This window comes from Petromyzon marinus, chromosome 51 (genome assembly GCF_048934315.1).
Source record: "Petromyzon marinus isolate PM22_M1 ecotype Great Lakes invasive population chromosome 51, UKy_Petmar_22M1.pri1.0, whole genome shotgun sequence".
NCBI lineage: Eukaryota > Metazoa > Chordata > Hyperoartia > Petromyzontiformes > Petromyzontidae > Petromyzon > Petromyzon marinus.
This window is the reverse complement of record NC_133717.1, coordinates 13,752,061-13,880,235: the sequence shown is the minus strand read 5'-3', so window position 1 is coordinate 13,880,235 and position 128,175 is coordinate 13,752,061. Positions and strand designations below refer to the sequence as shown.

General features: G+C 50.4%; 1 protein-coding gene across 1 annotated transcript; it reads right to left on the bottom strand.

Annotated features, from left to right (window-relative positions):
* Window positions 1-67,183: 67,183 nt before the first annotated feature.
* LOC116953314 (patched domain-containing protein 1-like) lies at window positions 67,184-116,268 on the bottom strand. Its single transcript, XM_076074886.1, has 6 exons — window positions 115,488-116,268; window positions 108,063-109,279; window positions 70,187-70,538; window positions 69,880-70,087; window positions 67,920-69,091; window positions 67,184-67,283 (listed from the first exon to the last, which is right to left on the bottom strand). Exons 2-6 carry the CDS (start codon window positions 109,150-109,152, stop codon window positions 67,184-67,186), a joined length of 2,922 nt encoding a protein of 973 aa, XP_075931001.1. The 5' UTR covers window positions 109,153-109,279; window positions 115,488-116,268.
* Between the last annotated feature and the right edge of the window lie 11,907 nt (window positions 116,269-128,175).

Genomic DNA, 128,175 nt, shown 5'->3' with positions numbered 1-128,175 from the left:
GTGTTCTGTGTGTGAGAGTGTGTGTGTGTGAGTGTGTGTGTGAGTGTGTGAGTGTGTGTGTGAGTGTGTGTGTGTGTGAGTGTGTGTGTGAGTGTGTGTGTGAGTGTGTGAGTGTGTGTGTGAGTGTGTGTGCGTGAGTGTGTGTGTGTTAGTGTGTGTGTGTGAGTGTGTGTGTGAGTGTGTGAGTGTGTGTGTGTGAGTGTGTGAGTGTGTGTGTGTGTGAGTGTGTGTGTGAGTGTGTGTGTGAGTGTGTGTGTGTGTTCTGTGTTCTGTGTGTATGTGTTCTGTGTTTTGTGTTCTGTGTGTGTGTGTGTAAGTGTGTGTGTGAGTGTGTGTGAGTGTGTGTGTGAGTGTGAGGCAAAACAACCCCCTACCTCCTCGCGGTGCCGGATGGGCAACTCGGTCGTGGACAGTGCTGTGGGGGGGAGATCCAATTTTGATTGGCTCCTCCCCTCATGGCATATGTGTCCACCACAGGGGCTAAACGGGGGCTCTGGACGGGTGCGAGGGGCTGGTAACCCCTCCACCTTCAATTAATTACCACGAAACCACGAGTTAAACTGAAATATGAGGCCCCGGGGGGCCAGGCGTCTATGACGTCTCCTGGCCAAACCCCAATTGGCGGAGCCAGGAGATTGAATATCCACCCTCGGGGCTCCTCCAGAAACAACGAAAAGCCACTACGGGTGGCCACGTGGAATGTTCGAACGCTCACTGCGGAGGAGAGGCTGCCACTCCTCTGTCGGGAGCTGGACCGGTACCGCCTGGATCTATGCGGCATTCAAGGAGGTCCGGTGGACCGGCTCTGGCTCCTGCCACCATGAGGGGTGGACAGTCCTCTACTCGGGGCAGCAGACTGCCAAACAACAGGGTGTGGCTCTTCTTTTGAACAAAAGAATGAAGGGGGCATGGGAGCGTGGCGGTGAGGTGTGGGAAGCTGTAAGCCCCAGGCTACTTTGGGCTCGCCTTCCCATCAACCGGAGGCGAGGAATGGTGGTCGTGGTTACTTATGCCCCCACCGAAGATGAACATCCGTGGAGGGATGCAGGCAAAGCCGATGAGTCAGATGCCTTCTATGACCTCCTGTCACAGGTGCTGGCTAAAGTGGCCCCTCGGGATAGAGTCATCATGTTGGGTGACTTCAATGCCCGAGTTGGTCATGATACTAGCACCTGGTCTGGAGTGATTGGAGGGCATGGGCCAGATCAGCTCAATAACAACGGTAGGAGGCTGCTAGATTTTTGTGCAGCCCATGGGCTTGTAATTACCAACACGCTGTTCCGGCATCGGCGCATCCACACAACATCCTGGATGCATGCCGGGTCCAAGCAAGAACATCTGCTGGACTACATAGTGACGGACCAGCGGATGCGAGCCCATGTCCTTGACACCAGGACCTACCGTGGAGCTGATCTGCCCTCTGACCATCGACTAGTCATCTGTAAGATGCGCCTGCCATTCTTCCACTCCGGTGGTGGGTGTACACCCAGGACCCCATTCCGACCTAAAGTGGCCTGGTCTCAGTTATCTGATGAAAGTTGCAAGCGAGAATTTCATCATCGCTTGCAGCTGGGATTGGCATCGTCCCCGACTCCTCCTGATGTCGAGGGTAAATGGGCGAGGTTTAGGACTGTGACTCTTTAAGAAGGGGGACCGCACAAACTGTAACAACTACAGGGGCATCTCACTCCTCAGTGTGCCGGGAAAGGTCCTGGCAAGGATTATTCAGCATCGCCTTGCCAGGCACGCTGAGGAGAGGCTTGCGGAGCCCCAATGCGGTTTCAGGAAAGGGCGGTCCTGCACAGATGCCATATTTTCTGTCCGTCTGCTACAGCAGAGGTGTAGGGAATTCCAACAAGACCTACATCTCTGCTTTATTGACCTGGTCAAGGCCTATGATACCATCAGTAGGCCTGGGCTCTGGGTCGTTCTTCATGCTTTGGGAGTACCTGACCCTCTGCTCACGATCATTAAGGACCTTCATGATGGTGAGCGGGCCCGGGTAAAACTACGTGGCCGGGAGTCAGAGCCATTCCCTGTACACCTTGGGGTGCGACAGGGATGTCCTCTGGCTCCCACATTATTTAACATCTATTTTGACCACGTAGTTCGTGAAGCCTTCAATAGCTGTACCGGGGGAATCTCCATATGGTACAGATATAATGGGGGGCTGATCGATGCCCGGGTGCGGTCAAGGGATGGCTCCCTATTGCTCAACCACGTTATGTATGCTGATGATTTGGTAATAGCTGCTCAGTCAGAGGAGGAGTTGGAGACGCTGCTGCTGAGACTGGAGCGTGCCACTAAGAGGTGGGGCCTTACCATCAGCCCCACCAAAACTAAGCACCTGCCTGGGTATTTTGTACCATCGGACACTCCACCCCCACAACTCCCAATCGGTGATGGGGCAGTTGTGGAGAGAGTTGAGAGTTTCCCATACCTGGGCAGTGTGCTTATGACTGGCTCCAGTTTAACAGCAGAGGTCTCACTCCGAATCAGTCGAGCGGCAATATCTTTTCATCGGTTGCGTAACGCTGTGTGGAAGCTACCTGGTCTGTCGCTCCGCACTAAGCTTCAGGTCTTCTCGGCCACGGTCATTCCCTCCCTTCTTTACGCTTGCGAAACGTGGACCCCCCTAATGGAACATCTTCGCCGGTTAGAAACATTTAGGCTGGCCTGCCTACGATCCATTCTGGGTTTAACCAGACTGGATTGTGTGAGGAGCTCACAAATCCTTGAAAGATCTGGGCAAGGTCCCATCGGTGAGCTCCTCCGGCGGGCAAGGCTGCGATGGCTGGGTCATGTAGCCCGCATGCCCAGCCAACGCATGCCGAAACAGCTTTTGTTCGGCCGGATTGAGGGGGCTAAGCGGGCGCGGCACGGGCTAGAGAAGAGATGGAGTGATGTGGTCCAGGAGGACGTGGAGCTGAGTGGACTTGCCGATGACTGGTACCAGCGGTGTCAAGATCGGCCTCTGTGGAGGAGGCTCGTGAAGGACGCTACTGGGCAGTTGGAGGTAGTCGCCCTCCAATAACAATGGAGGGCGGAGGAGCGACGCTCACAACAACGAGCGGAGCGCCGGGTGGCTAAAGCACAGCAGGTTGACACAGTAGGGGGCACAGTTGGCGCATCAGCCAGTCATCTCAGTCAGTCGACCCGTGGCACCTGGGTCTGCCCCGTGACCTCCTGCCAGCGGGCGTTCGACACTTCACGTGGCCTCAGGGTGCACATGGCCTGGCACAAGCGTCGTGGTGACGTCACCGCCACTTAGTGGCGAATGGCGGTTGTTGTGTGAGTGTGTGTGTTCTGTGTGTGTGTTCTGTGTGTGTGAGTGTGTGGGGAGCGGTGGTGCAGCGGTGAATGCGCTGCGCTACGACGCCTGCAATTTCCGGTCACGGCCAACACCCAGTGACGACTCAGCCTCAAACGTGGTGTGATACCTGGTGTGGTGTGTAAATATCACCACTGGGGAGACAAAGGCGGCCGGGCGTGGTGATGGCCATTCATCCCCTCGTGTACCGTGCCAGCCTTCATCAGTGCTCGCTAACAGCACTTGCCCCAAGTGTGTTCAGGCTATACGGGGGATCTTTGCCTTTGTGTAGGGAGGGGTAGTGCCGTGGTTCTGACCCGCCCCTGCTGGACAGCTGTGACAACGAGCTTTCTAGTTCATGGGATTCTTCCGGTCTAAGCAATAATTCTGAGTCTCAGACCCCGGGGATCAACATCGTTGTCGAATATCTGAACCGGTCCTGGGTCTCCCATAGAATGACTCAGCCTCAAGCAAGTACCTGGTGCTGTGTGTATAGATCGGCACTGGGGGAGACAAAGGCGGCCGGGCGTGGTGTTGGCCACCCACTCCCTCGTGTGCTGTGTTGGCCTTCATGGATGCTACTCGCTAACAGCGCTTGCCCCAACAGTCTGTTAAGGTTATACGAGGGATCTTTGTCTTTTCAGCACAGTTCGGAGTCGATGAAAAGTAAGAATCGGTTTTACCCTTTCTGGAAATAATACAGTAGGTGTTAAGATGTTCAAATACTCAACATAAACCTTTTGCAAGGCACCAAGTCTGCATTAACCACACGTACTTGTGGCAAAAACATGCGAACACACATCCTCTGATGATAATAGATGGGTATTGTCCTTGAAACGGATTGGCCTACACCAGAGACAGCCTTCTCTATGGCCTTGTCTCGCGAGCAGTGTTAGACCAGAAAATCCCAAAAAGCGAACAGCACAAAGACAATGCAGGCATCAGAACACTCCGTAGCTCGGGCCGAGCAGTTATATCTACGGCATACCTTTTTTGCCAGCATTCAAAATGATGAAAACAATAAGAAAATGTTTTATTTTTTACCCTTCCCGGCAATAAAACATCATCAGGTCTTGGCAGCGTGGAAAAGGAGACCAAACTACACCCTCGCTGTTGAGGCTCTATAGACATCGCTCCAGTGGTGGAAGGCTCTTCCGCCAGCAGTGGCGTGAAGCGAGCTATTGCAAGGCTGCGCATTAATTTTTTTTACCTTCTGGATAGTACAACGAAGAAGACAACCCCCCCCCCCCAATCTTCTCTTGAGTAACACAAAAATAAACGTGACCCTATTTATATTTCTGTATAAATAAATGAATTACACAATTGTGCGGGAGGTGGGGTAGGGGGAGAAAGCCGGCGAATAATCGCGGGGGGAGGGGAGGGCGGTGGAGGCGGCTGGCGCTGGGAGCCTGGAGGGGTGGAGGGCTGCTGTGGCAGGCCCGGGGATATCTCTCGTATCTTCTCCGCACACAGAGAGAGGGGGAGAGGGCTTCCCCCCCCCCCTGCACCCCCCCTGTCATCCAAGACGACGCGCACACGATCTGCCCCTGGCCTGCGGTGTATTTACATTTATATATTTATTTATCGCATTTCTATTTTTCATGCCGCTTCGTAGCCACCACCCCCCCTCTCCTCCTCTCGCGTTCTCCGCGAGTCACAACCCATTTGTGATTCCACGGGCAAACCCACAGCGGCAGCAGCGTCGGCTGTGGGGGACGCGGGGGGGGAGGCTTCTCTGCCATTGTGCAGCCACTGGTGCTATTTTTTTCAAGCTCTCTCGCTCACTCCATCTGCAGTGAGTGGCTATAAATAGCTCGCTGCAGTTGAGATGAATAGACAGACCAATTTGTGCTCATTTTTTGTGTCGGTGGCCGGCCCGGGGAAGCCAATCTCTCTCTCTCTCTGTGCGTTGCGTCTCACGCTTTCTTTACAATCGCCTTCGCTCACTCTCCACAACCACCACTAACCAGCCACCATACGGGCTTTGAATTCACGTTTTGGTTTTCATGCACAGATCGTGAAATTTCGCAACGTCGCACTCACGTCCCGTGAATGTGCGAGATGGCACTGGTGCGCGAAGTGTCGACAGCAGCAGCGATTCTTCGCCTTTATTGCAGCCTTGCACCCCTTTGATTCTCAATCGTGAATCGTTGTTTAAAGAATATTAATAAATACGCAGGTTTGATGAAACAACGAAGTTGTAACTTACGTGGCCGTGCTTTTATTTGTGTTTTCGATTATTTGCCCTGCGTCTCGCACCCCCAGGTGAAGAACCACCACTGGGCTAGCGGACACACGGGTGGCCGCTATCGCTCGGCTGGACTGTGATACACAAATCGTATGGGAAGTACTCATTTGCGGCCGAGTGGACCTAGGGGAGGCCCATGGCCGGTTCAGATAATCGTCCATGGTGTTGGTGACCGTGAGCGGGAATCGAACTCGCTGGGTTCGCAGCGCAGGCCGCAAACCGCTTCACCACCGCTCCCCACAAACACACGCACGCGTCATGCTGCACACTCACGGACAGATGTAGCTTAGGATATTGGCGTGCACGCGGAGCGTGAGTGACTGTGACGTCAGGGGGGGCGTTGCGGGTGCACAAATAGCCGGAGCAACCTCGCAGCAACTCTACCGTATTCTCACTAATACAAGGTCCACCCACCACCGCTCCTGTATTTAAAACACATTCCTGCGGAGGGGGCTGGTAGGAACGTTGGTTGCTCAGTCAGTGGTCAGGGTCAACGGCGGCACCACGTGGTGTATTCCGCAAATATGCCCGACTGTGAGGGCGGGCACAAGCCGGCGTGAGTAGGTTAAACTTTGAGTTTTGTAAGGGCACCACGGGGTGACCAGCCCCTCCCCACCCAGCCCCACCCCTCCCACCCCCCACCCAGCCCCTCCCCACCCTCCCCTCCCCACCCTCCCCTCTCCACCCAGCCCCACCCCTCCCATTTTTTTTTATATCCGAATGTCTGGATAAACGTGGACAGACATCCACAGACATACACAATTAATCCCCTGCCTCCTGTGTGAATTAATCCCGGTTGGGCTTCCAGTACACTACGTTTCCTACCAGTAGCAACATCTGGGGGTGCTTCTTACTTTGCATCGAATCATATACTCGGTAGAATACGGTAAATACGACGTACGTACACGGACCACACGAAACAATAACAACCTCACATCCGTCGACAAGGCCATGTGGCCTTAACACTTTGTACATAAGAGACGACATTCCGAGCAATGTCCCCTTCTTCGTTTATGTGCTGTGAAGAAGGCACATTGCCCGAAACGTCCATTGCCCGACACATCATCTATTTTATTTATATTGTCGTCTTTTTTTTAAGGCAGTGAATTTGACACACGTTCAACGTTCAATGTCTTGTGGCGTGTGCTTCGCCCGGTACTTGGATTCTTGTCTTGGATTAATACACGGCCTACGCGGAGGGTGGGGGAGGGACTCTATAGGCGGAGTTTCACTTCTCTACTTGGGGGTCGCAGATGTTCGCTTTGTATCTCATATTAGGAATCGCCGGTGCGTGTAATACATTTAAAATCTTAAATGTAAACTACTGAAAATAAATGAGTAAAGGTGTGGGCAGGGCATTGCCCCCCTCCCCCAAACCCAGTGCGCCCCCCAAAACGTCGCCCACGCGGTCGTATCCAAAGCGAGAGGCGGCGACACCCCAAGCGCGGCTGGGTTGGGTCGCCTGGCCGGCCGCGCCACCTTGGCTCGGCCAAGGCGTTCGCGCTCCCGGCGGAGTGGCTGTGGTGGGGTCCGGCCCGGGGTGGGCCGAGCCCTGGGCTCCGAGCCCCGGGCTCCGAGCCCCGGGCTCGCGCGCTGGGCCGGAGCGGCGGTGGCACCCGCAGCAGAGCCCCTCCTTGTCTTGGCTCACTCGCCCCAGCACATTCTTCCTCTCCTCGCTGTGTCTCTCTCTGGCATCCTTCCCGATCTCCCCACCACCACCACCACCACCTCTCTCTTTGTCCAGCTGTCTTGGCCACGTTGAGTCGTGTCCTCGAAGCGACGTGTCGCTTTGTCCGCGCATTCGTGTGGGGAGTGGTAGCGAGCGCGCTGCGTTACGAACCCCGGTGACGATTATCTGAACCGGTCCTGGACCTCCCCTAGGTCGACTCAGCCTGAAATTAGTACCTGGTGCGGTGTGTAAAACATCGCCACTAGGGAGACGAAGGCGGTCGGGCGTGGTGCTGGCCACCCACTCCCTCGTGTGCCGTTCCGGCTTTCATAGGTGCTCGCTAACAGCACTTGCCCCTACAGTGTGTTAAGGCTATACGGGGGATCTCTGTCTCTGTGTCTGCCCTACCGCTGGTTTTGACATGCGCGCTCCATAGCCGCATCACCTCTCGCATCACCACCCGTGCCACACCCGGACCGCACGTGGTGGTGTACTGCTGGGCGGTGGGGCGATTTGAGAATCCTGCACCGTTTTTCCAACCGCTGTGCCGAGCTGCCAAACGCCCATGAGTAAAGACTACCTTTGCCTCTTCACGGCTCTGCTGATGAGCCACGGAATGCCGAAACGTGTCCAGAGTTTTTATTTTTATTGCGCTGAAATAATGCAACCCCCCGGAAGGAACCTCTGGATGGCAAAATGTGCAACAACAAAAAACCCGTATACCGTAGTCTTTGTTTTCATGTGGAACGACCGATTCGTGAAGGAGGCGGATCGTCTCCTTAATTATTTGGTTATTTAAATTCTCCACGACGCTTGTGATCGGGTAAAGCCCCTCAAAGAGAGCTGCCGCAACGTTATACGAACGTTGTGTTTACGTTGATTCTCCTTTACGGGAGTCTGGCGTGACCCCCCACATTACAGACAGACGGATTCCGACACAGATCATGCCTTGAGGTCGTCACCTTTTCCACTGTAGACCCGAACCGCATGACTAATTTCTCAGCCGGCCTGGGATCATCTTATCAAAACGGTGCAGTGGGCCGCGATAATGAACTTCAGCATCAGAGCCCTCTAGGCACAAAGCGAATTCCTGCTGCCACCCGGCACACCCAGGCGCCAATTCCAAGGTCAGAGACTCCACCAGGGAATCCCTCTCGGGCGGAGGGCCTTCCGCCAGCAGTGGCGGGAGCCAGAGCTTGCAGGGCCGCGCCTTTATACCGTTCTTAGCGCAGTGGCTGGTGCATCTGAGAACCCGGGTGAACCAGAGACGGGTGAACCAGAGGCAGGTGAACCAGAGACAGTGAACCAGAGACGGGTGAACCAGAGACAGAGAACGAGTGAACCAGAGACAGGTGAACCGGAGACGGGTGAACCAGAAACAGGTGAACCAGAGACAGAGACGGGTGAACCAGAGACGGGTGAACCAGAGACAGGTGAACCAGAGACAGAGACGGGTGAACCAGAGACGGGTGAACCAGAGACAGAGACAGGTGAACCAGAGACAGGTGAACCAGAGACAGGTGAACCAGAGACAGAGACGCGTGAACCAGAGACGGGTGAACCAGAGACGGGTGAACCAGAGACAGAGACAGGTGAACCAGAGACAGGTGAACCAGAGACAGGTGAACCAGAGACAGAGACGGGTGAACCAGAGACGGGTGAACCAGAGACAGAGACAGGTGAACCAGAGACAGAGACGCGTGAACCAGAGACGGGTGAACCAGAGACGGGTGAACCAGAGACAGAGACAGGTGAACCAGAGAGGGGTGAACCAGAAACAGGTGAACCAGAGACAGAGACGGGTGAACCAGAGACGGGTGAACCAGAGACAGGTGAACCAGAGACAGAGACGGGTGAACCAGAGACAGAGATAGGTGAACCAGAGACAGGTGAACCAGAGACAGGTGAACCAGAGACAGAGACGGGTGAACCAGAGACGGGTGAACCAGAGACAGAGACAGGTGAACCAGAGACAGGTGAACCAGAGACAGGTGAACCAGAGACAGAGACGGGTGAACCAGAGACAGAGACGGGTGAACCAGAGACAGGTGAACCAGAGACGGGTGAACCAGAGACAGAGACGGGTGAACCAGAGACGGGTGAACCAGAGACGGGTGAACCAGAGACAGAGACGGGTGAACCAGAGACAGAGACGGGTGAACCAGAGACAGGTGAACCAGAGACAGGTGAACCAGAGACAGGTACGGGTGAACCAGAGACGGGTGAACCAGATACAGGTGAACCAGAGACAGAGACAGGTGAACCAGAGACGGGTGAACCAGAGACAGGTGAACCGGAGACAGAGACGGGTGAACCAGAGACGGGTGAACCAGAGACGAGTGAACCAGAGACAGAGACGGGTGAACCAGAGACGGGTGAACCAGAGACAGGTGAACCAGAGATAAAGACGGGTGAACCAGGGACAGGTGAACCAGAGACGGGTGAACCAGACACAGTTGAACCAGAGACGGGTGAACCAGGGACAGGTGAACCGGAGACAGAGACGGGTCAACCAGAGACGGGTGAACCAGAGACAGGTGAACCAGAGACAGATGAACCAGAGACAGGTGAACCAGAGGCAGGTGAACCAGAGACAGATGAACCAGAGACAGGTGAACCAGAGACAGGTGAACGAGAGACGGGTGAACCAGAGACAGGTGAACCAGAGACAAGTGAACCAGAGACAGAGACGGGTGAACCAGAGACGGGTGAACCAGAGACAGAGACGGGTGAACCAGGGACAGGTGAACCAGAGACGGGTGAACCAGAGACAGAGACAGGTGAGCCAGAGACGGGTGAACCAGGGACAGGTGAACCAGAGACAGAGACAGGTGAACCAGAGACGGGTGAACCAGAGACAGAGACGGGTGAACCAGAGACAGAGACGGGTGAACCAGAGACGGGTTAACCAGAGACAGAGACAGGTGAACCAGAGACGGGTGAACCAGAGACGGGTGAACCAGAAACAGAGACGGGTGAACCAGAGACAGGTGAACCAGAGACAGAGACGGGTGAACCAGAGACAGGTGAACCGGAGACGGGTGAACCAGAAACAGGTGAACCAGAGACAGAGACGGGTGAACCAGAGACGGGTGAACCAAAGACAGGTGAACCAGAGACAGAGACGGGTGAACCAGAGACGGGTGAACCAGAGACAGAGACAGGTGAACCAGAGACAGGTGAACCAGAGACAGGTGAACCAGAGACAGAGACGCGTGAACCAGAGACGGGTGAACCAGAGACGGGTGAACCAGAGACAGAGACAGGTGAACCAGAGACAGGTGAACCAGAGACAGGTGAACCAGAGACAGAGACGGGTGAACCAGAGACGGGTGAACCAGAGACAGAGACAGGTGAACCAGAGACAGAGACGCGTGAACCAGAGACGGGTGAACCAGAGACAGAGACAGGTGAACCAGAGAGGGGTGAACCAGAAACAGGTGAACCAGAGACAGAGACGGGTGAACCAGAGACGGGTGAACCAGAGACAGGTGAACCAGAGACAGAGACGGGTGAACCAGAGACAGAGATAGGTGAACCAGAGACAGGTGAACCAGAGACAGGTGAACCAGAGACAGAGACGGGTGAACCAGAGACGGGTGAACCAGAGACAGAGACAGGTGAACCAGAGACAGGTGAACCAGAGACAGGTGAACCAGAGACAGAGACGGGTGAACCAGATACAGAGACGGGTGAACCAGAGACAGGTGAACCAGAGACGGGTGAACCAGAGACAGAGACGGGTGAACCAGAGACGGGTGAACCAGAGACGGGTGAACCAGAGACAGAGACGGGTGAACCAGAGACAGAGATGGGTGAACCAGAGACAGGTGAACCAGAGACAGGTGAACCAGAGACAGATACGGGTGAACCAGAGACGGGTGAACCAGATACAGGTGAACCAGAGACAGAGACAGGTGAACCAGAGACGGGTGAACCAGAGACAGGTGAACCGGAGACAGAGACGGGTGAACCAGAGACGGGTGAACCAGAGACGAGTGAACCAGAGACAGAGACGGGTGAACCAGAGACGGGTGAACCAGAGACAGGTGAACCAGAGATAAAGACGGGTGAACCAGGGACAGGTGAACCAGAGACGGGTGAACCAGACACAGTTGAACCAGAGACGGGTGAACCAGGGACAGGTGAACCGGAGACAGAGACGGGTCAACCAGAGACGGGTGAACCAGAGACAGGTGAACCAGAGACAGATGAACCAGAGACAGGTGAACCAGAGGCAGGTGAACCAGAGACAGATGAACCAGAGACAGGTGAACCAGAGACAGGTGAACGAGAGACGGGTGAACCAGAGACAAGTGAACCAGAGACAAGTGAACCAGAGACAGAGAAGGGTGAACCAGAGACGGGTGAACCAGAGATAGAGACGGGTGAACCAGGGACAGGTGAACCAGAGACGGGTGAACCAGAGACAGAGACAGGTGAGCCAGAGATGGGTGAACCAGGGACAGGTGAACCAGAGACAGAGACAGGTGAACCAGAGACGGGTGAACCAGAGACAGAGACGGGTGAACCAGAGACAGAGACGGGTGAACCAGAGACGGGTTAACCAGAGACAGAGACAGGTGAACCAGAGACGGGTGAACCAGAGACGGGTGAACCAGAAACAGAGACGGGTGAACCAGAGACAGGTGAACCAGAGACAGAGACGGGTGAACCAGAGACGCGTGAATCATCTATCTCCGTCTCTCTCCATCTCCCTTTCTCCTGTTTTTTTACGATCAGAGAAAGCAAAAAAGTTGCTCGGCTTATTCGCCACTTTCTTCGTTCATCATGTCGTTTTTGGGGGGTTTTTTCCAATGCTTTTTGTGCTACCCCCCCCCCCCCTTTTAATGAAAAATGTTCCCTGTCTTCCATTGTGAAACAAAATCAACCCATGCTACTTTCTTCGTAGACACAAACAATACCAACAATAAGCACGCTCTGCTCCTCCTTACCCCTTCCCTATCTCTCTACCCCCCCCCCCTCTACCACCTCTCTCTCTCTCTACCCCTCTCTATCTGTTCCCCTTTTCTTTTTTTAATTTAACAATGAGAAATGCCGCATTTCCACACAACACTACTGGCCTCCGACGGTAGCTCAGATCTCCATGCAGAGCTCTCCGTCTTCTTCCACTGAGCACACGACCTGCTCCAGCGCCCACTGCTCCTTGAAGGCCGGCACGGCGTGGATCAGCTGCACATGCCGGAACTCCAGCCCACACACCCTGGCACCGACCGGAGTGCGGAAGATGCCCAGGCTGCTGGCCGGACGTTTCCCCTCCACAGCCACCTTCCTCGCCCTGTAGATGGCGAATGTGGCATAGCCGACGAGCACGTCGACCAGCCCGTGAAGGAGTTGGGATCCGTCGCCCTTCGGGTGTCCAAAGATGAGGACCGTTGAGGATGAAATGGAGGCTGAACTTTAGGAGGATGTTTCTAAGGACCCTGAACAGTGAGTCCAAGCTTTTGCTCTCCACGTATTGGTGCGCCACCGTCTCCACTTTACCGCAGATCCGGCACTCCGGGGCCGTGTTGGTGAAGCGCGCCAGGGAGACGTTGGTGGTGACGGTGCCGTGGGCGATGCTCCAGCTGAGGTCGCTGATGCGGTTGTATGTCAGGCTGGAGTAAAGTTGCCTCCACAGATGCCTCTCCGGAGAGACGCAGGGCAGGGCTTTCCTCCAGATATGGTCCTTGTGGCTCCTAAAGGTGTCCTGTTGGTGAAACTGGACCATGTAGGAGTAGAGCACCTTCTTCTTGACGTTCGCGAAGGCCACCTCTGGTAGGTCTCCCAGCCGGCACAGGTCGTGATCTGCCTTCGTTTGTCAGCAGTGGCGACTCAGGAGCATGACAGAGAGCTCCAGTGGAGGAGGACCGAGAGGGGCCTCGTCATCCCCCATGCTGATGGGGGGCGTTCTCCGCTGTGAAGGCCCTCTTGGCTTCGGCCAGGATCTGGGCAGCCACCCACAGCGACTGCAGCCCCGTCTTTGCGGCCATCTCGGCCGGTCCGAGCCACCGGTCCCGTTTCCGGGCTCCACCAGATCTCCCATCCGGTAAGACGGGCATTGGCGAGGAGCCTCTCCATGCCAGGGGTGGTGGTGGTGGATGGCAGGTTTGTCTGCAGGCTCCTGAGGATTGGTTTGAAGACCAAATCCTCAGCTGATCGCAGCTGGTTCATCCTCCTGACGGCGAGGGAGCTCCATGTCTGCAGGACGCTCCTGTAAAGGGTGGCAACTTTCCTAGTGGGAGGCCCTGCAGTTCCATGTAGAGCAACTGTTTGGAGCACTGCAGACCCCCCAGCTGCTCCAGGAGGAAGAAGGCCGTGACGCTCCAGGCCGGTGCAGGGACGGCGTGCAGGAACTTTTGCACGGCCTGCAGTCGGAACGTCGCCACCTGACTCCACACCAGCCCGTGACCGCCCTCATCCAGTGGCAGGGCCAGGACCTCAGCCGTAACCCGGTGTCCTCCGCCCGACCCGAAGAAGTCGAGGACCTGCTTCTGTAGTGCGTTGATGAGGCGCATGGGGGGGGGTGCAGGGGGAAGAGTCGGTGCCACAGCATGGACGTCACCAGCTGGTTCACCACCAAGGTCTTTGTTCTGAAGGTGAGGAACTTGCACAGGTGACTCCAGGTGCCCAGCCACTGCTTCACTTTCTCCTCCAGTTCGTCCCAGTTCCTCTGCGGTGGTTCCTCCTCTGGTCCCAGGAACACCCCAGGTGGTGCAGCAGCGATGTTGTACTCCAATTGATGGCTTTTGCCTTCTCGGGACACTGGGTCGTGTCCCACGCCCCAACCAGGGGCACGCTGCACTTTCGCCAGTTAATTTTTGATGAGGAGGCCTTCGAAAAAAACTCCTGGCACTCGTGCAGCAGTGCGACATCATCCAGGGAGCCCTGGATCGGATGCAATCCTTGCCGTAGAACAATCTATGGGCTATGCCATCATAGACGACGACAAAGGACCCCTCCTCCTGCTGTCCGGGAGCCAGCAGGATGTGCACCTGCCTCCTGAAAGATAGGATGTGTTTCAGGGCAGGGTTTCTGCACCCCAGCGGCAGGGCGCATACGGGCGATACCACCCTTCCCAGCTTGGACACGTGCTCCAACACGGCCCTGTCGGGGATGTAGGGCGGCACGTTCGAGACGAAGATTCGCGCCGCCACCGAAGCGATCAGTTCCAGTTGGACGTGGAGGCCCCCCAGGGCCATCCCCTACTCGACGGCCGTGTCGGCTGCCTTCTTCGTCGCCCGGAAGAAGACGGCTTTCCCGCTCAGCTTCGAGGCGTGGGTGACCGCGTCTGGCGGGACAATGGCGGCCAGGGCCTCGATTGGGACGGAGCTTGAGGCATAGCAGCGGATGACGTTCTGGCGCAGCGGCAGTGGTCGCTGCGCACTTCGGGGGGTTGGGCTTGGAGCGGAGGCCTGAGTGGGGGGGCCTCAAGACTCCAGGCAGATTTCCAGCTGCAGCTCGTGCGTAGGAGGCCATGTTTCTACGTCGTGTGGTGGTGTCCACGTCGTGTGGCGGTGTCCACGTCGTGCGGCGGTGTCCACGTCGTGTGGCGGTGTCCACGTTGTGTGGCGGTGTCCACGTTGTGTGGCGGTGTCCACGTTGTGTGGCGGTGTCCACGTCGTGTGGCGGTGTCCACGTTGTGTGGCGGTGTCCACGTTGTGTGGCGGTGTCCACGTTGTGTGGCGGTGTCCAAGTTGTGTGGTGGTGTCCACGTTGTGTGGCGGTGTCCACGTCGTGTGGCGGTGTCCACGTTGTGTGGCGGTGTCCACGTCGTGTGATGGTGTCCACGTCGTGTGGCGGTGTCCACGTCGTGTGGAGTGCTTTTAGGTAGAGCTCCCCTCGAGAGAATGTGGCGGAGGATTAATAAAGAATACTCGTTAAAAAATAAAAACATTTAAATAAATATTGTATTAAATACATTTATTTATTGATACGAAATGAAATATATGGAAGTATCAATAAATAAAAAATCGAAATAACCACATTTAATTTATTTATTTATTGGCAAATTTGTTAATTAATTAAACATCTTTATCGAAAATAAATGTAACTGATAGACCTTGAACACACATCGATGGGCTCATAAAAAAACGAAGTGTGTGAAGGTTCGTGGTAAGAGAACAAAGAAACTAATAGCAGGTGGCACTAAGAGCAAAGTCATTAATCGTGGTCCAAGTGGTTTTCCTGCTCACTGTTCTCACAGCGACTCTCTGCTACAGCACCAGGTGTCACCACGTGGCTCGCACAATAAACAAGATATCACTAATCTCAAGTAGCTTGAGATTTTTTAACTTAGATCAACAAGATAACAATTCACAAAATAACAAGACCAATAAACAAACTATAAACAAGATAACAATACAGTAGAAAAACGTTAAACTATGAAATCATTGATTTAATTAACTATGGGATTGTATACAGGGCCTAAGAAACACTGCTGTGTTTCAAAAGCCTATGCTTCACCCAGAACAGTTAAACAATAAAAACTTATCAAAACTGGGGTCTAAACACACGAAAAGATGGACCTGTGTGTGCGAGAGACTGAATACTCGTGCTGAAGAAAGTCCCGAAAAAGAAATGAGAAATAAAGTGAGGATGTTAGATTCCTTGAGATAACACGGGTAGCTCTGCTTAAACGCGTCTCTCTCCATCTCCCTCTCTCCATCTCCCTCTCTCTCCATTTCCCTCTCTCTCCATCTCCCTCTCTCCATCTCCCTCTCTCCCCATCTCCCTCTCTCCCCGTCTCCCTCTCTCCCCATCTCACTCTCTCTCCATCTCCCTCTCTCTCCATTTCCCTCTCTCTCCATCTCCCTCTCTCTCCATCTCCCTCTCTCCATCTCCCTCTCTCCCCATCTCCCTCTCTCCCCATCTCCCTCTCTCCCCATCTCCCTCTCTCCATCTCCCTCTCTCCCCATCTCCCTCTCTCTCCCTCTGCTCTGTGCTTCCAGTGTTCAGGGGCCTGCTTAAGGTGCGGCTCCGGCTGGAGCACGCTACGTACCACACACATGTCGGTGATGTGCAGCGCGTCTTCTTCGAACGCTGGGGAGCCGGACAAGCCCCTTTCTGTACCAGCGTGGACGGCATCCCACGTGTTCATCTTCTGAAGCGCTCGCTCGTCAACGTGGCGTGCGCGAATGACCACCACAACCACGTGACTTTTCTTTCGTGTTGCGCGCAGTGCTTTTTAGCGCCACAGCGCGTGGATTTGTAACGTTAATTTGCATTTGTTTTCTGGTGACTTTGTGTATTTCATATCGAAATCGCCTCCAGTACTTTTGCTGCTGGCGGCAATAAAAGTTGTTTAAAAGTCAAAGTCTCCATCTCCCTCTCTCTCACTCTCTCTCCCCATCTCCCTCTCTCTCCATATCCCCCTCTCTCTCTCTCCATCTCCCTCTCTCTCCATCTCTCTCTCTCCCCATCTCCCTCTCTCTCTCTCCATATCCCTCTCTCTCACTCTCCCTCTCTCTCCATCTCCCTCTCTCCCCATCTCCCTCTCTCTCCCTGTCTCTCATCTTTTCCTTTCCCCCTCTCTTATCGCCTTCTCGCACCCATTTCTCACCGGGCTCCCCAATTTGTTCTCCCTCTCGAAAAGTGCAGTTTTGGCTAAAACGGGTTTGCGAAATCGATTGGATATACCGTAAAATTATCGCTCCTTTCAAGCGAAAAAGAGAAAGTGCCTCCATTGGATCGTGCGATTGCGAGGGAAATATTTCAAAGTGGTGGAGCAACCTTTGAAGGCACTCATCCCACGATTACCCACCTTAATCAGTGATGGGATTCCCACATTCTCGTGGCAGGAGTGCGTCTATGGTGTAGCAACAATCGTATTCCACCTCCAATTAGCACAGTTGGCTACGTACGGCGCGAAAGAGGTTGAACGTACGTACATCATTTGAAACTAAACTCAACCATATTTGTTTTACGAGGTAAGGCCCCACTGAGCTATGTAGCTCGTTTTCAGGAGCGACCTGGCCATCACAAACGATAGCTCAACGAAGTGGCTCATCATCACGTGCACGCGAAAAGGCGTGATGCTGATTCTACGTGTGGAGAGAAAAAAGCCGGACGACCCGGAGAAAATATCCACGCGGTCACGGGGAGAGAGGCACCGCAAAGCTCCAAATATCGAGCAGGCATCGTCAGGGTCGGGATCGGAACCCGCGACCTCCTGCACACCAGGCGAGGGAGTTAACATCTCCTAGCTACCGCGGTTTTATTGAACCCGGGGAGGATGGTGGGACAAGTCGCCCCCACGTCAAGCGACGACTCTGCAAGTGAGTTGCAGTGGTGGCGCTGAGCAAGGGGAGTCCACGCACCGGGGAGACGGAGCATTTGGAACGAGACCACAGCAGGATCGTCAGAGGGGGTGTCGGGAGACTGGGGGGGAGGGGGGGGGGTTGGGCCTTCGTCAAGCAGTGGATTGAGCACGGACGGCGGCGGTGGCTCTGCGGTTTTGTGTACTGCGCCGTGAACCTGGCCGCGTGAGTTCGACTCCAGGCCACGGCTAACGTCGGTGGTGAGTGGTATCTGAAACAATTGTGGGCACCCCACCCCTAACCTGTACTGAACAAACGTGGTGAAGTATGGCTGGTCAAACAGCCGCCATTGCCGAAAAGGCGTGTGGAGAAGCCTACATCCAGCAGCATTGAATTGACAAATGCCTGTATGTCATTAAATTGTATTTATTACTTTCCAATTAGAGGTCGAATGCTCTATCCACTATCGAGTTTTCCGTTAAGTATAAATAACTATTTAATTTACTTTGCATTTCCTGCGCTCTAATTCAATCTCTTGACATTAGAGAAAGTGGAAATATTTGTCTTTGTCTTTAGTGGGATATTTATTTTATTTTAAAGGAGGTATATCTTAAAATCGAAATAAAAGTATAACCCTCAGTTGCGTGTGCAGGATGCCCGTGTCAATCTCCTGCTGAACGCGTGGCTGGCCACGTCGTCTGGGTCATGGCGTGATCTTTTACCATACTTCACCACGCTGGTCGGCGTGGGTTGGCCAAGGTGGGAGAAGCGTTAACGTTGGGGCATAGTACAATACAACAATGCCGTTTTATTTGCCGCACTGCCCTCATGCCTCGCAGCCTATAACACCTGTGTCACGCGTGGCCCGACCCTTGCTTAGCTTCAGAGCAGTGGTTCTTGTTCACCTGGGGGTGCGAGATGACCTTTCTGGGGGTGCGAGACATGGCCAGATTTGTTTTAGAAGGTAAAGCATCAATGGCCCCGTGCTACCTACTATTTACTCTTTTAGATATTACCAGGTAAGACCTCACTGAGCTATGGAAAACTTTTAAATAAAGCGACCTGGCCACAAATGATAGCCCCACGAAGTGGCTTATTACGTGGACATTTATAGCAGCCAAATACTCCAAAGCCTAAAGCGCGTTGACTCTAAATGTGGAAGGAAAACCCGGAGGTACCGGAGAAAAGTCCACGCGACCACTTGCAGAGAACCAGTGCAAACTCCAGATATACAGACGGCCAGGGTCGGGGATCGAGCCCACAACCTCCTGTATACCACAACCTCCCGTATATCACAACCTCCCGTATACCACAATCTCCCGTGTACCACAACCTCCCTTATACCAGGTGAGGTAGTTAACATCTCCTAGCCACTGCGACATCTAGACGAGACGGGCGCATGCCGAGTTATTTATGTTCAGACTTGCTGCAGTAAATGGCGTCGTTATTTGAGGGGAGGGTAACAAAATCAGTGTCCCATGGGTCTTCAATCCACATTCGTCTCTGTCTCTCCCTCTCTCTCTCATCTCCCCGCCATCTCTCTCTCTCTCCCTCCTCCTTCTCTCTCCCCAATACACCTGCCGTCCTCTGCACTCTATTGCTCATCTGCGTCTCTACTGTCCCCTGCCCTTCCCCTCCCATCGTGGTTTAGCGGATTTATTCTCACCTCCCCCGCTGGGCCCTGAAGCGTCATCCGCGATCGCCGTTGTCACAATTCTCGCTCGCTCAGCAAAAACAAAACGAACAAAAAAAACCTCTCTGCCCATTTGCCAAAGCCGGGAATAGTGCGGTGCGGGGGTAGAGGCGCAGCCCCGCAGTTGCCTGCTCACGCCACTGCTGGCGGAAAGTGCCTCCAAAGGAGGCGGCGGGGTGATCTTTAGCGAGCCTCTCTCTCGGTGTCTACTAGAAGCACCTACTGGATAGTAGGTCTCTCTAGTAGGTATATATCTACTTTATATTCCTACTTTCTGGTAGCGATAGCTACGAGAGGTATATCATACTAGAGAAATCCTACGAGAGATACCTACTCTACTCTAGAAGGTATCTCTATCAGAGAGTATCACGTGGACATTTATATCAAGTAGGTGTATACTAGAGAGTACTAGAGAGTAGATTTGTTAGATTGCGTAAATATAAATGTGTCGTTCACCCCGCCACCACCCGACACAGCCAATTCGTAAGGTTTGTCACGTAAACAGAACGTTGCCAATTCGTCACGAGGACAGCAGCACACCGGCTGTGTGTTGGAGTTGTCAACCCACTACGACATTTACAATTCCAGTCCGGCACATTTTAACGACACATTTATATTTACGACGATTTCTTCCCAACAAAAAACCTCAATTTTAGTTAATATTGTTCGCGAAAGCCGACTACGTGTTAATTAATAATAATGTATAACTCCAATTGTGAGCCCGAATTACGACAATTCATTGTCCCGTTAACTTTTTACCAAAGCGGCTAAATAATAAGTACGTTTTAAAAAAAAAGACGAAAGCAAGCGCATAATACTTTTCTCGGCCAATTAAAAAAAGTTTCCACACCCTGCACCACCTCTGCGGGGATGCAGGGGGCAGGGAGGGAGGTGGTACGGACTTTGGCTGAACGAGATGATCGCGTCTCACAGAGGCAGCTGCTGCGTCCTCGATGTCTGTTTGAAAACAAAAGAAACACAAACACCCCCCCGTGTCTCAAGGGCGTCTCCAACACGCCGTCTTCTGTGCACCCTTGCAAGAAGCCGATCATCACAGTGGATATTTAACAGTGAACAGCAGCCCTCTGCCCGTGAATCCTCGGCCAGTGTGCAAGAGAACCTGGGCGCTCTCCTCTCAAGCCGACGTTTCGCCACCACGGCGTTCGCCCGCGAGTTTCATTTCTAATTTGTTGGTTTTATTTGCTCTTAAGTCGTCGGTTCTTAACCTTCAGCGCAGCCTTGCAACCCCCCTCCCCCACCTTGGTTCCGAATCGTCACAAAAAAAATGGTATGTTAATAAGTACACGGGGTTTGATGTAACAAAGTCAGCTGTAACTTACGTTGGCCGTGTTTCATTTGTGTGTTTACCATTACTTACATTAAAAAAACACAAGTCTGGCCATGTCTCGCACCCCCAGAAAGGTCATCTCGCACCCCCAGGTGAACAAGAACCACTGCTCTGAAGCTAAGCAAGGGTCGGGCCACGCGTGACACAGGTGTTATAGGCTGCGAGGCATGAGGGCAGTGCGATATATAAAACGGCATTGTTGTATTGTACTATGCCCCAACGTTAACGCTTCTCCCACCTTGGCCAACCCACGCCGACAAGCGCGCGTGAAGTATGGTAAAAGATCACGCGTGAAGTATGCTTTAACAGCTGTAACTTTATTTCATTTCGTTTTGCTATTGTCAATTTCCGTGACCCAGGTCACTCTCCTGGTCTCTTGAGCCCCTACCCGGTTAAACACAATAACACTTTGCTTTGAATTATTGAACAGGCCCCACGCGCTCGCTGCATTGTGTTGTAACTGGCGACGTTTTGGGCAATGGACCTTCCTGTGCGCTATGAAGGAAGGGCATCCATCGCCTGCGATGTGATAAATGATATTTTTTTTATCTTTTAAGGCCACACACAGTGTTATTGACGAATGTGTTGAGTTTTTTTTCGTTAGCGTAACAGGTGGAAAGATATCACGGAAGTACTTCTGCGCATAAAGCCCGGCAGCCAGGACCCCGGGGCCGACCCCTGGAGACGCTGGCGGTGGCTGCGTCACTGGGCTGGCCTGGGGACGCCTGGGAATTCCCCCAGGAAGAGCTAGAGTCTGTGTATAGTAGTGTATAGTGTAGTGTATAGTAGTGTATAGTGTAGTGTGTAGTAGTGTATAGTGTAGTGTATAATAGTGTATAGTGTAGTGTATAGTAGTGTATAGTGTAGTGTATAATAGTGTATAGTGTAGTGTATATTAGTGTAGAGTGTAGTGTGTAGTAGTGTATAGTGTAGTGTATAGTAGTGTATAGTGTAGTGTGTAGTAGTGTATAGTGTAGTGTATAGTAGTGTATAGTGTAGTGTATAGTGTAGTGTATAGTAGTGTATAGTAGTGTAGTGTATATTGTAGTGTGTAGTAGTGTAAATTGTAGTGTATAGTAGTGTATAGTGTATTGTATAGTAGTGTAGTGTATAGTAGTGTGTAGTAGTGTATAGTGTAGTGCATAGTTGTGTAGTGTATAGTAGTGTAGTGTATAGTGTAGTGTGCAGTAGTGTATAGTGTATAGTAGTGTGTAGTAGTGTATAGTGTAGTGTAGTGTATAGTAGTGTATAGTAGTATATAGTGTAGTGTATAGTAGTGTATAGTGTAGTGTATAGTAGTGTATAGTGTAGTGTATAGTAGTGTATAGTAGTGTATAGTGTAGTGTATAGTGCAGTGTATAGTAGTGTAGTGTATAGTGTAGTGTAAAGTAGTGTATAGTAGTGTAGTGTATAGTGTAGTGTATAGTAGTGTATAGTGTAGTGTATAGTGTAGTGTATAGTAGAGTAGTGTATAACAGTGTAGTGTATAGTAGTGTATAGTAGTGTATAGTGTAGTGTATAGTTTAGTGTATAGTAGTGTATAGTAGTGTATAGTAGTGTAGTGTATAGTAGTGTATAGTGTGGTGTATAGCGTAGTGTATAGTAGTGTATAGTGTATAGTAGTGTATAGTGTAGTGTATAGTAGTGTAGTGTATAGTAGTGTATAGTATAGTAGTTTAAAGTGTAGTGTATAGTGTAGTGTATAGTAGTGTATAGTGTAGTGTATAGTAGTGTATAGTGTAGTGTATAGTAGTGTATAGTGTAGTGTATAATAGTGTATAGTGTAGTGTATAGTGTAGTGTATAGTAGTGTATAGTAGTGTAGTGTATATTGTAGTGTGTAGTAGTGTAAATTGTAGTGTATAGTAGTGTATAGTGTATTGTATAGTAGTGTAGTGTATAGTAGTGTGTAGTAGTGTATAGTGTAGTGCATAGTTGTGTAGTGTATAGTAGTGTAGTGTATAGTGTAGTGTGCAGTAGTGTATAGTGTATAGTAGTGTGTAGTAGTGTATAGTGTAGTGTAGTGTATAGTAGTGTATAGTAGTATATAGTGTAGTGTATAGTAGTGTATAGTGTAGTGTATAGTAGTGTATAGTGTAGTGTATAGTAGTGTATAGTAGTGTATAGTGTAGTGTATAGTGCAGTGTATAGTAGTGTAGTGTATAGTGTAGTGTAAAGTAGTGTATAGTAGTGTAGTGTATAGTGTAGTGTATAGTGTAGTGTATAGTAGTGTATAGTGTAGTGTATAGTGTAGTGTATAGTAGAGTAGTGTATAACAGTGTAGTGTATAGTAGTGTATAGTAGTGTATAGTGTAGTGTATAGTTTAGTGTATAGTAGTGTATAGTAGTGTATAGTAGTGTAGTGTATAGTAGTGTATAGTGTGGTGTATAGCGTAGTGTATAGTAGTGTATAGTGTATAGTAGTGTATAGTGTAGTGTATAGTAGTGTAGTGTATAGTAGTGTATAGTATAGTAGTTTAAAGTGTAGTGTATAGTGTAGTGTATAGTAGTGTATAGTGTAGTGTATAGTAGTGTATAGTGTAGTGTATAGTAGTGTATAGTGTAGTGTATAATAGTGTATAGTGTAGTGTATAGTAGTGTATAGTGTAGTGTATAGTAGTGTATAGTAGTGTAGTGTATAGTGTAGAGTATAGTAGTGTAGTGTATAGTAGTGTATAGTAGTGTATAGTGTAGTATATAGTGTAGTGTACAGTGTATTGTATAGTAGTGTATAGTGTAGTCTATAATAGTGTAGTGTATAGTAGTGTATTGTATAGTAGTGTATAGTAGTGTATAGTGTAGTGTATAGTAGTGTATAGTGTAGTGTATAGTAGTGTAAAGTGTAGTGTATAGTAGTGTAGTGTATAGTAGTGCATAGTGTAGTGTATAGTAGTGTAGTGTATAGTAGTGTAGTGTATAGTAGTATAGTGTAGCAGTGTATAGAGTAGTGTATAGTAGTATAGTGTATAGTAGTGTAGTGTATAGTAGTGTAGTGTATAGTAGTGTAGTGTATAGTAGTATAGTGTAGTAGTGTATAGTGTAATGTGGTGAATGTGGTGAATGTGGTTCACCACATTAATTAATGTGGTGAATGTGGTGAATGTGGTTCACCACATTAATTAATGTGGTGAATGTGGTGAATGTGGTGAATGTGGTTCACCGCATTAATTAATGTGGTGAATGTGGTGAATGTGGTTCACCACATTAATTAATGTGGTGAATGTGGTGAATGTGGTTCACCACATTAATTAATGTGGTGAATGTGGTGAATGTTGGTCACCACATTGATTAATGTGGTGAATGTGGTGAATGTGGTTCACCACATTAATTAATGTGGTGAATGTGGTGAATGTGGTGAATGTGGTTCACCACATTAATTAATGTGGTGAATGTGGTTCACCACATTAATTAATGTGGTGAATGTGGTGAATGTGGTTCACCACATTAATTAATGTGGTGAATGTGGTGAATGTGGCTCACTATATTAATTAATGTGGTGAATGTGGTTCACCACATTAATTAATGTGGTGAATGTGGTTCACCACATTAATTAATGTGGTGAATGTGGTGAATGTGGTTCACCACATTAATTAACGTGGTGAATGTGGTGAATGTGGTTCACCGGATTAATTAATGTGGTGAATGTGGTTCACCACATTAATTAATGTGGTGAATGTGGTGAATGTCGTTCACCACGTTAATTAATGTGGTGAATGTGGTTCACCACATTAATTAATGTGGTGAATGTAGTGAATGTGGTTCACCACATTAATTAATGTGGTGAATGTGGTTCACCACATTAATTAATGTGGTGAATGTGGTGAATGTGGTTCACCACATTAATTAATGTGGTGAATGTGGTTCACCACATTAATTAATGTGGTGAATGTGGTGAATGTGGTTCACCACATTAATTAATGTGGTGAATGTGGTGAATGTTGGTCACCACATTGATTAATGTGGTGAATGTGGTGAATGTGGTTCACCACATTAATTAATGTGGTGAATGTGGTTCACCACATTAATTAATGTGGTGAATGTCGTGAATGTGGTGAATGTGGTTCACCACATTAATTAATGTGGTGAATGTTGTTCACCACATTAATTAATGTGGTGAATGTGGTGAATTGTGGTTCACCACATTAATTAATGTGGTGAATGTGGTTCACCACATTAATTAATGTGGTGAATGTGGTGAATGTGGTGAATGTGGTTCACCACATTAATTAATGTGGTGAATGTGGTGAATGTGGTTCACCACATTAATTAATGTGGTGAATGTGGTGAATGTGGTTCACCACATTAATTAATGTGGTGAATGTGGTGAATGTGGTTCACCACATTAATTAATGTGGTGAACGTGGTGAATGTGGTTCACCACATTAATTAATGTGGTGAATGTGGTGAATGTGGTTCACCACATTAATTAATGTGGTGAATGTGGTTCACCACATTAATTAATGTGGTGAATGTGGTGAATGTGGTTCACCACATTTATTAATGTGGTGAATGTGGTGAATGTGGTTCACCACATTAATTAATGTGGTGAATGTGGTGAATGTGGTTCACCACATTAATTAATGTGGTGAATGTGGTTCACCACATTAATTAATGTGGTGAATGTGGTGAATGTGGTTCACCACATTTATTAATGTGGTGAATGTGGTGAATGTGGTTCACCACATTAATTAATGTGGTGAATGTGGTTCACCACATTCATCTTTGCGAGCGCTCCGTCGTCGTGCTCGCAAAGATCACCTGCTTAGGGCGCGTGTCTGTGTGGTGTGTGTGGTGTGTGTGGTGTGTGTGTGTGTGGTGTGTGTGGTGTGTGTGGTGTGTGTGTGTGGTGTGTCTGTGTGTCTGTGTGGTGTGTGTGGTGTGTGTGGTGTGTCTGTGCGTCTGTGTGGTGTGTGTGGTGTGTCTGTGTGGTGTGTGTGGTGTGCGTGTGGTGTGTGTGGTGTTTCTGTGTGTCTGTGTGGTGTGTGTGGTGTGTGTGGTGTGTGTGGTGTGTGTGTGGTGTTTCTGTGTGTCTGTGTGTCTGTGTGTCTGTGTGGTGTGTGTGTCTGTGTGTCTGTGTATCTGTGTGGTGTGTGTGGTGTGTGTGGTGTGTCTGTGTGGTGTGTGTGGTGTGTCTGTGTGGTGTGTGTGGTGTGTGTGGTGTTTCTGTGTGTCAGTGTGGTGTGTATGTCTCTGTGTTTGTGTGGTGTGTGGTGTGTCTGTGTGGTGTGTGTGGTGTGTGTGGTGTTTCTGTGTGTCTGTGTGGTGTGTGTGGTGTGTGTGTGTGGTGTCTGTGTCTGTGTGGTCTGTGTGTGGTGTGTGTGGTGTGTGTGGTGTGTGTGGTGTGTCTGTGTGGTGTGTGTGGTGTGTATATCTGTGTGTTTGTGTGGTGTGTCTGTGTGGTGTGTGTGTCTGTGTCTGTGTGGTGTGTGTGTGTGTGTGTAGTGTGTCTGTGTGGTGTGTCTGTGTGGTGTGTGTGGTGTGTATGGTGTGTCTGTGTGGTGTGTGTGGTGTTTCTGTGTGTCTGCGTGGTGTGTATGTCTGTGTGTTTGTGTGATGTGTGTTGTGTGTCTGTGTGGTGTGTGTGTGTGTGTGTCTGTGTGGTGTGTCTGTGTGGTGTGTGTGGTGTGTCTGTGTGGTGTGTGGTGTGTGTGTGGTGTTTCTGTGTGTCTGTGTGGTGTGTGTGGTGTGTGTGTGGTGTGTGGTGTGTGTGGTGTGTCTGTGTGGTGTGGTGTGTGGTGTGTCTGTGTGGTGTGTCTGTGTGGTGTGTGTGGTGTTTCTGTGTGTCTGTGTGGTGTGTATGTATCTGTGTTTGTGTGGTGTGTGGTGTGTCTGTGTGGTGTGTGTGGTGTTTCTGTGTGTCTGTGTGGTGTGTGTGGTGTGTGTACGGTGTGTGTGGTGTGTGTGTGTGGTGTGTGTGTCTGTGTGGTCTGTGTGTGTGGTGTTTGTGGTGTGTGTGGTGTGTCTGTGTGGTGTGTGTGGTGTGTGTGGTGTGTATATCTGTGTGTTTGTGTGGTGTGTCTGGGTGGTGTGTGTGTCTGTGTGGTGTGTCTGTGTGATGTGTGTGGTGTTTGTGGTGTTTCTGTGTGTCTGTGTGGTGTATCTGTGTGGTGTGTGTGGTGTGTGTGGTGTGTGGTGTGTCTGTGTGGTGTGGTGTGTGTGGTGTGTCTGTGTGGTGTGTGTGGTGTGTGTGTTGTTTCTGTGTGTCTGTGTGGCGTGTATGTCTCTGTGTTTGTGTGGTGTGTGGGTGTCTGTGTGGTGTGTGTGTCTGTGTGGTGTGTGTGGTGTGTGTGTCTGTGTGGTCTGTGTGTGTGGTGTGTGTGGTGTGTCTGTGTGGTGTGTGTGGTGTGTGTGGTGTGTATATCTGTGTGGTGTGTGTGGTGTGTCTGTGTGGTGTGTGTGGTGTGTGTGGTGTGTATATCTGTGTTTGTGTGGTGTGTCTGTGTGGTGTGTGTGTCTGTGTCCGTGTGGTGTGTGTGGTGTGTGTAGTGTGTCTGTGTGGTGTGTGTGGTGTGTATGATGTTTCTGAGTGTCTGTGTGGTGTGTATGTCTGTGTGTTTGTGTGGTGTGTGTGGTGTGTCTGTGTGGTGTGTGTGGTGTGTCTGTGTGGTGTGTCTGTGTGGTGTGTGTGTGGTGTGTCTGTGTGGTGTGTGTGGTGTTTCTTTGTGTCTTTGTGGTGTGTATGTCTGTGTGTTTGTATGGTGTGTGTGGTGTGTGTGGCTTTGTGGTGTATGTGCCTGTGTGTTTGTGTGGTGTGTGTGGTGTGTATGTTTGTGTGTTTGTGTGGTGTGTGTGGTGTGTGTGGCTTTGTGGTGTGTGTGTCTGTGTGTTTGTGTGGTGTGTGTGTCTGTGTGGTCTGTGTGTGGGGTGTGTACGGTGGGGAGCGATAGTGTAGCGGTTAGCGCAACGCTGCGCTATGAACCCGGCAATCCGGGTTCGATTCCCGCTCACGGCCAACACCGGTGACGATTATCCGAACCGGTCCTGGGCCTCCCCTAGGTCGACTCAGCCTCAAATGAGTACCTGGCGCGGTGCGTAAACATTGCCACTGGGGAGACAAAGGCGGCCGGGCGTGGTGCTGACCACCCACCCCCTCGTGCGCCGTGCCGGCCTTCATAGGTGCTCGCTAACAGCACTTGCCCCTACAGTCTGTGAAGGCTACACGGGGGATCTTTTTTGTCTTTGTGACGTGTACGGCGAATATATTAGACTCGGCGTGTTAGCTCCGTCTCTCTATCTTAGCCAACCCATTTAAATGTAAATCAGCCGCACGTTGTTGGTGCGCTCAGCAAACAACACTTTAACATTGGCGCGAGGTCGTTGTTCACCGCTGGTGTGGCGAGGCGCTTCGCGTTGCCGCCAGCCGCCTCGCCATCGGCTCAAAGCCACCGCGGGTCAGCGTGGAAGCGCCGCAGCACCTCGAGACACTCCAAGGGGGTAGGGGGTAGGGGGTGGGGGTAAGGGGGGTAAGGGGGGGTAGGGGCGTGGGGGTGAGAGGGGGGTAGGGGGGTAAGGGGGGGTGGTAAGGGTGGTAAGGGGGGTAAGGGGGAGGTAAGGGGGTGGGCAAGAGGTATCCGCTCTGGGGCTCTCGGTTCAAGGTTCTCGCCACTCCTCGTGAGCCACAGCAGATGTGGGGGGGGGGGGGGGGTTGCGGGGGGGGGTCGCTGGAGGCGTTGGAGTCAGGCAGAGGTCAAGGAGGGGGCTGTGAGGGGAGGGGCGGGGGGGGGTCTCGCCGGAGACGCCGCAGCGGGGTCGCGGGTCCTCGCTGCGGAGGGAGCCCCTTGCCGGGTGGGCTGGAGAGTCGCCGGCGTCTGTGTCCGCGTGACTCATGGCTCTTCCTACCGGGCCCTCTAACGCCGCCACGGTGGCTGCTAAATGTTAACTACCTAGCCCGGTGTACAGGAGGTCGTGGGTTCGGTCCCGACCCTGATGACGCCTGCTGCTGTGTATTTGGAGTCTGCGTGTCTCTCTCCCCGTGGTCGCGTGGATTTTTCTCCGTTTGGAGTATTTGGCTGCTCTAAATGTCCACGTGCTAAGCCGCTTCGTTGAGCTATAATACAATGAGCTGTAATAAAATGAGCTGTAATACAATGAGCTATAATTCAATGAGATAGAATACAATGAGCTGTAATACAATGAGCTGTAATACAATGAGCTGTAATACAATGAGGTGTAATACAGTGAGCTATAATACAATGAGATAGAATACAATGAGCTGTAATACAATGAGCTGTAATACAATGACCTATAATACAATGAGCTGTAATACCATGAGCTGTAATGAAATGAGCTATAATACAATGAGCTGTAATACAATGAGCTATAATACAATGAGCTGTAATACAGTGAGCTATAATGCAATGATCTATAATACAATGAGCTGTAATACAATGAGCTGTAATACAATGAGCTATAATACAATGATCTATAATACAATGAGCTGTAATACAATGAGCTGTAATACAATGAGCTACAATACAATGAGCTATAATACAATGATCTATAATACAATGAGCTGTAATACAATGAGCTGTAATACAATGAGCTGTAATACAATGAGCTATAATACAATGATCTATAATATCATGAGCTGTAATACAATGAGCTGTAATACAATGAGCTATAATACAATGAGTTGTAATACAATGAGCTATAATACAATGAGCTATAATACAATGAGCTATAATACAATGAGCTGTAATACAATGAGCTGTAATGAAATGAGCTATAATACAATTATCTATAATACAATGATCTATAATACAATGAGCTGTAATACAATGAGCTGTAATACAATGAGCTGTAATACAATGAGCTGTAATGCAATGAGTTATAATACAATGAGCTGTAATACAATGAGCTATAATACAATGAGCTGTAATACAATGAGCTATAATACAACGAGCTGTAATACAATGATCTATAATACAATGAGCTGTAATACAATGAGCTGTAATACAATGAGCTGTAATACAATGATCTGTAATACAATGAGCTATAATACAATGAGCTGTAATACAATGATATATAATACAATGAGCTGTAATACAATGAGCTATAATACAATGAGCTGTAATACAATGAGCTGTAATACAATGAGCTATAATACAATGATCTGTAATACAATGAGCTATAATACAATGAGCTATAATACAATGAGCTGTAATACAATGAACTGTAATACAATGAGCTGTAATACAATGAGCTGTAATACAATGATATGTAATACAATGAGCTGTAATACAATGAGCTGTAATACAATGAGCTATAATACAATGTGTGTGATCGGCAGGTCGCTTCTGAACTGCATGGCTCAGTGGGACTTACATGGTAACAACAAAAATACTCTTTGGTCCTTTGGGTGAGGTCACGACGTCTGCAGCAGACACCGTTGCTGCTCGCAGTAAGACATCGCGGATGTCGCGATTCTCACCTGAAGACGGGCGCTTGTGTTGCGTTCGAAACGTCGTGATTTATTTTCTTTCTACCACGTGATGACTTTACCGAAAGAACCAAAGAGTGTGGATTCCTGCAGCCACGAAAGCTTCAAATCAAGAAACAACAAAAATAGTTCGTAGTTTTTATTATCGTTTCAAACGCCCCGGCTTCAAACCAAACCCTTGAGGCGCCTCACTGCAGTTAGCCAATGGATTATTACAATCTAAACTATTACGATCTAAACTATTACGATCTCAATTATGGCTTATCCCAATTGAAGGCTTACCCACGATTCCGGATTACCGCGAATGCAGGCTCACTCGAGTCCAGCTTTGTGAGATTTCACTGCAGGTAGCCTCTATGTTACTCTATGTTACATGGAGAGTCTAATCCGCAAACAAACTGTGGTCCGGTTTTCATTTTCTTGGTTTCATCGGCGTGTTGAGTCAAGGCGGCCGTTCCAGAGTGTGCACGCTGCGCGATAATGTTGCTATGGAAAGCAAATCGACTGGCTGGTCAAGCAAAGGTTATTATTATTATTATTGTTGTTCCTCAGTGGAGGAAGGTCCTGGGCCAGGACTTGAACGAGAAGATGGAGCCTGTGGCATCGACATCGAAGGCAGATGAAGGTCAGTTCCAGACATCGATGGCAGATGTAGGTCAGTTCCAGACATCGATGGCAGATGAAGGTAAGTTCCAGACATCGAGGGCAGATGAAGGTCAGTTCCAGACATCGAGGGCAGATGAAGGTCAGTTCCAGACATCGAGGGCAGATGAAGGTCAGTTCCAGACATCGAGGGCAGATGAAGGTCAGTTCCAGACATCGAGGGCAGATGAAGGTGAGTTCCAGACATCGAGAGCAGATGAAGGTCAGTTCCAGACATCGAGGGCAGATGAAGGTCAGTTCCAGACATCGATGGCAGATGAAGGTCAGTTCCAGACATCGATGGCAGATGAAGGTCAGTTCCAGACATCGAGGGCAGATGAAGGTCAGTTCCAGACATCGAGGGCAGATGAAGGTCAGTTCCAGACATCGATGGCAGATGAAGGTCAGTTCCAGACATCGATGGCAGATGAAGGTAAGTTCCAGACATCGAGGGCAGATGAAGGTCAGTTCCAGACATCGAGGGCAGATGAAGGTCAGTTCCAGACATCGAGGGCAGATGAAGGTCAGTTCCAGACATCGAGGGCAGATCAAGGTCAGTTCCAGACATCGAGGGCAGATCAAGGTCAGTTCCAGACATCGAGGGCAGCGGATGAGTGGAGTCGACTGGTAGAGACGACAGGCGACTTGTAATTGCTGGCGAAACGTCGTACTCAGATTGTAAATGTTGTGGATTTGCTCTCCAACACACCGGTGTGCTGTACTAGTAACGAATTGTCAGGTATGTGACAAACCTTTCGAATTGGCTGTGTCGGGTGGTGTTGAGTTTAACGACACTTTTAATATATTTACGTGATCTGACCCCCCCAAATAACCTGCATTATGGATGATATTGGTCGCGAAAGCCCTTCCACGTTTCGAGCCGACTTGGTGGCGTTGACAAGAGGGCCTTAGATTGAATGTGGCAGAGGACACGGGGCAGGAAGTGGAGCAGGAGAGGGAGTGGGTGGGTCGCGGTTAATGCGCCGAGAGGATGTTTTGAACGCGGCGTCGGGAGAGACTTTATACGATCGTGCACAGGGGAGGATTATGCAACAGCTTTTCCAAACGCGCGTTTGTCCTCAGAAGCAATTAGCCATAGGCAAGCGACAGGTAGCTGCCAGGGCACAAAAAACCGAGTTTGTCAATTTCGCAATTGGTATATATATTTTTTTAAATGTCCTATTTTTCCCGCGGCTTTGTGTCACCACGTCCTGGGAGCGATCGGCGTGCCCGTACCAGCAGGGTCACTGTCGAAGAGCAACGGCAACTTGACGCAATTGGTTGGTTCACATCGGATCGTCTTCACGCGCGTTACCGCGCCCCGCCAAGAAGAATTGTTAGGAATCCAAATCAAATTGTAGAGGGGATGGGTGGGTGGGGGGAGATCATTAAATCATTAAGCTCACCGCAATACCGATAGAGAAGGGCTTAAGAATCACAAAATCCACGGCAGGCACTGGTCTAGTGATAAAAGTGTCCTTTACAATTACAAAATGCACATCGAGACCTCCATTGAGAGAGGGCATTTACAATCCCGTGGGATACGGCACTCTTCAGAAGTGGCCTTGAGGACCCCCAAAAAGCCACCACGTCGCTCGTTCACAGAAGGGATGTGGAGTGAACGCTTCTTCCCTCGCGCTGCTGGTCAAATGTTTCTCAATTGGAATTCCCTCCTCCCACATCATCATCGTCCCCCCCCACACCAAAGTCCTTACGATCCACAACATTGCTCACTCCAAGAGACGCGTCGATTATTAGTGATCTCAACTTCGGCGGTGCTGCTCGTCGCTGGCCCCCCTTGCCATTTTTGGGCCTTCACTCGACAACTGTGATGTGAAAGTAGCGTTTAGAAGAAAATACCGAAGGGCCTGACCACGGGGACTAATTGCAAGAGGACATTTATAACATCGTCACCAATCTTAGAGAGAGCACTTACCAGCAACGTACAGGCCACCACCACGGCGACGGTTTAACGAATAAAAAACTATTTTATTTTTTAACCAGACAAAGGCCCCACTGAGCTATGCAGCTTTCTTTCAGAAGCGACCTGGCCACAATCGATAGTCCGATGGAGCGGCTTATCACGTAGACATTTAAAGCAGCCATATACTCTAAACGCATGTTTCTCAATGTGAAGGTGAAAACCGGAGAAAAATCCACGCGACCACTGGGAGAGAGAGAGAGAGAGACACGCAACCTCCAGATATACAGCAGCAGGATTCAGGGTCGGAATGGAACCCACGACATCCTGTACAACAGGCGAGGTGCGCTATGGAATCGCCAACAAGCCGTAATCGAGGTTATCTAGGCGTGGCTTCTACAATCTCAAGGCCACGAGAACACTCAGGAGCTCATTAGGATGACAGAAAACACCGCACCACGGCTCCCGGTAATAACCAGGACCCCCTAGATTCCCAAAGGCCACACAGGCGAATTTGTACCTCACTGTACGTTTGCGTGAAGGGATGCTGCTTGCGCGTAGCGTGACGGCTATTGATGATCGTCAGCACTCGGGATTTGAAATCCATTCCAGAGGTCGCCCGAATCTGTTCGATCTCCCGAGGCGGCAGTTGAAACGGTGATGCAGGTTTCTCCGCCCTTCCACCCACGGAGACAGGGGCGCAAACTCCAAATACACAGCAGCAGGCGTCAGGGTGGGGATTGAACCCACGACTTCCTGCGTACTTAGCGAGGGAGTTAACATCTCGCCACCAATGAAGAAGAATGAAAGCAGAGGGCAAATTTTGCGTCGTCACTTCCGTACTAAATGGATAGGCAATGACTGCATTTTTTGTCAGTTTTACATATCTGTAAAATCGAGAAATCGGCTCAAGCCTCCGGTAAGTCACGTGACTCTGAACCCCACCCCTCTCCCCGCCCACTGTGAAAACGCACTCCGCTCATCCTCCTCCGTGCAACAGCAGCAGCAGCAGCGTCGATGCCCTGATGCAGCCTCTCCCTCCTCACCTCTCCTCACCTCTCACCTCGCCTCTCACCTCGCCTCACCTCTCCTCACCCCGTTCTCCCAGTTTCTCCGCTCCTCGTCCTTCCCCTTCCTCGTATTCCCCATCGCTCCTCCCTTGCCCTCCCCGCTCCTATCGCCGTGTCCATGCCGCTTCCGTGTCCACGTTCGTGCCGCGGAGGTGCCAACGTTAGTCAACATCCACGCCTTTTGTTTTGTTAATCCGGGCCACCCGTCACCACTGCGGCGATCGCTTTCGTCCACTGCTCACAGGTCGCCGTCGACCTGAGTTCAATCCGCCGCTGTGGCGCTGGGCGACATCCCCAAGGTACGCACCGGCGAGGTGCGAACATTCCGCACGAACCTCGCCGCTCCATCTCCGCCCCTCTTGTGCGCGTTCAGAGCGGGAACGAGGAGGACGACGGATGGAAATAAAATAAAAAATAATGAGAGCCAAGGAGCGTGTTCCAAACGTGTGGGTTTATTGGAGTCTTTGTTTAAAAATGTTTCTCAATCCATTCAGTGACATTCTGATCACGACATAAGAAGACAGTCTCCATGACCACTTACAGTCATCATACTTAGTGCCAGCAAGTAAATTGTTGGTTATTTTTTCCTACATAAACGCTGCATTTCACCTCCTACATAGTTTAGGCTGTATTAATGTACTTTATTTAAGGCATACTAACATCTTAACACCAAGCTTAGCACAGTGCTTATTATTTTTTTTAAAGATATTTTAACTTTTTCATTTCATTTTCATGCGTCATTAATAAATCATCAATCGAAAAAAAAACACATTAGTGCATATGTACTCTGTTAAATGATTGCATATAAAGTAAAATTAAGGAGGCAAAATAGTATGTAACATTTCGCGCCAACATTGTACAGTCTTCGGATCACGAAAAATGCATTGGATTCTTTATTAGAGTCATCGTTCCATCTCGTACAATAATTGCAATCCCCTACGATTTATATTAACGAGGAAAAGCTTCGCTCGACTGAAGAGTCTCACAAGAGGATTTCTCTTCTTTGTCGGTGGCAGGGCGTGGTGGTGGTGGTGGAGGGATGATGCGTGGCTAAGTTTATTATAATCTGTGTGCGTTGTTGTTGTTGCCTGGAGAGGAGAGAGGAAAACAAGCAACCCCAACACAAATTGCAACGACCGGAGCCTACTTGCTGTACTGGCCAAACCCCCTTCTTGCCAGCAGGCACCTCAATTGTTGACCACGCAATTATCCTCCTGTGCAATTCCATTGACTCCACTGTGGGTGTAATGTGTGGTGGGGGGTGTTTTAATTCATTTCCCTCCCTTGCCCCTCCCTCTATACCTCTCGCTACCACGGCGCCATCGTTTACATTCAACGTTGCAACTGTGAAAGATGAGGGCAAGCGGACGGGTGCGCGTGCGTATGCCGCGGTGTTCGGGAGAGGTCTGTGTCTGTGTGTGTGTGTCTGTGTGTGTCTGTCTGTGTCTGTCTGTTTGTTTGGTACAAAATTAAAGTACGATGCATTAAACCGGTAAAAAATCTCCATTGAACGCACGTGTGTAAAAAAGTTGATTTTTTTTTCGTGTGTTAAGTTTCCTGTATATAAAAAAACAAAGGAGGTTAGGTCAATCCTTGCTGTCATTTGCATTCCAAAAAAATCATGCAGATTAAATAAAATCCTTTAACCCACCCAGCTATTATCGTCAGCAAAACAACGCCCTTCCCTTTCTAGCTAACCGAGTAACTCGCCGTCAGTTCTTTGTCGACGTGTCACGCGTCCACTTCGAGTGACCTGGTGGGCAAGGTGAGTCTCGTCCACTCTACTGGGTTTACGTCTGCTACGTGTGTGTGTGTGTGTTTTTAGTTCATTTCAGTTAGACCCCTGAGATAAGATTGCACACGTGTACGCAAAATGCAAGACGAGACGCAATGTGTGTTAGCTGTTCGTCAATGTACGCAACGACTACACCGAACAATATATGTACACGCGCACGAACAACTCGACTCGCGAACCTACACACACACGCGCGCGCGCAAAGGTCAAGAGTGTTGGGGGGGGGGGGGCGCTCATCTCCAGTGGTGGTCCTGAGCCGGTGGTGGATATTCCACGTTACTATGACAGGGACCAGTGATTCCTTATTCAGTCAACACAACGAAACGAAAGGGCTCCTGCCGATTTCTCCGAACCGAACGGCGTTCGTTCGAGCGACCACGGATGGACGACGTTGATTGCGGTGGTGGCGGTGAACAAGTTCACCTAGAGGCCGCGACGTGAACTCTGCGGCCTCTAGGTGAAGGGCGCCCCCCCCTCCCCCCCCCCGTGCTCTGCCAACCTCTCCACGAGTGACGCCGAAGATCGCGAGAGACGGACAGCCCTCCAGCCGTGAGGACGACACGAGACGGCCCGAACCACCCCGAGCAATTTCTCGTCGGACCTTCATATTCACGTCGCGCGGTGTGACACGCGCGTGGACACGCAGCCGCGAACGCGCGCAACGCCGTACGCACCGCGCACTCGCGCGCCGGCTCACGGCGTGGTGCTGCCGCGGGTTCAAAGCAGCGGCGACTCGGCCCGGCGCTCGCGCGTCCGTCGCTTGTTGCCGTGGTCCGCGGTTCGAGCGACCAAGCGGCCGCCCTGGCGAATGTCGAACCCGCAAGGCGTACTGCATCCACCCCTCCCCCACCCCCTCCACGTAGGACGATACATTTGTGATCGTGCGGCGTTATCCGATGGAGGGGCGAGAGGCCGCGCGCGCGGTCCAGGCTTTTCCTGCCGAGTTTGAACGCGGCACGGACAATGACGACGCAGATTGGGGAGAGGCCACAGAGCAACATCGCAACCCCCCCACCGTGAAACTGCGCCCGTTCGTGACACGCGGCGGCGGCGGCGCCATCCTTGGCGGCGAGACGCGGCGCTGCGGCACGAGAGAGTCGGGACACCGCGGGCGAAATCGCCGATCAGATATTTGTCCGTGTATGGAAGGAAGCGGGCGTGGTGTGGGACGAAGGGGGCATGCAGTCGACCGTCACTGTGGAACGAGAATCGAGGTTTCATTGAAATCAAATACCGCTCAGTCCATCCGCCATTCGCTCAAGAGTCGATCCGGTAAGGGATCTTTGAAAATGTCGATTTGTTGGGAATCAATGAATTGGCAATATATTAATTGGCAAGAGATACTTGATTGGCGAACATCAACGAGATCGGTGATCCCGTCGCATTCTGCTTTTACTTCTTACCGCAGCGCGCCGTGAGAATGAGGAGCGCGAAGATTCAAAACTTGGCAACGATTACATTTTAATGTTTTGCGGAGAGTTTTTTTAGTTGTTGCAAACTTCGAGATGTGACCGTGAAAAAAACACGGCAGGGCGATCCCACGGTGTGATTTGTTTAGCGGCGCGGGTTTGGCCGTTTGCGAATCGGCAGGACGTTTGTTTTGTCAATCAAACCTTGAAAAAGTTCACCCAGATTTCTTTGCAAATATTTCTTTGGTTGTTATTTTCCCATCGTCATTCCACATTTCCTGGCATAGTTCTGGTAACTTTGGGACCGTGATTTTTGCACACCCCTTCTGACCCTTGTCAATGATCACCTTCAAGGTTCACGTTTAAGTTTGCTCAAGCAGGCGAGGTCTTATTACCCGGAAGGTTATCACGCAGTTTCGTAAACACCACCCCCTTCGTTTAAACCGAGTCACCCACCTCCTCTGACGTTGCCTCCGCTGCCAAACACAAACGTACGATCGTCTCTGGTCATTTGTACAGAGAGAGCGTGCGAACAATACGCGTCTGTTTCCAGCGCGCGCGCACACACACACACACAGCAGTGCTCAGGGATTGTGTTTATGTTGCCCGCACCGTGGCGTGCGTCACGACTCGCACGCTGGACTGGCAGCAACCCGCTGTTGTCGCCGGTGTGATTCGTTCTCCCGGCGCGGCAGCTGAAACGACGGCACAAGTTTCTTAACCCCCCCCCCCCTCTCCATAGCCGACTGCGTCCACCCAACATCGGTGTAGATGGGGTACCACCACCACAGGTCGCATGTGGTGGGGGGAAGTCTCGGAGCTCCCACCTCTTTCGAGATGGTCGATTCGGCGTGGAAGCAGAGGCCAAAAGATGCCCTCTGAGCTGAGGATGCTCTGCCGGCAGTGGCGTGAGCGAGCAATTGCAGGGCTGCGCCTCTTGCCACCTTCTACCCTCGCGCGAGTCGTCCGTGTGCCAAAGCGGAACATTGGTACCAGATTACATCTTCAGTCGTATCCACGCATTGGTACGGCCACGTAAGTAAGGGTGCATTACTCGATTCCCACCATCATCTCGTTTCACAACGGGGTTATCGCACAGCTCGCTCTGATCGTACCCTTAAACGAAATGCGAACCGCCAAAAGTTACGCCGAGTTGGGTGGCACCGGTCAAACTTGAATCACCTGGTCTGGGCCTCGTGGACTCTCAAAGGGCGCGAGACGCTAAGATTCCCCTGCATGCGCACAAGGACTCCTCTACTTACGAACATTCGACTTATGAACTTTCGGGGATACGAAGACACCTGTCCTTCAACGTTGCAACTGTCCAGTTGCCTGTTCGGACCGAGAGTCGTAAGTTCAACCGCCGTGCAATAGATGGCGGTGGTGGCATCTACATCTGCAGAACGTGAAGAACCATTGGCATCTACATCTACAGGAGATTAGATAACTTTAAAAGCCATTCCCCATGTTTGGTGTACATGCCGTCCAATATGTTTGGAATCGACAGGAGCAAAGTTGGACTTACGAACAATTCGACTTACGAACAGACCTCTGGAACCTAACTCGTTCGTAAATAGAGGAGACCCTGGAGACTCATTTACTGAAACGATTCAATCAGGGGTTTAACAGTTTTGAGTTCAGAACTATGAATTTCAGGTGGGAACACATGCTCATATATAGACATTGCTTTCCATACAATCACCCCCAGGATCAATGCATTTAAAGTGGTAATGTGTACATGATAATCACACAGAGATGGATTTGCATAAGCCGAACATAAGGAAAGTGTCTCGTTAAATATACCTTGTAAAAAGAAAGCTATGCGCTCACAGGCAGGCATATACACATGCTTGCACTCACAGCAAAATATACACACACACACGTTTACTTGCGTACATACGTACATACATTCCATCTGTATATTCAATGACATGTCCGTACGTTCATGTGTACGTATGTATGCATGCATGTGCATGCATATATTCAAACGGTTCTTTTTTTACACATGCATGTGTGCGTGGAAATGTACACGTGCATGGAGCCAGACATCCGTCAAACAAACGTCCATTCATACAACACAAACATCCCCCCACCCCTAGGTAGCCTGCGTAGACTGCAGGGGCAAGTGCTGCAAGCCAGCACCTGTCAATGACGGTGTGGTGTGGAGCCAGCACCACGCCCGGCCGCCTTTGTCTCCCCAGTGCTGATGTTTACACAGCACGCTCGGGAAACTCATTTAAGGCTGAGTAAAAACTATTTGGGAGACCCAGGGCAGGTTTGGTTACCACTTTTTTCCCCCACGTATAGCAAACCCCCCCGTGGGCAGGAGTCTAACTTAGTTTTTTTTTAATAATTGTAGCACAGTTTTGTTATCCACTGTGCCACCACACCCCCCCCCCCCCCAAATATACAAACGTATGCACATACACGTATTATATACGGTACAATTGAACACTATTACATCACACATACACACGCACACACAAATACTTATTGCATTTGACATATCAATAGCCATAAAAAACATCATACACATAAAACACCTACAGTTCACATTCATATAAACATCCACACACAATACCAATACGATTATACACGTACATATATGGCACACATTACATTTGACGTAATTAAGCCAGGTACACGCATAACACAAATACGCGTCCTGTATATCACTATATAGACGCATAAATAACATGTATGTTACTTTTCTCGCGTAACATACAACATACTATTACAAAGATCCCCCAGGCAAACCTTGAACAGGCTGTTGGGGCAAGTGCTGTTCGCGAGCACCTTTGAAAGCCAACACGGCACGCGAGTGGTGCGGTTCGCACCACGCCTGGCCGCCTTTGTATCCCCAGCGCTGATGCTTTAACACACGCCACCAGGTACTACCTTGAGGCTGAGCCAACCACAGAGGAGAGACCGGCTTACATATTCGTCACCGAAGTTTTCCCCCGTGAGCGTGAGGAATCCCAACTCGGGTCGCCGGGGTTCATAACAAAGTGCGCTCACCACTGCGCCACCGCTCCCCGTCCAACAACACACACGCAGTGCACTCACCACTGCGCCACCGCTCCCCGTCCAACAGCACACACACGCAGTGCCCTCACCACTGCGCCACCGCTCCCCGTCCAACAGCACACACACGCAGTGCGCTCACCACTGCCCCACCGCTCCCCGTCCAACACCACACACACGCAGTGCGCTCACCACTGCGCCACCGCTCCCCGTCCAACAGCACACACGCACGAGCAAGGGCATTTGACTCCGGCACGAATTGAATTGATCGTTTCCAACAAATAATGAACGGAAATATGTAATAAGATTTCTTGTTAAAACTATTTTCAGATGAACGTGTATGTATATTGCGCATTTTCAACCAAATAAAACTGTGGGCAGATACTTGAGTGAATTACTTGGCAGCAAAGCTCCCGGCAAGTTGGAAGTTCCGAATGTAACATGTATGTTGAACTTCTTTCGCACCGTACATAGCCAACCGTGCTAATCGGAGGTATCAACCGTGCTAATAACATGGACAAGGTTCTTTGTTTGGATGTAGTCAGGAGGAGGTGGTGACCACGTGGTGTGCACGGTGGAGGAGGCCAGGGTCACCCAGAGGTCAGAGACCTCAAGCCAGCTGGCGGTGACGATGAGACGGTGGGCATAGTCCTTGAAGGACAAATGAGCTGTGTAACAAAAGACCTAAAGCCAGATTGCGGGCGATGACAGTAATTGAGAGGCCATTTAAAGATGTGTGCAGCAGCTGAGGGATCTGGCAGAAGGAAGGAAGTGACTCCGAGGCGTTGCGTCGCTCGCTATCGACGTCTCCACAGGAATATCGTCGGTTCACCACGGATCGCCCTACGGAATGTCCCGGCGGCACAGACGCGCACGAGTGACGGTGACGGCTTGGAACATGGCCCGCGTTTCGGTCCCCAGACTGACCGGCTGTGCACAACGCACGTTGAGGCTCTCGTCCAGGACACACCTTCGTTATTGCTGCATCGCGACATCGTGTTACACTGCACCGTGTGACCCTATAGCACACCCGGGACATCACACATCCCCCAACGCAAGGATATTGTAATTTGACCATCGTGAGCCACGGTCTATCCACTGCCGTCATCATCATCATCATCAACAAGGTAGATGTATTACATCGATGGACATCTCACACCCCCCACCCACATTCTCTCTCCGCTGGCCGCGGCTCCGCTCACGGCCGCGCTGTGCGATGCCCAACGTGGTCGTCGTCACCCTCCTTGCCCCACGTCGTCTCGCCACACGCGCGTCCACTCTCGCCCGCGGCGACCGCTCTCCAACGGCGCTGATTGTTGCCGGCCGCGCGGCACCTGGGGCCCGTGCTCAGCCGAAAGCAATCGGAGCTTTGCGTCACAGTCTAGGCGGCACCTCCCCCCCTTCAAGGGTATGCCCGCGACCGTCCGTGAACAACAACACAAAGGCTGAATTCGAGAAGTGCCGCTTAAGCGCCATACAATAGGAAGCCGCTGTTAACTCGAGCCATTGGAGGGGACGCTAAGCACTGCGCATGGCTGGGTGAGCCGCGGTAGCTATTGCAGGCCAATAAAGCATCCAATCAGTGGATATATCAGCGCTGACGTTATGAGCCGGTTGATTTTGGGGCAAGAAGTACAACGATCTATCCCTGAGCAGATATAGAGACAGCTGCTGCTGTGTCTGGCAGTGTGTCTGTCTGTCTGACTGTCTGTCTGACTGACTGACAGTGTGTCTGTCTGACTGTCTGTCAGTGTGTCTGTCTGACTGTCTGTCAGTGTGTCTGTCTGAATGTGTCTGTCTGAATGTGTCTGTCTGGCAGTGTATCTGTCTGTCTGTCTGGCAATGTGTCTGTCTGGCTGTGTGTCTGTCTGGCAGTGTGTCTGTCTGTCTGGCAGTGTGTCTGTCTGTTTGTCTGTCTGGCTGTGTCTGGCTGTGTGTCTGTCTGTGTGTCTGTCTGTGTGTCTGTCTGTCTGGCTGTGTGTCTGTCTGACTGTGTGTCTGTCTGTCTGGCTGTGTGTCTGTCTCTCTGTGTGTCTGTCTGTCTGACTGTGTCTGTCTGGCAGTGTCCGTCTGTCTGTGTGTCTGTCTGTCTGTGTGTCTGTCTGTGTGTCTGTCTGACTGTCTGTCTGTCTGGCAGTCTGTCTGTCTGGCAGTCTGTCTGTCTGGCAGTGTGTCTGTCTATCTGTGTGTCTGTCTGTCTGGCTGTGTGTCTGTCTGTCTGTCTGGCTGCGTGTCTGTCTGTTTTCATGTCTGTCTGTCTGGCAGTGTATCTGTCTGTCTGTCTGTGTGTCTGTCTGTTTTCATGTCTGTCTGTCTATCAGTCTGTCTGTCTGTGTGTCTGTCTGTTTTCATGTCTGTCTGTCTACAAGTTCCATTGACTACCAATTATTAATGACAATAAATTACAACCCTTGGTCAATCGACTGCTGGACAAAGGCATCACGCGGCAGGGGTTGTTTGACCATACTTCACCACGCTGGTCACCGTGAGTTGAAGGCCTGCTTCAGATATCCACTTGGCACCGATGTTGACCATAATCAGGAATTCAAGTTGAGATGTCTGCAAATAAGAGCGCTCTGCGCTAACCGCTGCTCCGCCGCTCCTCCACCAACGTCCACTCCAAGGGGGCGATTCATCTCAATCGCCCCTTGCGTTGCAAACGAACCGGCCCACGATCCTCGCTCCACGTACACAAGTCGCAGGCAGGAGGAGATGGCCTGCGGATCGTAGCAGACATCGGGGGGCGGTTGGGGGGCGCGGGGGAGGTGAGATCGACGCGAGCTGATTTTGATTTTCCCCATCAGATCCCTCAACTACCTTGTCCTGGCAGTGCCGGATTCTCCTCGTGGCACAAGCAGCTGCACGTGCTACGGGCCCCGCCCTAGCTTCACCCGGCACCGCCTCCAGCTATATACGGAACTGTTGCCCCAACAACAACAACGTTGTTGTTGGGGCAACAGTTCCAAACCGCGCGCCAACGTCGCTGCGTTCACGTCGACTCAACGTTGGGCCACGTGCACACCGCGGGGGGGTTGGTGGGGGTGGTTCTGCCTGTGTGAAGTCGGTGTGAAGTCGGCGTGAAGTTGATGTGACGTCGGTGTGCAGTCGATGTGAAGTTGATGTGAAGTTGATGTGGAGTCGGTGTGAAGTCGATGTGAAGACTGAGTGAAGTCGGTGTGAAGTTGATGAGAAGTCGGCGTGAAGTCGGTGTGAAGTCGGTGTGAAGTCGATGTGACGTCGGTGTGAAGTCGATGTGAAGTCGGCGTGAAGTTGATGTGAAGTCGGTGTGAAGTCGGTGTGAAGTCGATGTGAAGTCGGTGTGAAGTCGGCGTGAAGTCGGTGTGAAGTCGGTGTGAAGTCGATGTGACGTCGGTGTGAAGTCGATGTGAAGTCGGCGTGAAGTTGATGTGAAGTCGGTGTGAAGTCGGTGTGAAGTCGGTGTGAAGTCGATGTGAAGTCGGCGTGAAGTCGGTGTGAAGTCGGAGTGAAGTCGATGTGAAGTCGGCGTGAAGTCGGTGTGAAGTCGGAGTGAAGTCGATGTGAAGTCGGTGTGAAGTTGATGTGAAGTCGGTGTGAAGTCGGTGTGAAGTTGATGAGAAGTCGGCGTGAAGTCGGTGTGAAGTCGGTGTGAAGTCGATGTGACGTCGGTGTGAAGTCGATGTGACGTCGGTGTGAAGTCGGCGTGAAGTCGGTGTGAAGTCGGTGTGAAGTCGGTGTGAAGTCGGTGTGAAGTCGGCGTGAAGTCGGTGTGAAGTCGGTGTGAAGTCGATGTGACGTCGGTGTGAAGTCGATGTGACGTCGGTGTGAAGTCGATGTGACGTCGGTGTGAAGTCGGTGTGAAGTCGATGTGAAGTCGGTGTGAAGTCGGTGTGAAGTCGGTGTGAAGTCGGCGTGAAGTCGATGTGAAGTCGGTGTGAAGTCGATGTGAAGTCGGTGTGAAGTCGGTGTGAAGTCGGTGTGAAGTCGGTGTGAAGTCGATGTGAAGTCGGTGTGAAGTCGATGTGACGTCGGTGTGAAGTCGATGTGACGTCGGTGTGAAGTCGGTGTGAAGTCGGTGTGAAGTCGGCGTGAAGTCGATGTGACGTCGGTGTGAAGTCGGTGTGAAGTCGATGTGAAGTCAGTGTGAAGTCAGTGTGAAGTCGGTGTGAAGTTGATGTGAAGTCGGTGTGAAGTCGGTGTGAAGTTGATGTGAAGTCAGTGTGAAGTTGGTTCCTCGCGCCTTGGTTCTCACGCGCCGCACTGTCCACACGCGGCGTCGGTGTGTCAGTCACTTTGTGTGTCACTTTGTGTGTCACTGTGTGTCAGTCACTTTGTGTGTCGCTGTGTGTGTCACTTTGTGTCACTGTGTGTGTCAGTCACTTTGTGTGTCACTGTGTGTGTCACTGTGTGTGTCACTGTGTGTGTCAGTCACTTTGTGTGTCACTGTGTGTGTCACTGTGTGTGTCAGTCACTTTGTGTGTCACTGTGTGTGTCACTGTGTGTGTCACTGTGTGTGTCAGTCACTTTGTGTGTCACTGTGTGTGTCACTGTGTGTGTCAGTCACTTTGTGTGTCACTGTGTGTGTCACTGTGTGTGTCACTGTGTGTCACTGTGTGTGTCACTGTGTGTGTCACTTTGTGTGTCACTGTGTGTGTCAGTCACTTTGTGTGTCACTGTGTGTGTCACTGTGTGTGTCACTTTGTGTGTCACTGTGTGTGTCAGTCACTTTGTGTGTCACTGTGTGTGTCACTGTGTGTGTCAGTCACTTTGTGTGTCACTGTGTGTGTCACTGTGTGTGTCACTTTGTGTGTCACTGTGTGTGTCAGTCACTTTGTGTGTCACTGTGTGTGTCACTTTGTGTGTCACTGTGTGTGTCAGTCACTTTGTGTGTCACTGTGTGTGTCACTGTGTGTGTCACTGTGTGTGTCAGTCACTTTGTGTGTCACTCTGTGTGTCACTTTGTGTGTCACTGTGTGTGTCAGTCACTTTGTGTCACTGTGTGTGTCACTGTGTGTGTCACTGTGTGTCACTTTGTGTATCACTGTGTGTGTCAGTCACTTTGTGTGTCGCTGTGTGTGTCAGTCACTTTGTGTGTCACTGTGTGTCAGTCATTTTGTGTGTCACTGTGTGTGTCAGTCACTTTGTGTGTCACTCTGTGTGTCACTTTGTGTGTCACTGTGTGTGTCAGTCACTTTGTGTCACTGTGTGTGTCACTGTGTGTGTCACTGTGTGTCACTTTGTGTATCACTGTGTGTGTCAGTCACTTTGTGTGTCGCTGTGTGTGTCAGTCACTTTGTGTGTCACTGTGTGTCAGTCATTTTGTGTGTCACTGTGTGTGTCAGTCACTTTGTGTGTCACTGTGTGTGTCAGTCACTTTGTGTGTCACTGTGTGTGTCACTGTGTGTCGCTGTGTGTGTCAGTCACTTTGTGTGTCGCTGTGTGTGTCAGTCACTTTGTGTGTCGCTGTGTGTGTCAGTCACTTTGTGTGTCGCTGTGTGTGTCAGTCACTTTGTGTGTCGCTGTGTGTGTCAGTCACTTTGTGTGTCACTGTGTGTCAGTCACTTTGTGTGTCGCTGTGTGTGTCAGTCACTTTGTGTTTCACTGTGTGTGTCAGTCACTTTGTGTGTCGCTGTGTGTGTCAGTCACTTTGTGTGTCACTGTGTGTGTCACTGTGTGTGTCAGTCACTTTGTGTGTCACTGTGTGTGTCAGTCACTTTGTGTGTCACTGTGTGTGTCACTGTGTGTCAGTCACTTTGTGTGTCGCTGTGTGTGTCAGCCACTTTGTGTGTCGCTGTGTGTGTCAGTCACTTTGTGTGTCGCTGTGTGTGTCAGTCACTTTGTGTGTCGCTGTGTGTGTCAGTCACTTTGTGTGTCGCTGTGTGTGTCAGTCACTTTGTGTGTCACTGTGTGTGTCAGTCACTTTGTGTGTCGCTGTGTGTGTCAGTCACTTTGTGTGTCACTGTGTGTGTCAGTCACTTTGTGTGTCGCTGTGTGTGTCAGTCACTTTGTGTGTCACTGTGTGTGTCACTGTGTGTGTCACTGTGTCTCAGTCATTTTGTGTGTCACTGTGTGTGTCAGTCACTTTGTGTGTCACTGTGTGTGTCAGTCACTTTGTGTGTCACTGTGTGTGTCACTGTGTGTCAGTCACTTTGTGTGTCGCTGTGTGTGTCAGTCACTTTGTGTGTCGCTGTGTGTGTCAGTCACTTTGTGTGTCGCTGTGTGTGTCAGTCACTTTGTGCGTCGCTGTGTGTGTCAGTCACTTTGTGCGTCGCTGTGTGTGTCAGTCACTTTGTGTGTCACTGTGTGTGTCAGTCACTTTGTGCGTCACTGTGTGTGTCAGTCACTTTGTGTGTCACTGTGTGTGTCAGTCACTTTGTGTGTCACTGTGTGTGTCAGTCATTTTGTGTGTCACTGTGCGTGTCAGTCACTTTGTGTGTCACTGTGTGTGTCAGTCACTTTGTGTGTCACTTTGTGTGTCACTGTGTGTCAGTCACTTTGTGTGTCACTGTGTGTGTCACTGTGTGTGTCAGTCACTTTGTGCGTCGCTGTGTGTGTCAGTCACTTTGTGTGTCACTGTGTGTGTCAGTCACTTTGTGCGTCACTGTGTGTGTCAGTCACTTTGTGCGTCACTGTGTGTGTCAGTCACTTTGTGTGTCGCTGTGTGTGCCAGTCACTTTGCGTGTCACTGTGTGTGTCAGTCACTTTGTGTGTCACTGTGTGTGTCAGTCACTTTGTGTGTCACTGTGTGTGTCACTGTGTGTCAGTCACTTTGTGTGTCGCTGTGTGTGTCAGTCACTTTGTGTGTCGCTGTGTGTGTCAGTCACTTTGTGTGTCGCTGTGTGTGTCAGTCACTTTGTGTGTCGCTGTGTGTGTCAGTCACTTTGTGCGTCGCTGTGTGTGTCAGTCACTTTGTGTGTCACTGTGTGTGTTAGTCACTTTGTGCGTCACTGTGTGTGTCAGTCACTTTGTGTGTCACTGTGTGTGTCAGTCACTTTGTGTGTCACTGTGTGTGTCAGTCATTTTGTGTGTCACTGTGCGTGTCAGTCACTTTGTGTGTCACTGTGTGTGTCAGTCACTTTGTGTGTCACTTTGTGTGTCACTGTGTGTGTCAGTCACTTTGTGTGTCACTGTGTGTGTCACTGTGTGTGTCAGTCACTTTGTGCGTCACTGTGTGTGTCAGTCACTTTGTGTGTCGCTGTGTGTGTCAGTCACTTTGTGTGTCGCTGTGTGTCAGTCACTTTGTGTGTCGCTGTGTGTGTCAGTCACTTTGTGTGTCACTGTGTGTGTCAGTCACTTTGTGCGTCACTGTGTGTGTCAGTCACTTTGTGCGTCACTGTGTGTGTCAGTCACTTTGTGTGTCGCTGTGTGTGCCAGTCACTTTGCGTGTCACTGTGTGTGTCAGTCACTTTGTGTGTCTGAACCGGTGAGATTACGTTTAATCACCAGTAATGATTACATCTCAAAATCATCCCTCAAGAGTTTTAGATTTTGTGTGCATATCTCTTGTGGGGTTGTTGCAGTTAGTAGATATCTGAACATGGTCTCTTCCACCTCTAGGTTGGCTGAGCCTAAACAAATCCCTAGTGCTCTCGTACATTAATGAACATCAGCGTTAGAGAGACAGTCGTGTGCTATGACCTTCATAGGTGCTTACTAACAGCACAGACTGAACGATGCATCTTAATCGACGGTGCTGCCGTGTATAAACGCGTACAATTTAATGTATTACGTTAAACAGTGATTATGCAATGCTAGAAAAGCGACATTTATCTGAATTGCTGCGATTTTTTTTAATGCACTGTTAATGAACGAGTGTATACTTTGACCTCACCTTCAAAGTAACCAACAAAAACTCAGCAATTTTTGTTCAATAACAGTAAGCCCTAAGCAGCAATTTAAAAGAATATATATAACAAACGACGTTTTAAGCAATAGCCCTCCTTGATCGCACATCATAAACAAATACATCCTCGGGGCTTACACTTCTAACCAATGGCTTTTGGCAATGGATTTTTCTTTATCGAATCAAAAACAAAAAAGATCTAACACAAGTTGAAACATCGATTGCCGTTCGTTAGTGTGCGTGAATTGTAGGTTTTGTCTCTTTCTTTAATCTCCAGTGAAATGATCTATTGACATCGATTGAGTTCACGTCGCTCTGTGAACTTGTGGGGAAACCGCCAAGCGCCAAGGTCCACTGCGACGATGCAGCGTGCGTCGGTTTCAGAGTTACGAGAATAACGACGACGACGATGATGATAAGGAGGAGAAGAAGAATCATAATCACGTCAACTTGTCACGTGCCGCCGCCGCCGCAGCCGCACGGTGTCCGCTCCTCGCTCCGGAAGAGAAAGGGGACGACTCAGAGAGAGAGAGAGAGGACGACTCTGAGAGAGACAGAGGACGACTCTGAGAGAGGACGACTCGGAGAGACAGGACGACTCAGAGAGAGACAGAGGACGACTCTGAGAGGACGACTCTGAGAGAGGACGACTCTGAGAGAGGACGACTCTGAGGACGACTCAGAGAGAGGACGACTCAGAGAGAGAGGACGACTCTGAGAGAGACAGAGGACGACTCTGAGAGAGGACGACTCGGAGGACGACTCAGAGAGAGAGACAGAGGACGACTCGGAGAGAGGACGACTCTGAGAGAGACAGAGGACTCTGAGAGAGGACGACTCGGAGAGACAGAGGACGACTCTGAGAGAGACAGAGGACGACTCGGAGAGAGACAGAGGACGACTCTGAGAGAGGACGACTCTGAGAGAGGACGACTCTGAGAGAGACAGAGGACGACTCTGAGAGAGGACGACTCTGAGAGAGACAGAGGACGACTCGGAGAGAGACAGAGGACGACTCTGAGAGGACGACTCTGAAAGAGGACGACTCGGAGAGAGAGGACGATTCTGAGGTGCCACGAGGAGGTAGAACCACGGACGAGCGGAGGAGGCAGCAGCAGCATTTGACGGTGACAAAAACCCACCCCCACCCAAAGCTCTGCTGTCCTCTACATATCAAGGAGTTACCGGCCAATGAATGGATTACAGGCCACGTGCATAGCCGACACCACCACCACCCGGCTAACTGGGATGGATCTTAACTATTTGGAAAATAGATTCCTCCCCTACAGAATAGTTTATAAGTCTTAACGGATGCTGTGTACTGGTTTTAACATTTTTTAAAATTGTAACCCTATTTTTATTTTATGTTTTATTGTTAGGTGTGCCCGGTATTTGTTGGAAGCGCCGATTATATTTTACGTTTCTCTCCACATTCGATGCAAATAGTTGTTTCCTCAACGCTATCTCTCCATCTAAATCAGCTCAAGCCTCCAGTACGTCACGTGACTCCTGTGCGTGGCCACCCCCACTCTGATACTCCCCCCCTCCACTCATCACGCCTACAGTGAATACTCACTCCGCTTCCTCGTATGACCTACATTCCTTCTCTCTTTTCCCGTTCTATTTACTGTTTTTAATATCACACAGTACATCCGTGACTCCACTCCCGCTTGCCGAGGTGTGCTATGGGGTAAAAAAGAAAACAACTTCCTCCCGAAAAATCTAAACTACAACAACTACAATATCGTCACCGCTCTTTCGAAAAGTGTCGTGGTGAAATAGCCCGTGTTGAGTGGCTTGAGTGACGTCATTGCTGAGCAAGTTCTACAAGGGCTCGGTGAGATGACATTTGGCACGTCAAGATGTCGTCCTGGCCAGCATGGAAGAGTAGTAAACAAAATACTCTCCTATTCTTGGTTCTTTCGGTAAAGTCACGTAGAAGGGAAACAATAAAATAATAAAAATATAAAACAATAAAATTCTCACGACGTTTCGACTGCAACACAAGCAATCATCATCAGGTGTGAAAACCACAGCAAGAAAATTTGAAAAAAGTGGCGGGGTTTTTTTTTACGTTAGCACCACGGAGAGCGATTTGGCAGTTATTCAGATGGACGAGTCCATCTATATTATTGGTTCTTTCGGTAAAGTCACGTTGAAGGAAAACAAGAAAATAATAAAAAATATATATATATAAAACAATACAATTCTCACGACGTTGATTTTCACACCTGATGATGACTGCTTGTGTTGCAGTCGAAACGTCGTGAGAATTTTATTATTTCATATATATTTTATTATTTTATTAATCCCTTCAACGTGACTTTACCGAGAGAACCAAGAATATGAATCACTGCAGTCACGAAAGCTTTAAATCAAAATTTGAGTCCATCTATATTCGGAAAAGAGGAGGGGGGAGACGAAAATAATGGATGCGGTCTGAAAGCCACCGTAAGCGTGAACAATAAAATCCTTCCAATGATTGCTAAGCCAGAATCAACATTTAAAATACTCTCCCATAAGGAGAGCGCTCTCTCGAGCTCCGTACGGTGGAGGCGCTGTTCGCCCGCAGTGCCGTGAGTGAGCAATTGCAGGGCTCCACCTTTACCTGGCTCCAAGTACGGCGCTGACAACTCGCAGTGCCCTCCCTGCCCTTGGATGGCCACGTGATGCTCGGTGTTCATCCGCATTGGTGGCCCAGAAGCTCAACGTGGACATTCCACATTGCGATGGCAGAGGCCAGTCTCTCCGGAAAAAAAATATTCTCGGCTTTAAAATATATATGAATGCTACGAAAAAAAGATCGTCACGGAGACTACAATTGGCAACATAACACAAGGACGTTGCTGTCGCCACCCTGTGTAAAAGAAATGCGATGTACCTCGTAAGAGTTAGCATGGCGTGAGCAACTTGGTAGGGCGACAACCTTGCAGCTCAGAAATAAGCGCGGCAAACCAAAAAAAGAGCTCGTGGTGGACTCGGTCGGGACGAGGAGGTCGCGATGGACGGGCACGCGTGTGCAGGCTGACGGAGGAGACCACAACAGCGGGCATGGCAAGGTCAGCTGTTGGCTGCGCGATGGGACGGGGCGATCTGGCGGAAGGAAGCGATGGCGTTGTGCGGCAGCATCCGTGCTGTGAATTATATTCCCAAGTATAACATTCATCCGCATTGATCCCATGGGAGCGGCCCTAACGGCGCAGATGGATGCACGAATGGATGGATGGATGGATGAATGGGTGCGACAGCACGGCTAATACGACTCGCACTTAAAAGCGTGATGGGGAAACGGACACAGGAGTGAACAATGCACAATGAAAGGCTAATCAGAATACAAGTTCATTACTGCGTTCCGTTGAAGCCAGATGGTGGCGATGATGATGAGACTGTGGGAGTGGTCCCTTGAGGTGGGGGGCGTTCGCTGTGTATCGGCTGAGAGCTCTAAACCCGAGTTGCCACCTGTCCCGGTTTCCCCGAAATCATCACGTTGGCTTGAGGAGACAGATGCTGGCTGGCGATATCTGTACGTCTTCGTTAAAAAAGTCCTGGTTTTTTTTGGTCAGTTTGTAAAAGTAATCATAATAATAAAATGAGATTACATGCGTGGCGGTTTCCCAACATTTCGCTTCCCATGATGTGTTCTGGTTTCTTTGTAGCTCAAGAGGCTGGCAGGATGAAGAACCCAAACAGTGACGGGCGCTGGGGAAATCGGCGGTGTAAACCTTTTCATGGATTCGCTTTTAAACCAAAAGTAAAAGTAAAAAAAAACTGTTCAGCACAATTGTGGAAAAAAAAAAACCCTCGACAATTCCCCTGAAAGGAGAATATTCTATTTCGGTAACAGGCGCCATTTCGGGAAAATGGGCCGACTTCATTCGCATGGGGTACCACCACCACAGGTCGCATGCGGTGGGTGGGGCCAAGCGTCGGAACTCTCTTGCGAGGTGGTCTATTCAGCGTGGAAGCACGGGTCAAAGATGCCCTCTTAGCTTCGCACGTGCAGCAATTGCAGGGCTGCGCCTCGTGCCACCTTTGCTACGAAGAAGATCCATTGGCCATCTTTGGGGGCAGGGACTTTTTTAATGTCCTCCTGACAGAGCTGCTCGACACTCAACGCGCATGACCAGATTAAATAATAAAAGTCCCGAGTCTGCTGTCCCGGGGAAAGACTTGAGGAGACACTGGGATAAGAACGGGCCACAGGCAACAACGAAAAACAACTCGACCGGCAAAAGACCCGGACTTCGTAAAAGGCCGTCGAGCTCCCCCCCTGATTTGTCACTTCACGCCATCAGCGTCAGCGCAGCTTTTGCCAACGGTGGTTTTGTCTAAAAGCATTGCAAGCGACGTCTATCGGGGTAAAACAAAAATAGTTACACGTTTTGGTTCACGCGGAGTGACAAAGCTCCGAGTGAATCTCTTGCACATCCCCCCCCCACTCTCTCTCCAACCCACACAAAAACACCGACATTGATTACCGCGGGGTTTTTGTGTGAAGTCGCTGCTATATTTAGCGCGTGACCCATTTGCCTACTTCACTGGGAGAGCCGCCGCTGTCTGAATAACAACGCCACGGCGGGTCGCTTGAAACGATCGCCCATTGCCAGAACGGGCCGCTTGAGAATCCGCGGACGTCATTTGTGCACGGCGCTTCTTGTGTCTGGCGATGGTGACGGGATATGAATGCGAACAATGAATCCGCGGAAGGTCACATGTGTCGGACACGCGGACTGACAAGACGCTGTCCCCTCCGGGTTGTAAGACGCTCCGGAAAGTAGTAAGCACCCTTGCAGATCTGGCCTGACACCGCGAGAACGCGGCGATCTGGCCTGACACGCGTGCACACTCCGACCGGATTGTAACACGCACACCCCCCCAAAGCTTTGCTTTTATAACACGCGGGGTCAACGCGCGTCTTATAGTCAGGAGAATGCGGACGTTCTTCTTGCGTCAAAGCAGTGCGCGAGGACGTCAGGGCACAATGTCGACCACTGACAAAAGCCACACTGCAATTGCTGTACATGAATATCAATATGCACGTGCACACAATAGACTCACCACAAAAACATACAGTACACGTACGGACAACACACTGCACCCATACACAATGTGAAATCCATAAGAGTTTTTTTGGGTGTACACACGACGCGCTCACGTACATGCGTACAGACCACACACACACACGACAACACATACCACTGTACCGTACACACAACACACAACACAACAGACAACACAACACACAACACAGTAGCTCAATAACGGAACGCGCCGGGTACGCCGAAGACGCGTCCACGCCTCTAACCCAGAGCCTCCCACCCCCTACCCAAGTCGACGCGGGGGTCAAAGTTTAACCGAGCGTTAAAAACCCTGAGCTAGTGGTGGAAATTCCACATTGCTATGGAAGAGGCCAGTCTGTATATGTACACACACACATACACGCACACACACAGGACCACCACCGTTGACTTTCACCACAAAATGGTACCTATTTTACCCGCCCCGGAAGCGATGAAGGTCTGAGCCAATCCCACCGGGCACTGCATGCGCATCACCGCGTCGCGAAGCAATGCGTGGAGAGCAAAAGCTCGCCCGAAGTGTGATCCATTTATAGATACCCCCCCAGCTACTGAAATGATCAGAAGAAATTCAAGAAAGATCAACATCTTATTCCTGGGCGCGCGCCTCCCACAGCGATCTCCCCTCGACGCGCCCGCAGGAGAATTCCTCTCCTACGCTGCTGCCCTCATCATCCACGGCCCACGTGAGCCACGGCACAATGCCTCCCTTATTGAATTTGAAGCTTTCGTGACTGCAGGAATCCATATTCATTGGTTCGTTCGGTAAAGTCATCACGTGGGTAGCAACAATAATAGATCACGACGTTTCGATCGCAACACAAGCGACCGTCATCAGGTGAGACAATCACAGCAGGGAAACTGCTGAAACAGGCCTGAGTAAAACGTCGTCATCTATTATGTTCTACCTACGTGACTTTACCGAAAGAACCAAAGACTATGGCCTCCCTGATTGTCCGCGCCTATCCGCGACTTTCGCTCACAATGCGTCGCGAAATCTGTTTCCCCCCGCGGGTGAAGGTCGCCGTGCGGAAAGCTTGTTTTAGTCCCAAACATCCGCGGGTCAACGGGCGTGACTATTTACATCACTCCCGTTACTACTTACATCACTCCCGTTACTACTTACATCACTCCCGTTACTACTTACATCACTCCCGTTACTACTTACTTCACTCCCGTTACTACTTACTTCACTCCCGTTACTACTTACTTCACTCCCGTTACTACTTACTTCACCCCCGTTACTACTTACTTCACCCCCGTTACTACTTACATCACCCCCGTTACTACTTACATCACTCCCGTTACTACTTACATCACTCCCGTTACTACTTACATCACTCCCGTTACTACTTACTTCACTCCCGTTACTACTTACATCACTCCCGTTACTACTTACATCACTCCAGTTACTACTTACATCACTCCCGTTACTACTTACTTCACCCCCGTTACTACTTACATCACTCCCGTTACTACTTACATCACTCCCGTTACTACTTACTTCACCCCCGTTACTACTTACATCACTCCCGTTACTACTTACATCACTCCCGTTACTACTTACATCACTCCCGTTACTACTTACATCACTCCCGTTACTAATTACTTCACTCCCGTTACTACTTACATCACTCCCGTTACTACTTACTTCACCACCGTTACTACTTACTTCACTCCCGTTACTACTTACATCACTCCCGTTACTACTTACATCACTCCCGTTACTACTTACATCACTCCCGTTACTACTTACATCACTCCCGTTACTACTTACATCACTCCCGTTACTACTTACTTCACTCCCGTTACTACTTACATCACTCCCGTTACTACTTACATCACTCCCGTTACTACTTACTTCACCCCCGTTACTACTTACATCACTCCCGTTACTACTTACATCACTCCCGTTACTACTTACTTCACCCCCGTTACTACTTACATCACTCCCGTTACGACTTACATCACTCCCGTTACTACTTACATCACTCCCGTTACTACTTACTTCACTCCCGTTACTACTTACATCACTCCCGTTACTACTTACATCACTCCCGTTACTACTTACATCACTCCCGTTACTACTTACATCACTCCCGTTACTACTTACTTCACTCCCGTTACTACTTACTTCACTCCCATTACTACTTACTTCACTCCCGTTACTACTTACTTCACTCCCGTTACTACTTACATCACTCCCGTTACTACTTACATCACTCCCGTTACTACTTACATCACTCCCGTTACTACTTACTTCACTCCCGTTACTACTTACATCACTCCCGTTACTACTTACTTCACTCCCGTTAGCCGTGACGTCGACGGGATAAGAGGAGCGGTGAGGCGAATCCTTCCCGTTATCCGCGGCGGGCCAATCGGCAAATGTTGACCCCGTGGATAAGAGGCGCAAGTTCGCGGATAATCTCACGGATAATAGGATGCGGTGATGTTGGCCTCCCAACACCCCCCCCCCCCCCCCCCCCCAATGAGCTCTCCTGTATCAAATATTTGAACGGCTCGGGAAGATGCGCGACCAGCGAACCGCTTTCACGCCATCCTCCATTCACTCCTCCTGGGCCAGCGGACATCTATAAATGGATCGCCCTGCAGAATAAAACAGAGGCGCTCGCAGGCATGAAGCGTGGATGGGTGAATGACCGAGAGGGTGGACGCTCGCCGGCTTTCGAAACACTTTCGGGCGATTAGGTTGCTTAAGTAGGGATTATACGAACACACATATATTTGGTTAAGACTTAAGGTTTGCAAGTTCTTTGATCGTATACGTGTATATATACATATACAATGCACATGCCATATACAGGATGTTCATAGTTTAAACATGAGGGCCGATGAAAGAGTCTTGTTTCTCTCCGATGAAGAGAGAGCAGCGAGCGTGGCCCCTGCGATGATTCTGGGGGTGGAGGTCGTTTCTCGAACACGGCTCCCTTTTGCGATGGTCACCGCGTCAATGCCACGACTGTTTGGAGGTACGGGGCGATGTTGCTGCTGCTGCTACCGCTGCGCGCTCGTCCAAACGGAGCGTCGCTGCAGGTCTTTCGTCTACAGCAGCGTTTTCGGACGCTTTGGCCGACGCCAATGGCGCTGTTGCGTTGTCGACTATTTTCGCGTACGGAAGGGAACTGGAAAACCCTGCGCGAGACAGGAGGAGGGGAGGGCCGCAGACTGGACAGAGCCCCCCCCCCCCCACATTACATTCCCTTGTACGCAGGCCCCCACCCAGGGCCCCCCCCCCCACCCATGACAAACCACGCTATGTCACCACCACAGACTTTTCAATCAGCCCTCACACCACCGGGAGTAAGACTGAACGGGTGGTGGTGATTATTATTATGAGGATTATGATATTAAATCGTATATTATGTATATTACATGATGTCAATAAAACATTGCTCAGTGATTACTACATATTTATTCTAGACTTGCGTTGTTCGCCTAACAATGCCGGGTCATTGGTGATTTTTGGGAAGAATGTATATAGTTGCCGTTGGTTAACTTCTTTCTCGACGCGAATTTCCAATCAAAACAATAAACGCGAGCGTCATGTGGGGAACGAGATGGCCGTGTGCCCCTCGGCAGATCGGGGGAGTCAAAGGGCGAGATGATCAGCGTGCTGGGGGTGACCGTCAGCGCTCCGGACTCGCCAAATCCAGAGGTCACGCTGGGAGGTCAATTTGATCTCAGTGGAAACAAACGGTGCAAGCTTCTTAACCCCCCCCCCAAACCTCCCACCCACCACCCTCACCCACGCCACCACTCCCCCCGCTCTCCTGCCTCTGCCCCTCCTGTAGCGATCGGCGGGCAGGGCGCGTGTGGTGGGGTACAGTGTGGGTAATCTCGCTCTTTCCAGGACATTCCGGACAGAACGGAAGAACAGGGAAAATGCCCCCTCTAGAACAAAAAAAAGGGGAGCTTTCCTGGAGTTCTCTCCGGTGGAAGTTCTTCCGTCAGCAGTGGCGCGTGAGCGAGGAATTGCAGGGCTGCGCCTTTACCATGGAGTTGCCCGACGTCACTAGACGTGCTCTGTCCCCGTGTTCCTTCGCCGCGACACAACCTGCGAGTCTGTGTCAGTCGCCTTCCGGTGGGCTTCACCGATAAACGCTTTTTAAAAAAAAAAATTAACACTGCAATGCGGTTGTGCTCTGAGCCAGTTGAATTTAACCATTTACCTACAGCCCTTTTAACAATATATATCAATGGGACACAGCAATCCAGCCGGATCCCTCGCCAAGCGGCGCGACCCTCTGCATTAGAAAACGGCCCACGGAAGCAGATAGCAAAGAGCTACCCCCTGGGATCCCTTTTTCAGGTGACATCTGGTCAACGTCGCAGAGGGCAGCACTTTCCCATCCCCTCGCCTCCCCCCAGCACATGGGAGTTAATGTCTCTCTCCCAGAGAGACCAAAGCAACGTTTTCAACGGTTGCAAGTGACATTTATCGCTACAGGGGGATGATGAGCGGAGATGTACGCCGAATGTCTCCTATCATACGCATTTATCGGCCATTCTTTCACGAATAAGCGGGAGTAAACTCGCAGATGACGCGGCGAATGACAGGTCCGCCAGTGGCGCGTTCGTACCCCCACAAATCGCCACGCATGGGGCACGCTCTCCTCCTAAGTACGATTTGGAATGGCGTGCCTTCCGGACGAGTTATTTGAAAATCGGTGGAGGCAAACCACGACCGCCGGCGTTCATTCGCGCCCTGGCACCGCTCCCGCGCTCCTCTCGGTCGACGGCAGCGGAGTTACGGGAGCAAGAGACATTGTCACGTGGCGATCGCCGAAGATCGGCCCGGCACAGCGGGGCGATGTCAATTTAAAAAGAAACCCTGATAAGGTGCAGCTAACGACCTCGGCTGATTTAGCCACGTGCTCCACACACGTGGCAGCAAATCGCGTCCCAGAAAGCTCACGCGCGCTTCGCGAGAGTCAAGTCGGCGGCTCGGCGCGGCCCAGCCGTGGCCGGTTCTCGACCGCCGTTTGAACTCAGGACGTCTTGGGGCCGCCGGTCAACCACGGGGCCACGCGCTGACGCCGCCCGGCCAGACACAGAACCCGCGAACGACGGTGACAGCAAACACGACGCGCGCCACGTGATTATGATTCGGTATCGGGAGAGCACCAGACGCGTGACAGTTGAATGACTCTAGGTTGGCGACGCACGTAAGACGTACACGAATATGCCCGCGATAGGGCCTTGTCCATCTATCAACGGCATTATAAGTGTATGACACTCAGGTGAATGACCTTCACGTTTCTAACAGATTGCATCGTTTCCCACAGTGCTCTGCCACGGCATGGGTATTCAGTAAGCACCATGTCTGTGTGTGACGTTCGTCAATGGGGCGAATCCCATTTTAAAGGAAACAGATTTGCTCATTTATTGTGTGCAAATAGTTGTCGGTGTGATATTTACACAAGTGCCATGTCCGTTGAGTGCTGCCTTACCAAAACATTACGGTATATATAGTTTTAATTGTGGCTCCTTTAAGAGTCATTCTTTTTCCCCTTACGTGTGCATGCTTCGTCAATTACAATCCGAGAATGTAATAAAACCGCTACGTAAAAAAAGAGTCTTCCGGGTTGTACCACGTGCTGTTGGGCACGGGGTCCGACGTTTTAGCTCCGCGTTCCGGTGGCCTCTTCGGCAGAAGCTCCCGCGGCACGTGGCATGAAACGACGGACATCATGGCAGAGAGTGCACGCGTTGTTGGCGCGGCCGGAAAATGCATCGGACAGCCGTGGAGGGCAACCGCGACCAGTCCACGCGGTCGCGCGTCGATACACCGTGGACACGCCGTGGACACGCCGTGGACACGCCGTGGACACGCCGTCGACACACCGTGGACACGCCGTGGACACACCGTGGACGCACCGTGGACACGCCGTGGACACGCCGTGGACACACCGTGGACGCACCGTGGACACGCCGTGGACACGCCGTGGACACACCGTGGACACGCCGTGGACGCACCGTGGACACGCCGTGGACACACCGTGGACGCACCGTGGACACACCGTGGACACGCCGTGGACACACCGTGGACACGCCGTGGACGCACCGTGGACGCGCCGTGGACACACCGTGGACGCGCCGTGGACACACCGTGGACACACCGTGGACACGCCGTGGACACGCCGTCGACACACCGTGGACACACCGTGGACACACCGTGGACACACCGTGGACACGCCGTGGACGCACCGTGGACACGCCGTCGACACACCGTGGACACGCCGTGGACGCACCGTGGACACGCCGTCGACACACCGTGGACACACCGTGAACACACCGTGGACGCGCCGTGGACACGCCGTCGACACACCGTGGACACACCGTGGACACGCCGTGGACGCACCGTGGACACGCCGTCGACACACCGTCGACAGACCGTCGACACGCCGTCGACACACCGGGCTGCGATGAACAGACAGGAGTCAAAGCCGTCCGTCTGGCTGCTCAAACTCCAGCGGGCTAACAGGGCGGGAGCGATCATCTCCACCGTCAGCCCCTGAGCCAGCGCTAGGAATTCCGCATTGCCACTGCGGCGGCCAAGCCTCTATCAATAGGACAGCGACCACTGTAACCCCACCAAGCGGTGGTGGATTTGGTGACCTCCGGAGAGGGAGCGATGGGGCTGAGTCGGCCCCATCAAGCGGGGATTCGAACTCGCGGCCTCCCGTCACCGGCGCCGCGGAGCTCCGATCACGGCTCTGCCCCGCGGCATGCGGAGCGAGAGTTACAAGTTACAATGAAAACCCATTTCTTTTCGAACTGATTCCTGTGTTTAGTTTGTTGTCTTTCCCCCGCACCTCCAATTAGCACGGTCGGCTACGTATGGTGCGGAAGAGGTTCAACACGCATAGGTACAAGTTGGATGGAACTGTAAAGCTGGAAATGTTCCAGCGACGGGGTTCGGGTTGGATACCGCGCGGTGCCCTGCGACAAGCACGACAAGTCGCCCGCACCGGAACTCCGATCGACGCGAACGCCCACGGACAGCATCGCAAGCAGCGCCTGCCGCCGTCATTATCAGCTGAAAACATGAATTGGATCACAAACTACGCAGAGAACACGTCAACGCCGCAGCTATCTCCCCGATACTGGGCATTACTTGTGAAACGAACGACGTTTGGTGGCCGACACCCAAGGTATCGGCTTCTGTTGATCGTTACCTAGTGGTAAGAGGCAAATCTAAAGTTGTGCAGATTCCACGGTTACCGGGCACGGTGAAGGTATTAACTCCCGAATACCTCGCGATACGGGCGACGCCAAAGCATTAATCGTATCGAGCGACGATTACCTTGGCATGTAAGGGAATCCCCAAGATATTGCGACGCCGATATCGAATCAGTCAGCCCGCTTTGATGTAGGCAATTCAAGGGACTGTTAATCTGCACGCGCACCTTGTGACACAGGGAGTCTGGATGCGCCTGCGTGCGTGCAGTAGAAGGTCGTGATTGTATTCACTTATTACAAGCGTGGTTTGGGGTGTTTGAGGAAATGTTCTGGTTTTGTGTGAATCACATTTGCTAAAGGAGATTTGATTTTGTTTGTCTGATCGCTTTTCCTCCCAAAATCGTTTCACTCCAATAACCGACACTTATTCGGGTAAATAAAGTTAATTTAGAGAAGTCCGGTTATGCCTCTCCCCTCCAGACAGCACACACGCGCATGCACCACACACCCAGCTACATCCTCCCACACACACGCCCGCATGCACCACACACACCCAGCTACATCCTCCCACACACACGCCCGCATGCACCACACACCCAGCCACATCCTCCCACACACACACACGTGCATGCACCACACACACCCAGCCACATCCTGCCACACACACCCGCATGCACCACACACCCAGCCACATCCTCCCACACACACACACACGTGCATGCACCACACACACCCAGCCACATCCTGCCACACACGCGCGCATGCACCACACACACCCAGCCATAACCTCCCACACACGCCCGCATGCACCACACACACCCAGCCACAGCCACCAACACACACACACACGCGTGCATGCACCACACACACCCAGCAACATCCTGCCACACACGCGCGCATGCACCACACACACCCAGTCACATCCTCCCACACACGCGCGCATGCACCACACACACCCAGCTACATCCTCCCACACACACACGTGCATGCACCACACACACACAGCCACATCCTCCCACACACACACACACACACGTGTGCATGCACCACACACACACAGCCACGTCCTCTCACACACACACACAAGAAAAGGATCCCCCGTATAGCCTTCAGAAGACCGTTAGGGCAAGTGCTGTTAGCGAGCAGCTATGAAGGACGGAACGGCACACCAGGGGGTGGGTGGCCAGCACCACGCCCGGCCGCCTTTGTCTCCCCAGTTGGTGAGATGTACACACGGGGAAGGGCCCAGGACTGGTTCATGTACAGGGGGCTTCAAAAAAAATGTTAACACGTCTGAGAATTTGCAACACCACCACAGGAAATGTGCTGCCTCCGGGCTCTGTAGACCACCTGGAGAAGATGCCAGGCCACGTGTTGACAACGATGGCGAACACGTGGAGACTCTTCATAGTAAAGGCTGAAAAAAGGGTAACTAATTGGCGTTTTGTTTACGTGACAAATCCCTTACTAATTGGCTGTGTCGGGTGGTGGAGGGTTACGACGCATTTATATTTACGCGTTTCAACCCAAATAACTTAATTATGAATAATATTGGTCGCGAAAGCCGACGTGTTAAAGTGGAGACTCTTTTACTTTTTGAAGCTATTAACATATATTTGTTATGTTACAGTGTATTATCTGTTCTCTTTCCATTAAACGACAGTACCATCTAAGTGTTCACATTTTTTTGAAGCACCCTGTATATTCTCCATAAATATTGACCGTGGTGTACGATATCGACCTCGGATCGCCAAGTTATGAGTACAGTGCGCCAATCCACTGCACTCCCCAATACCACCACCAGCCATTCGCCACTAAGTGACAGTGACGTCACCACGGTGCCTGTGCCAGGCCAGGTGCACTTTGAGGCTACCACGTGAAGTATCGAAGGCTCGCTGCTGACAGGAGGTCACGGGACAAACCCAGCAGGTGCCATGGGTTGGCTAACAGAGCTGACTGGCAGATGCACACCATCTGTACCCCCTACTGTGCCAACTGCCCTCCAAGGACAAAGATCCCCCGTATAGCCTTAACAGACTGTTGGGACAACTGCTGTTAGCGAGCACCTATGAAGGCCGGAACGGCACATGGGGGGGGTGAGTGGCCAACACCACGCCCGACCGCCTTTGTCTTCCTAGGGGAGGCCCAGGACCGATTCAGATAATCGTCACTGGTGTTGGCCGTGAGCAAGAATCGAACTCGGGTCGCCAGTTTCGTAACGCAGCGCTGCCAACTGCCCCAACACACACGTCCCCTGGTGTCGCGCGATAACACACACGTAAACATCCATATAACACGCAGTCACAACAATTTCTCGTGTAACAATACAGGGCCCCCTCTTCGACACACGAACTTTCAGAGATATGAACAACCCTGTCCGTATATCCTGTTGCCCGTTCGAACCGAAAGTCGTAAGTTCAACCGCCGCGCAAAAGATGGCGGCGGTGGCATCTACATCTGCAGAACGTGAAGAATCAATGGCATCTACATCTACAGAACGTGAAGAACCAGTGGCATCTACATCTACAGGACGTGAAGAACCAGTGGCATCTACATCTACAGAACGTGAAGAACCAGTGACATCTACATCTACAGTACGTGAAGAACCAATGGCATCTACATCTGCAGAACGTGAAGAACCAGTGGCATCTACATCTGCAGAACGTGAAGAACCAGTGGCATCTACATCTGCAGAACATGAAGAACCAGTGGCATCTACATCTGCAGAACGTGAAGAACCAGTGGCATCTACATCTACAGAACGTGAAGAACCAATGTCATCTACATCTGCAGAACGTGAAGAACCAGTGGCATCTACATCTGCAGAACGTGAAGAACCAATGGCATCTACATCTGCAAAAGTGAAGAACCAGTGACATCTACATCTGCAGGACGTAAAATAACCAGTGGCATCTACATCTGCAGAACGTGAAGAACCAGTGGCATATACATCTGCAGAACGTGAAGAACCAGTGGCATCTACATCTGCAGAACGTGAAGAACCAGTGGCTCTACATCTCCAGAACGTGAAGAACCAGTGGCATCTACATCTGCAGAACGTGAAGAACCAATGGCATCTACATCTACAGAACGTGAAGAACCAATGGCATCTACATCTGTAGAACGTAAAGAACCAGTGGCATCTACATCTGCAGAACGTGAAGAACCAATGGCATCTACATCTGCAGAACGTAAAGAACCAGTGGCATCTACATCTGCAGAACGTGAAGAACCAGTGGCATCTACATCTGCAGAACGTGAAGAACCAGTGGCATCTACATCTGCAGAACGTGAAGAACCAGTGGCATCTACATCTGCAGAACGTGAAGAACCAGTGGCATCTACATCTACAGAACGTGAAGAACCAATGTCATCTACATCTGCAGAACGTGAAGAACCAGTGGCATCTACATCTGCAGAACGTGAAAAACCAATGGCATCTACATCTGCAAAAGTGAAGAACCAGTGACATCTACATCTGCAGGACGTAAAATAACCAGTGGCATCTACATCTGCAGAACGTGAAGAACCAGTGGCATATACATCTGCAGAACGTGAAGAACCAGTGGCATCTACATCTGCAGAACGTGAAGAACCAGTGGCTCTACATCTCCAGAACGTGAAGAACCAGTGGCATCTCCATCTGCAGAACGTGAAGAACCAATGGCATCTACATCTACAGAACGTGAAGAACCAATGGCATCTACATCTGTAGAACGTAAAGAACCAGTGGCATCTACATCTGCAGAACGTGAAGAACCAATGGCATCTACATCTGCAAAAGTGAAGAACCAGTGACATCTACATCTGCAGGACGTAAAATAACCAGTGGCATCTACATCTGCAGAACGTGAAGAACCAGTGGCATATACATCTGCAGAACGTGAAGAACCAGTGGCATCTACATCTGCAGAACGTGAAGAACCAGTGGCTCTACATCTCCAGAACGTGAAGAACCAGTGGCATCTACATCTGCAGAACGTGAAGAACCAGTGGCATCTACATCTACAGAACGTGAAGAACCAATGGCATCTACATCTGTAGAACGTAAAGAACCAGTGGCATCTACATCTGCAGAACGTGAAGAACCAATGGCATCTACATCTGCAGAACGTAAAGAACCAGTGGCATCTACATCTGCAGAACGTGAAGAACCAGTGGCATCTACATCTGCAGAACGTGAAGAACCAGTGGCATCTACATCTGCAGAACGTGAAGAACCAGTGGCATCTACATCTGCAGAACGTGAAGAACCAGTGGCATCTACATCTACAGAACGTGAAGAACCAATGTCATCTACATCTGCAGAACGTGAAGAACCAGTGGCATCTACATCTGCAGAACGTGAAAAACCAATGGCATCTACATCTGCAAAAGTGAAGAACCAGTGACATCTACATCTGCAGGACGTAAAATAACCAGTGGCATCTACATCTGCAGAACGTGAAGAACCAGTGGCATATACATCTGCAGAACGTGAAGAACCAGTGGCATCTACATCTGCAGAACGTGAAGAACCAGTGGCTCTACATCTCCAGAACGTGAAGAACCAGTGGCATCTCCATCTGCAGAACGTGAAGAACCAATGGCATCTACATCTACAGAACGTGAAGAACCAATGGCATCTACATCTGTAGAACGTAAAGAACCAGTGGCATCTACATCTGCAGAACGTGAAGAACCAATGGCATCTACATCTGCAGAACGTAAAGAACCAGTGGCATCTACATCTGCAGAACGTGAAGAACCAGTGGCATCTACATCTGCAGAACGTGAAGAACCAGTGGCATCTACATCTGCAGAACGTGAAGAACCAGTGGCATCTACATCTACAGGAGATTATACAACTTTTAAAGCCATTACCCGTGTTTAGTGTACATGCCGTACAACAATGTTTGGAATCGACAGGAGTAAAGTTGGACTTACGAACAAATCGACTTATGAACAGACCTGGAACCTAACTCGTTCGTAAATAGAGAAGTCCCTGTACAGGCAGACCTCGCTTAGCGTTTGTTCCTGGAGAAGTGGGCGCTAACCGAATCAGCCGCTACAAGAGGGGGGAGGGGTCCAATGATACCATTGTGTATATACACTCTAACTTTGCGGGGTATCGGTAATAGTATCTTAGTATCGGTAATAGCGCTAATAATTTTAATTACAAAGATTATAAACATGATTTAATTAATTAAATGTATAATATCGGTAAGTATTATATCCTGTACTTATGAGTGCATTCTACTGTACTGCTCCTACAAGGCAGCGGTGGGGGACGAGGTGGGGAACGAGGTGGGAGACGAGGTGGGGGACGAGATGGGGACGAGGTGGGAGACGAGGTGGGAGGTGAGGTGGGAGACGAGGTGGGGACGAGGTGGGAGACGAGGTGGGGGACGAGGTGGGGACGAGGTGGGAGGCAAGGTGGGGGACGAGGTGGGAGGCGAGGTGGGGGACGAGGTGGGAGGCGAGGTAGGAGACGAGGTGGGGACGAGGTGGGGGACGAGGTGGGGACGAGGTGGGAGGCGAGGTGGGGGACGAGGTGGGGACGAGGTGGGGGACGAGGTGGGGATGAGGTGGGGACGAGGTGGGAGGCGAGGTGGGGGACGAGGTGGGGACGAGGTGGGGGACGAGGTGGGGGACGAGGTGGGGACGAGGTGGGAGACGAGGTGGGGACGAGGTGGGGGACGAGGTGGGGGACGAGGTGGGAGACGAGGTGGGGGACAAGGTGGGAGGCGAGGTGGGGGACGAGGTGGGGACGAGGTGGGGGACGAGGTGGGGACGAGGTGGGGGACGAGGTGGGAGACGAGGTGGGGACGAGGTGGGAGACGAGGTGGGGGACAAGGTGGGAGGCGAGGTGGGGGACGAGGTGGGGACGAGGTGGGAGGCGAGGTGGGGGACGAGGTGGGGACGAGGTGGGAGACGAGGTGGGAGACGAGGTTGTAGAAGCCGCTGCGCGCCCAGTCCGGGTCACTCTCAGTCACCTCCGTGATGATCTCAGTCGTCAGGGGTTGGCAGCCTGCGGCTCCAGAGCCGCGTGCGTGCGTGCCACTCTTCAAGGGCCAACTCCGTCATTCATTAAGGGCCCAACGCCTCGCCTATATTCACCACTATGTGGGCCGCGGCTCTCCAAAAATACTGAGGTTTTTTTTACCGAATTGGAAAAACAAAAAAACTGTCTCTGCTTGTTACTTTGGTTGCCGAGACCTTCGCCTCAGCGACGCCCTCACTCCACATTCCTGCGGCTAAACGAATCAATTTTTTGTAGAATTTTTCTAAATATAAGCATGATCGCAAAATTGTGATAATCGATTCACCGGAGTGGTGGCGCTCTCCGGAGACGAGCTAAGCGAGGTCTGCCAGGTACATCCCCCTCCTCGCCCCGATGATTCTATCAACGTTCACCCATCCCGAGATCACAATTCCGATTACCGATCAATTGTATATGCAATTGTGGCACGTGTACTCCTACGTATGTGTTGGCTGCCAGCATCACAGCAAGCCAACGACATATGTCGTTTAATAAGAACGGCAAGTAACAGACAATCCCGCAGAATTCTCTGGCGGTGGCGCGTGAGCGGAGGTCTTATCTCAAAGGTGGACGCAACACAACGGACGGTAACAATGATCCCTTCTGTTTTCATCATGTGCCATTATGATCAGGTGCCTTATGAAGTTCATCATCTGGTGAAGTTGCTACTGCTGTTGCGTTGACAGTGGTACACAAACAAACGAAGTAAAACTCGGCACATTCGTCAATAAACACTGCGGCCTTAAAAGGAAAAAATAAAATATAATATACTCTGATATTATATAATTTGTCCGGTATAATTTATAAGATTTGGTAATTTTAAAAAAAGTCAAAGTAATTTCCTGCTCCAACGAGCAACTGAGACGGCGCTCCCGTTCACAGCCCTGACCCAGTATCGGAAGTTCCACGTTCTCATGGCAGGGGCGAGTCTATCCGCAGAACAACCGCCGTTGATCTTGCCCACGTGGGAGGAGTTACGGGGGCCGAATCAACTCGCCCCCACCGCCAGGATTCGAACTTGGGCCCTTCCAATCCCGAGGCGCTCGCTCTGCCGCTGAACCACGTGGGCGGGGACATGAGGAATTGCTTTCGAGTCGACTCCCGGCGCGCCCTCGCGTGCGGAGCCGCGTTACCTCGCGGCGACGTCACCCGGAATGTCGGGACTACCTTCCAGCGGGTCAGCACTTGCCTTCGCTCGCAGGGCGCGGAGACGTCCCTCCGTCCGCATCTCATCTCAACCGCTCCAACGCCTTCCGCTGCAGCCTCGTCGACGGGGGACCGCCCAGCGGCAGCTGTCCCCGCTCGTTAAACGGCGCGCGCAGTGTCAGCCTGCGAGTGGGAATTCGCATTCCCAGGAAAGGCAGCGACGGTCGCTACGTGGGGGTTTGCATTGTTTTATTTTCCTCCAAGTGAAGTGATTTTGGCGAGCGATTCTGAGCTCCGGGCTTGCGTCGGGCAGCTCGGGATGCACGTTCTTGCACCTGCAGGGGAGACAGCTCTCTTCCAAAGCGCGGTCTTCCACGTGCTCAGCATTCATTCTCCCACGCGGCGCTCGCTGCGGGGGGGGGGGGCACCTTCAGGAGCCCCAAGTGGCCCCCCCTGCGATGGGTTAAACGAAGTCCTCCTTTGCGCGCCGGTTTGCTCTCTCCAGGGCACGGACGAGAATTCCCAGCGCTCCCCGCCCGGGACTTTTCCCGAGGACGCGAAAGCCTGAGAGGGGAAGCGCTCAATGCGCGGCCCGAGCCCCTAACCTGGGGGGGGCGCACGGCGGTCGCGACGGGCGACGCGCCCCCCAAGAGAGCCGCCCGTCGGCATCCCCGCAGCACCGCCTCTCCCAAACTACTCCGACAAGATCCGCCGTGCCACGGGTCGACCTCCGGCACGACGTCCGCGACCCCCCCCCCTCCCCCGCCTTCCCACCCTCCCCTCCACAATGTGCCCAGCCCCCCCCCCCCCCCCCTTCACACAGCGGTCGCCCGATCGGCGGTGACGCGGTTGGCGCTGTGCAGCTCCACGCACTCGATCTCGTCGCGCGGCTCCGGCGGCGGCCGCTTGGGCCGGCGGCCGGTGCGGCGCCCCCCCCCGGCGCCGCCCCCCCCGCCGCCCCCGCCGCCCCCTCCCCCCCGCCGCCTCCTCCTCCTGCGCTTGGACGGCGGGAAGAAGGTGAGGACGACGGGCAGCACGACGAGCACGTGGAACGCGACGGCGAGCGCGGCCACGAGCAGGCCGCGGAACAGCGTGTACGTGAGGTTGGAGGGCGCCAGCGAGAGCGGGGCGAGGGCCGCGGCGAAGCAGGCCAGGCTCTGCAGGACGGGCGAGCCGTTGAGCTCGACGGCCACCTGTATCCAGCGCGTGCGCGTGAGCTCCTGGCCCGCGGCGAACGCGGCCACGAGCGGCGCGCAGTGCTCCACCGCGTAGTTGACGCCGAAGACGAGGCAGAGGGCCGACACGAAGTCGACTCGCACGTCCCACAGGGTCATGTAGCCGAGAGCACCGAAGCCGGCGGAGAGCGCGCACAGCGAGAGCCACGCGTTGGCCAGCGGCTCGGCCGAGAGCGGCGCCGAGAGAAGCAGCGCGGCGAGGGCCCCCGCGCACGGCGTGAGCGCCGAGTAGCCGATGGAGGAGGCGCAGCGGTCGACGAACACGAACGACGGGTTGAAGATGACGAACTTGACGTCGGAGGCGAGCGAGCGCCGGCGCAGCGTGTCCAGCAGGCCCGAGACCTCCTCGCGGGCGAGCGCCGTCCGGCCGGCCGCCAGGTACATGCGCGATGCCGAGATGTCCACCGAGCCGTTGCTCGTGGCGAGGATGAGGTCGTCGGCGAAGCCCACGAAGGGCCTCGCCGCGAAGAAGGAGCGCAGCAGGGCGCGCACGAACGCCTCGCGCCCCACGGCCGCGGTGCCGTTGGACTTCTCGAGGAAGGCAAGGAAGCTCTCGAGCCAGGAGGAGCGCACGAAGCCGGCGGTGATGGCGCGCAGGCCCTCCTGCACGCTCTCGTTCCAGTAGTCGAGGGGCTCGTAGACGTAAAAGCCGATGGCCGGGCCGTAGCTGCTGAAGTACTCGCGCTGCAGCGCGCGGTAGCGGAGCGTGCGCGAGTCCGTGGCCAGCAGGCGGCCCAGGTCGCAGCCCTCTCGTACCTGGGGGGCCCGGCGGCGGAGGTGCCGGGGAGGGGGGGCGGGTGAGGGGACGCGGGTGAGGAGACGTGGGCGAGGGGAGGGGAGAAGAGATCGGGGAGGCGAGGTGAGGAGAAGTAGCGGGGCGAGGGGGGGTAGAGGCGGGGCAGGGGAGTCAGGCGGCACGGGGCGAGGTCGGGATCGAGCGTGGGTATTGTCCGGCTTGAGTAGAAGAGGCTGCTGAGCGAGAGCGACTGGGGGAGTTGAGGGCAAGGTGAGATAACGGGTCCAGACGAGGTGATGATGTAGACGGTGAGGTGAGCAGTGCAGTTCGGAACAAACAAAACACCACAAACTCATGGAATATTTTCTGGGGCTTTCCCAATCACCAGGTTCTGAAAACTCTTCCCACGTCTCCCCACCCCCTTCCACCCTCACTGACAGAGAGCAGGGGGTGGGGAGACACTTTCTGGAGCTCGGTCCCGGAGGGCTCCGGCCGAAATTAAACCGGGCACCGCATCAATAATCGCAGAGGGCGTGTCGACACGATGTCCCATTCGACCTTAGGTCGGGGAGAAAAAAAAAACCCGAACTAAACGTAGATCACAACAAAGAAAACAGAAGCGCACTTTGACCTTCAGGCATCCCATCATCACCACGCAGGACACACAGACAGAAGGGACGCACACGTAGACGCGACGCCGCTTTTCAACCCAGAGGCTGTAAAGCGTCAGCGAAAACAAACAAACATCAAACGCAAACGGACAAAAAAACCCAACCGGCAAAGCACGAAAACGAAAGTGCACTCTGACCTGCAGGCATCCCATCATGGCGAAGGACACATAGACAAGATAGAGCAGCACCACAAAGGGCTTCACGTAGGTGTTGGTGAGCCACTTCCCGCAGTGCTCGCGCAGGAACCACACCGTCACGTGGAAGTCGTACGCCGGGTTCTCGCTCGCGCCCGGCGTCGCGCGGTGGTGATCGCGGTGCGACCGCTGCGTCACGCGGCAGCAGCCCCTCCGCGGCGGGGGCGGCGGCGGCGGCGGCGGCTGCGGCGGAGCGTCCGCGTCGCCGGTGCCCTCCGCCGACGCCGGCGGCTGCTGCGGCGGCGGCGGCGGCGGCGGCGGCTGCGGCGGCGGCGTGGGGACGGCGACGCAGCAGAGCGCGCCGTGCCGCCCGCGGGCCTCCACGTAGCCGGCGAACACGAGGCACGAGCCGAAGAAGGACAGCAGGTAGAGGTAGTTGAAGAGGATGGCCACGCACGTGCTGCGGCAGAACACCTTGACGGCACCCAGGTTGGTGAAGGGGCTCGCGCCCAGGCCGAAGGTGACCAGGTACATGGCGCTGGTGAGCGTGAAGGAGACCATGGTGTCCGTGTACACCAGCGCCAGGCGCTCCTTCACCCCGAGCTCGTCCTTGCTTTTGCGCCAGGAGGAGAGCATCTCGAACATGCCGTGCATGCCATGCCCTGCGGTGGGGGGGGGGGGGTGGTGAGGGGAGGAGGAGGAGGGAGTTCGTGGTAAAGGGCAAGGTGAATGTAAAGTGCAAGGTCAAAGTGAAGGTCAAGACAAAGGTCAAGGTAAATTTAAGGGCAAAGGCCAAGACAAAGGTCAAGGTAAATGCAAAGGTCAAGACAAAGGTCAAGGTAAATGCAAAGGTCAAGGTAAAGGTCAAAGTAAATGTAAAGGTCTAGGTCAAGGTAAATGTCAAGGCAAAGGTCAGGTCAAAGGTCAAGGTAGGTGTAAAGGTCAAAGTCAAGGCGGAGGCGACGCGGGCCCCGGCGGTAGGCGCGGTCGCCGCGGAGGTTCGCGGTTCGAATCCGCCCAGGCCGCCCTGGTTAATGCCGCGGCGGTGCGAACTGACGATCCCGTGATGTCGTTGAGCGCGGCCACGCGGCGTCGTCGTAGAAATTTGCCGAAATCGAAAAAAAACTTTTCCCCCTTCCGGTGAGACGGCCGCGGCGCCGTCCCTCGCGGTCGCCCCGCGCTGCGAAGTTATCGTTGACTGTTAAAGGTGCAGCCCTGCAATCGCTGGCTCACGCCACCCGCCGGCGGAAGGTTCCGCGCTGTTCAGCGTCGACGAGACGTGTTGGAAGCGTCGGGCGTGCCAACACTTTACCGCACGTGAACCACTGGATGGCGGGGGGAGGGGGGAGCTTTGAGAAACTGGGCCCACTTCGTATCGACCGCCTTGCCGAATGATGGGGTTTGAACCGGCGACCTCTGGATTGCAAGTGTCCAGCGCGCGCTGCTAACCGTTAACGCCGGTTGCGGCAGATTCCGAAAAGGTGAGTCTACGAGAGATAAAACATGAGGCAAAAGTAATCGCTCAGCGTCAAAAAACCAACCTCCTGCCATTATTTGTCTCTGTGAATTAAAAAAAAAGGTTTTTTTTCGTTTACACACAACCCATCGGTCACACGGCCTTCTGGGAGGGCATCTGATCGGCAAGCATCGGTTTAATGCAATCCAGTTTCGACATTGGGAGTCTCGTCAGCGAGAGTCAGGCTTTCTTGAACAAATGCGAGGTGACTTTCCCTCTCGCCTGTTCGTCGGCGACACGGCTTTCCAGCTCATTGTCAAATGTGGAAATTAATAAGCGCGGAAATTGTTTTTTTCGTGGCGCAAGTCAAATTAATAACGGAAACCGGCAAAAAGTGGTCGGGTCAAACGCTGCCACGGTGGAGTTAACGGTCAGCAGCGCCCTGGACACACGGCACGGAGGTCCGCAGGTTCGATTCCATCTCCCCGGCGCGGCAGGAAAGTTTCTTAAAACCTCTCGCCACCGCCTGGCCCCCGGAATCAGAATATTTGTTTATCCTGGAGGAATCCGATGAGCTATGAAGCTCTTTTTTTAACAGATGTCCAGCAGAGGTACACGGACAGCCCATGGGCGACCAGTCGCGTGTGGCGGGGTAAAATGTGGGTGACTACTGCACTTATTTTACTAAACGTCTGTCCGGCTGTGGCGCACAAACAACAACAACAACAGACGAACTCAACACCACTACACTCGTCAACAACACCACTACACTCGTCAACAACACCACTACACTAGTCAACAACACCACTACACTCGTCAACAACACCACTACACTCGTCAACAACACCACTACACTAATCAACAACACGACTACACTCGTCAACAACACCACTACACTCGTCAACAACACCACTACACTCGTCAACAACACCACTACACTCGTCAACAACACCACTACACTCGTCAACAACACCACTACACCAGTCAACAACACCACTACACTCGTCAACAACACCACTACACTCGTCAACAACACCACTACACTCGTCAACAACACCACTACACTAGTCAACAACACCACTACACTCGTCAACAACACCACTACACTCGTCAACAACACCACTACACTAATCAACAACACGACTACACTCGTCAACAACACCACTACACTCGTCAACAACACCACTACACTCGTCAACAACACCACTACACTCGTCAACAACACCACTACACTCGTCAACAACACCACTACACCAGTCAACAACACCACTACACTCGTCAACAACACCACTACACTCGTCAACAACACCACTACACTCGTCAACAACACCACTACACTAGTCAACAACACCACTACACTCGTCAACAACACCACTACACTCGTCAACAACACCACTACACCAGTCAACAACACCACTACACTCGTCAAGAACACCACTACACTCGTCAACAACACCACTACACTCGTCAACAACACCACTACACCAGTCAACAACACCACTACACTCGTCAACAACACCACTACACTCGTCAACAACACCACTACACTCGTCAACAACACCACTACACTCGTCAACAACACCACTACACCAGTCAACAACACCACTACACTCGTCAACAACACCACTACACTCGTCAACAACACCACTACACCAGTCAACAACACCACTACACTCGTCAACAACACCACTACACTCATATTCTTAGTTTTTTCGGTAAAGTATAGTTGAAGAGAAACAACAAAAATAACAAAATATATATAAAACAATAAAAAATTCTCACGACGTTTCGACCATAACTCAAACGGTCATCATCAGGTGTGTCGGTTTGCATAAATTTATTTTGAAAACGGCATATTTATTTATATATATAAAAAAATATAACGTTTGCGTCACGCGCAACGATTGGCAGTTTGCCCAGGACTAGTCCATTCGTGAACATAAAGCAGACCTTAAACACGGTAGGACCAACACCTCGGCCGTAGCAGATCATTGTTCTAATTCAGTAGGCTCACATGCCATTGACTTTTCCAAGACGGAGGTTATTTGTAAGCCATCTGGCTTCCATGAGAGATTCGTTCATGAGGCTATCCACATATACAAGCACAGAGACAATTTCAACCGAGAAGATGGATTCTATCTTAGCAATCATTGGAAAGATTTGATAAATCATTTCAGTTCTTGATTGATTGTTCACGCTTACAGTGGCTTTCAGACAGCATACATAAAAACAAATTTAGTCTCCCCCCTCCTCTTTTCAAAAAATAGATGGACTAGTCCTGGCAAACTGCCAATCGTTGCGCGTGACGCAAACGTTATTTTTATATATATAAATAAATATGCCGTTTTCAAAATAAATTTATGCAAACCGACACACCTGATGATGACCGTTTGAGTTATGGTCGAAACGTCGTGAGAATTTTTTATTGTTTTATATATATATTTTGTTATTTTTGTTGTTTCTCTTCAACATGACTTTACCGAAAAAACTAAGAATATGAATTACTGCAGTCACGAAAGCTTTAAACCACTACACTCGTCAACAACACCACTACACTCGTCAACAACACCACTACACTAATCAACAACACCACTACACTCGTCAACAACACCACTACACCAGTCAACAACACCACTACACCAGTCAACAACACCACTACACCAGTCAACAACACCACTACACTCGTCAACAACACCACTACACTAATCAACAACACCACTACACTAATCAACAACACCACTACACTCGTCAACAACACCACTACACTCGTCAACAACACCACTACACTCGTCAACAACACCACGACACCAGTCAACAACACCACTACACTCGTCAACAACACCACTACACCAGTCAACAACACCACTACACTCGTCAACAACACCACTACACTCGTCAATAACACCACTACACCAGTCAACAACACCACTACACCAGTCAACAACACCACTACACTCGTCAACAACACCACTACACCAGTCAACAACACCACTACACTCGTCAACAACACCACTACACCAGTCAACAACACCACTACAACTAGTCAACAACACCACTACACTCGTCAACAACACCACTACACTCGTCAACAACACCACTACACCAGTCAACAACACCACTACACTCGTCAACAACACCACTACACTCGTCAACAACACCACTACACTCGTCAACAACACCACTACACCAGTCAACAACACCACTACACTCGTCAACAACACCACTACACTAATCAACAACACCACTACACTAATCAACAACACCACTACACTCGTCAACAACACCACTACACTCGTCAACAACACCACTACACTAGTCAACATCTCCGCGGTGGCTTTGAAAGATAAATAGATGTAGTAGCCAACGTCTGTGCTGTGAAGATGGACCATTGCCCGAAACGTCGTCCATTGGCCACTCCGTCTCTCCACTGGCCTCTCTGTCCGCGCGTCATGGAGATGGCCCATTGCCTGAAACGTCTGCTATCACGTGTTCGCCACTGCCTCTGTGGTGGCACGTGCCGGGCTTGCAGGAGGGATGGGGAATCCTCGCGGGTGGCGGCACTCCGCGAACAGCGAGGGCCGTGAGATATTCTGCGCCGCCCGCCACCGCCCTTCAGCAGCGCGGTGTTGCAGGGTCACACGCAGTGCCGGATTCTCCCAGTAGCACACGTGCAGTAGCTGCTGCTACACGTGCAGTAGCTGCTGCTACACGTGCAGTAGCTGCTGCTACACGTGCAGTAGCTGCTGCTACACGTGCAGTAGCTGCTGCTACACGTGCAGTAGCTGCTGCTACACGTGCAATAAGCTGCTGCTACACGTGCAGTAGCTGCTGCTACACTACATATGTAGTAGCTACGTAGCTGCTACACGTGTAGTAGTAGCTACTGCACGTGCAGTAGCTACTACTACACGTGCAGTAGCTACTACACGTGCAGTAGGTACTTCACGTGAAGTAGTAGCTACACAGTGATTCTGCACTTGCTCTATTACTATAGTACTATACCGCTTTCAACTTTTACAAACGACCGGGTGTTTAAGGTTAGCGATTTGTCGTATTATCTGGCTGTATGGCAAATGCAAAAATACAATAACTTTACTACGCATGTAAAAAAAAAATTGTGTTTTAATATTTACGTTTTTTTTGTTATTTAGGGCCCCTTTATAACAATAAATGTTACAGGCCCCGCACGAGCTTAGTCCGGCACTGGTCAAACGCCTCCCACCGCCCGTGACCGACACGGCGTAGGAGGTGGCCTTGTTCATCCAGCAGTGGATAGACAAAGGGCTGTCAGAACCGGTGGAAGTGCGTGGGTAGGCGTCAATACGTGAGATTAAATGACCGCTAGGAGGATGCTGACGACGATGCCACAACTTTGGCCCAACAAGGGACGTGACGGAATCGTCTGTCAGAATGGCGTTGACGAAGAAAATAGCTCAAGAACTCTTCAAGAGTAAAATGATGAACTTGCGTCGGGGCTATCGCGTCTAGTCGAACAAAGCGCGCGTACAAACAGCGCAATCTCCGAGGGAGCATTTAAAGACATTCCACGAAAGGATGAGCAGTGAATCTCGGAGGGCTCCTCCGCCACAGATGAAGAGTCTCGGGGGGCCTGGGCTAAATATCGTAAATCATCATTTGAGCACGGGGCTGGGCCAGGCAACGCTGCCGAGACGAAGTCGCTCGGCTCACCTGGTAATGCCTGGGAATTGCCCCATGAATAGCTACAGTCTGCGTATAGTGTAGTGTATAGTGTAGTGTATAGCGTATTGTATAGTAGTGTATAGTAGTGTGTAGTATACAGTGTAGTGTATAGTGTAGTGTATAGCGTATTGTATAGTAGTGTGTAGTAGTATATAGTGTAGTGTATAGTGTAGTAGTAGTGTAGTGCTGGAGTCTGTCGCCAGGGAAAGGGAGGTCTGCACCGCCACTAAACATTTTGCTGCCAGGAGACGCTGGCGGTGGGGCTGTGTCGCTCGGCTGGCCTGAGAACGCCTGGGAATTCCCCCAGGAAGAGCTAGAGCTTGTGTATAGTGTAGTGTATAGTGTAGTGTATAGTAGTGTATAGTGTAGTGTATAGTAGTGTATAGTGTAGTGTATAATAGTGTAGTGTATAGTAGTGTATTGTATAGTAGTGTAGTGTATAGTAGTGTATAGTGTAGTAGTGTATAGTGTAGTAGTGTATATCGTAGTGTAGTGCTAGATTCTGTCGCCAGGGAAAGTGAAGTGTGGACCACTCTACTCAACTAGACTCAACACGCTGCTGCTGCTGCTACTGTGACCCTCACCAGGACAAGTGGACTGAGAAACAAACGATCTGAACATTTCATTTTTTTTCTTACCCAAACGTTCGCCCAAATTTTATTGAATCCCAATTGCGCGCCGCCGACATCGCGTTCACGCAACGGCAAATCGGAGCCGTTCGTGAGACGCTCACGGAGCAAGTCTCGCCCCCCCTTTCGCGTGGCGAGAGCACGGCCCACAGAAGTGGACGCTATAGAGCTACTTTCGAGACGCCTTTGAGCGGCCTACGGGTTCCAGCAGCAGCGATGGGAGCAGGAAGACTGACAGCCCACTGAGACCGAACTTCGAGGGAGGGACACACCTCAGTAAAACAAGAGCCGGATCGTAATTCTACTGCTGAATGACGGCCTCCCTCCCTCCTTCCCCACGCCAATCGTGGGGGCTGCCTGAACCGCACTTCAAGGTGGCGTGTGGTGGAATTAAAAAAAACACACAAGTGTGGGTTACATCTTCCAAGACGTCCGGCCAGTGTGGAAAAGTAGACCTAACACAGCCTCTAGAGAGAGTGAGTAGGCGTAACATAGCCTCTAGAGAGAGTGAGTAGGCCTAAAATAGCCTCTAGAGAGAGAGAGAGTGAGTAGACCTACAATAGCCTCTAGAGAGAGAGTGAGTAGGCCTAAAATAGCCTCTAGAGAGAAAGTGAGTAGGCCTAGAATAGCCTCTAGGGAGAGAGAGTAGGCCTAAAATAGCCTCTAGAGAGAGAGTGAGTAGGCCTAGAATAGCCTCTAGAGAGAGTGAGTAGGCCTACAATAGCCTCTAGAGAGAGTGAGTAGGCCTAAAATAGCCTCTAGAGAGAGAGTAGGCCTAAAATAGCCTCTAGAGAGAGTGAGTAGGCCTAAAATAGCCTCTAGAGAGAGTGAGTAGGCCTAGAATAGCCTCTAGAGAGAGTGAGTAGGCCTAAAATAGCCTCTAGAGAGAGTAGGCCTAAAATAGCCTCTAGAGAGAGAGTAGGCCTAAAATAGCCTCTAGAGAGAGTGAGTAGGCCTAAAATAGCCTCTAGAGAGAGAGTGAGTAGGCCTAGAATAGCCTCTAGAGAGAGAGTAGGCCTACAATAGCCTCTAGAGTCTAGAGAGAGAGTTAGTAGGCCTAGAATAGCCTCTAGAGAGAGAGTAGGCCTACAATAGCCTCTAGAGAGAGAGAGTGAGTAGGCCTACAATAGCCTCTAAAGAGAATGAGTAGGCCTAAAATAGCCTCTAGAGAGAGAGTAGGCCTAAAAGAGCCTCTAGAGAGAGTGAGTAGGCCTAAAATAGCCTCTAGAGAGAGAGTGAGTAGGCCTAAAATAGCCTCTAGAGAGAGAGTGAGTAGGCCTAAAATAGCCTCTAGAGAGAGTGAGTAGGCCTACAATAGCCTCTAGAGAGAGAGAGAGTAGGCCTACAATAGCCTCGAGAGAGAGAGTGAGTAGGCCTAAAAGAGCCTCTAGAGAGAGGGTGAGTAGGCCTAAAATAGCCTCTAGAGAGAGTGAGTAGGCCTAAAATAGCCTCTAGAGAGAGTGAGTAGGCCTAAAATAGCCTCTAGAGAGAGAGTAGGCCTAAAATAGCCTCTAGAGAGTGAGTGAGTAGGCCTAAAATAGCCTCTAGAGAGAGAGAGAGTAGGCCTAAAATAGCCTCTAGAGAGAGAAGGCCTAAAATAGCCTCTAGAGAGAGTGAGTAGGCCTACAATAGCCTCTAGATTGAGAGTGAGTAGGCCTACAATAGCCTCTAGAGAGAGAGAGAGTGAGTGAGTAGGCCTAAAATAGCCTCTAGAGAGAGAGTGAGTAGGCCTACAATAGCTTCTAGAGAGAGAGTGAGTGAGTAGGCCTAAAATAGCCTCTAGAGAGAGAGTGAGTAGGCCTAAAATAGCGTCGAGAGAGAGTGAGTGAGTAGGCCTAAAATAGCCTCTAGAGAGAGTGAGTAGGCCTAAATAGCCTCTAGAGAGAGTAAGTAGGCCTAAAATAGCCTCTAGAGAGAATGAGTGAGTAGGCCTCAAATAGCCTCTAGAGAGAGTGAGTAGGCCTAAAATAGCCTCTAGAGAGAGTGAGTGAGTAGGCCTAAAATAGCCTCTAGAGAGAGAGTGAATAGGCCTACAATAGCCTCTAGAGAGAGAGTGAGTAGGCCTAAAATAGCCTCTAGACAGAGAGTGAGTAGGCCTACAATAGCCTCTAGAGAGAGAGTGAGTAGGCCTAAAATAGCCTCTAGAGAGAAGGTGAGTAGGCCTAAAATAGCATCTAGAGAGAGAGAGTGAGTAGGCCTAAAATAGCCTCTAGAGAGAGAGAGTGAGTAGGCCTAAAATAGCCTCTAGAGAGAGAGTGAGTAGACCTACAATAGCCTCTAGAGAGAGAGAGAGTGAGTAGGCCTAAAATAGCCTCTAGAGAGAGAGTGAGTAGGCCTAAAATAGCCTCTAGAGTGAGAGAGTGAGTAGGCCTAAAATAGCCTCTAGAGAGAGAGTGAGTAGGCCTAAAATAGCCTCTAGAGAGAGAGAGAGTGAGTAGGCCTAAAATAGCCTCTAGAGAGAGTGAGTGAGTAGGCCTAAAATAGCCTCTAGAGAGAGTGAGTAGGCCTAAAATAGCCTCTAGAGAGAGTGAGTAGGCCTAAAATAGCCTCTAGAGTGAGTGAGTGAGTAGGCGTAAAATAGCCTCTAGAGAGAGAGTAGGCCTAAAATAGCCTCTAGAGTGAGTGAGAGAGTAGGCCTAAAATAGCCTCTAGAGAGAGTGAGTAGGCCTAAAATAGCCTCTAGAGTGAGTGAGTAGGACTAAAATAGACTCTAAAGAAAGAGTGAGTAGGCCTAAAATAGCCTCTAGAGAGTGAGTAGGCCTAAAATAACCTCTAGAGAGAGTGAGTAGGCCTAAAACAACCTCTAGAGAGAGAGTGAGTAGGCCTAAAATAGCCTCTAGAGTGAGAGAGTGAGTAGGCCTAAAATAGCCTCTAGAGAGAGTGAGTAGGTCTAAAATAACATCTAGAGAGAGTGAGAGTAGGCCTAAAATAGCCTCTAGAGTGAGTGAGTGAGTAGGCCTACAATAGCCTCTAGAGAGAGAGTGAGTAGGCCTAAAATAGCCTCTAGAGAGAGTGAGTAGGCCTAAAATCGCCTCTAGAGAGAGAGAGGGCCTAAAATAGCCACGAGAGAGTGTGAATAGGCCTAAAATAGCCTCTAGAGAGAAAGTGAGTAGGCCTAAAATAGCCTCTAGAGAGTGAGTAGGCCTAAAATAGCCTCTAGAGAGAGAGTAGGCCTAAAATAGCCTCTAGAGAGAGTAGGCCTAAAATAGCCTCTAGAGAGAGTGAGTAGGTCTACAATAGCCTCTAGAGAGAGAGTGAGTAGGCCTACAATAGCCTCTAGAGAGAGAGTGAGTGAGTAGGCCTACAATAGCCTCTAGAGAGAGAGAGAGTGAGTAGGCCTAAAATAGCCTCTAGAGAGAAGGTGAGTAGGCCTAAAATAGCATCTAGAGAGAGAGAGTGAGTAGGCCTAAAATAGCCTCTAGAGAGAGAGAGTGAGTAGGCCTAAAATAGCCTCTAGAGAGAGAGTGAGTAGACCTACAATAGCCTCTAGAGAGAGAGAGAGTGAGTAGGCCTAAAATAGCCTCTAGAGAGAGAGTGAGTAGGCCTAAAATAGCCTCTAGAGTGAGAGAGTGAGTAGGCCTAAAATAGCCTCTAGAGAGAGAGTGAGTAGGCCTAAAATAGCCTCTAGAGAGAGAGAGAGTGAGTAGGCCTAAAATAGCCTCTAGAGAGAGTGAGTGAGTAGGCCTAAAATAGCCTCTAGAGAGAGTGAGTAGGCCTAAAATAGCCTCTAGAGAGAGTGAGTAGGCCTAAAATAGCCTCTAGAGTGAGTGAGTGAGTAGGCGTAAAATAGCCTCTAGAGAGAGAGTAGGCCTAAAATAGCCTCTAGAGTGAGTGAGAGAGTAGGCCTAAAATAGCCTCTAGAGAGAGTGAGTAGGCCTAAAATAGCCTCTAGAGTGAGTGAGTAGGACTAAAATAGACTCTAAAGAAAGAGTGAGTAGGCCTAAAATAGCCTCTAGAGAGTGAGTAGGCCTAAAATAACCTCTAGAGAGAGTGAGTAGGCCTAAAACAACCTCTAGAGAGAGAGTGAGTAGGCCTAAAATAGCCTCTAGAGTGAGAGAGTGAGTAGGCCTAAAATAGCCTCTAGAGAGAGTGAGTAGGTCTAAAATAACATCTAGAGAGAGTGAGAGTAGGCCTAAAATAGCCTCTAGAGTGAGTGAGTGAGTAGGCCTACAATAGCCTCTAGAGAGAGAGTGAGTAGGACTAAAATAGCCTCTAGAGAGAGTGAGTAGGCCTAAAATCGCCTCTAGAGAGAGAGAGGGCCTAAAATAGCCACGAGAGAGTGTGAATAGGCCTAAAATAGCCTCTAGAGAGAAAGTGAGTAGGCCTAAAATAGCCTCTGGAGAGTGAGTAGGCCTAAAATAGCCTCTAGAGAGAGAGTAGGCCTAAAATAGCCTCTAGAGAGAGTAGGCCTAAAATAGCCTCTAGAGAGAGTGAGTAGGTCTACAATAGCCTCTAGAGAGAGAGTGAGTAGGCCTACAATAGCCTCTAGAGAGAGAGTGAGTGAGTAGGCCTAAAATAGCCTCTAGATAGAACAAGTGAGTAGGCCTAAAATCGCCTCTAGAGAGAGAGAGAGAGTAGGCCTAAAATAGCCTCTAGAGTGAGTGAGCGAGTAGGCCTAATATAGCCTCTAGAGAGAGAGTGAGTAGGCCTAAAATAGCCTCTAAAGAGAATGAGTAGGCCTACAATAGCCTCTAGAGAGAGAGAGTAGGCCTACAATAGCCTCGAGAGAGAGAGTGAGTAGGCCTAAAATAGCCTCTAGAGAGAGTGAGTAGGCCTAAAATCGCCTCTAGAGATAGAGAGAGAGTAGGCCTAAAATAGCCTCGAGAGAGAGTGAGAAGGCCTAAAATAGCCTCTAGAGAGAGTGTGAGTAGGCCTAAAATAGCCTCAAGAGAGAGAGTGAGTAGGCCTACAATAGCCTCTAGAGAGAGAGTGAGTGAGCAGGCCTAAAATAGCCTCTAGAGAGAGACAGTGAGTAGGCCTAAAATCGCCTCTAGAGAGAGCGTAGGCCTAAAATAGCCTCGAGAGAGAGTGAGTAGGCCTAAAATAGCCTCTAGAGTGAGAGAGTGAATAGGTCTAGAATAGCCTCTAGAGAGAGTGAGAGTAGGCCTAAAATAGCCTCTAGAGTGAGTGAGCGAGTAGGCCTAGAATAGCCTCTAGGGAGAGAGAGTAGGCCTACAATAGCCTCTAGAGAGAGAGTGAGTAGGCCTAAAATAGCCTCTAGAGAGAATGAGTAGGCCTACAATAGCCTCTAGAGAGAATGAGTAGGCCTACAATAGACTCGAGAGAGAGAGTGAGTAGGCCTAAAATAGCCTCTAGAGAGAGTGAGTAGGCCTAAAATCGCCTCTAGAGAGAGTAGGCCTAAAATAGCCTCGAGAGAGAGTGAGTAGGCCTAAAATAGCCTCTAGAGTGAGAGAGTGAATAGGCCTAGAATAGCCTCTAGAGAGAGTGAGAGTAGGCCTAAAATAGCCTCTAGAGTGAGTGAGCGAGTAGGCCTAATATAGCCTCTAGAGAGAGAGTGAGTAGGCCTAAAATAGCCTCTAGAGAGAATGAGTAGGCCTACAATAGCCTCTAGAGAGAGAGAGAGAGAGTAGGCCTACAATAGCCTCGAGAGAGAGAGAGTGAGTAGGCCTAAAATAGCCTCTAGAGAGAGTGAGTAGGCCTACAATAGCCTCTAGAGAGAGAGTGAGTAGGCCTAAAATAGCCTCTAGAGAGAGTGAGAAGGCCTAAAATAGCCTCTAGAGAGTGTGAGTAGGCCTAAAATAGCCTCGAGAGAGAGAGAGTGAGTAGGCCTACAATAGCCTCTAGAGAGAGAGTGAGTGAGCAGGCCTAAAATAGCCTCTAGAGAGAGACAGTGAGTAGGCCTAAAATCGCCTCTAGAGAGAGAGAGAGTAGGCCTAAAATAGCCTCGAGAGAGAGTGAGTAGGCCTAAAATAGCCTCTAGAGTGAGAGAGTGAATAGGCCTAGAATAGCCTCTAGAGAGAGTGAGAGTAGGCCTAAAATAGCCTCTAGAGAGAATGAGTAGGCCTACAATAGCCTCTAGAGAGAGAGAGAGTAGGCCTACAATAGCCTCGAGAGAGAGAGAGTGAGTAGGCCTAAAATAGCCTCTAGAGAGAGTGAGTAGGCCTAAAATAGCCTCGAGAGAGAGTGAGTAGGCCTAAAATAGCCTCTAGAGTGAGAGAGTGAATAGGCCTAGAATAGCCTCTAGAGAGAGTGAGAGTAGGCCTAAAATAGCCTCTAAAGTGAGTGAGCGAGTAGGCCTAATATAGCCTCTAGAGAGAGAGTGAGTAGGCCTAAAATAGCCTCTAGAGAGAATGAGTAGGCCTACAATAGCCTCTAGAGAGAGTGAGTAGGCCTAAAATCGCCTCTAGAGAGAGAGAGTAGGCCTAAAATAGCCTCGAGAGAGAGTGAGAAGGCCTAAAATAGCCTCTAGAGAGAGTGTGAGTAGGCCTAAAATAGCCTCGAGAGAGAGTGAGTAGGCCTACAATAGCCTCTAGAGAGAGAGTGAGTAGGCCTAAAATAGCCTCTAGAGAGAGACAGTGAGTAGGCCTAAAATCGCCTCTAGAGAGAGAGAGAGAGTAGGCCTAAAATAGCCTCGAGAGAGAGTGAGAGTAGGCCTAAAATAGCCTCTAGAGTGAGAGAGTGAATAGGCCTAGAATAGCCTCTAGAGAGAGTGAGAGTAGGCCTAAAATAGCCTCTAGAGTGAGTGAGCGAGTAGGCCTAATATAGCTTCTAGAGAGAGAGTGAGTAGGCCTAAAATAGCCTCTAGAGAGAATGAGTAGGCCTACAATAGCCTCTAGAGAGAGAGTAGGCATACAATAGCCTCGAGAGAGAGTGAGTAGGCCTAAAATAGCCTCTAGAGAGAGTGAGTAGGCCTAAAATCGCCTCTAGAGAGAGTGAGTAGGCCTAAAATAGCCTCTAGAGAGAGAGTGAGTAAGCCTAAAATAGCCTCTAGAGAGTGAGTGAGTAGGCCTAAAATAGCCTCTAGAGAGAGAGTAGGCCTAAAATAACCTCTAGAGACAGAGAGTAGGCCTAAAATAGCCTCTAGAGAGAGTGAGTAGGCCTACAATAGCCTCTAGAGAGAGAGAGTGAGTAGGCCTACAATAGCCTCTAGAGAGAGAGTGAGTGAGTAGGCCTAAAATAGCCTCTAGAGAGAGAGTGAGTAGGCCTAAAATAGCCTCTAGAGAGAGTGAGTGAGTAGGCCTAAAATAGCCTCTAGAGACAGTGAGTAGGCCTAAAATAGCCTCTAGAGACAGTGAGTAGGCCTAAAATAGCCTCTAGAGAGAGTGAGTAGGCCTAAAATAGCCTCTAGAGAGAGAGTGAGTAGGCCTAAAATAGCCTCTAGAGAGAGTGAGTAGGCCTAAAATAGCCTCTAGAGAGAGTGAGTGAGTATGCCTAAAATAGCCTCTAGAGAGAGTGAGTAGGTCTAAAATAACATCTAGAGAGAGAGTGAGTAGGCCTAAAATAGCCTCTAGAGAGAGTGAGTGAGTAGGCCTAAAATAGCCTCTAGAGAGAGAGTGAGTAGGCCTAAAATAGCCTCTAGAGAGAGAATGAGTAGGCCTAAAATAGCCTCTAGAGAGAGTGAGTAGGCCTAAAATAACCTTTAGAGAGAGTGAGTAGGCCTAAAATAACCTCTAGAGAGAGAGTGAGTAGGCCTCAAATAGCCTCTAGAGTGAGAGAGTGAGTAGGCCTAAAATAGCCTCTAGAGTGAGAGCGTGAGTAGGCCTAGAATAGCCTCTAGAGAGAGTGAGAGTGAGTAGGCCTAAAATAGCCTCTAGAGAGAGAGTGAGTAGGCCTAAAATAGCCTCTAGAGAGAGTGAGTAGGCGTACAATAGCCTCTAGTGAGCGAGAGAGTAGGCCTACAATAGCCTCGAGAGAGAGATGAGTAGACCTAAAATAGCCTCTAGAGAGAGTGAGTAGGCCTAAAATCGCCTCTAGAGAGAGAGAGTAGGCCTAAAATAGGCACGAGAGAGAGTGAATAGGCCTAAAATAGCCTCTAGAGAGAGAGAGTGAGTAGGCCTAAAATAGCCTCTAGAGAGTGAGTGAGTAGGCCTAAAATAGCCTCTAGAGAGAGAGTAGGCCTAAAATAGCCTCTAGAGAGAGTAGGCCTAAAATAGCCTCTAGAGAGAGTGAGTAGGCCTACAATAGCCTCTAGAGAGAGAGTGAGTAGGCCTACAATAGCCTCTAGAGAGACAGTGAGTAGGCCTAAAATCGCCTCTAGAGAGAGAGAGAGTAGGCCTAAAATAGCCTCGAGAGAGAGTGAGTAGGCCTAAAATAGCCTCTAGAGTGAGAGAGTGAATAGGCCTAGAATAGCCTCTAGAGAGAGTGAGAGTAGGCCTAAAATAGCCTCTAGAGTGAGTCAGCGAGTAGGCCTAATATAGCCTCTAGAGAGAGAGTGAGTAGGCCTAAAATAGCCTCTAGAGAGAATGAGTAGGCCTACAATATCCTCTAGAGAGAGAGAGAGTAGGCCTACAATAGCCTCGAGAGAGAGTGAGTAGGCCTAAAATAGCCTCTAGAGAGAGTGAGTAGGCCTAAAATCGCCTCTAGAGAGAGAGTAGGCCTAAAATAGCCTCGAGAGAGAGTGAGTAGGCCTAAAATAGCCTCTAGAGAGAGTGTGAGTAGGCCTAAAATAGCCTCGAGAGAGTGAGTAGGCCTACAATAGTCTCTAGAGAGAGAGAGTGAGTAGGCCTAAAATAGCCTCTAGAGAGAGTGAGTAGGCCTAAAATAGCCTCTAGAGAGATAGAGTAGGCCTAAAATAGCCTCTAGAGACAGAGTAGGCCTAAAATAGCCTCTAGAGAGAGTGAGTAGGCCTACAATAGCCTCTAGAGAGAGTGAGTGAGTAGGCCTAAAATAGCCTCTAGAGAGAGTGAGTAGGCCTAAAATAGCCTCTAGAGACAGACAGTGAGTAGGCCTAAAATCGCCTCTAGAGAGAGCGTAGGCCTAAAATAGCCTCGAGAGAGAGTGAGTAGGCCTAAAATAGCCTCTAGAGTGAGAGAGTGAATAGGTCTAGAATAGCCTCTAGAGAGAGTGAGAGTAGGCCTAAAATAGCCTCTAGAGTGAGTGAGCGAGTAGGCCTAGAATAGCCTCTAGGGAGAGAGAGTAGGCCTACAATAGCCTCTAGAGAGAGAGTGAGTAGGCCTAAAATAGCCTCTAGAGAGAATGAGTAGGCCTACAATAGCCTCTAGAGAGAATGAGTAGGCCTACAATAGACTCGAGAGAGAGAGTGAGTAGGCCTAAAATAGCCTCTAGAGAGAGTGAGTAGGCCTAAAATCGCCTCTAGAGAGAGTAGGCCTAAAATAGCCTCGAGAGAGAGTGAGTAGGCCTAAAATAGCCTCTAGAGTGAGAGAGTGAATAGGCCTAGAATAGCCTCTAGAGAGAGTGAGAGTAGGCCTAAAATAGCCTCTAGAGTGAGTGAGCGAGTAGGCCTAATATAGCCTCTAGAGAGAGAGTGAGTAGGCCTAAAATAGCCTCTAGAGAGAATGAGTAGGCCTACAATAGCCTCTAGAGAGAGAGAGAGAGAGTAGGCCTACAATAGCCTCGAGAGAGAGAGAGTGAGTAGGCCTAAAATAGCCTCTAGAGAGAGTGAGTAGGCCTACAATAGCCTCTAGAGAGAGAGTGAGTAGGCCTAAAATAGCCTCTAGAGAGAGTGAGAAGGCCTAAAATAGCCTCTAGAGAGAGTGTGAGTAGGCCTAAAATAGCCTCGAGAGAGAGAGAGTGAGTAGGCCTACAATAGCCTCTAGAGAGAGAGTGAGTGAGCAGGCCTAAAATAGCCTCTAGAGAGAGACAGTGAGTAGGCCTAAAATCGCCTCTAGAGAGAGAGAGAGTAGGCCTAAAATAGCCTCGAGAGAGAGTGAGTAGGCCTAAAATAGCCTCTAGAGTGAGAGAGTGAATAGGCCTAGAATAGCCTCTAGAGAGAGTGAGAGTAGGCCTAAAATAGCCTCTAGAGAGAATGAGTAGGCCTACAATAGCCTCTAGAGAGAGAGAGAGTAGGCCTACAATAGCCTCGAGAGAGAGAGAGTGAGTAGGCCTAAAATAGCCTCTAGAGAGAGTGAGTAGGCCTAAAATAGCCTCGAGAGAGAGTGAGTAGGCCTAAAATAGCCTCTAGAGTGAGAGAGTGAATAGGCCTAGAATAGCCTCTAGAGAGAGTGAGAGTAGGCCTAAAATAGCCTCTAAAGTGAGTGAGCGAGTAGGCCTAATATAGCCTCTAGAGAGAGAGTGAGTAGGCCTAAAATAGCCTCTAGAGAGAATGAGTAGGCCTACAATAGCCTCTAGAGAGAGTGAGTAGGCCTAAAATCGCCTCTAGAGAGAGAGAGTAGGCCTAAAATAGCCTCGAGAGAGAGTGAGAAGGCCTAAAATAGCCTCTAGAGAGAGTGTGAGTAGGCCTAAAATAGCCTCGAGAGAGAGTGAGTAGGCCTACAATAGCCTCTAGAGAGAGAGTGAGTAGGCCTAAAATAGCCTCTAGAGAGAGACAGTGAGTAGGCCTAAAATCGCCTCTAGAGAGAGAGAGAGAGTAGGCCTAAAATAGCCTCGAGAGAGAGTGAGAGTAGGCCTAAAATAGCCTCTAGAGTGAGAGAGTGAATAGGCCTAGAATAGCCTCTAGAGAGAGTGAGAGTAGGCCTAAAATAGCCTCTAGAGTGAGTGAGCGAGTAGGCCTAATATAGCTTCTAGAGAGAGAGTGAGTAGGCCTAAAATAGCCTCTAGAGAGAATGAGTAGGCCTACAATAGCCTCTAGAGAGAGAGTAGGCATACAATAGCCTCGAGAGAGAGTGAGTAGGCCTAAAATAGCCTCTAGAGAGAGTGAGTAGGCCTAAAATCGCCTCTAGAGAGAGTGAGTAGGCCTAAAATAGCCTCTAGAGAGAGAGTGAGTAAGCCTAAAATAGCCTCTAGAGAGTGAGTGAGTAGGCCTAAAATAGCCTCTAGAGAGAGAGTAGGCCTAAAATAACCTCTAGAGACAGAGAGTAGGCCTAAAATAGCCTCTAGAGAGAGTGAGTAGGCCTACAATAGCCTCTAGAGAGAGAGAGTGAGTAGGCCTACAATAGCCTCTAGAGAGAGAGTGAGTGAGTAGGCCTAAAATAGCCTCTAGAGAGAGAGTGAGTAGGCCTAAAATAGCCTCTAGAGAGAGTGAGTGAGTAGGCCTAAAATAGCCTCTAGAGACAGTGAGTAGGCCTAAAATAGCCTCTAGAGACAGTGAGTAGGCCTAAAATAGCCTCTAGAGAGAGTGAGTAGGCCTAAAATAGCCTCTAGAGAGAGAGTGAGTAGGCCTAAAATAGCCTCTAGAGAGAGTGAGTAGGCCTAAAATAGCCTCTAGAGAGAGTGAGTGAGTATGCCTAAAATAGCCTCTAGAGAGAGTGAGTAGGTCTAAAATAACATCTAGAGAGAGAGTGAGTAGGCCTAAAATAGCCTCTAGAGAGAGTGAGTGAGTAGGCCTAAAATAGCCTCTAGAGAGAGAGTGAGTAGGCCTAAAATAGCCTCTAGAGAGAGAATGAGTAGGCCTAAAATAGCCTCTAGAGAGAGTGAGTAGGCCTAAAATAACCTTTAGAGAGAGTGAGTAGGCCTAAAATAACCTCTAGAGAGAGAGTGAGTAGGCCTCAAATAGCCTCTAGAGTGAGAGAGTGAGTAGGCCTAAAATAGCCTCTAGAGTGAGAGCGTGAGTAGGCCTAGAATAGCCTCTAGAGAGAGTGAGTAGGCCTAAAATAGCCTCTAGAGAGAGAGTGAGTAGGCCTAAAATAGCCTCTAGAGAGAGTGAGTAGGCGTACAATAGCCTCTAGTGAGCGAGAGAGTAGGCCTACAATAGCCTCGAGAGAGAGATGAGTAGACCTAAAATAGCCTCTAGAGAGAGTGAGTAGGCCTAAAATCGCCTCTAGAGAGAGAGAGTAGGCCTAAAATAGCCACGAGAGAGAGTGAATAGGCCTAAAATAGCCTCTAGAGAGAGAGAGTGAGTAGGCCTAAAATAGCCTCTAGAGAGTGAGTGAGTAGGCCTAAAATAGCCTCTAGAGAGAGAGTAGGCCTAAAATAGCCTCTAGAGAGAGTAGGCCTAAAATAGCCTCTAGAGAGAGTGAGTAGGCCTACAATAGCCTCTAGAGAGAGAGTGAGTAGGCCTACAATAGCCTCTAGAGAGACAGTGAGTAGGCCTAAAATCGCCTCTAGAGAGAGAGAGAGAGTAGGCCTAAAATAGCCTCGAGAGAGAGTGAGTAGGCCTAAAATAGCCTCTAGAGTGAGAGTAGGCCTAAAATAGCCTCGAGAGAGAGTGAGTAGGCCTAAAATAGCCTCTAGAGAGAGTGTGAGTAGGCCTAAAATAGCCTCGAGAGAGTGAGTAGGCCTACAATAGTCTCTAGAGAGAGAGAGTGAGTAGGCCTAAAATAGCCTCTAGAGAGAGTGAGTAGGCCTAAAATAGCCTCTAGAGAGATAGAGTAGGCCTAAAATAGCCTCTAGAGACAGAGTAGGCCTAAAATAGCCTCTAGAGAGAGTGAGTAGGCCTACAATAGCCTCTAGAGAGAGTGAGTGAGTAGGCCTAAAATAGCCTCTAGAGAGAGTGAGTAGGCCTAAAATAGCCTCTAGAGACAGTGAGTAGGCCTAAAATAGCCTCTAGAGTGAGTGAGTAGGCCTAAAATAGCCTCTAGAGAGAGTGAGTAGGCCTAAAATAGCCTCTAGAGAGAGAGTGAGTAGGCCTAAAATAGCCTCTAGAGAGAGTGAGTAGGCCTAAAATAGCCTCTAGAGAGAGTGAGTGAGTATGCCTAAAATAGCCTCTAGAGAGAGTGAGTAGGCCTAAAATAGCCTCTAGAGTGAGTGAGTAGGCCTAAAATAGCCTCTAGAGAGAGTGAGTAGGCCTAAAATAGCCTCTAGAGAGAGTGAGTGAGTAGGCCTAAAATAGCCTCTAGAGAGAGAGTGAGTAGGCCTAAAATAGCCTCTAGAGAGAGTGAGTAGGCCTAAAATAGCCTCTAAAGAGTGAGTGAGTAGGCCTAAAATAGCCTCTAGAGAGAGTGAGTGAGTAGGCCTAAAATAGCCTCTAGAGAGAGAGTGAGTAGGCCTAAAATAGCCTCTAGAGAGAGTGAGTAGGCCTAAAATAGTCTCTAAAGAGTGAGTGAGTAGGCCTAAAATAGCCTCTAGAGAGAGTGTGAGTAGGCCTAAAATAGCCTCTAGAGAGAGAAGGCCTAAAATAGCCTCTAGAGAGAGAGTGAGTAGGCCTAAAATAGCCTCTAGAGAGAGAGTGAGTAGGCCTACAATAGCCTCTAGAGAGAGAGTGAGTAGGCCTAAAATAGCCTCTAGAGTGAGTGAGTGAGTAGGCGTAAAATAGCCTCTAGAGAGAGAGTAGGTCTAAAATAGCCTCTAGAGTGAGTGAGTAGGCCTAAAATAGCCTTTAGAGTGAGTGAGTAGGACTAAAATAGACTCTAGAGAGAGAGTGAGTAGGCCTAAAATAGCCTCTAGAGAGAGTGAGTAGGCCTAAAATAGCCTCTAGAGAGAGTGAGTAGGCCTAAAATAACTTCTAGAGTGAGAGTAGGCCTAAAATAGCCTCTAGAGAGAGTGAGTAGGCCTAAAATCGCCTCTAGAGAGAGAGAGTGAGTAGGCCTAAAATAGCCTCTAGAGAGAGTGAGTAGGCCTACAATAGCCTCTAAAGAGAGTAGGCCTACAATAGCCTCGAGAGAGAGTGAGTAGGCCTAAAATAGCCTCTAGAGAGAGTGAGTAGGCCTAAAATAGCCTCTAGAGATAGTGAGTAGGCCTAAAATAGCCTCTAGAGAGAGTGAGTAGGCCTAAAATAGCTTCTAGAGAGAGAGAGTGAGTAGGCCTAAATTAGCCTCTAGAGAATGAGTGAGTAGGCCTAAAATAGCCTCTAGACAGAGAGAGTAGGCCTAAAATAACCTCTAGAGAGAGTGAGTAGGCCTACAATAGCCTCTAGAGAGAGAGTGAGTAGGCCTACAATAGCCTCTAGAGAGAGAGAGTGAGTAGGCCTAAAATAGCCTCTAGAGTGATCGAGTGAGTAGGCCTAAAATAGCCTCTAGAGAGAGAGTGAGTAGGCCTAAAATAGCCTCTAGAGAGAGAATGAGTAGGCCTTTAATGGCCTCTAGAGAGAGAGTAGGCCTAAAATAGCCTCTAAAGAGAGTGAGTAGGCCTAAAATAGCCTCTAGAGTGAGCGAGTGAGTAGGCCTAAAATAGCCTCTAGAGAGAGAGTGAGTAGGCCTAAAATAGCCTCTAGAGAGAGAATGAGTAGGCCTAAAATAGCCTCTAGAGAGAGAGTAGGCCTAAAATAGCCTCTAAAGAGAGTGAGTAGGCCTAAAATAGCCTCTAGAGAGAGAGTAGGCCTAAAATAGCCTCTAGAGAGAGTGAGTAGGCCTAAAATAGCCTCTAGAGAGAGAGTGAGTAGGCCTAAAATCGCCTCTAGAGAGAGAGAGTGAGTAGGCCTAAAATAGCCTCTAGAGAGAGAGTGAGTAGGCCTAAAATAGCCTCTAGAGAGAGAGAGTGAGTAGGTCTAAAATAGCCTCTAGAGAGTGAGTGAGTAGGCCTAAAATAGCCTCTAGAGAGCGTGTGAGTAGGCCTAAAATAGCCTCTAGAGAGAGAGACTAGGCCTAAAATAGCCTCTAAAGAGAGTGAGTAGGCCTACAATAGCCTCTAGAGAGAGTGAGTAGACCTACAATAGCCTCTAGAGAGAGAGTGAGTGAGTAGGCCTAAAATAGCCTCTAGAGAGAGAGTGAGTAGGCCTAAAATAGCCTCTAGAGAGAGTGAGTAGGCCTAAAATACCCTCTAGAGAGAGAGAGTGAGTAGGCCTAAAATAGCCTCTAGAGAGTAAGTCAGTAGGCCTAAATAGCCTCTAGAGAGAGTGAGTAGGCCTAAAATAGCCTCTAGAGAGTGAGTGAGTAGGCCTAAAATCGCCTCTAGAGAGAGAGTGAGTAGGCCTAAAATAGCCTCTAGAGAGAGAGTGAGTAGGCCTACAATAGCCTCTAGAGAGTGAGTAGGCCTACAATAGCCTCTAGAGAGAGTGAGTAGGCCTACAATAGCCTCTAGAGAGAGAGAGTGAGTAGGCCTACAATAGCCTCTAGAGAGTGAGAGAGCTCTACAGTGGAGGCGCTTCCGCCAGCAGTGGAACAAGCCCAGACATTGCAGGGCTCCCCCACTCCCCATCACGTATAAACAACGCGATATAAGTCGGTAAAACACTCAAGACCGAGAGACCGTCTGCGGCTAATAATTTCGGAGGAGACTCGAGGCAGGGGAATCACGTTAAACGTCGACAGTTTACCCCGGCATGAACAACAGTGGCTCTGGACGTGTCCCGTAATCCAATTTCATCTCAAATCTGCCAGCGGCCATTCACTTCCCACTTGCGCGCCGCGCGTTCGTGCAATTTTCGGTCGGCCGACGAAATTCAATTTGCAATTTTTGAAGGGAAGGTTGCGAGTTCAATTCCTGACCCGGGTAGCCTCGGTTGAGGCAGAAACGATTTTGGTTTAACATGTGGTCTTTCGCGACCAATATCATCCATAAGAGGTTTTTTTGTTGGGTTAGATCGCGTAAATATGTGTCGTTAAAACCCACCACAAATCTGGCTTTTGCCTGATGAAGCTAGTTGTAATTACTGGCGAAACGTCGTACTCGGATTGTAAATGTTGTGGCTTGGCTCTCCAACACACCGGTGTGCTGTACTAGTCACGTTCTGTTTTCGTGACAACCCTTCCAAGTTGGCTGTGTCGGGCGGTGGCGGGTTTAACGACACATTTATATATTTACGTGATCTAACCCAAAAAAAGCCTTAATTGTAGAAATATTTTATTTACTTCATCAGGGTGAAAGAGCCCCCAAGTGAAGCCGTTAGGATAGGGTTTCTTAATCCATCCTGGGCATCCTGGGACGGTCACGGATGTCACAGAGTACAGAGCATCGCTACGACGATCGTCGACGAGTGGATCGCGATACAAGCGGCGAGTATCGACACGTTGCTTCCTTCACACGTTCACAGAACAACGGGGCCAGTCGAAAATCACCGCGTTCTTTTGCGAACAATATTCTTGGTCGTGTCTTCTGTCCAACCTACGCAGTCTTTTCCCAATATTCGACACAGGCCGCCGCTTCTGGTGTTGGCATTGGCAAATCTTGAGGAGTAGCATTGTGGTGCTGCAGGGCATCTCGTGAGATGATCCGTAAGTTGGTTCTCCTGACGAGCACGTTGTTCGGTTGAGCAGAAGCCCCCCCCCCCCCCCCCCCATAATTTCATGAGAGAGTTGCATCTGCCGCAACCCACTCACTCTCAGTCTGTTTAGGCTCCGCCATGCACGCCATTTGTAATTGGAGCCAGATGCGAGGTCCACGCTGTGTCCAATGCCAAATGGCCCACGTGGCGTACAATAACAAATGGGGGAATTTTTTTTGTTAACTGAACAAAGAGCGAACGCGACGAGTAAATGGGAAACTACGACGACTTGGGGCCTCGCACGCTTGCCACCGTCTAAGGCTGTTGAGTTTTTCCGGGAGGCTCAACCGGGAGATGTTTTGTGAGCTCACTGCCCCCGCTGCATCTGCCTGGATTGGGTGAACTGGAAAGAATTTGCCGGCACACCACATTCAGTGATACCTCTCGCTCTCACTCGCTCAGGCTGTGGTTATCTTATCTTAATGAGATTTATGTCGCGCCTTTACCAAGGCCCTTTACAGAAATTATCAAATTGTACACAGCATGCTCGTTTGAAATGAAGAATTGGGTTATTGTGTGTTCACGTGATTGCTGCAGCCTATCAGTGACCATATATATCCGCATACCCAGCATACCATATCCAAGGTACATGTCGCTATCACTGCGGCTACCACTAGTCACGAGCCACCCTATGCTGTCTAGCAGTGAACCAGAGAACATTCGCTGGGCCTTGGCCTACTTCTCCCCGTTGACCAGGCGTTTTTGGAAGAGGTAGGAATATCCACACTTGACCCCACCAGACACAACCTACACGAGAAATTATGCTGCGGGATTTCAGAAACTCGCCACCGTCGTTTCAACCGCCAACACCGGGAAGATGAAATTAAACCGGCATGACCTCTGGATCAGCAAGCCCAGCGTTGTTGCTGCTGACCGATATATCGCAGCTGTAGCAGCAGCATCCTGACTCACGGAGTGCAAAGCCGACACTGGAATGCAATGTGCAGGAGGTACAAATGCTGTTGTTAATTGTTATTCAGCACAGGTGAGGCCACAGTTCCTTCATTCATGAAATGAAAAGTGCACCGCCGCATGTGACTGCTAATTAAACGCACCGCGCGCCTCTGTTCGAACTGCGTACGTGCCTGAGCGTTTGTGTCTGCGTGAGTGTGGAGGAGGCTCGTGAAGGACGCTGCTGCTGCTGCTACTGGGCAGTTGGAGGCAGTCTCCCTCCAGCAGCAACGGAGGGGCAGAGGAGCGACGCTCACAACAACGAGCGGAGCGCCGGGTGGCTGAAACGCAGCGAGTTGGCGCAGTAGGGGGCACAGCTGGTGCATCGGCCACCCATCTCGGACAGTTAATCCCTGGCACCTGAGTCTGTCCCGTGACCTGCCAGCAGGCGTACGACACTTCACGTGGCTTTAAAGTTCACATAGCCTGGCACAAGCGCCGTGGTGACGTAACCGCCACTTAATGGCGAATGGCGGTTGTTGTCTGTGTGTAACAATTGTGTGGAGAGTGGTTAGCGCAGTGGTTAGCGCGCTCCACTATGAACCCAAAGGCAGTGACGAATATCTGAACCAGTCCTAGGCCTCCACTAGGTCGACTCAGCCTTCAATGAACAACCGGTGCGATTCGGTAAACAGCATTGGGGAGACAAAGGCGGCCGGACGTGGTGATGGCCACCCACGCTCTCATGTGCCGTGCCGGCCTTCGTAGGTGCAGCACTTGCCTCAATCATTTGTAAAAGGCTGTATAGGGGGATTTTTGTCTTTGTATGTGTGTGTGATGTTTTGTGTATATTAAACATTGCCTTAACGATTTCTAATGAGAAGCTTTCCTTTGCTGTACCAGTGGAATTTCCATGTATGCAGCAAGACGGATTTAGGAGAGGTTTCTCTACCAATGCAGGTATGTTGAACTTCTTTTGCACCGTACGTAGCCAACCATGTGAATCGGAGGTGCAGGGGAAGGACAAATAAATAAAGACAAAAAGCAGTTTTAAAGAAATTAGTTTTCAGTTTAGATTTTAAAATGCATAGCTCCATTGGCTTCCTAATGACGGAAGGAAAATGACCGTACGATACTATCCATCAGATCTGAGAAAGGACTGATGAACATCGATCAACATTACGGCTGCCCTTTATCGGCCACGAAAATACTTTTGATGCAGTGAGCAACTGATGTGGCCGTCCAAGCGCTCATAAACCAGGGCTTATCACGAGAAACATACGAGATAGAAATTATCAAAACCCATTTATAAAAGAGGCGAACGGGGCTAAGGCTGAGATCGCACGAATAATGACAAAATACAAATCAAAAGGGGGTGTCACGCAAGGACGCACTCTCGTCAAGGCCGCTCAGACAGGAACACCGCGAGATATATACGGCGTGGATTTTAATTGCGTTGGAGGAATCAAGGCGCGAAGACAAATGGAGAAAGTATGAAGCGTATTCGCCATCCCCGCTGATGGCAAAGGTAAAAGCGGGGGCCCTGCAGTTTCTCGCGGACGCCGCTGCTGGCAGAAGGGGCCTCCGCTGGACAGAGTGGGTGGGTGCGTGGGCCGGTGGTGGGGGCTGATGGCCGTCTGTCGGCTGCCGTGCTGCCCAAAGCGCCACCAACGGAGAGGGGGGAGGGGGTGGATCAGCCACGGAACGGCGCGGGGGGGGGGGGGACGATCGTATGTGTCCTGGCTGATGAGCGGTGAAGTTCTTTCCTGTGATTCTGAAAGCAGCGCGGCGCACCGGTTTGCAAAGCACCTGGGCTTGAGACCCTTCTGGGAAGGTTTAAGGGATTGACTGGCCGAGGGGAGAGGATCGGCTGAGAGGGTTCGAGAAGACAGGGCATGGCTCTATGAGGGATTCTCACAGGCATCTCGGTGATCTGTACGGAGCTAACCGTGCTCATCGGAGGTGCCTGGCAGATGCACACCCCCCCCTCCCCCCCCCCCCCCCAAAAAAGAAAAATCCGTCCTGCTAACTAGAAGCGCCGACGACATGTGTCACGGGGTGTAAAAAAATGTACTTGAATGAATAATAAATCATTCAATTGGTAAGTGCCCAGTAGAACATTCGCTCAGCGTCCGGAAAATATTCCCCGAGAACCCTCGCAGCTTCACGGCAACTGCGGCTCGTAACGCCGCCCCTGCGCGGCGGCTCTCTGCGACAATGAGACATTCGGAAAAATCTCACGACCCCAGGCCGAACGTGTCCCCACCCGAGCACACAGAACGCGTCATAATTCGTGATTGATCCCATCGCTCTGGCTGATTGGAGAAGGGTACAGGAAGCACGGCGGAGGTGTTGAGAGTCGGTTTGTTTTTCTTCTCACCACGGCTGGCAGGAGGGTGCATTCATTCGGCACCGTGAAAACGCATCGTGGGGCTGTGTCCAATAAGGGTTTGTTTGTATAAATATCTATAATAATAACGATGATACTAATTATCACTTATATACCTAGGAAAGTCACACTGAGCTCAAAGACGGTATTTTATTGGAAGGGTCCCGCTAGATTGGGATGATACATTGTGCGTTGGCTATGGCAGCAATCCGAAGTTACCAGAGGGAACTCGTCGGGACCTGGGATGACACACCCTACCGACTCACTAGCACTCCCAAGCTGCAGAAACAGAGGTCCGTAAACATCCTCGACGTGGATGGGCGCCCGGGTCTGGAATCCAACCTCGGGTCTTCTTGCCGTGAGGTGCAAGTGTTACCACTGCGCTGCACTCGCTGATGGCCCCACCCGCGAATCGTCGATTGAGTCAAACACCCGAGTGAATGTTGTAATAGACGCCTTCTTTTGTGGTCCATTACTCGCTGCCGTTTTAAAAAAAAACTAAAAACTATTAAACGATTTTTTATTTTACCAGGTAAGGCCCCTAAGCTATGTATTTCTTTTTCAGAAACGACCTGGCCACAAATGATAGCCCAATGAAGCGGCTTATCACGTGGAAATGTATAGCAGCCAAATAGCCTAAACGCGTGTTGATTCTAAATGTGGAGAGGAAAACCGGAAGACCTGGAGAAAAGGGTTGGGATCGAACCCACGAGCTCCTGTATACCAGGCGAGGTCAATAACATCTCCTAGCCACCGTGATGATGAGAGACGGAACCTCCAAATATACAGCAGGTGTCAGGATCTGGATTGAACCCACGACCTCCTGTATACCAGGCGAGGTCATTAACATCTAGCCACCGTGATGATGAGAGAGAGACGGAAACTCCAAATATACAGCAGGTCTCAGGGTCCGGATTGAACCCACGACCTCCTGTATACCAGGCGAGGTCATTAACATCTAGCCACCGTGATGATGAGAGAGACGGAAACTCCAAATATACAGCAGGTCTCAGGGTCGGGATTGAACCCACGGCCTCCTGTATACCAGGCGAGGTAGTTAACATCTCGACACTGCGGCACAAACAACGGCGACCCCCTCCCCTCCTCCTGAAGGCAGGAAACCCCCCAGCAAGCCACGCCCAGCCCGACGACGTGGCAAGGTGATGCCGACGACATGCCCGTCACCTCCCGTCCAGCGGCACACGAATGAAACGTGGGTGAGATATATTTTTCCGATCAGCTGAGTCGTCTTGAAGCCAACGCTCGCTGCAGTAATCGATGAGTTAGCTCGTCAACTTATTTGGTGATAACTGATCGGGTGGCCCCAGCGCTACGTTAAACGATGTCCACCGATTTCGCTGAATCCTGGACTGGTCAATGTATTCAAAGGTCAGGCTTGATTACATCGAGACCTTCCATAGGGAAGACGCAGTACACAAGAGGGCGGCATTGTACAACGCTGCGCCCTGCGATGTTTTAAGATTTTAAATCCCGGCAAAGACCCCGCAGCCGCCGAAAATCTAGGCTGCGGTGACCTTTCACTAATTCGGTGAATAATTAGGCGTGCGCTACCCGCTGTGACGAGGTTCAAACGAACGCAGGGGCGATGACAACGTGCAAGAAACAACATTTGAAGGGTGCCCAAGTAAGCAGGGAGACGTTGCGCACTTGGAATCGCGCTGAGAGACAGGAGGAAGACGTGGATGAGAGGACTCGCACACACACACACGCATACGCACAAAGATAAAGACAAATATCCCCCTAGCCTGTAACATACTGTAGGGGCAAGTGCCGTAAGCAAGCACCTATGAAGGCCAGAACGGTACACGAGGGGGTGGGTGGCCAGCACCACGCCCGACCGCCTTTGTCTCCCTTAATTGAGGTACTCAATTAAGGGAGACAAAGGCTCAATTAAGGCTGAGTCGACCATGCACACGACATAACGCACGCACACAAACAAGGAAGCAACACTGGTGTTGGCCGTGAGCGGGAATCGAACCCGGGTCGCCAGGTTCATAGCGCAGCGCGCTAACCGCTACACTACCGATCGCAGTGCTTGTGATGAACCACACACACAGTGCTTGTGATGAACCACACACACAGTGCTTGTGATGAACCACACACGCAGTGCTTGTGATGAACCACACACGCAGTGCTTGTGATGAACCACAAACGCAGTGCTTGTGATGAACCACACACACAGCGCTTGTGATGAACCACACACGCAGTGCTTGTGATGAACCACACACACAGTGCTTGTGATGAACCACACACGCAGTGCTTGTGATGAACCACACACACAGTGCTTGTGATGAATCACACACAGTGCTTGTGATGAACCACACACGCAGTGCTTGTGATGAACCACACACACACAGTGCTTGTGATGAATCACACACAGTGCTTGTGATGAATCACACACAGTGCTTGTGATGAACCACACACAGTGTTTGTGGTGAACCACACACACAGTTCTTGTGATGAACCACACACACAGTGCTTGTGATGAACCACACACGCAGTGCTTGTGATGAACCACACACACAGTGCTTGTGATGAATCACACACAGTGCTTGTGATGAACCACACACAGTGTTTGTGGTGAACCACACACCCAGTTCTTGTGATGAACCACACACACAGTGCTTGTGATGAACCACACACGCAGTGCTTGTGATGAACCACACACACAGTGCTTGTGATGAACCACACACACGTAGTGCTTGTGATGAACCACACACACAGTGCTTGTGATGAACCACACACACAGTGCTTGTGATGAAGCACACACACAGTGGTTGTGATGAATCGCACACGCAGTGCTTGTGATGAACCACACACGCAGTGGTTGTGATGAACCACACACACAGTGCTTGTGATGAACCACACACACAGTGCTTGTGATGAACCACACACACAGTGCTTGTGATGAACCACACACAGTGCTTGTGATGAACCACACACACAGTGCTTGTGATGAACCACACACACAGTGCTTGTGATGAACCACACACACAGTGCTTGTGATGAAGCACACACACAGTGCTTGTGGTGAACCACACACGCAGTGGTTGTGATGAACCACACACACAGTGGTTGTGATGAACCACACACTCAGTGCTTGTGATGAACCACACACACAGTGCTTGTGGTGAACCACACACACAGTGCTTGTGATGAACCACACACACAGTGCTTGTGATGAACCACACACACAGTGCTTGTGATGAACCACACACACAGTGCTTGTGATGAACCACACACACAGTGCTTGTGATGAACCACACACACAGTGCTTGTGATGAACCACACACACAGTGCTTGTGATGAACCACACACACAGTGTTTGTGATGAACCGCACACGCAGTGCTTGTGATGAACCACACACGCAGTGCTTGTGATGAACCACACACGCAGTGCTTGTGATGAAGCACACACACAGTGGTTGTGATGAACCACACACACAGTGCTTGTGATGAACCACACACACAGTGTTTGTGGTGAATCACACACACAGTGCTTGTGATGAACCACACACGCAGTGCTTGTGATGAATCACATACAGTGGTTGTGATGAACCACACACACATTGCTTGTGATGAACCACACACGCAGTGCTTGTGATGAACCACACACACAGTTATTGTGATGAACCACACACACAGTGCTTGTGATGAAACACACACAGTGCTTGTGATGAACCACACACACAGTGCTTGTGATGAACCACACACACAGTGTTTGTGATGAACCACACACGCAGTGCTTGTGATGAACCACACACGCAGTGCTTGTGATGAACCACACACGCAGGGCTTGTGATGAAGCACACACACAGTGGTTGTGATGAACCACACACACAGTGCTTGTGATGAACCACACACACAGTGTTTGTGGTGAATCACACACACAGTGCTTGTGATGAACCACACACGCAGTGCTTGTGATGAATCACACACAGTGGTTGTGATGAACCACACACACATTGCTTGTGATGAACCACACACGCAGTGCTTGTGATGAACCACACACACAGTTATTGTGATGAACCACACACACAGTGCTTGTGATGAACCACACACACGTAGTGTTTGTGATGAACCACACACGCAGTGCTTGTGATAAACCACACACACACAGTGCTTGTGATGAACCACACACACAGTGCTTGTGGTGAACCACACACACAGTGCTTGTGATGAACCACACACACAGTGCTTGTGATGAACCACACACACAGTGGTTGTGATGAACCACACACGCAGTGCTTGTGATGAACCACACACACAGTGTTTGTGATGAACCACACACGCAGTGGTTGTGATGAACCACACACACAGTGTTTGTGATGAACCACACACGCAGTGCTTGTGATGAACCACACACACGTAGTGTTTGTGATGAACCACACACACAGTGCTTGTGATGAACCACACACGCAGTGTTTGTGATGAACCACACACGCAGTGTTTGTGATGAACCACACACACAGTGTTTGTGATGAACCACACACACAGTGCTTGTGATGAACCACACACACAGTGGTTGTGATGAACCACACACACAGTGTTTGTGATGTAGCTGCTAACCCCGAGATATAAATATTCTGATCGTGCATTGTTTTTGTGCTGTTCGCCTTCTGGCGTGCAGGTCAATCGTGGAGGCATCAGCTCCCTTCCACAGCGCTGCCGGAGCCAGTGGTGGGCATTCCATGTTCCTATGGTGGGGGGCGAGTCTATCTATAGGAAAACAAATTAAAAACGCACTGTTGAGTTCCCTCGCAAAGCGATACTCGTTTTACCGACCATTGAGGGAAGGATGATGGTCTGAGTTAAACTCCCCACAGCTAGGATTTGAATTCGCAACCTTCCCACTGTGAACCACTCCGTTCTCCTGCCGAGCCACCTTCATCTAAATTACATCAACACCTTCAACGCTCTTTACCATTAGCGAGCGGCATTTTATCAGAAAAAAAGATTATCACCACCATCATCATCATTATAATTGCATTACCACTACGATCCTCAATGGACTTGGTCCCATCTCTATCTTTCCAATGTCACCCGCCACCAAATCACCCGGAGCAGCCCCGGCCCTTAGAAGTCCGAGGCTCAGCGGTGTTTGGGAGGGCCACGTGGACACGTGGCCGCCAACGCACACGCCGGCTCGCCTTAGGGCCTTTTGGCAGCAGAGAGCAGCTAAGGCAAAAAAAAACAATTGTTGTACCGTACTTCTACGCTCGCACATCGTTTGTCCTCGGGCCCACACCCACCACACCGACCGGCACGGTGAAGTATGGTGACCTCCACAAGCCCGCACGGCGTTGGAAAGCGCTCGTTCGGCAGCGGATCGGCAGAACAGGGCTGTGGGTGCGTCACCAACTACCCTGGGGAATGGTGTACCAGGTGCTGTAGGACTGGGATGTGCGGTGGCCAGCCGATGGCAGCGCAAAGAGAGGATTCTTGAATCTATCTGTGCCGAGCTGTGAGCGTCACTCCCCCGTACGTTGGAGGCTTCTCCGGGCACTCCGCTGTCCTCTCACGTGGGTAACTCTCCATGCATGGCATTGGACAAACATCCCAACAAGGACAATCAGTACATGTGCAATCAGTGGGACCAGCTTTGATCATTAAAGGGCAATGCTGTATGATGATTATTATTATTACTACCGTAATTTCCGGGTTGTCATATAGGACACGCTTCTTACAACGTCTTTTGAAGGTAAAGTTGAGGATTATCTCATAATCGGTGAGGTGTGTGCGTGTGTATTAGTGCTTTGTGTAAATGTAGTGTAGCGGGGAGAGGTAGTGTAGCAGTTAGCGCTACGTTGCACTACGAACCCGGCGAGCTGAGTTCGATTCCCGCTCACGGCCAACACCGGTGACGATTATCTGAACCGGTCATGGGCCTCCCCCTAGGTCAACTCAGCCTCAAATGAGTACCTGGTGCGGTGTGTAAACATCCCCACGTGGGAGACAAAGGCGGCCGGGCGTGGTGTTGGCCACCCACCCCCTCGTGTGCCGTGCCGGCATTCACAGGTGCTGCTCGCCAACAGCGCTTGCCCTAACAATCTGTTACAGGCTACACGAGGCATCCTAGTCGTGTTGTTACGCGTGACGATATTAGTATTACTTGATGGACGCCTTGGCGTGGAGCCACTTACTTTCTGGAGCGTCTTATAAACCGGAGAGCACGGCACAATATCGTCGTCATCATCATCATCGCGTCGTCGCTTTAAGGTGTTTCTCTGTTCGTATTTTGTTTGTTGCGGTTGCACCCAACTCAAGAGCCGCGTGGCTCACAGGGCTGTACCAAATAAATGAAACTTGAAAAACTACGAGAGCAGGAACCCGTGGTGGTAGCTCCACAATGGGAACTAAGAGACACGGGTCCCTTCTTCACTCTCTTCATCAGTGCTCCTGCACTATACAACAAAGATCCCCGTATCGCATTTAAAGACTGTAGGGGCAAGTGCTGTTAGCGAGCAGCACCTATGAAGACCGGAACGGTACACGAGGGGGTGGGTGGCCAGCACCACGCCCGGCTGCCTTTGTCTCCCCAGTGGCAACATTTACACACCGCACCAGGTACTCGACCTAGGGGAGGCCCAGGACCGGTTCAGATAATTAATCATCACTGGCGTTGGCCGTGAGCGGGATTCGAAATCGGTTCGCCGGGTTCGTAGCACAGGGCACTGCTGATCGCTACACTACCGCTCCCCACACTATGACCACACGCACACAGCGCTATGGGCCTGGAACAGTTCTTAGGATTTCAAAGCGACCGAATATAAATATATGGACAACGAAATGAAAATATCCATGGCAGAGGATTTTTTTGGGGTTGGATCGCGTAAATAAAAATGTGTCGTGAAGCCCACCACCACCCGACACAGCCAATTAGTAAGGTTTTGTCACGTAAACAAACATGCCAATTAGTTACTAGTTCAGCACACCGGCTGTGTGTTGGAGAGTAAACCCCACAACATTTACAATTCGAGTACTGTGACGTTTCGCTGGTGATTACAACCAGCCTCATGGGGCAACAGCCAGAGTTATGAAGACATCCTCCTCCTCCTGTTTCGGTCTTAAATATTTCGTTTCATTGTCGGACTAATGAATGTGGGATCAGCAGCATCGGGAGATGACAAAACCATGAGAGACTCTGCGCACGTGACGCCACGTTACAACAGCACAATAAGGCGGTGGCTACGAGAGGGAGTACAGCAAGTAGGGTTCACAGAGGTTAACTGGCTCGTAAGTTTTTTTACGCGCTCATACGTGTGGAGCTTTTTTGTCTTCTGCGTTTCCTTTGACACAAAATGTAAAATATATAAGTACGGGCAGTCCTCGACTTACAAACACAATTCGTTCCTGACACCCGTTCGTAAGTCGAACCGTGCATAAGTCGGAACACAGTAATCTACTATATTTCAATGCCTACACACACAAACACTCACTTCCAGCACGAGGCTTACTCATTCACATCTTGCGGAGGATTGCTTTTTGAACAAATTAGTGCTACGGTTCCATTCGTGTTTTAAGGAAAGGTAAGAAAAACAAATATTTCACGGAAATTAAGTGTGGGTGTTCATAAGTCGGGTGTTCGTCAGTCGAGGACTGACTGTGCTATGAAAAGGAACTGGTCAAACATTTGGTAGCAGGACCCTCCAGAAAATCCATCTTGCGACTCACCGAGGCTTCCCTGGGTAAATATTCTATTATGCATCATTCCCATCATCTGTCCATCAAACTATTGAAGTTTGCGGACGACACCACCCTCATTGGGCTGATGTCTGGTGAGGATGAGTCTGACTATAGGTGGGAAGCTGACAACCTGGTGACCTGGTGTAGCCAGAACAACTTAGAGCTAAATGCTCTAAAGACAGTTGAGATGGTTGTGGACTTCAGGAAGAATACAGCCCCACTCACCCCCATCACCCTGTGCGACTTCCCAGTCAAAACTGTGGAGTCCTTCCGCTTCCTGGGCACTGTTCTCTCCCGGGACCTCAAGTGGGAACTGAACATCAGCTCCCTCACCAAGAGAGCTTAACAGAGGATGTACTTCCTACGGCAGCTGAAGAATTCAACCTGCCAAAGACAATGATGGTGCACTTCTATACAGCAATCATTGAATCCATCCTCACTTCCTCCATAACCGTCTGGTACGCTGCTGCCACTGCCAAGGACAAGAGCAGACTGCAGCGTATCATCCACACTACTGAGAAGGTGATTGCCTGCAATCTACCAACCCTCGAGGACCTGCACACCTCGAGGACTATGAGGCGAGCGAGGAAGATTCTGGCCGATTCCTCCCATCCTGGACACTCTCTGTTCCAGCTACTCCCCTCCGGCAGAAGGCTGCGGTCCATCAGGACCAAAACCTCACGCCACAAAAACAGTTTCTTCCCATCCGCTGCTGGCCTGTTAAACAAGGCCAAGGGCTTACACTGACTTTAACATTTTTTCTACAAAATGACACCTTGCCATATTTACACTATGTTACCCTATTTGTATTTTTTGTATTTTTAGATTGTATCTTATAGCTACTTTATATTAAGATTTAAGATTCCTATTGAATGTATGCACCTTCCTGCCAAAGTAAATTCCTTGTCTGTGCGAACTTTCATGGCGAATCAAACCCTTTCTGATTCTGATTCCCTGGGTCCGATCAAATGAGCATCACTCGATGGTATAACACAACAGTGGAATGTCTTATAGACTGGCCCCGGTCATAGAAATATCCCATCACTGGGTTAGGATCACCAATGGAGCTGAGCACCACGCCTGTTTGAAGCACAGAGGGACATCGATGACCAAATCACTGGCGGTGCTCTGAACCTCGTCACATCTACAAAGCTCAGCAAAGAGTTGAGGCTGGCCAGTGCTTCGGATGGGCGAACACCATGCATAACAGGCGTTACAGGTTGCGGTGGGGCTACACGATGGGCGGTAGGGGGCTTTGCGGCGAAATCCGTACTGCCATATCCTCCCCGAGTTCACACTAACCCGCACTGACCAGTGTGGTGAAGCATGGTCAAACTACCCTCCCGGACGTGCATGGCGCAGGGAGGCTGTCATTCAGCAGCGGATTGACAAAGGGCTATAGTGCACATGTCTATGATGGGCTAAAGCCATTAAAGTTTATACCTTGGGGGTTGCTATTATTGCTGGGCCTAATGCAATTACACTCTGCACCATAATGCCTCATTGTTTACAGTGACACAAGAGGGTGTCATTGGGAATTGGCCAAAGCGCTGTCCACAATTTTATTGGGACATTCCTGTGGTCAGGCCAAACTGTGTGGGGGTCGAACTCATCTCCGCCGGAGGCTCTGAGCTAGTAATGGAAATTCCACATTCCTGTGGCGAAGGCAGATGATTTCGATAGCCACAGTTCAGTTCCAACAAGGCGGTGAACTCCGTACTGATGCCAGAGAGGTCGTGGTTGACAGAATGATGCTCACTCTGCTGCCTCTGATGATTGTAAAGCTAACAATTGCTGGTCATGAATAGGATGAGCATGATGATGGACGCTGGGTGATTATACAATTATACGTAACAGATGTTTTCTTGGGGTTAAATCGCGTAAATATAAAAGTGTCGTTAAACCCGCCACCACCCGACAGACAATTAGTAAGGGTTGTCACGTAACACAAAATTTGCTAATTACTCGGTTCAGCACACCGGTGTGTTGGAGAGTAAACCCACGACAACATTTACAATTCAAGTACCGTGATGCTTCACCGGAAATTACAACAACCAGCGTCATCAGGCAACAGTCAAAATTCTCCTCCTTTTTCGGGCCTTGCCCAAAAACATGACCTGTGTGCTCCTCTTTGGGGCCGCGGTTGGACGAATGTTGATGCTGGATGACTATTGCACATCGTGACGCTGATAGTGATGACGCAGGCTAGACGATTATTTTTTTCTCACGGAACGATGACAGTTACTCGATTAGAGGGCACCACGTGGCAAGATGTTAACTGCTTCGCCTGGTATACAGGAGATCTTGGGTTCGATCCCGACCATTGACGCTTGCATATGTGGAATTTGCGTGTCTCTCTCCCTGTGGCCGCGTGCATTTTTCTCCAGGTTCTCCGGTTTTCCCTCCACATTTAGAAACACATATTTAGAGTATTTAGCTGCTATACAATTCCGCATGATAAGCCACGACGTTGAGCTATCATTTGGTGGTCAGGTCGCTTCTGAAAAAGAGCTATGTAGCTCAGTGGGCCTGACCTGGTAAAAGTAAAAAAAAAGCTTTTCAATACACACACTTTTATTTGCACTCAAAAGTAGAATTGGATATGCTGAATAAAAGTGGGTGGCTTGCATAAAGAAATTTTAAGATATATTGAAAGGAAACCACCCACTTTTATTGAGCACATCAAATTAAATTAATTTCCGGGTAAAAATAATGTATTTTTTTACTTTTGAGTGCAAATAAAACTGTGTCCATTGAAAATCTTGTTTGTTTATTACCTAATAATATTTTTTGTGTAATTGTTTGTCTCTCATTAAGAGAGTGGAGGGCAGCCACAGCGGCCACTCCGGCGCCATGACGAGCGGCGATAGAAGCGCGCTTCTCATTGGTCATCGCCTGGCAAGTAACAGCTGCTGTGATTGGACCGTCGTGGGTTAGGCGTGACCATTTGTAATGTTTTTTAATGGGGGGGGGGGGGGGGGTGGTTGGAATTTACGATTATTAATTGTTAGAATGTATAGTTAAAAACACAATTGTTAATTCGTGAAATGTAGATAAAAACACGATCATTAATTAGTGAAATGTAGATAAAAACACGATCATTAATTAGTAAAATGTAGTTAAAAACACGAATAGCACCACGATGGGCGGGACCTGGGCCGGTTTTTGTTTTTAAATGAAATCTTGAATTATCACGTGAAGCGACGAGTCTGCGTAGAAAATGTCAGCTCGTTCGGCTTTGTAGATCCGACGATATTGAACGTCAAAGATTCCAAAGAATGTAAACAGAAAATACGACAAGTTCAATGAAAGTGTGCAATAAACAAAAAATAGTTTAGTTCATGGTTTAGCACGAAAATGGTTAACTCATGAGCAATTGCGTGATAGCATAGCTGTTAACCCGTACTCTTTACACCGTATTCTTGTACAGGGTAATTTAGTTTTCAGGTCCATATGGCGTACAGCCGTTTCAATACGGGCAACAACATTTTTTGGTCTATTTATTTGTGTTCCTCGTGATTGGGAATTCGCAGGATGAAGGTTGAGATTTATAAGGACACGGGGTGACCAATAATGTCTGAATTGGTCTGTAATAAGGTAGGCACTGATAAGTTGTTTACAGGTATGTGATAGGGCACCTGTGATGATTGGTGGCGGTTGTGGAGGCGTTGGTAGCGCATTATGACGCTGGATTACAGATGACGGCTGACAAAAGGATGATGACGACTGCGGCGATGGTGGAAGCCCGACGATGATTGAATGAGTGATTAAAAGTGACGGCGGCCTAAAAAGGTTGATGAATGATCACATTTTATCATTCTCTGACAGCGATGACGATTGGTGGTGTTGTGGCGGTGGCAGCCATTGACGTTGATTATGGCGATTGGTGATCGTGGTGGTAATGGTTGTGGTGGTAGTAATGGGGTAGTGGAGTTGGTGGTGGTGTCAGTGGTGGTGATGATTGACGTTGATTACGGTGATTTACGGTTGCCTAAAAGGTTGATGAATGATCATAATAGATCATTGTGACAGCGATGATGATGATTGGTGGTATGGTGATGGCGGCGGTGGTAGCGGCGTTTGTGGCGGTGACCGTCACGATGTTGCGCAGTCGACCGACATCTCCCCTCGACCGCCGCAGGCAAACCGCCGGCGACAGCCGCATGCGTGACAACGGCACACGGGCACGCGCGTCCGTCCGCCTCCGTCTGTCCGTCCCCGCGCCCACCGTTTTACCGATCACGATGAAAGGCAGGCCCAGCAGCGTGGAGTTGTACTTCCCCTCCGTGAGGTTGATGATGCCGGCCGTGGTGAGCGTCGACAGGAAAATGGTGACCACTCCCAGCACGCCAAGCCAGGGCCTCGTGCGCACGGGGTCTCGCATGGAGCAGCACACTGCGGCGGCGATGGTGACAGCGGCCGCGCTGGCTATGAGGAAAGGTCTGCTCGCCACGCTGCTCATCTGGAAATCCTGCCTGAGGGACGACGACGTGAAAGCGTGAAACTGAAGGTCGGGCCCGGCGTCTTCACTGCCGCCACCCGTACCGCCGCGGCCGCGGCCGCCGCCGCCGGCGGCAGCGTCGGTGCCGCCGCTCTCCTGCATCTTGTCCAAAGTCCTGCAGAAGGCCTCCTCCCACGAGTCGGCCACGAGCTCGTCGGCGCGGTCGCGCGTGCTCAGGTAGTAGGTGATCTGCAGCGCCTTGGAGGAGCGCACGACTCCCTTGTCGCTGAGCGACACGTTACCCAGCCGGTGGCCCAGGAAGACCTCGCGGCCCGAGCCCAGGCGCGTCGTTGGGTACGTGGGCCTGAAGCCCGCCGCGCTGCGGTTGCCCGACCTGGAGCGCCGCATCTGCTCGAGCACGTCGACGAGCGCATCCTGCAGGCAGCGGCTCGACGCGTCCAGCGTGCAGATGTGCGCGTAGCTGTAGTTGAAGCCGAGGGCGCTCACGCGCATGCCGAGCACGCCGGCGTGCGCCCGCAGGATCGCGTCGACGGCGGGCGCGTCCAGCACGTCGCGCCCGCTCCGCGAGGTCACCACGAGGCGGCCGTAGCGGCCCGGTGAGTGCAGGTCGGTGAACAGCATGTGCCGCGAGCCGTTGATGGGGAAGAGGCTGTCGACGAGACGGCGCTCGTGCTTGGCGAGGCTGTGCTGCGGAGCGAACAGCGACTCCATGCTGCCCTCCACCTCGTAGCGACTCAGGCTGGCGCCGAGCAGGACCGAGAGCAGGAGAGGGGCGCTGGCGAAGAAGACCGGGTGCCGGCTCACGAAGAAGCCCAGGCGATTGAAGCATGTCTTGAGGGTGCAGCGCAGGGTCTGGCGCAGCATATCCCTACGGGGAGCGCGGGGAGGCTCCTGCTGCGGACCCGGCCGTCGGGTGGACCTCCTCCTCCGCCCGCCCGTGTCCTCGCCTCTCCGGCGCTGACATGGGGACGCTTTGTAGCGCCGAGACCACCTTCACGCGCCGTTGGCCGGCGTGCGCATGGCGGTGGAGACGGATGGTGATGACCGTTGATGGAGGAAGTGGAGGTTTACGACGATGATGATGATGATTGATGGTGGAGGTGGCGTTGATGATAATGGTGATTGATGGTTGTCGGAAGTGGTGGAGGTGGATGAACATGATTGGTGGTGGAAGTGGAGTTGGTTGTTGATTGATGGTGGAGGGGACATTCGTGATAGTGGTCACGGAGGTGGTTGATGATGGTGGTGATTAATGGAGGTGGTTGATTATGATTGATGGTTGAAGTAGAGGATAATGATTGTTTGTGGAGGTAATAATGGCAGTTGATAATAGTGGTGATTACATGCTCATGATAGAAGTTGTGGTGGTGTTGATGTTTGTGGTGGTTTTGTTGGTGGTGATAAGGATAATGGTTGAGGAGACATTGATGTTTGGTGGTGTTATGAAGACGATTATAATGGGAGTGGAGGTTGATAGTGATTATGATTGGCGGTGGAGATTAATGATGATTTAACACGTAGGCAAAAAACATTATTATGAATTAATGATGATGATTAATGGTGTTGAAGGTGGATGATTAAAATTGATAGTGATTGGTGATGGCAGTGGAGTTTGATAATGGTTGATTGTGGAGATTAATGATGATAATGATGATTGATAACAGTGATTGGTGGGGTCGATGATAATTGATAATGAACATGACAAAGGGGATTTAATGTCCACGGTGGCAGTTGTGGTATTGGAGGTTGATAATGATAATTGATGATGATTATCGCATAGTGGTAGTGGTTGTGTTGATGTTTGTGGTGGGTATGATGATGGTGTTTGTGGTGGTAGTGGTGGTAATGGTGGTGATTTTTTTGGATTGAATAATGATGATCGTCGTGGTGGAAATATTGGTATATGTCGTAGTAATGATGGTTGGTGACGATGGTGGTGGTGGTGGTGGTGTTGGTGGTGATCGATTGGTGATGGTGCAGATAGTTTATTGCCAGAAATGATTGTAATGACGGTTATTTATGATGTTTGGTGGTATTGGTGGTGGTATTGGTGGCAGCGTTGGAATCATGGTGATGGTGGAGATTATTAAAAAAGAGACACCAGGACAACCACAATAAATAAAAGGATGAAAATGATCATTGACCAAAGATGTCCATTCAACAAGGAGATGATTACGATGATAGAATGATCAAAACGTGTGACATCAGGAATTGTGATGATGCCAGTAATTCAATGATGAAAGTAGAGAGGGTGAGATGATACATGGGGCAGACAGGATATTGGCGATGAAGTGCGACAAAATATAACGCTTAATCTCTCGCGAATTATATAAAGGGAACAACGATTTATATATAAATCACTCAGACGTACATGCATTTCCATATGTACACACACATACAAACATTATGTACAGACAGACACACATAAAGACAAAAGTCCCCCGTAATACCTTCAACAGACTGCTGGGGAAAGTGCTGTCCGTGAGCACCTATTAAGGCCTCGACGCCACGCGATAGGGGGTGGATGGCCAGCAACTACGCTTGGCCGCCTTTGTATCTCTCGTGCTGATTACACACGCTCAATTGAAGGCTGAGGCGACCTAGGCGAGGGATCTGGACCCGCTACAAATATTTGCTGCCACTGTTATTGGGGTCGCCTAGCGCAGTGCACTGACGAGAGAGCCACCGCTCCCCAGGCAGAGACTCACGCAGAGACAAAGATCCCGCCCACCCCACCACCTAGACAGACTTTTTGGGGAAAGTGTTGTCAGCCAGCACTCATGAAGGCCGGGGTAAGTACCACGCTCGACCGCCTTTGTCTCCCCAGTGGCGAGGTTTACACAGCGCGCCAGGTACTCATTTGAGGCTGAGTCGACCTAGGGGAGGTCCATATAATCGCCACTGTTGGCCGTAGCGCAGCGCGCTAACCGATACGCCACCGCGCCCCGCAGACTGACACACAAAGACAAAGACCCCCCGTGTAGCCTTAACAGACTATTGGGGCAAGTGCTGTTAGCGAGCACCTATGAAGGCCGGCACGGTACACGAAAAGGTGGATGGCCAGCACCACACCCAGCCGCCTTTGTCTCCCCAGTGGAAATGTTTACACGGCGCACCAGGTACTCATTTGAGGCTGAGTCGACCTAGGGGACACCCAGGGCCGATTCAGATAATCGTCACCGCTGTTGACCGTCAGCGGGAATTGAACTCGGATCGCCAGGTTCGTAACACAGCGCACTAATCACTACACTACCGCTCCCCACAGACACAAGAGACGCAGACTCGCACACACAGACAGACACACGCACACACACAGACTCGGACACACAGACACACGCACACACAGACTCGCACAGACACACGCACACACACAGACACACGCACACACACAGACTCGGACACACAGACACACGCACACACACAGACACACGCACACACACAGACACGCACACACACAGACACACGCACACACACAGACACACGCACACACACGCACACACCACACACACAGACACACGCACACCACACACGCACACACAGGCTCGCACAGACACACGCACACACACGCACACACCACACAGACACACGCACACACAGGCTCGCACAGACACACGCACAGACACACGCACACATACAGACACACACAGACACACGCACACACACAGACACACACAGACACACGCAGACACATGCACACACACACACACCACACACACAGACACACAGACACACGCACACACACACACCACACACACGCCACACGCACGGCTCCCATCGTCGACGTATATTCACGATCCTATTCCGCGTGTGCAAGTGGCGGCATTACAGTGAGGGAAAAAAGTATTTGATCCCCTGCTGATTTTGTACGTTTGCCCACTGACAAAGAAATGATCAGTCTATAATTTTAATGGTAGGTTTATTTGAACAGTGAGAGACAGAATAACAACAACAAGAAAATCCAGAAAAACGCATGTCAAAATGTTATAACTTGATTTGCATTTTAATGAGGGAAATAAGTATTTGACCCCCTCTCAATAAGAAAGATTTCTGGCTCCCAGGTATCTTTTATACAGGTAACGAGCTGAGATTAGGAGCACACTCTTAAGGGAGTGCTCCTAATCTCAGCTGGTTACCTGATAAAAGGCACCTGTCCACAGAAGCAATCAATCAGATTCCAAACTCTCCACCATGGCCAAGACCAAAGAGCTCTCCAAGGATGTCAGGGACAAGATTGTAGACCTACACAAGGCTGGAATGGGCTACAAGACCATTGCCAAGCAGCTTGGTGAGAAGGTAACAACAGTTGGTGCGATTATTCGCAAATGGAAGAAACAAAAGAACTGTCAATCTCCCTTGGCCTAGGGCTCCATGCAAGATCTCACCTCGTGGAGTTGCAATGATCATGAGAACGGTGAGGAATCAGCCCAGAACTACATGGAAGGATCTTGTCAATGATCTCAAGGCAGCTGGGACCATAGTCACCAAGAAAACAATTGGTAACACACTACGCCGTGAAGGACTGAAATCCTGCAGCGCCCGTAAGGTCCCCTCTTGCTCAAGAAAGCACATATACATGCCCGTCTGAAGTTTGCCAATGAACATCTGAATGATTCAGAGGACAACTGAGTGAAAGTGTTGTGGTCAGATGAGACCAAATGGAGCTCTTTGGCATCAACTCAACTCGCCGTGTTTGGAGGAGGAGGAATGCTGCCTATGACCCCAAGAACACCATCCCCACCGTCAAACATGGAGGTGGAAACATGCTTTGGGGGTGTTTTTTTCTGCTAAGGGGACAGGACAACTTCACCGCATCAAAGGGACGATGGAAGGGGCCATGTACCGTCAAATATTGGGTAAGAACCTCCTTCCTTCAGCCAGAGCATTGAAAATGGGTCGTGGATGGGTATTCCAGCATGACAATGACCCAAAACATACGGCCAAGACAACAAAGGAGTGGCTCAAGAAGAAGCACATTAAGGTCCTGGAGTGGCCTAGCCAGTCTCCAGACCTTAATCCCAAAGAAAATCTGTGGAGGGAGCTGAAGGTTCGAGTTGCCAAACGTCAGCCTTAATGACTTGGAGCAGATCTGCAAAGAGGAGTGGGACAAAATCCCTCCTGAGTTGTGTGCAAACCTGGTGGCCAACTACAAGAAACTTCTGACCTCTGTGATTGCCAACAAGGGTTTTGCCACCAAGTACTAAGTCATGTTTTGCAGAGGGGTCAAATACTTATTTCCCTCATTAAAATGCAAATACATTTCTAACATTTTTGACATGCGTTTTTCTGGATTTTTTTGTTGTTATTCTGTCTCCCACTGTTCAAATAAACCTACCATTAAAATTATAGACTGATCATTTCTTTGTCAGTGGGCAAACGTACAAAATCAGCAGGGGATCAAATACTTTTCTCTCACTGTACGTGTTCACATAGCCAGCGGACACACTGTGTGTGTGTCACGACGTATAACTCGTGTTAATAACTTGTGCATTTAGGTTATTTGTTTAAAATTCTGTCGAGAAAGGTTGAAGCGATAATTCAGATCATGCGTGCAGGGCTGTAATACGCAACGTGCACAGATGTATTCGTGCAGTGCGTAATGTATGTTAATAATGTGTGTGTGTGTTCAGCATTAGGTTTAGGCTCATTTAGATATCAAGGGTATGATTGTGCGTGTGTGTCACTCTCGGGACGCGGTAGTGTAGCGGCTAACGCGCTGCGCTACAAACCCGACGACCCGAGTTCGATTCAACACCAGTGGCGATTATTTGAACCGGTCCCTGGGCCTCCCCTAGGTCGACTCAGCCTCAAATTACAACCTGGTGCGGTGTGTAAACATCGCCACCGGAGAGACAAAGGCGGCCGGGCATGGTGTTGGCCACCCACCCCCTCGTGTGCCGTGCCGGCCTTCATAGGTGCTCGCAAACAGCACTTGTCCCAACAGTGTGTTAAGGCTACACGGGGGATCTTTGTCTGTGTGTGTCACTAAACAACGCATGTCCATACGCATTTCCCCGTGTGTCTATGTGCATCGATTGATAACGCCGGTTAAATCCGTGTTAAAGCAATGGGCTCTATGATTGTGGTATACTGCTTTTATGTACGTGTACATACCAGCGTGTGCGTGTGCAGAGTTGTGTATTCCATTGCATACATCCGCATCGGCCATGTTCAATCCGCTGCTGGATGAAGGCCTCCCAAGCCATGCACAAGGCACGTGTGAATTCCACACGTGTGTTCGTGTGTGTAGTGAAATGTGTGTGTGTGTGCTTTAGTTGTGCCATTGTACGTGTGTGTCATTGTGTATATGTGCTTCTGCGTATGTATGGTCCACGGACGAAGAGCGCTATGCAAGTCCGATGTATTATGAATACACCGCAGTATACAATAGTGTATGTAATTGTGCGCGTGTGTGTGTGTGCGTCTGTTTGCATGTGCACACTTTGCGCAATGCACGCGCGTCGTTGTGTCTACGCGCTGCACGTTGTGTGTATTTCCATTCACACGTATCTGCAGCAGGCAGCGGCGGCGTATGTGTACGTACCTTCAGCTGTTGGTAGTTATTGATATGCAGTGCATGTGTCTTGTACCGGTTGTGTCTGTGTCTGTAGCGGTGGGGGAGCGGTGGCGCGGCGATTAGCGCGATGCGCTAAGAAATGAACCCCCCCCCCCCTGGCCACCCGAGTTTAATTCCCGTTCAGGGTCACCAACACCAGGTGACGATTATCTGAAGCCGGCCCACTAAGTCGGCTCGGCCTCAGACGAGTACCTGGCGCGGTGTGTAAAAAAACAACAACCCATCGCCACTGGGGAGACAAAGGCGGCCGGGCGTGGTGCTGGCCACCCAACAGCCCACCGTGCGCCGTGCCGGCCTTCATAGGTGCTCGCTAACAGCCCCAACAGTCTGTGCAGGCTGTACGGGGGATCTTTGTCTTTATCTGTGCGTGGCTGTACATCTATATATATTATTGTGTATGCGTGCACGGCCGTATTAATGGATCATTTACACACGCACAGCCGAACAACCGGTATATTGATATGCAGTGCATGTGTATGTACCAGATGCATGCATATCTATGCACCTATGTGGTCACATACGTGTGTGCGTGGCTATGTGTGTGTGTGTTCTGCTTCAGACTGTGTACGATGTGTGTACGAGATGTGTACAATGTGTGTACGATGTGTGTGGACGATCGACTCACGGTTATTCTGTCGCTACACGCAGCCGCGCCTGGCTTGTGTAGTCGCGTCTCGGGTGTAAGTCATGCCAGGATTTGCGTAGAGCCACAAGCTTCTCTCTCTCCTTTCTCGCCGGGTTTCCCCTGCGTTCTCTCAACCCCGCCTCTACAGCAGCTCCCCCCCCCTCTCTCTCTCCCTCGTCTCGCTCTCTCCCTCCTCTTTGCATCATCCCTCCCTCCCTCCTATCCCCTTTCTCCCTCTTGTCTCTGCATAGTCACCCCATCCTCCCTCTCTCATTTCCATCCTTTATCACCCATCTCGTCCTCTCCTCTCTCCCCCTCCTCCTTACATCATCTTCTGCTCAATCCTCCTCTGGCCTGTTTCTCCCCTGCTCTCTCTCTCTTGTCTTCTCGTCCAACCTTTCCCTTTATCGCCAATCTCTCTCCTCTCTCCCCCTCCTCCTTGCATCATCTCATTCCTCCCTTCCTTTCCCACGCCTCTTTCTCTCTACCTCTCCTATCTCTTTCCACGCGCTCTTTTCTCTCCCTCCTCTATCACCACTCTCTGCTCTCTCTCCCATCTCTGTCTCTCGTATTTGCATCATTTATCCCTCCACGTCCTCTCTCCCATCTACCCCTCTGCTCTCCTCTCTCCCATTTTTATCCGTTCTCAATCTCCTATCTCTCCTCTATCCTCCTTCCCCTTTCCATGCTTTGCATAATCTCTCTCTCCCTCCCTCTCACCTCTTTCTCCCACCTCCCCTCTCTCTGGACTCTCCATGCCCACCGATGTCTCTTTCCACATCTTTCCTCTTTATATCTCTCCGAAATCTCCCCTCTCTTTATATTTACTTTCTTATCACTCCACCAATCTCCCCCCCCGCAACCCCTCTCAGAATCCAATCACTCCCTCTCTCCCAGGCTCTCTCCTCTCTCATCTCCATCAATCAATGACACACATATTCTTAGCTCTTTCGGTAAAGTCACGTTGAAGGGAAACAATAAAATAATAAAGTATATATAAAACAATAAAATTTCTCACGACGTTTCGACCATAACACAAACGGTCGTCATCAGGTGAGTCGGTTTGCAAACATGCAAACCGACTCACCTGTTTTATATATATATATATTATTATTTTATTATTTCCCTTCAACGTGACTTTACCGAAAGAGCTAAGAATATGAATTACTGCAGTCACGAAAGCTTTAAATCAAAATGACACACATGTTGCACGGCTTGATAAATGGCATTTGCATGACGGATACACGCATTAAGCAAATTACACTCTTGTGAGGTGCGTCACCCGTACATTGGCGAGGACACGCACACCTCAATGTTCGGGGTTCGCAGGTTCGAATCCAGCGAAACCCCCCCCCCCCCCATTAGTACTGCGGTGTACATGACGAGGGCCCTGGGCCACCCCCTGTAACCCAGCACTGTGGAGGCGAGGGTTGGTCGATCACGCGACGATTTCCTCCTCGCACGGATGCTCCCGTTTCCTCCCACGTGCATAATAAGCACTCACGAAATTGGCCGAAAACATCTTAATATGTAGAGAAGTGCAGAGCGATTGTTCTGCGGCTCCTGCTCACCGCCCGGCAGCCTTCCAGCTTGGTTTGTGGTTCCTGTTCGGCGATTGTGAGATGCAATTTGCATGAAAGACGCCGCTATAATTAATCATGTTTTCTTAGATTACAATAACCACAATAATGCTACGACGGGCTGGCTGCTTCACTCCCAGTGGACATTAAAGATTCCCTATGACGTGATCCGCAAGATTAAGCCATTGTGTGTCAGCGTCAGAGTCCACATTTTCCAAAACACACACACGCACAGTAAACTGTGTTTATTTTTCCAGGTAAAGCCCACCGAGCCACGTGACATGTTTTTCCCAGCAGTGACCTGGCCGCAAATGATAGCTCAACGAAGCGGCTTTTACCATCGTGTGGAAATTTACAGCAGCCAAATTACTTTCAACGTGTTTATTAATTGGGGGGGGGGGGGGGGGACCGGGAGGACCCTGAGAAAAATCCACGCGACCACGGGGAGAGGGAGACCCGCAGACTCCAAATATACAGCAGCAGCAGGCGTCAGGGTCGGGATGGAGCCCACGACCTCCTGTACACCAGGCGAGGTAGTTAACATCTCCTAGCCACCGTGATGATGATGATGAGAGACACACGCATACTCCAAATATACAGCAGCAGGCGTCAGGGTCAGGATCGAACCCACGGCCTCCTGTACACCAGGCGAGGTAGTTAACATCTCCTGGCCACCGTGATGATGATGAGAGAGAGCCACGCAGACTCCAAATATACAGCAGCAACAGGCGTCAGGGTCGGGATCGAATCCACGACTTCCTGTATACCAGGCGAGGTAGTTAACATCTCCTAGCCACCGTGGCATAGAGCAGCAATCATCGCCTCCTGCCGGGAAACTAATGCTCCAGGTCACTCTTGACTCATCCTGAGTTCTGACCTGGTTAAACTAAATAAACTTTACACATGAGGACACATACATGCATAACATATTTGACACATAACACATTAGTCACATACACGCTAACGAATGGCCGACTTTACATGACAGATTACAACACCCATCCTTTGGCAGAGTATGACAGTTTACACACATTAGTTTGCATATCCATAAAGGCTGCTTTTTAGCCCGCCAAGTAACGTACAATTATTCCATTTTCTCTATCCGCTCCTAAAAAAGAACGAAACGTATATACGAAACACGTGGGCTTTCGCGACCAACATTATTCATGATAAAGGTGTTTGGGTTAGATCGCGTAAATATAAACGTGTCGTAACCCTCCACCACCCGACAGAGCCAGTAAGGGTTGTCACGTGAACATAACGCGCCCATTAGTTACTGCACCCATTGCCTGAAGTAGGAAACTAATTGGCGCGTTTGTTTACGTACACAAACCTTATTGGCTATGTCGGGTGGTGGAGGGTCACGACACATTAACACTTACAGCGATCGAACCCAAAGAACATTTTATCATGAGCATATATACGAATCGTAAAAATTCCGTCGCGAATTTTGTTTGAAGGGTGTTTGACAACCGTGCGTTGAGCAAGTTCGTCATCATCCCATCTCGTGCGATGAACGTGGCGCTCACAAAGTGCAAGGGAGTCGTCAAATCTTCCATGTGGCGGGGGAAAAACAACGTTCTCTTTCATCATCATCATCATAATTATTATTAACTTTCTCTTTGTCGGCGTTCGGTTCAATCGTCGCGGGAAGTCTGTTCCCGGTGAGATTTGTCCGAATTTCTGGCTGGGCGACAAAGCACGGAGGATCTCGCTCGAGCCACGCCGACCAGCGCGGTGAAGTATGGTCAAACCGACGTGACGCTGGGGAAGACCGCACGGCGGCTGGCTGGTGAACGCAGGGGGGTGGTGTGGGGGGCGACTGCCCACCCCGACTCACCTGTCCATCTACGTGAGACCCTGAACCTTTATATTTTACTGATATTTACCGGAGATAATACATTAAATGTTTTGTCATTCCACTATTATTTCTAGGGGACCTTTTTTAGGCCAGTTCAGTATCCAAAATGATGTAAAATAAGAATAGATTGTACTCCTTTTGGCGTTCTCTGGTCTGACACCGGTGGAGGCCAATCCGTTTCAAAGACAATGCGCGCGTTATTATCACGCAACTGTTTGTTTGCATGTTTTTGCCACAATTACGTGTGGTTAATGTCGACTTGATGCCTTGCAAAATGTATCTATTTGATGTTTAAACATCTTAACACCTATGTTATTGACAGAAAGGGTAAAACGTATTCTAATTTTTCATCATTCTCGTATTATTATTATTGGAGGGCTCTGTAAAAAAAAGAATTTTAACATGTGGGGGACCGCTGCCCTGCCTTACCCCGTGTGTGTACGTATGCACGTGTGTATGTTGAACTTCTTTCGAACGGTACGTAGCCAAACGTGCTAATCGTAGTTTGCGACCTGGGGAAGTTTCACAATCTTGGGGGTTTATTTTTTGTTCCACCTCTCTACAAATGTTTGAAAATAATGACAGTTGAACACACAGCAGCTGATATTGCCTAAATGTTGTTACACGCACTTTGAAAGAATGATAATGCGTATACGTGCATACATGATAAAGGTGCCCGTATGGCTTGAACAGGCTTTTGGTGCAAGTGCTGTTAGCGAGCACCTATGAAGGCCGGCACGGCACACGAGGGTTGGGAGGCAGAACACCACGCCCGACCGCCTTTGTCTCCCCAGTGGCGATGTTCACACATCGTAGCAGGTACTCATTTGAGGCTGAGTCGACCTAGGGGAGGCCCACGCGATCGGTTCAGATAATCGTCACCGGTGTTGGCCGTGAGCGGGAACCGAACTCGGCTCGACGGCTTCGTAGCGTAGCGTAGCGCTAACCGCTGCACCACCACTCCACTCGTGCATACAGACCCAAGTCTTTGCCCAGTACACGGATCTTGAGCCCGTGCAGTCTTAATGGGCTATGGCACATGGAGTAGAGTGTGTACGTCTCGCACATTCATACTTTCTTCGGCGATGTACTTAAGGATTTCCAATTGTCTAATTGCCTTCTTGCAACATTGATGTGCTCGCCACTTCACCGAATGCATCTTTAGAGTGCATGAATACCTCATGCACAATCACGGTCCTTTTAATCATTGGTTGGAGAGGCAGGCAGCGGACGAAAATGTTCATTGCAAGACAAAAAAAAAAGATGTAATTATTATTACTCTAGCCCGATTTTTCACGGGATGGATTCGCTGTGTTTTGCGGCGGCAGGTGATGAGAATTCTCGGAGGAAGAAATTGCGCGCGATGATGCAGAACCTCGTTTAACGTCGGGGATCCATCTGTTACTGGAATTAAAATACAATTTTTTAAAATATAATTTAAGAAAAGTCGTGGTCATGTTTTTTTTTTCCTCTGTCCAGGGACCTCTGCGTGTGCTGCCATGGTAACCGACGATCACACAAGGCCGAGCGTGAGCAGCGCTGGCCCCGCCTCAGGCTTTCAGCGAATACCGGAAAGTGCTCGCTTAACGCGCGTGTTCACACAACGAGTTTTCACTCTAACGCGGTTCTTAAACGAGAGACGTGTTCGCACAACGCGGAACGCGCCCCATTATAACGCTCCCGTTATAACGTGGAACGCACTCCCGTTATAACGTAGAATTCGCTCCCGTTACAACGTGGAACGCACTCCCGTTATAACGTGGAACGCACTCCCGTTATAACGTGGAACTTGCTCCCGTTATAACGTGGAACGTGCTCCCGTTATAACGCGGAACGCGCTCCCGTTATAACGTGGAACGTGCTCCGTTATAACGTGGAACGTGCTCCGTTATAACGTGGAACGCGCTCCTGTTATAACGTGGAACGTGCTCCCGTTATAACGCGGAACGCGCTCCCGTTATAACGCGGAACGTGCTCCGTTATAACGTGGAACGCGCTCCCGTTATAACGCGGAACGCGCTCTCGTTATAACGTGGAACGTGCTCCGTTATAACGTGGAACACGCTCCCGTTATAACGTGGAACTTGCTCCCGTTATACCGTGGAACGTGCTCCCGTTATAACACGGAACGTGCTCCCGTTATAACGTGGAACGTGCTCCCGTTATAACGCGGAACACGCTCCCATTATAACGTGGAACGTGCTCCGTTATAACGCGGAACACGCTCCCATTATAACGTGGAACGTGCTCCGTTATAACGTGGAACGTGCTCCGTTATAACGTGGAACGTGCTCCGTTATAACGCGGAACGTGCTCCGTTATAACGTGGAACGTGCTCCGTTATAACGTGGAACGTGGTCCGTTATAACGTGGAACGTGCTCCGTTATAACGCGGAACGTGGTCCGTTATAACGTGGAACGTGCTCCGTTATAACGCGGAACGTGCTCCGTTATAACGTGGAACGTGGTCCGTTATAACGTGGAACGTGGTCCGTTATAACGTGGAACGTGCTCCCGTTATAACGTGGAACGTGGTCCGTTATAACGTGGAACGTGCTCCCGTTATAACGTGGAACGTGCTCCGTTATAACGTGGAACGTGCTCCCGTTATAACGTGGAACGTGGTCCGTTATAACGTGGAACACGCTCTCGTTATAACGTGGAACGTGCTCCGTTATAACGTGGAACGTGCTCCGTTATAACGTGGAACGTGCTCCGTTATAACGTGGAACGTGGTCCGTTATAACGTGGAACGTGGTCCGTTATAACGTGGAACGTGCTCCCGTTATAACGTGGAACGTGGTCCGTTATAACGTGGAACGTGCTCCCGTTATAACGTGGAACGTGCTCCGTTATAACGTGGAACGTGCTCCCGTTATAACGTGGAACGTGGTCCGTTATAACGTGGAACACGCTCTCGTTATAACGTGGAACGTGCTCCGTTATAACGTGGAACGTGCTCCGTTATAACGTGGAACGTGCTCCCGTTATAACGTGGAACGTGGTCCGTTATAACGTGGAACGTGCTCCCGTTATAACGTGGAACGTGCTCCGTTATAACGTGGAACGTGCTCCCGTTATAACGTGGAACGTGGTCCGTTATAACGTGGAACACGCTCTCGTTATAACGTGGAACGTGCTCCGTTATAACGTGGAACGTGCTCCGTTATAACGTGGAACGTGCTCCGTTATAACGTGGAACGTGCTCCCGTTATAACGCGGCTTTTGAGAGGTCGACACCGAACTGCTCTCTTCAGCTGCGTGGATGAGCGGAGTGACACAGCAACGTGGAGTGACACAATCGAGGTGGCGGCGTGCCCATGGCTAATTGCCCCGCCATCTCAACTGCGTGTGCGCAGTAGGAGTAGTACAGTCCATCGCATCTCGCCAAAAGTTTATCGTTAACTTATTTACGGAGGTAAATGGTATTGCCGAGAGCAGGGAATTTCACGGCTGCCCCTTTGCCTTGCTTTGCCGACTGCGGTGTTGTTGTACAACGTTCGTACTTTGTACAGAGGGTGGTCCTTATCAGGTTTTCCAGCTCACACTGGGGATGTGGGTTTCTATCAAATTTAGTCCAATTTGTAAACTGCACCACAAACGAACAAAGCCTTAATGGCTTAAACATTGCCAAGGGATCTTAAACATCCGGATTAATAATTTTAAAATGTGATGAAAAAAGTATGAGTGTCTTTGTATACTGTACACGCAGTATATGTGTCATGGCTGAGACTAATACTAATTGTCATGGCCACCTCAATTAATATTTATTAATACCACCACGCAAATTGGAAATCTTCAAAAATGTTGTCCCGGTTACTTGAGCAGAGAGCCCAATGTCCGAAACGCCACACAGCCAGTAACAAACGGCACTATTGAAGGCATAATGGCTGAAACCTTGAACTGAGGTAGGTTGAAACACATTCTCGCTTTTCTCGAGCAATAAAGAAGATCATTCCTTAGAAATTACTTGAGAAACGAGACGGCGATGACGATGGGAAGGAGTTACAAGAGTGGAGCAGAGCGAGGGGAAGACGCAGAAGGAGGCGAAGTGACTTGCGGTGTGGTGAGTGGGTGAATGGGTGGATGAGTGAATGGGTGGGTGATTCAATAGGTGGGTGAGTGGGTGAACGGGTTAGTGAATGGGTGGGTGGGTGAGTGAATGGGTGGGTGAGTGAATGAGTGGGTGAGTGAGTGTATAGGTGGGTGAGTGAATGGGTGGGTGAATAGGTTAGTGGGACTGTGAGTGGATGAGTTGCTGTGACCTGCGGTGTGGTGGTTGAACACAGTTTGGATGAGACGATCAGCAGCAGCAGCACCATCATCATCACCGTGTCAATCAAACCCAATCAACCATCTCAAGTCGCCTGTGGTGCAAGAGGGACAGGGCCGACCGGCTACACCGGCTACTTCACTTGCAAGGCCCCACGGGCCGCTGGGTGACCTTTAGTGCGCACCGCCCGACAATACACAGATTAGTTTCGAGTTAAAGCTTTCGTGACTGCAGGGATTCATATTCTTGGTTCTTTCGGTAAAGTCACGTAGAATGCAAACAATAAAATAATAAAAATATAAAACAATACAATTCTCACGACGTTTCGACTGCAACACAAGCAATCATCATCAGGTGCGAAAACCACAGCAAGAAAATTTGAAAAAAGTGGCGTTTTTTTAACGTTAGCACCACGGAGAGAGATTTGGCAGTTATTCAGATGGACGAGTCCATCTATGTTCGGAATAGAGGAGGGGGGAGACGAAAATAATGGATGCGGTCTGAAAGTCACCGTAAACGTGAACAATCAATTAAGACCCGAAATGGTTTATCAAATCCTTCCAATGATTGCTAAGCCAGAATCCATCTTCTCGGTTGAAATTGTCTCTGTGTTTGTATATGTGGATAGCCTCATGAACGAATCTCTCATGGAAGCCAGATGGCTTGCAGAGAACCTCTGTCTTGGAGAAGTCAATGTCATGCGAGCCTACTAAATTATAACAGTGATCTGCCACGGCTGAGGTGTTGGTCCTACCGTGTTTTAGGTCTGCTTTGTGTTCACGGATGCGGTCCGAGACATGTCGTTTGGTTTCTCCAATGTGACTACGACCACAGAGGCAACTTAGTTTGTAGACGCCAGGGTACTGTATGTCCGGAATCACATCTTTTACAGACGGAACCAGATCACGGATTTTATGTAATGTGTTGAATCGGACCTGGAACTTGTGTTCATTCAAGATTTTGGACATCTTTTTGTGATCCCCGCAATGTAGGGTAAAGTGATGGTTTTGAATGGCTCCTCAAGAGGGTCCTTCTTCATGGTTGGAGTGATAGCTTTGCGGATTGTGTAGTCGGAGTAACCATTAGCCTTAAGAGCTTGGTGTACGTGCTTGAGTTCACTGGCAATGTGTTCCTGGTCGGAGATGCATTGAGTCTTGATGAGGGAATTCTTCTGGGATGGATGGTGGTGGGAATCCGGTTTCAGGTAAGCATCCGTATGGGTAGCTTTCCTGTAGACAGAGTGGCTCATTGAACCATCAGGTCTCTTTTTATTAGGACATCCAAAAAAGGTAGCTTGCCACCTTTTTCGACTTCCATGGTAAATCTGATGGCTGGGTGTATGGAATTGATGTGATCGAGGAATTGGTCTAGACCAGACCGGCCATGTGGCCAGATGACGAAAGTGTCATCCACGTACCTCTTCCATAAGGTTGGGCGCAGAGTGGCAGTCTGGATGGCGTCAGTCTCAAATTTATCCATGAAAATGTTGGCTACAACTGGAGATAGGGGGGAGCCCATTGGGGTGCCCTCAGTTTGTTTGTAGAAAGTTCCATTCCAGGTGAAGTATGTATTGGTTAAGCAGTGTCTCACCAGGGGGGGTACCTCAGTGTTTAGTGCTTGATGAACCATGTCTTCAATGATTGCGATGGTCTCAGATACAGGAACTTTGGTGAATAAGGAAACTACATCAAAACTGACAAGCAGGTCGTCTGGGGACAGGGAAATACCCGTGATTGTCGATACCAGGTGAGTAGAATTTTGTACCGCAGAGGTGGTTTTTCCAGTGAAAGGCCGCAGGATTTCAGACAGAAAGCGAGCTACGTGACTTTACCGAAAGAACGAAGAATATAAATACACAGATGGTGAAGACACCAGCACCACCACCCCCATTGTCGTGGTGCTGTCACAAACCCAACGGTGGTTTCAAATGTGTGGCGGTCCTCACACACTGGTGACGTCATTATCGGCGACAGTGCCCCCCCCCCTGTCCCCACCACCCTCCCTGAAGATTTCGTGAAGAGCCCCCGCGTCACGTGCTCAGTGGCGAGGTGCCCCCCCCCCCGCCGGCTCCTCCTGCGCCGTGCACCGCTGGGTGTTGGGCTGGCGGGCCGAGTGGTTTAAGAAACTCCCCCCACCCCCCACCCCCTCCCCCCACCCCCCACCCCCCTCCCTCCCCTCTCCCCTCCCCGCTATTGGAACTGCCGCGCCCGGAGATGGGATCGAACTTCCGGCTCGCAGGTTCGGGGTGCTCGCTGCCCGCGGTAACCCCGCAGGGTCGCACTGCGCGCACCGCAAAGGGGGAGAGCAGAAAGCCCCCGACGTTTCGGCCGATCGGCCTTCTTCAGGAATGCTGTGCACAGTGCCTGTGCAGGCGAAAGGCCCTCGGATCGAGGCAGGTTTCAGAGAATCCGCCGGCGCCCAAGCACGTGATAGTTGGCCTACTCTTCCACGCTGGACAAACGCCTTGGAAGAGCTGTGCGAGTAGCCCGACACTTCACCCCGCCGCACGCGGAGCTGCCGATCAAACGAGCCCTCGGGGGAAGGGGCATCAACGGTACCATCTCGCCACAAGTTCACGAAAGCGGCAGCTACACAATTGTTGTATGCAGGAGAGTATGTACGTGTGCAGGACAAGCACGTTACACCTTGTATATACAACACGATGTGCATTGTATATCTCGTTAATAAAGCGCTTTGAGGCGTCATGAAAGAAGCTGTACGAGAAGCTCTGCCTGTTGAGCTGACTTGAGGAGGGGTGACTAAGTCGCTTGCTTCATTGGTGCATTGGCGACGTGGTAGGAAGGGGTTAAAGCCGCTCTAGACCGCATTCCATGCCCGATTACGCAAATGGGATGCAAATAAGCAAACGGACATTTGTTCATTTGCTTACAACAACAACAACAAAGCATTTTAAGTTGATTTCATATCGCGCGCGTGTGTGAGCATGGTCTGTCTGCGAACGCGCGTGCGTGTCGGGGAGCGGTGGCGCAGTGGTTAGCGCACTGCGTCACTTTCGCGGTCAACATCGCCGGCGATTATATCTGAACCGGTCCGGCGGGGAGGGGGGGGGCTCCCCTAGGTCGGCTCAGCCCTAACATTAGTACCCCGGTGCGCTGTGGAGACAAAGGCGGGCAAGGGTGGCGCTGCCCACACCACGGCGCCATCCTTAACAGGTGCTCGCTAACAGAGTTTGTGCCCGACAGTGAGGTATCTGTTGTTTTTATAGACGTGTGCGTGCGTGTGTGTCGACTTGAACCTTTTTCGCTAAAAGCGGCTTTAATTTGCATTCTCGCTTTTACACTTTGCGGCGTTTTATATTTCGACGGAAGTAAAAGTGACTTTAGCTGCGACTCCCGTCTCGTCGAGGGTATAGATCCTTCCACTTGTGCAGCACACACAGCCACTCCGCTTTGCGACTTTCTACTGGACATCTGTTGCTCTAACAAAAGAGCTTTATAGCTCATCGGATTCCTCCGCTATTATAACGTTCCGATTCTCGGCGATTCTGCCGTGGCGCGACACGTCAACGCGCTCGGACTTTCACTCCGCAAGTTTTCGATCAACTTCGATCCGATTTCCCGATGCGGCAGTTGCACACACAAAAAAAAACCACCACCCATCTCCTCGGCCGCCTCTGTCCCACCCTGCAGCGGTGTGAATGGACACGAAAGCGCAATCGACCAGGCCACGTCGCGGATGGTGGGGTAAAGTGTGCGTAGCCATTGGTGGTAAATACTCGTTGAGACAACTTGATGCCATCCCAGAACAAACCATTGCGCGCGTACAAACACGTTCTCCTAAGAGGTCCGGCCAGCGTGGAAGAGTAGGCCAAGTACCTTCGGGAGAGAGAGCTGTCTGTGGTCGGTGTTTCCGCTAGCAGTGGAGTGAGCCGGCAATTGCAGGGCTGCGCCTTTGTCTTTAACTTTCCACCTTAAATTCCTCCCAGCTCTACCCCTCTGTCCCCCACGCCCCCTGGTCGCCGTGGGTTTCCCAACAAAACATCTTCATTGTGGAAACATCTCTGTTTGTAGTTTGGAAGAATTCGTTTAAAAACAATAATTGGCATCTTCTATCCAATTACTCTCCATTGACTTCCACCAATTGATCTGTGCAGTCACTAAATGCTTATTGCAGTGTTTTCCTATTATTCATGGTCTGGCCAAGAGCGTATAATCTGTGAGTGTGCACACACGTGCATATGCATGTGTGGATATGTGCCTGTGCCTGTGTGTGTGGAACGGTAGAGTCGTGGTTAGCGCGCTGCACTACAAACCCGGCCACACGGGTTCGATTCCCGCTCACGGCCAACACCACTGACGCTTATTTGAACCGGTACTGGGCCTCCCCTAGGTCGACTCAGCCTCAAATGAGTACCTAGTGCGGTGTGTAAACATCTCCACTCGGGAGACAAAGGCGGCCGGGCATGATGTTGGCCACCCACCCCCTCATGTGCCGTTCCGGCCTTCATAGGTGCTCGCTAACAGCACTTGCCCCTGCAGTCTGTTAAGGCTACACGGGGAACTTTGTTTTGTGTGAGGTCCTGGGCATCCTCGAGGTCGACCCAGCCTAAAATGAGTACCTGGTGCGGTGTGACCATCGCCACTGGGGAGACAAAGGTGGCTGTTGCGCCACACCGCCCCCCTTATAGGTGCGCTACGCCTGCTCGCTCACAGCACTTGTCCCAAGAGCCTATGTCGGCTACACGTGTGGACAGTGAAAATCACTGGCATTTGACCTCCGCTGCCACGCTGGTGCAGATGTCTTGGCAGAGGTGGGAGTACCAACATACTTCACCCCACAATAAGACAATCGACTGCCAGTCGACTCAATTACCTATATCGTACATTCATTAATTGTGCTCACAAAACACGATCACGATTTGTTGGCCCATTTGAATATCATCACCTGGCTGAGTGTCCGAGGTTCGATGTGAAAACCTTGCTCTGCTCCCGGCACGGCACAAGCAAACCAAGC

Bases quoted from the DNA above. Each gene is read 5' to 3' on its own strand.
- LOC116953314 (XM_076074886.1), bottom strand. From the start codon at position 109,152: ATGCTGCGCCAGACCCTGCGCTGCACCCTCAAGACATGCTTCAATCGC. The intron at 69,092-69,879 runs GTCAGAGTGCAC...CGGGCCCCCCAG, and splicing joins CCATGATGGGATGCCTGCAG to GTACGAGAGGGCTGCGACCT. The intron at 67,284-67,919 runs GTGAAGGGGGGG...TCCCACTCGCAG, and splicing joins GCCGATCGGGCGACCGCTGT to GCTGACACTGCGCGCGCCGT.